This window comes from Lissotriton helveticus, chromosome 10 (genome assembly GCF_964261635.1).
Source record: "Lissotriton helveticus chromosome 10, aLisHel1.1, whole genome shotgun sequence".
NCBI lineage: Eukaryota > Metazoa > Chordata > Amphibia > Caudata > Salamandridae > Lissotriton > Lissotriton helveticus.
The window spans coordinates 781,757,941-781,902,119 of record NC_136071.1 but is presented as its reverse complement, the minus strand read 5'-3'; positions in this window follow the sequence as shown (position 1 = coordinate 781,902,119).

Here is a 144,179-nt window from a genome sequence, read left to right as displayed (position 1 = left end):
ACACACACAGAGGTAGCTACACACACACACAGAGCTACACACACACATAGCCCCCCCCACACACACACAGAGCTCCACACACACAGCCCCCCCACACACACACACAGCCCCCCCCCACACACACAGCCCCACACACACAGCCCCCCTCACACACACAGAGCCCCCTCACACACACACACACACACACAGAGCCCCCACACAAACACAGAGCCATCCCCCCACTCACACACACAGAGCCCCCACACACCAAAATACACAAGAAGCAGAAAAATACTGTGTAAAAATTGGGAGAAATATAGTCAAATTAGCTAGCAGCAGGAGAGTGAAATAACAGACTAAGCGGCAGAAAACATAAACTGGATGAAAAATATTAAACAAATGTAAATTTGGCAAGAAAAACAGTAGTAAAATAACGTACAAGTTGAGTGATGAAGTGACAAAACGCACAACTAAAGAGTAAGCATTACAAGTGTTACAGAAAACAGACTAAATGAAAAGAAAGTTGTTGTGTAAAACAGTACTTGTGAAATGCCGCATCGGACATTTTCAGACAAGCTGCCGTGCCGCTGATGCGGGTCTGAAAGTGCTGCAAAGCGGCCGAAAATTGGTGACAGGAGGAGGTGTATTTTTTTTTTTTTTTTTTAAAAGACGTTTATTAAATTTTCCAGTTATACACAGCGTCTTGCACACAACCCTGAGGCTGGCCGCTATTTACCATATGTACATTACCACAACATTAATGCAATGTTAACGACCATCCTCGCCAAGTCGTAAGTTGTGTATACATCAGCTTAATACATTCGGATAGTAATGTTCACAGACCTAGTCCGTCTTATTTTATATTTAACAACCATAACTTGTCTCTATCAAAAGCAGGATTAAACCAGTCATTATCAACATCCTACAGGGTTACACATTACAAGCATTTTCAAATGGGTCCTAAGTACATCTATCATACTATGGAAACAGTTCCTATCTCAAGCTATACCACTAGTCTTGCTCGGCACACTCTGCGCCTCCCCCCGTCTAGCACGACATACCTCGTAATTGCAACTACTAACCCCCCCTAGGTGCATTCCAAGTCACACAAGCTATATCGCATTTTCCTTAACCACTTCTTAGCATACTTATTCCAAAGACATCCCCCTCCGTGCCCCAAAACACACAGGAGGCCATAACAGAGCAAAGTCACTGTATCACCCCCTCTACGGGTCATCATCAGGTTCTGGCAGTTCCTCCGGGGGCTCACATAAGTTCCCTCGATATTCGTTCCAATTATTCCATATTCTCGACCATATCTTAGGGCACCCTCTATGCTCATATACTGCCTTTTCCGCTACCATTGCTGAGTCCATATCATTACACCACCGAGTACATGAGGGTTTCACACCAGATCCCCATCTCCTAGCAATGTTACGCTTTGCAATGGCCATACCCAGTGTCGCCCAGATTTGCAATCCCTTGTTCATATCAGTAGGTGACCAAATATTCAGTATACAACAATTAGGTTCATTATGCAACACAACCCCCGCTGCCTCCGATATCTCAAACAAAACCTCCTCCCAATATGACTGTATTTTGGGGCAATCCCATAATATATGAAAGAAAGTCCCTGGGGATCCACAACCTCTGAGGCAAGTAGGTACCGGGGTGCGCCCTAGCTTGTGCAATAGAGTACATGAATAGTACACTCTATGTAGTATTTTTAATTGTACCAGTTTCAGTCGCGAAGGTATGGTGGTCTCTCTGGGCGATGCCAGTGCATGTAACCAGTCCTCATCCGCTATGTCTCCCAGATCCACCTCCCATCGACTGCGTAGGACTACCGTGGGGTCAGGGAGATTATTGACGAGCTTCCGATATGTAAGGGAGATCGCCTTCTTATCTAAGTGGTCAGTGAGGAGTCTATCCTCCAGGGGGGAGGATGCGGCAAGAATTGTACCAGATGGGATGGCCCCCTGCAAGGCATGTTTGATTTGTGCATATCGATAATGTTCATTTTCTCCCATTCCATACTGCTCTTGTAGGGCTGGGAATGAAATAATCTCCCCCCTTATCCATAGGTCTCCAATTGTCGAGATGCCAATTAGATCCCATTGCCTGAAACCTTTCGAATTCGACAGCGTGCCAAGTTTGCGGGTATCCCAGAGTGGTGTGGCTAGTGTAAGGACTCCCTCCCACCCTAGAGCTCTCTGTGCAGTGTGCCGGATCTTGATTGTGTGAGCCGTAGGGCCTGTGAGTGTGTGCCGGCGTTTGTCCGAGTATAGCGCCTTCATAAGTTTGTCTGGGGGGAGGACGGTCCTGTCAAGAGCGTAGGCCGGATCTTGTTGCGGGGCATGTATCCATTGATTCACCACCATAAGTTGTGCCGCCCAGTAGTATAATTTGACGTTTGGCAAGGCAATGCCCCCATCGTACCAACTACGTGTCAATTTAGCTTGTGCTATACGGGCTGGTTTACCGTCCCATAAGAGCGCGGCGATCTCCGCATCAATCGACTTTAGGTATGTGAGAGGGACCGGAAATGGGGTGTTTTGTAATGCATAGAGGAGTCTAGGAAGTGAGAGCATTTTAAAGAGGGCCGCCCTGCCCAGTAAAGTCAAAGGAAGGGAACGCCAGTGCTTCACATCCGACTTTAGCCTCGGTAGAGGTTTCAGTAAGTTTTCTTCCATAAAGACTGTATCCTGTGGGGTGACGTATATCCCGAGATATTTAAACCCTCTGGTCACCGTTTGCAAGGTGCAGTCATGGGGTAGCATGGGCGTCGAACCGCGCAAGACATACAAGAGCGACTTGTCCCAGTTAATTGTATACCCCGAGACGTCTCCATAGGTCTTAAGTATGGCCATTAGTGTCGTTAGGGACGGGGTTGGAGACATTAAATACAGCAGCACGTCATCAGCATAAAGGGAGATGCGGTCTTCCCAGCCCTCTCCCCACGAGATGCCTCGAATCTGTGGATCCATACGGATTTTCACCGCCAGTGGCTCCAGTATAAGGGCGAATAATAGCGGGGACAGGGGGCATCCCTGTCGGGTGCCGCGACCCAATGTGATCACGCGTGACGTGTGCCCATTCGCAATGATCTGTGCCAGGGGTGCTGTATAAAGGAGCCTAACCCAGCCACAGAATTTAGGGCCAAAGCCCATTTTCCTGAGCACCGCGAAAAGGAACGGCCATTCCACAAGATCGAACGCCATGGTTGCGTCTAATGAGAGAATTGCGGCATCTTCCCGGAGTGAGGGAATGCGGTGTAGTATTCCGTTTAGTCTCCGCAAATTAAGGGAGGTGTTTCGCCCAGGCATAAAGCCTGATTGGTCTGGGTGCACCAGTGTTGTGAGGTGAGGTTGTAGACGTAGAGCCAGGAGTTTCGCTAGCACTTTAGCATCTGCGTTCATTAGTGAGATCGGCCGGTATGAGGATGTCAGGTCAGGTGGTTTACCAGGCTTGTGTATAGTGACAATAGTGGCCAACCTCTGATCCGGCGAGAGGGAGCCCCGTTCCAAGCAGTCAGCATACATGGGAAGCATATGTTGGGTAAGGGTTGGCGACATTGTCTTATATAGTTCGATTGGTAGGCCGTTGGGTCCCATTGCCTTTCCAGTGTTTAGGGCTGCCAGGGCCACCCCCAACTCCTCCCCCGTTAGGTCATCCTCTAGTGACTGTGCATCTTCCTGCGAGAGTGTGGAGAGAGGAATGTCATGTAGGAATTGTGTGCATTCGTCTTCTGACACTTCCGCACGTGCTGTATACACTGATTCATAGTAAGAAGCCAGTTCCTCCACTATTTTAGGGGGAGAGGTTGTGTGCGTACCGTCTGAGAGTGTTAATGCGGCTATCCATCTACTCGCCCTTTCCTTCCTTTCAATCCATGCAAGCATTTTCCCAGTCTTATCTCCTAATTCATAGACCCTGTGTAACGTATCAGTTAACCTTGTCTTTGTCATGTCCTCTGCGTACGCCCTGAATTCCTGAGATGCTAACGTCAGCGTATGTGCTGTGTCCTCCGTGGGGTCAGAGGCGTGTGCCAACTCCGCGGTCTGGACCGCTGTTTCGAGCGACTCTATGGTTGCCCTCTGTGCTTTTTTATGCCTAGTGATAGTGGAGATGGCTTGTCCCCTGATCACTGTTTTGTATGCCTCCCATAGTACCGACGGTGATTCGACCGAGCCCACATTGTCTTCGAAGTAATTCGCGGTAGCCGTTTTTAGCGCTTTAGCAATGGCACGATTTTTAAGATACCCTGGATAGACCGGATAAATCCGTTGTCATCTGGTGGGGTGCACTGTGTAGGTGAGTAGCACTGGGGAATGGTCAGATATCCCCCGCGGTAGATGTTCTATGGATGCAATCTTTTCTGGGGGAACGGCTAGTGTCAGTAAGTAGTCTAACCGGGAAAGACTATAATGTACTCCCGAAAGAAATGTGTAATGTCGATCCCGTGGATGTTTGAGTCTCCATACATCTAACAGTCCCAACGCATCTAAGAATTCTCGGAACAGGTGGTCCGCTCTGGTAGCCTCTCGAGGAGGCTGTCGATCCATGGCAGCGTCTAGCACCGCATTGAAGTCGCCTCCAACTATTAATTCCCCTTCTGGGAGTCCAAGCAGTAAGTTACCCAGGTCTCGGAAGGCTCCTTGATGCAACGCCGGGGGGATGTATACTGTTAGTATATTATATGGCCGTCCCTCCCATTGGCAACTGATCGCTGCAAAGCGTCCCTGGTCGTCAGCCCATGTGTGCTTGATAAGTAGGGGTGCATTTTTGGAAACCAGGATACCTACCCCACGTGAACCAGAGGAGAATTCTGCGTGTGTGACCATTTTAAACCCCCAGCGGTTAAGGGCCTTACAGGCTGTTCCCACCAGATGTGTCTCCTGGAGCAATACTATTGTCGGTGCCTTTCTCTTAAGAAATTGGAGGACCAAACCCCGTTTAATTTTGTGGCCCAGCCCATTCACATTCCAGGAGATGATAGTAAGCGGGGTAGTAACCAGTGTTTGTGAGTGGGGGTGAGGCGTTAAAAGGTCTTGGTCAGCCATGACTGTAGGTGCTCCTGTGTGTCAGTGACTCTGAATATAGCATTCGGACCGGGGTCCAACAACATTGAGTATGGGAAGCCTTGTCTGTGGCGATGAAGAGTGCCTGGCCTTGTGTAGAGGTAATACAGAGAGTGTCCTGCGCTTGTGTGTGGAGCTAGCCTATATAGGAAACCGAGACTATTGGAACATCGGGACCTAACTAATGAACAATCATTGTTTACTAAGTGCCGGGGCGTTAGCGTCTCCGAAGAAGAAACTTGGACCGGGGTCCAACACCATCTATCGTATTGAGTACTGCCTAGAGCGGTTCCAAAACCCTCCCCCTGTCGAGCTAGGTGGTCTATAGAGAGTACTAGGCTTACTAGGAAGCCTCGTCTGTGCCGGCGTTGAAGACCCAGCCGTATGTACTGGTTCCAGAGTAAGTGTCCTGTGATCGTGTGTACATATAACCCTAGGAAAAACATGAGACTTAAAAGAGAACAATAGAACTTGGCAAACAATCCCCCCTGCCGGCCCCCCCTCCCTGCCTCCCTGCTATACGGACATATAACCGCCCGCTTCCCCAACTTAGCAGAGTGCCTGCTCCCATTTCCCCCCAATGTACTTGCTTGCGGGGTAAGTGTTCCGTGGTACTAGTGACCCCATCAGTCACAGTCTGCTCTTCCCGTTCCTATTTCAACGGCAGCCCTTTCACCTCTCGTGGCCACCTATGGATCTGACTGTGCCAGTAAGGAACTCATGTTTCAGGTCATTGTTCGTCGGCTTCCGGTCCCTCTTCCAGCTCCTTGTCATGATTTTCCCCGGTCGATGCTGGTGAAGCTTCTGTATTCTCGAACCGTTGGTTTCGTTGGCCTCTGCCCGTGCGTCTAGTCTCTTCCACCCGTCGCCAACCGTCCAGCCAGTCCCACGCCGCCTCCGGGGTATCAAAAAAACAAGATTTATGATTATCCACGACCCTCAGTTTCGCCGGGAACAGCATCGAGTAGGACAATTCCTTTGCTCGCAAGGCCTTTTTTACCTCCATGAAGGTTTTGCGGCGTCGGGCCACCTCGGCCGTATAGTCAGGAAAGAAGGCCAACGTCGAGTTTTGTATTTTGATGGGCGGGGCATTCCGGGCCGCTTGAAGTATGACATCCCTGTCCCGGAAATTAAATAGCCTGGCCAGTACAGGTCTTGGTGCCGCACCCGGTTTCGGTGTTCCACCTGGGACCCTGTGTGCTCTCTCCACTGAGAAGAAGTTCGACAGACCTTTTGGTCTCAGTTCGGTCTTGATAAGGTCTTCTATGTAAAGGTCCATCGCCCGTTTGCCTTCCGATTCTGGTATTCCTAGGATGCGGACATTGTTACGTCTAGCCCGCCCCTCCTGATCGTCCAGCTTGTCCTGCAGTTTCTTAGTGACCGCTTCCATCCGTTCCATGGCCAGCTGTAGTTCGGAGGTGTCCTCAACCAGGGATTTCGTGACCACCTCTACCTGCGCCACCCTCTCGGTCATCTTGTGAAGGTCCGCCCTCAGTAAGCCTACATCCGAGAAGATGGCCCCCACTGTAGTTTGGACATTAGTGAGCGTCCTCATTAAGTCCTCGAGTGTCACCTTTTTCCCTCCGTCACCTTCGGGGCTTTTGCCTGCGGACGTGCGCCCTTCTGGGTGTTGCGATGGGGTCTTCTCGAACGCGAATTTGTCCAGCCTTGACTGAGCAGCGTTGTGCCGCGTTCCTTTTCCCGCCATTCCGCCGTCCCCCCTTGGGCCGTTAGGCGTGTCAGCTCCGGCTAGAGCCCCGATAGCGTCTTGGCCCCCTGAGGTACGGTTGTGCAATTATGATGGGCCGTCGAGGAGGCAGGCCCGTTCAGGCGTCAGGGGTAGGCTCTGAGAATGTTGCAATGGGTGGGATCCCCCAATTCCGAGGCTGGCCAACGCAGTCTACAGAGACGATCAGGGGTGAGACGAGGCTCGGGCAGATGTGGACCCTAGTGCAGAGCGTCTCGTGGTTTTCTGGCCTCTATGCCACAGCGTTCTCACTGTCACCCTGGGCGATCTATGTCCCTGGGGGATGAGGGTGCACACAGTGGTCAGTACTCGCTATCCACGTTGTGGGAAATCCTCTCTGGTCCAATGTACCCCTTCTAAGCTGTATTGAGTCCGCAGTATGCGAAGGCGACCGTGCCACAGAGCCGACACGCCGGCGGCCCCCGTCAGGGGTTTATCGTCACCTGCTCGTCCCCAAGTATAAGCCCGGTAAGCCGTCACCTCACCAGCGCGGTCCCTGGACGAGCAGCAACGCAGGTGAGGTCGGCACCGCAGGAGGGGCGGCACGCCTGGCAGCAAGTGCTCGGGTTCGCCCCGGCACCGTGGTATTGGGGTTCTCCCCGCCCGCCGGTAGTACAGGCGACGGCAGGTGTGGCGAGGGGTGGATCGGGTGCAGGCTCCAAGCCACAGCGGCAGTCTCACCCGTCGCTACTGATGTCTGTGACTCCCCTGCCTCCGGGTGTCCTCCACCGGCCCCCTCGATCCCAACCAAGCCAAGGGAGGGGGGGTGTGGGGGAGCCGCCGACCCACCTCAGGAGCGCGCCGCCACAGGTGTTCTCGTCCGTCGTCCGATGCAGGATGTTTCCTCCGGGCGACGGTCAGATTCGCGATGCGGGAACTTCCGGTCCAGTCTCCCGGCGGTCTTCCACTTCCGGCCGGACAGTGCTTCAGGCCAGGCCGGTGCAGCCACGATGTCAGTAGGCCGCAGGCAGGCACTCCACCGCGGGGCTGATGCTGGTGTCGGATCAACACCGGGGTTTCGGCGGGGGATGCCGCTTGGAGTCTTCTCGCGGAAGCAATCGCCTGAACAGCAGAGATAACGGATTAATGAGAGGATATAGAGATGGGGTCTCGTTTACCACGGAGCTCCTCTGCTAGGCAGCCATTCCAGTCGGCTGCTAGCCACGCCCCCCAGGAGGTGTATTTTTAACGTCAAAGGTTATAAAGACTCCCCATTCAAAGGATGAGAAGGACCTGTCAGGACCGCGCAGGTAGTCACTGCGATGGTAGCAAATTAGCATTTCGCAGCTGGAGCACTCCCCGGACCCTAATAAAAAAAATCATTTTCAGGTGCACAAACAAGTTCAAAGAATACACCCGCCCTAATCGCCGTGAAGCTGCTGCCTCCCCTCACCTTTTGAAGCCACCAGCCCCTGCGGGTGGTTGTGCGAGGGGCAGTGGTGCAGATAAAATTCGGAGCCTAAATCTTTAATGGAAGACATCGGAGGGGTTGGACAGGAAAATGAACGCGCCTGTCTCTTCTGCCAAGAGTCCTTCTGAGGGCACGGTCTCGCCGCCTCCCGATGCCAGTAGCCCCTGGCACTCCGGGACGTTGGTAACTCTCTACCCACGGGCCTTTTTCACCCTGACGAATGCGGTGCCAACGCCTGTCTCGACTCTAGTTAAAATGTACAGCACAGAGGAAACTCTGATGTTCACGGGTGGTAACGAGCAAAAAACTTAAAAACGGAGATATTAAACTGCGCAAAGAGGATTTTCATGCCTCAATATTCCCATTTAAGCAGTTGGTACTCAAATGGAACAAGAATTGTAGCAACCTTCTGTATCCATGATAGCCGGCAATGATCATTTTATTACTTACAGTCTATCTAGGCAATGAGCTGGTCAGTGTCAGCAGGGGGGCGGTCGATGGTATATGGCTGTCCACTGTGAGATCCTGCTAGTCCAATTAATCGCATGGCAAGACAGGGGGATAAATGCATGCATTTGCAGTAAGTTTCATTTGCCTATTTCATTCTTCCCCTCTCTTTCATATTAGCCTAGTGTATTCTGTTAATGATAAATGTACCCTTTTGCTGTTTCCTGTTTGTGTAGTGTCTGTTGTCTGCAGTACTCCCCATGCAGTTAGATAATGTACCGATGAGGCACTATGCATCAGACATTCATGCGCGAGCCAGCCCCCAGTGCAAGCGCCTGCATTAGAAGAACATGCGTGTTAATGTGTTTCCACATGTTCTACAAGCCTGCTTGCTTCTCGCCCATCCGCCTCTTCTTTTTAGCACCATTCGGGGCTGGACTCGAGTCATTAGCGAGGCATCTAAATCCCTAAAGCTGCCGCCACGGGTAATGGACTCTCGCATGGGGAGGGCATGCATTATTCACGAGCTCCAGCTCTTTGGCGCTCCGATAGGTTCCCTTCGCCCCTCAAAGCACACGAAAGAGAGGAAAGATGGAGTGCACTTTATGGAAGACTGATAGCCTGATGGCGCAGAGACATGGGGGGCCGGGGGGCGACGCACAGATCAGGGCATTTATGAGCGAGAGATGTTCACAGCTGTTCACAAGGGTCATCAACAGGCACATAGCCTTACCTGTCTATCTCCAGTAGCCAACTTGCTTTGATCCTCTGAACTCCCTTTCAGGGGTCACTGATATTTGCTACACAGTACGTTTCAAACAGATACCTTCACGACACGTTTAATCCCGAGCTTTCTTCTCCTAACATCTGCTTGCTCCTGCGGCCACATGGAGTCAGACTGCTTGCGTTACTCCCTGATGTCACTAGTCCTCTCCAAAGCCGGTCCGCACCACACAGGGCAAGGCGACCATTCACACATGCTCTGGCTTGAGCCTAATACAGATTATGGAGGCGCACTAGTGGCAGCAACCCTCTGTGCAAAAATCAAAGCAATGCAACAATACAGCTATCACCCTGCTGCAAGCTGCTCCAAACTGTTGCCTGTGCTTGGATGCCAACTGCGCCAGCTCTGCCCACCATCTCTGTCTGTCTCTATGCCAGGGTAAGATTAGCGTGCCCTTTGTCTATTTTGATTTGTTTTATTAGTTCCCTGCAGCAGGCACACACATACCTCTCATCACCCATTGTGGGCAGGCGGATTGGCCAATGCAGAGCACCTCATGTACCCTGGTGAGCATCCCTGCGGCTCCCCAGCAGCAAAGTCAGATCCGGGATCAGCAGCCGGTGGGTGGTACCATACACGTGAACGGAGGGGCACGCGAGCGTGTATCCGTGAACAGCAGAGCTAGGTCCATGATTCACTGTGCAGCGGAGCCCCCTTCACATAGCCCCTTCTGTATTATTTTTTTTTTATTTTAGTGGTGAGGGTGGAGGAAGTGAACGCGAGGAAAGTGGCCGGGCAGGCTCTGCAAGGGAAGCGTGCCCGGCCGCCGCACGATCGCTAAGGACTGAAGGGTTAAACAAGCAGCTGGGGACCTGAAAATCTCATGCGAAGAGGGCTGCAGCCACTTGTCTCCGGGGACCAGAAAAACACAGCGCCCTCCGCTCTTTGACCCCCACCGCCCAGGAGGAACAGCGACCCCATCACCAGGGGCCAGCTGAGAGCGGAGGCCAACACACCCCGGCGTCTTTAACAAACTGCAAACTTCTTATTTTCTCCTCGTGTGGGGAAACCGGCAAGAAAGGCAAGAAGCAGCGGGGGCAGTTTTGTTTGAGAGTGCTCCCTTTTTTGTCTGCTTTCCTGCTGGAATGTTCGGGGGCACAGAGTGAGGGAAAGCACATCCGCCTTTCTCCGAGGTCAAGAAGAAATGCCTCGGAGAAACGCCCGTGATTTTCGGATTCGGGGGCGTGGTTTTCGTTCTCTCCTCTTCCCATTGGCTGGAAGGTAAAATTCCAGCCAATGGGAAGAGGACAGAAAGTAAATAGAAAGAAGCTTTAAAAAACGCCCCCAAATCCGAAAAAGACGGGGCTTGGACCGAGTGACGCCCCGCTCGTCCAATGGCTGGCCAGCATTTAGGAGGCCAGCCAATGGAGAAGAGGGGCGGGTTCAAGCCCCCTTACTAAAAAACATTAATTCTTCGGAGCTCCGCCCCCACTGCTTACAACAGTGCGACAGAGTCCTCGACCTAAAAAGCAGGCCCGAGGCCAAAATGAAAACTGTGGCTCATAGGCCTCAAACCAGAATGTTACAAGGACGAATTCAATGCCAAGAATCGTCAAGGAGGCACAGAGAACCAATTACGGTCAGTCGCCACGGATCCTGCGGCCAGTTATAGGTGGCTGTTGACAACACAACTCCCCATAAGACCCCTAATTGATCCAGTCATTGCCTGTTTTGTTATCTGAAGTAATTGGTCACAAACTAAGACTTCAATGTCTGGACATACAGACTGCTGCCTTGGGCCCTAAAACTAGTTTGGGCTCAGTTTCTTAACATGTGTGCTCTGGGCAGACTGAGACAGTGCAACTGTTTACAAACAATGCACTGGTCACGGTGCTGGGAAAATTCATGCCTATGCTGTGAACAGCCTGTTACTGAAAAGCGGACCGACTGTTTGCAGAAATGGTGTGCCTTTTTCTTAAGTGGCAACCCAGCCTCGTTTTGAAAGTGGAGCAGGGATTCACTTGTAGGTGGATACTAAATTTGACTGCACCCACCTGCAATGCGATGCCTGGGGGAAACCTGTGGACCCTGTGTCTCTCCTCAAAAACATCCTCATAGGGCAAATGTTTGCACACCACCGTAGACATGCACCTCCTGACAGCTTTTTTGACCTTGCATCCCCATCTGTACTATGGAGCTAGTGCAAAGTTTTTTTCGATTTCCATTGATCTACACCTCCAGGCACCACACAACATGTGCACCAGCACGATTCATATTACAGAAGGGGCCGCACATGTATCTATGTTCCACCGCATGGCCACATGTTCAAAACCCAGCGGGTCTACATGGCCTTTACCTTTCATCCTCCTAAGGTCCCTAAAAAGAGTACCGCTGAGTTGGGTAACAATAAACACCTGTTAGAAGACGTCAAGATATCCCAAAGGATCAACATGCACTTTACAATTAAGTGTGTTATTTTATGTCTTGGGTGTGTCAAGGCCGAAGCCCGAAGTGCCTCTGGTGCACAAAACAGCCCCATACGTACAGTTCTAGGCCAAGTACTGCACCACAAACAGTTGCAAAGCAGAGCAGAGTGCCTATTTTTAGGTATCACTTAGGCAGCGCTTCGAGACATGCTGAATGATTGGTAGAGTCTTTGGCCAGAAGTCTGAGGCTACGCTGCAGTGTGCTCAAAGTGCGGCGTTCGAGTGCGGCATTCAGCGCTGAGCTTTCAGTGTTCAGAGTTCTGCGGTGCGCCGAGACCCGCCGAGACCCACACGCAGCTGAAAACAGGAGCGGTAACGCATCCCGTACTCCGCTTCCTGCTGCTGCCGCCTGGCCCCCTGCTTGGATCATCGCCGTGCGGACCCCCGGTGGCAGAGAGGGCGGAGGTGCCGGGTCCGCAGTTGCTCTCGAGCTCAGCGAGTGTCCTGAGGTGAAGGCAGCCGGAAAGGGGCAGAAGAGCAAAGAACAAAAGAAAATGCTGAGGCTTTGAGGCCCGAGCCTAGCAGCCATCAAGGAAGCTCTGATAGCACCTGCCTCGGCGAAGATTGAACCAGAGCTGGAGTACTTGACAGAGGTGACAGAGGTGAGCAGAGGGACAGGGGAGGGAGGGTCAAGTACACCAAGGCCTGTCCCGAGCTCCACACCAAGCACCCCGCTTACCCCTGAGCCCGGGACCCGAGCTGTGCCAGAGCTGTGCCAACACTCCAATCGCCCCAGCGCTACCCTGCATTGCCCCCGCAATGTCTTCTCCCTCTCACCCTAATAAGTTCTAATAAGAAAAGAGGATAGGCTGAGCTCCCGCCAACTCCTTAATCCAATTGAAGCAATTCCTGTCCACGTTTTTCCATCCCAGCTGCAAGCAGTAGCAGCAAGGTGTAGCGAGGCGAGGCAGAGGCGGAGGAGGTTTGTAAGCGTGAGCAGTGCGAGGAGAGCGGCTGCGCCCGAAGCAGAAGCGCAGAAGAGACCCGGAGAGAGACAGAACAAGGAGTAAATAACCCGGTTCCTGTAGGATTATTTCCGAGTACGTCTTCTCAAAAGGTTGCTTGGCATTGTTGTCTTAGAGACCGTCTGCTGAGTCACACTCTAGAAAACAGCACTTTTGACCTGGATATTTGACGAGTCAGAAAGCTGTCGGAGATCCTCCTATCGAGACACTCGGAATACCGGGGGCTCCCGGGCAGCCACGCTAGCCCCAGTCCCCTCCGTATGCACTCTCCGCTTGCTCTGTGTATCAGCTGATCCAAGCGACTCCTGCCTGTTTACGGTAGTCGTTCGTGAGTGGTTGCACAGGAATCCCAGCTCTGCGCCTGCATTCAGGGAGTGAGTCACAGCCCAGTCAGTCACTCCAACACGGACTCTTTTGCTGAGCAATGGCGAATGAAAAACGGGAGTGAGAGTTCACAACTGCAAACCCGATGGAATGGCGCGCAGTGCTAGCGAGGCTCAACTTCATTAAATGGCGGCCGGCAAGCTCCGTCTTTTCGGGTTTGGGGGCGTGTTCGGTGGGCGTGGCTAAAAAGTGGAAAGAAGAACACCGAACACACCTCCAAATCCGAAAAGGACGGAGCCTATTTGGAGTGGCGGCTCTCCCCTCCAATGGCTGGCCTCCATTTAGGAAGCCAGCCAATGGGAGAGAGCCAAAATTAGAGGCGGGATGAAGAGCCCCTCTAAGAAACATAAGATCTCGCTACTTCCGGTTCTGTCGAACCGGATAGTACCTCGACCTAAAAAGGATATCTGAGCTCTGCTAGCAAAATGTAATGACTTCTAATCAAGAGTTCCATAGACTGAAGAATCGAAAAAAGGGTACTCCTGATCATTAGGGTTCCAAATGTTCTAAATATCAACTAGAAATCTTAAAGAAATGGCTGTCTCAAAAGCACTATGGGGCTCCTTATGATGTTGGTCAGACGCGCATCCGACCTGCATCGTGTCGGCCTGGAAACTGACTGACTAATAGTCAGCAGTTTTATCCAACAAATTAGGTTGCGACTGCCCATGAGGTGGTCGGAAACATACATTTTTCCAATGCGGCTTGTGCTGCGGCCGGAAATGGCCGCAGTACAACCCGCATTGAAAGAAATTGATGTTTGCAAACATCCATGCACTGTGTACTAGGCACCATGTGGTATGGATGTTTGAGGGGCAGCACAGGTGCCCCCCAGGCCTCAAAGTGGAGGCCGTGGAGGTACAGGGGTCCCTAGAATGTTAGTTTCTGATAGCCTTTCAATGGCAGTCGGACCGCCATTGAAAGTCTGTATGAAAGGGACATCATTATCTCTGCGGCGGTGCCTGAGCAGGCCCCACCCTAATATAGGGGATTACATTCTGAGCAACGGTTGGACCAGCCCTGCATCATAATGTGGCAGTTGGACTGTGGAACCAGATGTCGGTTGGACCGCAACTGACAGCCTGTCAGTTGCGATCTGACTGAAATCATAATGAGACCCTATTTGTCAGGGAAAAATATATTTTTTCATATTCTGCCTAAAAAAGGATCAATGCATTTTGTTAAAATCACCCGCAAAGATAATATCTTTATGAATAGAACCCAACTTATCCTTTATGAAATTACAAAATGAAGGGGCGGGTTTAACAGGATCAAAGCGGGAAAGCAAACTTTATTAATTAAGAAATGAACCCATCCTCCACAATCATCACACTTCTGGGAAATGACTTCCATCTGTAGTGATTTATGGTACACCCTCTTTCTTTGCATCAACTGGAGCAATGAAAATGTGCCTAACCCACAGCCTTTTTTTCACAAGCATATTTTATACATTTTTAAAGAAAACTATATACCTCCATAGTGCAAACATGGATGTCATTTGAGGCTATTTAGGGGTCGCAGCTTCAACGTCTAACTTGCTATCTGCTACTCGTGGCACTTCCTTTGTGACCCCTTGCCTCAGAGGGGGCAAAACATAACTAGCCTTAAATGACGTCCATGAGTACAAAACTCTTCACAAAACACAAATTCCTCAATTTACAGTAGCACGTTTTCTCTACCCCTCTCCAAACAGGATTCCCTCAACAGGCAACACATAGAATCATTACTTAGGTCACAATTAGCTATCTGGCATGAAATTCTCAGTAGATCCTACAATAGACCTCTGCATTTTCCGGTTTGCACCTCCTAACACTAATCATCAAGCAAATCGAGGAACTGCAATTGTCTAAGACATTCAAATCTTTATTCAATCCAGTACAGGGTTTGACGTTTTCACAAACTTGGCTCCTTCCCCCTCGAAGTTCCACATCAAATGTTCCATGTTCAGCACTGACCATAACCTCCCTGCCCACTCCAGCAATTGTTTGTGTCGCAGCTAGTACAATATGCCGCAGTAGCATTTAATTATTTTTAATAATCACCAGGAGGGATACCAGTTTCAAACCCTGGATCACCACTGATGGGTCAAATGAAATACCACAGCGTCCTTTTATATGGTTCAGCATCTCCTCCCAAAAATATATGATCACTTTGCATGCCCACTAGATGTGCTGCTCATCTCCTTGCATCCAGCAACCTTTCTAGCACTCTTCCTTCATATTACTATACATTCCAATTTGTTCAAGGTTATTTACCAGTGGAATTGTAATTTGCTAAATGCGCAATGCTTACTCCTTACAGCTGTTCCCATCTTTTCATATAAGAACACACACACTTCCTGCCAGTGCCTGACTGAATGAAGTATACATTCAACATCAGACCCCTTGTGGAGAAAGCTGCAAAATATTTCTTGAAAAGCGTTAGTTCCATGGATCCTGAACATTATTATGAGGGGATAGTCTCCAGTCCGAAAATAATGTAATCTTTCTGACTTACCCAGTGCAGATTTCCATTTGCAGGTGTCCAGAGACTTAATCACCTCTTCAGAAACGAATCCCTCTTTATTCTACGGGTCCCATCCTTCCAATTTCACAACTGAACTCCCTAAAGCGCTGAAATAGAATATTGGTTATGAAACAACTGTATGTATAGTGAGAGAAAAGCAGTGAGCCAGTTGCCCTTTGTCGCCTCTTCCCATTCCTCCGTCAGTCATGTCACATCTGACAATTAAATCCCTTTAGACCTAGATCTCTTAGGGAATGAAATAAGATCCTGCAATTGTCTCCCCATCAACGCAGCATCCAGGTAGATACAGTGCTTCTTAGATTTTCACATTGACCATTCAACACAACTGAGCTCTCAACAGTTTTCTAGAGATCTTACATTTCTAATTGTCTCATATGAAGGTATGAAACACTGACTGAAAGGATGAAATCACATTTGGCGGCAGTGCTACTCTGAGCATGTAAAAAAATAGTAAGCTTGACAGTACATTCAATTGTAGCTACTCTACACTCCACAGCATGAAATAATAAGGGATCCCTCCTTATCTCTGCCTTGAGTTCATGGTAATTGGCTCTATAGATTTCTTTGAGCAAGAGAGTAATATGGATACCCAGGTACTTGATTTTCTCAATCCCCCACCAAAATGGGGACAACTTTTCTACCCATTCTAATCTCTTTCTAACCCTACACTCAATAATTCAGATCGGTCTAAATTTTCTTTACACCCTGAAAAACCTCATAGGATTACAGATTCGCCAGAACTTTAGGTAGGAAAATTTCAGGAAAATTAATAGTCAAAAGTATATCATCTACACAATGATGAATCTTTTGCTGTTCCCCTCCAAATGGCATACCTTCTATCTCCATCTTACCTCAAATGTTTGCTGTTAGAGGTTCCACTAGTAGGGCAAAGAGGAGTGGGGCCAAGGGGCAGCCCTGTCTCTTACCCCTGCCCAGTAATATCACTTGCCATTTCACACCAGTCACCAACAACCTCGCTGTCTGAGAAATGTCTATAAGGACCCACATTACTGGCCCAAATCCTATCCAAGGTATAGCACAGAAAAGCCCAATTCACTCTATCTAATGCTATCTCAGCATCCAAGGATAGAATGACCATAGAGAGTTACCTTCTATTTGCTTTCGTCACCACAACCACTACACCACAGAGACAGTCACTTGTCTCTGCTTTTAAATCCTGATTGGTCAGAACAGATAAAGAATGGCATTAAAAACCACCAAACAATTGTCCTGAATGTTTGCAAATATTTTAAAATGGGTATTTTACAATGGGATCAGCCTACAAGATGCTCAAAGTTCAGAGAGCCGACCTGGTTCATATATTAAAATTATTTCAGCTTCTGCAGTAGAGGAGGTGACATTCTTCATCTCCAGAAAGGAATTGAAGAAACCTGGTCCATTTGGGTAGGAGAGTAGGGCAGCAATGCTTTAAAAAAGAATTAGCCAGCCCATCTGGATATAGGGCTTTGTTAGGCATTAGATCCTGTATCACTCTGGTCACCTCTTCTTTATAGATGGGTGCTTTGAAAGTCTCTCTTGAGCTATTTCCCAACCTAGGAGCAGAAAAGTCGCCATAAAGTCCACAAGTTTACAGGTATCCATTTGTTCTTATAAAGATTCCTGTAGAAATCATGAAAGGCTTTCCCCTTCCCTTCTGCATCAAAGTACCATTGCTGTCTATGACACTGGGTACTCACCTTCGCCTATCACCATCCAATATCTCGTGCCTGTTAACATCTTTATTCACTTTCTCTTAAAACCCTGCTCCAACCGTAACAGTGCCCTCTCTGATCTTTACCTGAATAACAAATGTATTTGTCCCATTACAGCCATCAGCTCCCTCAAGGGTTAGAGAGATCCCGTCTCCATGTGTCTTACTTCGGGCGTTCTGAGGTCTGTTTACAATTTTTCTTAATAAGGCCACAGTTACATCTCAGGTATAGTCTTGCAACTATAGATCTGCTTTTGACCACTGCCTTGATGGCACCGTGGAGGGCAGTCAATGACAATTCCCCATTAAAATTAAGTCTGAAGTATTGCTAGATTGTATCACTCAAATTCTGCAAGCAGATGCAGGGATGTATCCAATCTCAACATGCTTTTCTTTTGGGTGTTTTACCCAGGTCCAGGTCTAACTCTGCTTTTGGGAGGTCTGTTATTCCCACTGTTCATGTTTCTACATGAGCAGGAGCCATATCAAAGCCTCCAATCCCTATAATAAATCAGTTTTAGAGGAAGAGTGATGCACAGGCAGGAAAAAATGTAAACTCCTTGTCTTGAGAATGTATCTCCTTTTACACATCAATCAGACCCATTTCTAGCTTGGCCTTTCGTAACTTATTCAACAATGTACATCTGTCTTTTTTGGTGGCAGTCCATGAGTACATCATTGACTAGATTAAAGGTATTCACCTGAAGCACATGCCATTATACTTTATCTATTATACTATTAGGGTGTTTAACCAAAATATTGAATCCAAAATATGGTGGGCTACAATTATTGTGGCCAGAATATTGTGATGTTAAAAATATTGCAGAACGTATTTTAGAAGGTAAGAATATCGTTTTTTTAGGTATTTAATTTTAAAACAAATATAGATGTGTATAACATTGGTTTCTTTAATATAATTGTGTAAAATAAGTTTTACTATTATACGTTATTATTATTATTGTAATAATGCTTGTGTTTTATTTGTTTTTGAATAGTTTGTAAATGTTTATATCAAATTTTAATAAGAAATTGCCAGTCTGGTAGCGGGTTGTTGGGTTTGTAGGAGATTAGGTTGGGAAGTTTTTTAATATTTAAAATATGTTTTAAATGTATAATTTACTGTTTATGTAACTTAATTACGAAAATAATATATAAGTATTTAACTAAATTAATTGCTTAACTGTTATTTGAATTTGGTGTTATTTTTTCATTAGTAGTTAATTAGGTGGCGTGTTTATTTATTTATTAACTTATTTATTAATTGCATTAAGTGTACTTGTTGGTTGAACAATTAATCTAATTAATATTTTGAATTTGTTATATACATATATATATACATATATATTATCATTATTATTAAAAATGTTAATTGAATGTATTTTTATTATTGGTATAAATAATATCTTATTTTTTTGAGTAAATATTGCATTGGTTTTTATTTGTTTTAAATTTGTGTTATATTTAAATAAAATGTTATTTATTTATTAGTAATTTAAAACTTTATCTACATTTATTTAAATATGCTATAAATATATATATAGCTCAACTTCCTTCGCTTTGGCAAAAGAATGGACCCCACTCTATGGTTCAGGCAAATACAAATTTATTCTCGTATTCAGACAGCAAACAGGATGCGTTTCAGCATCGCGCCTTCTTCCAACTGTTACTGCACAGCGTATTACTTGACTTTTAAATAAAGTTTCACAACAATTCATGACATTACGTCATTTCCTTTTGCTTCATTGACATAAAAGATGTACTCAAGTTCATTTGCTTTCAGAGCGGCCATCTTAGAATGTATGTTTTAACTAAGAAACATTGAGCGCCTTGCTTAGACAAAAATTAAGCCCTTAATGGGCATTCGTGTAGGTAATTTAACAAAAATAATTGTAATTGAGTACACAAAGATTAATCTCAACAATCAACATAAATACCAAATCCATTGTTTATATACATATTCAAATTCCTAAAATTGAATATCACTTATGTACAAATATGCAATTCATCCTATTGCAGACAATATTTCAAATCTACAGAATGTGTATCAAATGTGCAAATGCTGAATGGGCTGAAGGGTAGCAAGTAGTGCTCTAAATCATTAAGAAGAGGGGGGGATTGTATTCACTTATTTGCCTAAATGTATAGCTAATTCTTCTTCAGTGTTGAGGCCTAACGGAGTTCTGGTTTGGAGATCTCTAATAAATCTCGATTCCAGTCTTCGCAGCTGAATTTCCCTGTCTCCTACCTGATCTTTCATGGAGACCTGATCTAGACAGAAGAAAGGTAAAAGATTGTGATCACTCTTATGTTCCTTAGCGAAGTGCCTCGCAACGGGGTAGTTTGGGTCATTGTGCTGAATGGCTCTTGCATGTTCGAGTATTCTTCTTTTTACCGGGTGTATCGTGCTGCCGATATAATGAAGTTTGCATGGACACTCTAGGCAATACACAAAGTATGGAGTAGTGCATGTCAGGAATGTATTGATTTTCCTACTGATAGATGTACCTGGTATTTGAAAGGTTGTGATCTTAATACTTGTTCTGCATGCTTTACAGTGTTGACATGGAAAAAATCCAGTCAAATTGCCTAGTCTTGGTGTCCTAGGAACTGAATCAAAGTGGCTGTGCACTAGAAGGTCTCTTAATGATCGGGTTCTTTTGTATGTGATTTTCGGGTAACTCGATATCTCACCCCCAATTATTCTGTCTGCTTTTAAAATATGGCAATTATGAGATATTGTTTGTTGGATTTTTCTAGAACCTCTTGAAAAAATTGTGATAAAATGTGGGTTATTGTCATCATTACTAATTGATCTACTCTTATCTTTTAGTAGATTTGATCTCTGAATCTTTTTAACCTTATCATAGGTTTGTTTTAAAATCTGATTTGAGTATCTCCTCACTTTAAATCTCAGTATTGACTCTAGGGCTGCCACTTTAAAGTCTTTTTCTAGTGTACAGTTTCTCTTAAGACGTAGTAGTTCCCTGTACGGAATACTATTCCTAAGAGGTTTTGGATCACAGCTATTAGCTTCCAGGATAGAATTCCCTGCTGTGATTTTACGGAATAATGAGGTACAGATTTTGCCTTCATTAATAAAGACTTTAAGGTCTAAGAAGTCTACTTCTATGTCGCTAATGTTGCTACTAAAATGCAGATTAACTGTGTTGTTATTCAAATGTCTGACGTAGGATTCAGCTTCTGTTTTTGGACCTTTCCAAAAAATAAAAAGGTCGTCAATATATCGGTGCCACCCGATTATTGAGGAGACCCAGCGTTGGTTCTCATCGGCCCAGGCGACCTGCTTCTCCCACCAGCCGACGAACAAGTTCGCGTAGCTGGGGGCGAAGCAGGTTCCCATTGCCGTTCCCCTACTCTGTCTGAACTATTGCTTCTGGAACAAGAAGATATTGTTATTTAGGCAGAAAGTCAAAAACTCAATTAACATCACATTATGCCGTAAAAACTTTAAAGAATGGGTCTTGAGGAAATATTGCACTGCTTGTGTACCATGTTCATGAGATATACACGTATACAGTCCTGTAGCATCCAAGACAATCATCAACATATCAGGTTCCCATACGATATCTGAGATTGTTCTAATAAAATCTGTCATGTCACAAATGTAGTAAGGTAAAGTTTTGATATGTTCAATCAAAAAGAAATCCAAATATTGAGACATTGATTCAGTAAGACTTCTTTTTGATGAAATGATGGATCTGCCCGGAGGTGATATTGCATTTTTGTGAATTTTGGGCAAATGATAAAAGGTCGATATATATAATATATATATATAGTGAAGTCAATATACTTACCATTTTTTGACAATAGTCGGTCCTTTATATTTTTGTTTCAATATTTTTCACAATGTTTAGGTATCATAATATTTATTTTTGTTGCTGATATTTTGTCATACAACCTCCTAATAGTCGTTACAAATAAGAAATTATCTTGCCCAGCCTTCTGTGCAATACGATGGGTTTATAGTTAGTGTCTTACTGCCTATGCTATTAGTAAGGATTTTGAAATGACCATCACTTGATCACACTCTAGTTTCTCTCTACAATGAGTAGCTATCTGTTGCTCACTATCATGACTCCACATATCTTTCTATCAGCTATAGGGTAGAATTGAGTCAGGTAGTGCTTGTGTTTCATAAGCCTGATATCCCTTGGATGGAGGTCGGTTTCTGGTATGCATATCCAGAAAATCTGCTGTAACTGCCCTCCATATCTTATGCTCTTTCCTGAGGAATTCAAGCCTCTTACATTCCATGGAAGAACTCTTACCATAATTGTGTCTCTAATTTTCCAATGGACTCTGGCACACCTCAGTGACTTATCCCCATGCTATGATGGTATTATTCAGTAGAATCGCTGCTTTAAAAATTCTCTGTTGGCTGATTTCCCAATCCTGAACCCTTCCTTCATCCCTCTTGAAAATCAACCCTCACAGTAAACCAAACACTTGGCATCCTGAAAAAGGTGTGAAACAGAAGTGTCCCAGATGTGGCGATGAGTACATGCCCATGGCCAGCTACTACACTAATGACAGCTACAGTTGACAGCAAAATGGACATGACCGCACCAGTTAACGCTGTCACTGAATCCTGTTCCACACCCTGAAGATGCTGAGAAAGATCGTCAAATGGCTCCCAAGAAACACTAGAAAAGCCATCACTCATGCTCTATTCACCAGAGGATTGGAGTGCAGGAATACCTTCTATGCAGGGATCACCAAAGAACTCACCAGAAGACTACAAACCATCCACAAGACTGCAGTCAGCCTCATCCCCATTCTCCCACACAGAACTCACATCACACCACACCTCAGGAAGCTCCACCAGCTCCTGATATACAAGCACACTTATTTAAAACTCCTCAAACACACATTGTAGGTACTACACAACAACAACACATGCATGAACAGTCGCTTCTCCTTTCACCAACCAGCCAGACACCTCCACTCCACAGAACTCCTACTCGCACACATCTCACGCATACACAGCACCATATCAGGATGACGGGTGTTCTCCTACATCGCTGCTGAAGGGTGGAACAAACTCCCACTCCACATCAGAGCCTCCTCCTTTCTTTTTGAATTCCACAACAAGCTGAAGACCTGGCATTTCAATTAATCAACCTACCATAGGGAGGGCTAGGTGCACACACACACAAGCTCAGTGCCAGGATACCCTCACGGGTGGTAGTGCATGTTACAAATACACATAACATAACATGACCCCCTACCCTCAAAACACAGAAGCTAGGTGTCTAGAAGCTGATACCTACAACAGCAAGTGGAATTGAAGAAAGGTCACATCAGCAGCCTCCCCACTGTCCATCTGTGAGGCGCGATCAATCTCTACTTGATGGCTTTTCTCCTATACGCTGACAACATGAACGCTGCAGCGAGGCCGCCTTGTCCTAGTTTAAAGCCAGGTGGTCATTCTCTTTCCTCTTTCACCTCCAGCTCTCTACCAAAGTTTAAAAGACTTATGACTTCCAGTGTACTTGAGACCAAAGTTCTAATGAGAAGGTCCAGCTGTAACATATCAGACAATTCCTCAGTTGCCTGGTGACTGGGATCAATACTCGTCCTTCGGGACCCTCCGGCCCTCCTATGAGGAATCCAGTTCGAGTCTTGCATCTTTGAGCAGTAGCAGTGTTGGCGAAGCGGCAAGCGGGGACCGTAGCGGCGAAGTGGTAGAAGGAGACCGGGAACAAGGAGAACCAGTTGGGGTCCGTTGTGGAGGCCCGCCTGAAGAGCTGCAACGTCGCGACCACCTTGAGAGAGCCGTGAACCATGTGAGCCGCTTGGAGCAACCGCGGGATCATGAAGGATTACAGGGGTAGCAGGAGCAGGGGCAGCGTAGGAGTAGAGACGCCACCTGCCTGGCGGCCTGCCTGCCTGCCGCCTGACGCAGAGTTGAGGGAGAGCTGGGTGACGGATCCCGTGAGTCCCTGTGAGCTGCGTTTGTGCCGGATCAACTTCCCAGAACGAAGGGAGCGAAGGGAGAGAGCGGGCGGTGGTGCGGACGCCGTGTTGCTGTGCTTCTGGTTCGGCTTCTGGCTCGGTGTTGTTGCTGCTATCGGGGGTATTGGTTCCCCCCTACCATCGTATTACCTTGCCTTGCCTTGCCTTGCCCTCCAACCGGGGGGGTTGCTGGTGACCCTTGCCACCTTGCCAGCCTCCTCAGCGGTTGGCAAGTCCAGCAAGTCCAGCGCCTGAGGGGGTTGGAGCATCTGCAGAAAGGCGGAAGGAAAGCGAAAAACGGGGGCCAGCACAGAGGTACTGTGTGGAGGCCATCGGTCTGCAGGCGGCGGCGCTGCACTGCACCCTGAGTGAGAGGGCCGACGGCTGCCAAGCGGAGCTGAGGGGTGCAGTGGGCGCGGTGAGCGCGTCTGCGTCTGTGTGCGGCTGCCGCTGGGAGCAGTAGCAGTAGCGGAGCTGAGCCACAGGACATCCAGGCTCTAGGTTACAGGCTACAGGCTACAGCGCTAACTTTCCCCCCTTTCCTTCGCGCGGACCGCACTGACCCCCTTGCGTCTTCAGTCGTCACACATCCACATCCACAAGCCCTCAAGTCTTCAAGTCCCTAAGTCATTAGCTGTGGTTTTGTCTGGTTCTCTGTGCTTCCCGACGGGACTCCCAAACATCTGAATCCCCACAAGGGCCCTACGAAGTTAGGCTCGTGGGCAGGGGAGTGTGATCCAGAGGCAGACACTCTTAGAGCCCCAGGGCGTCTCTCGGAGCACACACAGCTATGAGGTCGGGCAGGAAAAGAGGCCAGCTCGTGACCAAGTCCAAGGTCAAACAAAACAGAAACACCAAACCAGCCTGTGTGAGTTTGGATACGTCTCCAGATGAAGCTAGGACCCACAGTGATCCAGCCCTTCAGGTTGGAGTCCACCTTCCTCATCTTCGTCAACCAAAAATCACCTCAAACTTTCAACTCCTAAAGGACTCGCCTTCATCCATTTTTTCATCTAGTGGTAAAATTTCGGGCCTTCAGGATCCTTTACTTCCCCTATCCCCGCAGGAACTGCTAGCATCACTATCATCGGGCCAGGCCATTGACACCTCCAATATGCCATTACCCATGCCTTTATATGGGAAAAAAGGAATCCGACAACGGGGGCATCAGCAGCTCAGTCGCCCTGCAAAAAGAAGGCGCGGGTGAGCAGTTCCCCTCCGGCTCATCGTCTCCCCTCAAGTCCACTACTACCTCAATTATCCCATACAATCGGAAGGAAAGACAACCTTCGCTTAGCTTCACGACAAGCAGTGGCAAGGATCTCAATTGAGGGCAAGAGGTTCTAAACGGATCAAATTCAAATAACTTCTCAAAGACCATCAACGTCTCCCCCATCACCTGGACGCCTTCAAGACCAGCCAATCACCAACTGAAGTAACTGTAGAGGGAAAGTGACCTTCGACCCTGATCCAGGGCCGGGTCGCTCCCCTGCCGCCTCAGCACCACCTGTGAGCGCTGTCCCCCGCTGCTGCCGTCCTGACTGGGGTTCGAGCCTGTGCCCAGATCAGCCGTGGTTTGTCTCTCGTTTTTGCATACTTCGTTTTGTTTTCTGACTGTTGCATTTCGTTTGTTTCCCTTACTCCGTTCCTTAGCTGCACCCCTCGACCCCCCAACCCCTCACGTTTGCCTTCTGTACCCAGCTGTTCACGCCATTCCCAAACGGCCACGCCCCATCGCCTCCCAGCTGCTCCTCCCTCCCTCCTCACCTCTTAAGGCTGCCATGGACGGACAGACAGGGTGACCTTCGACCCTGCTCCAGGGCCGGGTCGCTCCCCTGCCGCCTCAGCACCACCTGTGAGTGCTCTCCCCGCTGCTGCCGTCCTGACTGGGGTTCGAGCCTGTGTCCAGATCAGCCGTGGTTTGTCTCTCGTTTTTGCATACTTCGTTTTGTTTTCAATTGAGGGCAAGAGGTTCTAAACGGATCAAATTCAAATAACTTCTCAAAGACCATCAACGTCTCCCCCATCACCTGGACGCCTTCAAGACCAGCCAATCACCAACTGAAGTAACTGTAGAGGGAAAGTGACCTTCGACCCTGATCCAGGGCCGGGTCGCTCCCCTGCCGCCTCAGCACCACCTGTGAGCGCTGTCCCCCGCTGCTGCCGTCCTGACTGGGGTTCGAGCCTGTGCCCAGATCAGCCGTGGTTTGTCTCTCGTTTTTGCATACTTCGTTTTGTTTTCTGACTGTTGCATTTCGTTTGTTTCCCTTACTCCGTTCCTTAGCTGCACCCCTCGACCCCCCAACCCCTCACGTTTGCCTTCTGTACCCAGCTGTTCACGCCATTCCCAAACGGCCACGCCCCATCGCCTCCCAGCTGCTCCTCCCTCCCTCCTCGCCTCTTAAGGCTGCCATGGACGGACAGACAGGGTGACCTTCGACCCTGCTCCAGGGCCGGGTCGCTCCCCTGCCGCCTCAGCACCACCTGTGAGTGCTCTCCCCGCTGCTGCCGTCCTGACTGGGGTTCGAGCCTGTGTCCAGATCAGCCGTGGTTTGTCTCTCGTTTTTGCATACTTCGTTTTGTTTTCTGACTGTTGCATTTTCGAGCCTGTGCCCAGATCAGCCGTGGTTTGTCTCTCGTTTTTGCATACTTCGTTTTGTTTTCTGACTGTTGCATTTCTGTTGTTTCCCTTACTCCGTTCCTTAGCTGCACCCCTCGGCCCCCCCAACCCCCCACTTTTGCCTTCTGTGCCCAGCTGTTCCTGCCATTCCCATACGGCCACGCCCCCTCGCTCCCGCCTCCCAGCTGCTCCTCCCTCCCTCCTCGCCTCTTATGGCGACCACCGCCCGGACACGCAGCAGACGCGCGCAGCGGGCGCGCCAATTGCGTGCTGAAGGTGCGCTAAAGGCAAGCCCGTCTGCGCCCGTCCGCGCCCGTCCGCGCCAGCACCGCGCCCAGCGCCAGAACCCCTGGACCCGGGGCCGCCAAAACACCGGTCTGCACTACGACGCTAGCACCCTCCACGCACTCAACCCAGAACGTAATCACTCCTGCTACCAGGCCACCCCGAAGCATACCCAAGGACCCTTCACCTGCCGGAATTGAAGCTTCACCAGCATCCGACCTGCCAAGCCATCATCCAGAGAACCCAATCACCTCCGATGCATCCTCCTCAACACCCGCTCCGCTCGCAAGCACGCCATCGAACTCTGGGACCTCCTCGACTCAACCGCCCCCGACGTCGCCTTCCTGACGGAGACCTGGCTGAACACCACCTCGGCACCAGACATCGCATAGCCATCCCAGAAGGCTACAAGATCTCCCACAAAGACCGCACTAACGGAGTGGGAGGGGGAATCACCATCATCCACAAGAACACCCTCAGAGTCTCGACCAACACCAACGACACCCTCACCACAGCCGAGCATATGCACTTCCAGATCCACACCGACCCCAACACCACCCTCAGAGGAACACTCGTCTACAGACCACCCGGACCCCGACCACAGTTCAGCGACACCATCACCGACCTCGTCAGCACCCACGCCCTCGCCTCCACGGACTACATCCTCCTGGGAGACCTGAATTTCCACCTCAAGAACAACAACAATGCCAACTCCACCGCCCTGATCGCCAACCTCGCCAACCTCGGACTCAAACAGCTTGTGACGACTCCCACCCACGCCGCCTGACACACACTGGACCCCATCTTCTCCTCAACCCCCCACGTCTCCTTCAACTACACCACCGAACCCCACTGGACCGACCACAGATGCGTCCACTTCACCTTTAGGAAACCCACCACACACCACCGCACCCAACAGATGCCACACCGCTGCTGGGGCAAGGCCACCAAGGACCAACTGACCACCACCCTCGCCTTGGGACCACCCGCCGACCCCACCGACACCAACACCCCCGCCATCAACCTCAAACAGTGGATCAACGACTGCGCCGACACCCTCGCCCCACTCAGGACACCCGCCGCCAACCACACCATCAAGAAAGCCACATGGTTCACCGAAGACCTCCGGACCTCCAAGCGCACCTGCCGGAAGCTGGAGAAGAGCTGGCTCCGCGACCGAACACCAGACAGCTACACAGCCCACAAGAGCGCCACCCGCAGACACCAGCAACTCATTAGGACGACCAAGAGGACTGCCTTCAAGGACCGCCTAGACAGCAACGCACACAACAGCAAAGAGCACTTCAGCATCGTGAAAGAACTCTCCAACCCCAGCTCCAACACCAACGACATTCCCCCATCGCAAGATCTGTGCGACTCACTGGCCACCTTCTTTCACCGCAAAATCACCGACATCCACGACAGCTTCAACACTGCCACCCCAGCCTCCGCCGCCGAGACCAACACCTCTGCAATCACCACCCGCACCAGCCGCCTGACCGCCTGGTCCAACGTCAGCGACGAAGACACCATCAACTCCGGATCCCCATCTGACCCATGCCCACACCACGTCTTCAACAAAGCCAGCACAGCCATCGCACCCCACCTCTGGAAAACAATCAACATCTCCTCCGAGACAGCAGCCTTCCCGGAGAGCTGGAAGCAGGCAGAGGTCAACGCGCTATTGAAGAAACCCAAGGCGGACCCCAAGGACCTCAAGAACTTCCGGCCCATCTCCCTGCTCTCTTTCCCGGCAAAAGTCACGGAGAAGATAGTCAACAGCCAGCTGACCCGCTACCTCGACGACAACAATATCCTGGACCCTTCCCAATCCGGATTCCGCAGCAACCACAGCACTTAGAACGCCCTCGTTGCCGCCACCGACGACATCAGGATCCTCATGGACAAAGGAGAAACAGCCGCCCTCATCCTCCTGGACCTATAAGCCGCCTTCGACACAGTCTGCCACCACACCCTAACATTATGCCTCCACGACGCCGGAATCTAAGAGAAGGCCCTGGCCTGGACCACATCCTTCCTCTCCGGCAGATCCCAGAGCGTCTGCCTCCCACCCTTCCGCTCCAACACCACCAAGATCATCTGCGGCGTTCCACAGGGATCATGCCCGACACTGTTCAACATCTACATGGCACCACTCGCCCACGTCGCCCGACAGCACAGCCTCAACATCATCTCCTACGCCGATGACACACAGCTGATTATCTCCCTCACCGAAGACCCCCGCACCGCCAAAACTAACCTCCACAGAGGAAAGAAGGCCGTCGCCGAATGGATGAAGGAGAGCAGACTGAAGCTGAATTCAGACAAGACGGAGGTCCTCATTCTCGGCTCCATCCCCTCAGCCTGGGATGACTCCTGGTGTCCAACATCGCTAGGAACACCCCCAGAACCCACCGACCAGGCACACAATCTGGGGGTCATCCTCGACTCTGCCCTCTCCATGACCAAGCAGGTCAACGCCATCTCCGCTTCCTGCTTCAACACCCTCCGAATGCTCCACAGGATCTTCAAGTGGATCCCCTCCAACACGAGAAAAACCGTCACGCAGGCCCTCGTCACCAGCAGACTGGACTCCGGGAACGCCCTCTACGCAGGGACAACAACCAAGCTCCTGAGACGGTTCCAACGCATACAGAACGTCCCAGCATGACTGGTCCTCGACGTACCCCGACGCAACCACATCACTCCCCACCTGAGAGACCTGCATTGGCTCCCCATCAACAAGAGGATCACCTTCAAACTCCTCATCCACGCACACAAAGCTCTACACAACGCCGGACCAGCATACCTTAATGGTCGACTCAGCTTCTACACCCCCACCCGCAGCCTCCGCTCAGCCAACCTCGCCCTCGCCACAGTTCCACGCATCCGGAAATCCACCACCGGTGGCAGATCCTTCTCCTACCTCGCCGCCAAGACCTGGAACACTCTCCCTACCGGCCTACGTCAGACCCAGGACTTGCTGGCCTTCAGACGGCTTCTCAAGACCTGGCTCTTCGAGTAGCAGCAGCCCCCTCCCCCCCAGCGCCTTGAGACCCTCACGGGTATGTAGCACGCTCTACAAATGATTGATTGATTGATTGATTGATTGATTGATTGAAAGGGCTACTCCGAGTATCCGAAGGAGGCAACAGAAATCGTATAGGATTCAGGGTGCGAAGGCCCGCCTAACTTTAGCTACTTGGGATCACAAAAATGGGCGGACTTAATTGCCTCTTACACCCTGGTCACCCCTGGTAAACAACCTCTGTCCATAGTTAAAACTAACAAAAATCAGTGTGCTAATCAGGTTTCAGATCGGGAGGAAATTCTTTCTAACCCAACAACTCGACAAAGTCTTTCCGCTTTTTCTGCTCTTTCTGTATCCCCTGGTCCCTCAAGTCAACATGGGACCCAATCCGGGACTCAAGCATCGAATGCTTCAAACACCTGGGACATTCTCTTAAACACAATGCAATGAACCGTCGATGCCCTTCATTACCAGTATGACAAAATGGACCTACAGCTGATCTTACTTGATACCTTGGCCCTTTTTGTGGGGCGGATTGACGAGAAACTTGGCCAACTAAATCTTCTAATTGGCAGAGCTCAGCAGGAAGCAAAGCTGATCTGCAGTTACGGTCCAATCATTGATAAACTATCGTCACTCCCGGAAAAAGTATCCACTTTGATAGAAGGCCTGCCAAAGGGGCCTCATAAAGGGGACTCCGACACCAATCCTTGCACAACAGCAACTTTCGACATTGCAAAAGGGGACCTCACCGCAGCTAACACCCGCAGACAAAATTGTATCGACCTCTCCAGTGGGCCACTCGCCCAAATGTACCCCCCCACTTTCTGAGGATCAAAATCCAACTCAGAACACTAAGCGTCGCCGTCAACAAAGAAGGAAAGGTCGAAATAAAAAATCAACCTCAAACCCTTCTGAGGTGTATCCCCTGTTCAAGATTGAAACTAGACGGCAGTCTCCTGAATCTGAATCCATCATATCATCCCACATAGGTACAGTACAGACTCTCATTGAGTCAATCGAACCCACACATGGGGGGGGAGGCAGCAACTAAAGAGGTTCTAACATTGGGGGCTGGCAGAGCCCAGTCCAGCCGCCAAACTGGCACCCAAAGTATTATGGACCCAAGTAGAACCAGTAAGGGGAAGGATGCCAGTCCCCCCAGACAACCATCGTCAAACAAGCAAAAGGAGTTACCACCAACGTACGGTCCCAACCTGGCATTGAAATCTATGACCACTCTCCACCCGCCTCAACCATTGGGCAAGGAATCCATGATAACTGGACTCCCGGGCTTTCTGATCTAACCACATCTCCATCTAGACGGTGACTCCAATGCTCCCATAGCTTTCGAGCCTCGACAACCTCCCATCCCTGACGTCTCTACTGGATCCTCACAACAGTCCATCACAAATAACAGAGGAACCCAACTGGGGGGCAAGTATCCAATAGTTCGGCCGGTAGATCAAACTAGGAATTCCACCAGTATTCTTTTTACCCCAGAATATGAATCAAAGGGTCCATTCGACATCCTCAACAGAGGGAACTTGCTTTGACTCCTCGGCACCATACCAACCTTAAACGATCTATGCTCAGCCGACCTCCTTTCAGTTGAATTCATATAAGTTGATAAAACACAGGACTTGGAAGCTACAAAAGCAACCTGGAGGTCGTCCGAAATTGTAAATAAAATCTTGGAGGAGCAAACAACCCTTAAAGAATGGGGGATCCAATCTGTCCTACACTACAACACAGGATATCCGTTCCCCCTGCTTGAGAGACCACTCGAGGGACCAACCCTGAAAAGCTCCAAATGTAAATGTAAATGTAAATTGTACAGGGATTTATATAGCGCAAATCACCAAGCGGTTTCTAAGCGCTTGCTTAGGGAACCCGTCCTGGTATTCCCCTGTGAGATAACCCCGGCAGGGTATCCGCAAGGTGAAAGCCAGGCATCCCGCCGCGAGGGGCCGTTGTGGAGATTAAGCAAGCTATTGCCCATATTCGCAGAGTGTGAACCCGTGAATCGAGTAGGCACCGGAGCGAGAATTGTCGAGTCCATGGACATTTTAGGACTCAAGACCCCGCCGAGCCGGGAATTGAACCCTGGTCCCGGGCTGACCTCTGCTTCCAGGTCTGCCTCCTCTAACCAGTGAGCCACACTTCTCCACTCCACTCCTCTCCAAGACCACGTCAGTGCTTAGGGGCGCCCAGGGACGATCACCACCAAAAACTCAGGCGTTAAACACCCAAAAGAGCACAATGGTTCCTTACTTAGACAACCCAGATTACTTCCTGACTTTCAGAACGATCAACACCTCGAGTTACCCACAATGACAGGGCAACCCAACGAAGGTGGGCTTGTACTTGGACATTCCGCTACTGAAACTATGCTCGTGGAACATAAACGGGCAAAACAATAAGTCTGCAGACATCGAATTCCTTCAATACGCAAAATCATTTGACATCATCCTACTACAGGAAATATGGTTAGAGGAGCCTGCGCAAATAGAAGGTTTCACCTGTTTTCACTCCCCAGCTATAAGGAAGAGTAAATACGGTCGGCTAGCGGGTGGTCTAGCTACCTACATCAAAATCACAAAAAAACACAGTGCTCAGGAATTAACCTCTCACTCTCCAGCTCTAAATACTGTTAAGATCAAACTAAACCTCAGTGGGGAAAAAAGAAGAGGTGCTGCTGACTAACATTTAAATTATTACAAAAAAGAAAAAACAGGAGTCGAAATTTTTAATAACTACGCATATCCCCTCAAATTTCATTCTGTCTGGGGACTTTAACCAACACATCCTAGGCTCTTCTTCAAACAAGGATAGTCAAGCCCAGTCTTTCTATTGGAATATCCCAACCCAATCACTTACTGGCCACGGAAAAACTCCCAAACGGGGGAATGAACTGTTAGAAGATCTGGAGCACATTGGGCTGAGAGTTCTAAATGGAAGATTTGCTGACGATTCACCTTCTGCCACTTCATTCCACTCAGGCAACGGGACCTCCACAATAGACTACATGCTAGTGTCTCTTCCGTTCTTTCATCATATACTAGGCTTCAGCCTAGGAGATAAAGGGGACAGTGAGTGACCATCGGCCCCAGGAGGTTTCCATTCTTGCCTCTCCAGACTTAACTCCTCTCAATCCAACAGGATCACATACATGTCACACTATAAATCTCAAAAGAATTAAGTCTTCTGTCGCAAACACAAAGGAGGTACTTCTGGCAGCAAAGCTACAACTAAACAGGCTGAATTATCCCATGGTTAACCCAACTATTTTATAGGAAACTTTTACGGCAGCATTTGCAAATTCATACTCAACTACAGTATGGCACTTCCAGTCTTATGCCCTGATGGTCACAGGGAAGATTTTGAGCGTCCAGAAATCGGCCCTGAAACACCATAAAAAAGACATAAATAAAGCATTAAGGCTGCTGAGAACATGCCCAGGGAGAAACGGTACCCTCCAACAGCTTCATAAGCTCAAAGCTGATCTAAAAAAACTCAAGTGGGAGATCAAAAGATCCAATGAAGACGACTTTTAGGCTAAACTCTATCACGATACCAAAGGAAACAATAGTGCCCGATTCTGGTCCACACTGAACACATTTTTTAACCCTGAACATGGTGGACTAACATCACACGTAACAGACAATTCCTGGGAATCCTTCCTAGATATTCATTTCAACCAACAGGTTGTCGGAACAAATACGCTCCAGGACGTCCAGGTGGCCTATCCGTTGCAAACAGTAAAACTATATGAAGACACGGCAACTGAAATCAATGCTGCCACAATCAGGGAACTAATTTCTAAAGGGAGGAAAGACGGAGCACCAGGGCCAAATGGAATCCCACCAGCCCTCTTTAAATATGATCCGGAATATTGGTCAGAATCTCTGTCCCCCCTCTTCACCTCGGTCAGTCAGTCTGGGTGCCTCCCAGCCTCATGGAAGGGTTCTATCATTTCACCAATATACAAAGCAGGGGATAGAACCCTACCAAAAAATTACGGCCTGATTGCCTTACTGGACATTGAGGCAAAATACTTTGCGGGGCTTCTACTGATACAGCTACGCAAATGGGCTACTAAGTATAATATAATTCCGCCCAGCCAAACGGGCTTTTGCAGAGATACCGGGACTACAACAAACCTCCTAGCAATATCATTACTTATTGACAAAGCAAAACTGACTAAACAAACCCTTCACTTTTGCTTTGTGGACTTCAAAGCGGCTTTCGACAACGTTAATCGAGCAAATCTTTGGAGGAAATTAGCCCTCTAGGGGATCCCTGCACCTCTTTTGAATCTCCTGATCGAATTGCACTCAAACACGTGGGTTCAGGTGAATCTTGGAAATGGCACACACCTCTCGAGGCGTATATCAACAACAAAAGGCCTCAAGCAGGGGTGCGTTCTGGCACCAACCGTTTTCAATTTATACAGAGCCGACCTGCTACCAGCTCTAGAAGCCTGCAACGCGCACGCCCCTCGATTAGGGGGTTGAACCCTGTCTAGCATATCCTATGCAGACAAGGTGGTCCTGGTCAGTCACAACAAAGTAGGACTACAACATCTTATCAACACACTACATGGATATGCTGAGGAGAACCTTCTCGAAGTCAACATTGATAAAACCAAAATACTGTCAATAACCGGGAATAAAAAGTCCCACTCTTGGTTCCTTGGAACAAGGGCAATTGCAAACTTCTCCGAATATAAATAACTTGGCGTCATAGTGGACAGGGGAGACCGTTTTTCAAATCATCTTGAGGCCACCAAGAGGAAAGGCATGCTGATTGCGACAACACTCAGACAACTTAAAACCAAACTGACCGGGCCTACCTTTTTGCCACTGCTTCGTGTTGCCCAAGTTAAAATTCAGTCATCAATTACCTATGGCAGCGAAGCTCTAAGAGGCACTGATGCGAAGTTGCTGGACATTATTATTTCAAAAGCGTACAGAGTCCTCTTAAACTTACCATCTGATACTTCACAAGCCCAAATCCGGTTAGAACTAGGACTAACAAAACAACTGCTTGCACGGCGAGGATCGTATATTAAGTGTTGGTACAAAATAAAGAATTCACATGAGAACACATTGAACCACCTGCTTTGGCAAGATTTGCGTAGCAGTTCCACCGCACCGGCAAAAAAATATTTAGAGGAGTCACTGGCTACCACAGGACTAAAAAAACTTTGGGAAATGTCCATACCGCATGCACAATTTAAGCATGCAGTAAATAAGGGCATAAAGAGACTTTCTTTTATAAAGGACAAAGCCACCTTTGCCCATAGGCGCCACGCGTGGATGATTCTGAGCACCTATAAATCACCTGGGTTACAGGCTTACTTTGGACTGGGGTACTGCAGGAAATCAAAAGAAGTCTTCCCAAAACACAAGCTAGGAATCCTACCAGCCATACCCCACCTACAACCACAGATGAGAAGGAACTGCGGGACAACATGCAGGTTATGTTGTGCAGGGAAAGAAGATATTGAACACTTGCTATGCTCCTGCACAAAGTTAAAAGAGGAAAGAGTAGCTCTCTTAAAAACCACCTTTAACGAATACAGTATACACACATGGAGACAAGCAGTCTTTGCATGCTCCGACCCAAGACTCCCGCTATTAAATGGGATGCTTGTAAAATTTTTGAAATTTTTTGTGCTCAAGCAATCCAACATAGACACTGGTGGTTCAGGAAAATAAGGCATTACGAACATTTCTCAAACTCTGATTTTATAACTACTGCATGTTTTTTTAACAAATACTTGTATTGATGAATTGTGTATCCAAATGTACTTTTGTAATGGTTTTAATTAATCAGAAACAATAAACATTTTACTTACTTACTCGTCCATTATTCAAAGTGCTCTAACAGAGGCATTGGTACAGAAAAATATCTGTGTCCTTAAACAAGTTTGCCTCTGTTTCCTTTTCCTCCCTGAGAATCCTATTATTGGGCAGAGGGTACCAGGCATCACCAAGGTATCTCTAGGTCATGATCCAGAGGATTCTCTCAGGACTCTCACGCTAAGAACTCTCACAGTGCCCAATGGAAGGTCCTGGTCATCCTGGATGATTACCTTGAAGAGGTTAGCGCATAAGCTCTCCGTGTTGGTTACCTCCAATATTTTTCTATAACATTATGCAGCCTCATATTTACTCTTCAGGATCTATTCTTGAGGTCATCATGTCGGTCTCTCAGGTGTCTTACTTCATCTTCCAAATGTGCCGTTATTACATGTGTATTTTCCACTGCCTGTCTAGATACAAAATATTCCTATTTGGAGACATTATCTCTTTCACAGAATGCACTTCTTTGGCTAGGTCAATGATCGCTGACATAATCTCTGACTTTACAGCTTGTAGATGGGATGTAAGCATTTCTGTCAATTTCTGCTGTGGGTCTGACAGCTAGGAAAGAAGGCCCTCTTTAATTAGAGACAGCGGGTGCTCGCTGTTTGTGGATGACATACGGTTCTCCAGGGCCTTCTTTGAGTTCTCAGTATATTCGCTGCCTTTAAATACTCTTGGTTTACACAGCCAGGTTTTCTATTTCAGACAGCCACTTTTACACGAAGGTCCATACCTTAGTCGTGCCTAAGACAGAATGTGAAATTATCTTGTGTTATAGTGTATAATGAAGCATATACACACACCAAGGCTGTCAAATGCTAGAAAGGACCTGTATAACACAAAATTACTGACAGTAGTGCTGTCATGGAATGTGTTTCACTGACTACCTACAGAGCACCGAGGACTCAATAATGCAGGGGTTTTCCATATAGATATCTGAAAGGTATGATCCAGAATAACCATTAACTACATACATTATTTCTATTTTGAATCATTCTCCATACATGTATCTCATATGGGTACCCTAAAAGTCTGGCTAAAAGTCTAGCATGTATGCAGCCCTCATGGGCCTAAGCATACTAACTAAATGATGTACCCCAGGCAGCCTCGTGACTGTTAACATCTACTAATCCTAATGAATATGTGTAACATCATTGCCAAGAAATATATGTGACAGCCCATGAAGGCCCAGTTTTCCGGGGATCTGGAGCAAGGGTAGGCATACCAGCCAGTTGCCTCCACCCACTCGAGTGGAGCAACTTTGTGCTCCCTATCACCCCCGTCGGGCCGTAGCTTCTGGTACTATGGGTTCAACATTGCTCAGTACAGGACTACTAGGTCCCACTACAGGTTACCCCAAGAAGATTTTTGGAGCCTGTCTATTAGTCATGCATTTTAATTTCACACATAGGTCCTGAAGAAGTGCTAACCGATTCCTTTGGAACAATTAGGCACAAAACATGTCGACCCCACACTAGTGACAGCCTGGTAGGATCATTGTAATCCGACAGGGCATCCAAATTCCTTTAAATTGGGCAGGATCTACCTTACCATTAAATCTTTTGAGCCTAGAACTGACCCTGACCTATTTTAGATCACTTCACACGTGCACCATATCCCACATTGCCCCTTTACCCACACGCACCCAACGGCTTCTCCTAAAAAGATCTCTGACAAAGAGCCCTGGAAACGGTGAACCCGTCGAGCATTGCAGCGCCGGACCGACGAGGAGCAAGCCCCAATGATGAAGCATGACACCTCTCGGGGTGTGTGGGGGCAACATGACAAAATGTTTGTATTTTCCCTTTCCCCTTCCTTCCACCCCTAAGGAACTGCATTCCCCTTGTCTGATATGAATTGTTTTTAAAGTAGCACATTTAGATTAACCTTTCTAATTGACAGTGATTATGGTTATAGGCAGAGGCACATACAATACACAGCCGGATCAACATTGGCACCAAAGTTCTACATTTACAAAAGAAAATTCTGAACCAGTTTTTCAGGTTATGTTGTATCTTTGTGGAATTCATTTAGCCAGATTTGAGGATTAATACCTGCATTTGAGGAAAACCTTTCATTTTTAGGTCTCATCTACCAGACCACATAAGCTGTGTTCTTGCAAAAGACCTATTGTGAACTTAAAGTGGGCTTAGAGCCTGCCCATTGGCTTTGTTGTCACTCTCATTTCTTGCTTCCTATTCAATGACTTAGCTTCCTCCACTTGTGTTGTCCCTCCCTCCTATTTACAATCTACTGCTCACCTTTAGGGAACAACTTTTTTTTGGTTAAGCAATCAAAGAGAGTGCATGTGTTTTTGAGGTCTCTCCCTCTTATGCTTTCCCCCATCTCCCACATTCTGTGTTGCTCTCCCACTCATGGGATTCTCCCCTCATCCCCTGTGTTGCTTACCTTGGAAGATAAATTGTTTGCCAAATTGTTGCTGCACTATCTGGAGAAGTGTATAGAAAATAATTCTCCTAATTGTACTAGATGGATTGTGTGCAAGATGAAGTAAAGTAGACAACATATTGTTGGTGAGTTTTCTAGTACCAAAGAGCACTTGCTTGCCTATGGTACCACTACCATATGAATCGCAAGCCAGCATTTGACAAAGTGAACAGGAACAACTTATGTAGGAAAAGTAGAAAGAAGTTGGCTCCAGCCATGTTTGAACTTATAAGAGTTTTCCACACCAATACCTCGGTGAAAATGAGGAAGGAGTGTGATGAAACCAGTTTAAAAACAATCCCAACTAAGAACGGATTGAATCAGCACTGTGTTATAGCTTCCAATCCATTTAAGGTTTATTTTGTCGATGCTTTACAAGATTTAGATAGGGTCATCTATTAAGCCCAAATAATTAAAGAAAAAACCTTTCATGATTATGTAACCTCAATAGATATTGGTATTATATTTATTAAAACTCTTACTGTGTTGGTATGTTTCCTAGGTGAATTAGATTTAGAGAGCCAAAATAACTTTTTGCTGATTAACAACCAACACTATAGGCCCGATTACGTGTTTGGCGTTGCGGTGCCGGGTGCGCACAGCCACCTCTCTGTCAAAGCCATAGTGAGGCCGTCTGCCAGATTAGGAGTTTCCTTCTGTCTGTTTGGCTTATTTTGGGCGTTCCGCTGGTTGTGCCTTCAAAAATGGGCACGCCAAAAACAGTTCCTGCATGGCATGGACTGAAAAGTTCATGCTGTGCAGGAACTGGTGTGCATGCACACAGTAGGGGGGCACATGTTGCGTCCCACTGTGTGCATCCAGAGAGTGCAGAGACACCCGTTTCCTCTCTGCCAGGGTTTTCATGAAGGAGGAACAGCCCTAAATACCCTGGTGGAGAGGAAACTCCTAATATGGTTGTCTTGCCAAGCATATGGATGCCTCCTGACTACCGCAACACGGCCAGGGAACAGTGGTTTCCTGGTTGTTGCGGCAGGGTTGTGGCAGTCTCACCACCCATCTCGTAATAGGGCGATGGAAGACCGCCACCACCGCGCTCCCACGAGTCTTGACGGTCCATGGACAGCCAGACTCGTAATCAGTCCGTAGGTGTATTGGCAGTGGAAGAGCCCAATATTCTTTGGTGAGGTTAGGGAAAAAACTGGCAGTGGTACAATCATACCACTATCTTGGCCTCGACTTTATTCCAAACTTTACAAGAAAATGACATCTAAGTGAGGTTGACAGTAAGGTAGAGAATGGTATAGTAGAGTTGTAATATTTTAACACCATTTACAAAGGCTTACTTCAGAAACAACTACTAAAAACATATCAAGGGAAAGTCACCTAAAATTTCTGTACTCAATAGTAGCACTAAACGGTACCATCAAAAAATGCTTGGATGTGACAGAGTGTATTTTGAGGACCTTGTTAAAACCATGTAAATTTACTCATTAAGCATATTTTGCTGGCAAGTAAGGCAAGGTAGCACTGAATATATTAGTGGGTCAATCTTTCTCATTCTGTTGTGTAGTGATATCATACGAACATCCTTAGACTAATCACATTGCAAAGCAGATTTAGGCTGCATGTTGTTTGATTTATGTGTTGAAAGATTACTGCTTGACTGGCAGCCAGAAATATCTTGAGGTACCAAAGGGTAAACAACATAAACCAATAACATAACATATATGTTTTGTGATTATTCTGCAGCATTTCTTTATGGGATCTTCAGCTGAACATATCTGATGTAAATATTTGAGATTATCGTTAATGCAAATTCTATCATTGATGTGTGGAACTTGCCCTTTATTTAACAAGCTAACATATTCTCAATTAGGAAGGTGTTATATTGCAATTAAGTGATAAAGTAAATGTCAAAAGTTTTAAATTAGCTCAATTGTTAGTAAAATTGATCTAATAGGTTTTGCTTTTTAGCATGCTGTTGAACTGCTGATATGCCCAGAAATTGGTCAAATTCAAGCATTTAAGGATGTAGGTACATTTTGATTATTTGTCATATGGATCTCCTTTGAAACAGAATACAATATTTATCAGGTAACTGTACTCTGTACCAAGGGCTACAAACCTTAGACAGCTGAGTAATCCTTAAAATCTAAAGCAGTGAATATCAACTATTACACGGATGCCAACTATTAAGAGGAAGCTAACACATTAGAATACCTCCAAACATAACCATTATAAGGTGATGGGAGGAATTTGTCAACCATGCCACCTCAGATTATGCCCCCTCCATATGCAAATCAGCCTAGTGTCTGATTCTATGCCAAGCTGGCTGGGTCCTCTTTGTACTGGACCAACGTGATCCAAGACCAGTTTCGGCCTTCTTGGGCCTCATGAGTCAGTGCAGCTTGTCTGGGCATGCCATTGACCACTTGGAACATTACACACAAAAGGTAAGATGAGGAATGGTTGCAAATAGTCTAACCAATGGCAATTGGTCAGGGTAGCATTCCAACCCATAGTTTTTTGCCCACCATGCCACCACAAATTAGACCCAGCCAAATGCATATCGGCCTGGGTCCTTCTCCAGTACAAACAGTCCAGCCCGAACTGCTAAGTTAGATCCCCTCTGAACCAGACCACAAGCAACCCAGGACAGGTTTCAGCATACTTGGACATCTTCAGTCGGGGACTGCTTAGTTCCAATAGCTCAGTGAGCATGGGGCCCATGTCTAGGCATACCCATGGCCACTTCAGGCCTAACATCAAACACACAAAAGATGATGGCAGAAATAGTATTAACACTGGCAACTCGGGTAGTATTGTAACCCATCTGTTTTTTTTGTCCACCATGCCACCTCAGGTTAGGCTCACCTCCATACAAATCCACTTTGGTCCTGCTCCAAAAGAAACAGTCCAGCCAGAACTACCAAACTAGGTCCTCAATGAACTTGTATACAGGCAACCCAAGTCCAGATTCAGGCTATTTGGGTCTATTCAGTCGAGTGAAGCTTTAATCCAGTAGCGGCCAGCATAGCTCATGGGTGAGTGCGGAGGGGGAGTCAGTCAGGCGGCGGAGGGGCTCATGCAGGGAGGGGATCATAATTAGTAAAAACAAATTGAAAAAATGTAAACTTACCTTTCTGCCGTGTCCCACGTCTTCTCTCCTCTTGCTCTCCTGCTCTCCGACAGGAACAGGAAGCAGGCAGCCAGGCAGCCTCCCTAAGCCAATCACAATGCTGTAATGCAGCGTTGTGATTTATCAAGACAGCACCTAGCCAGGGGCTAGGCCTGTTCTCCATGCAGCCTGCATGGAGAAAGGCAGAGTGCGCATGACTAGTTTGGGCGGTTCGAGAAGGCTGACCAAACAGTCTTTGCACACTTTGGAGTGGGCAAACCACTCCTCTCCGGCCCCTGCTCGGAGAGCAGAGCAGCCCCGCCCACCGCCCGCCCGCAAAGCAAACACAAAATGGTAATACCTTAAAGTTATTACCATTTTATGTTTTGGCTTCTCGCACTGTGAGAAAGAAGTGGGGCGACGGAGGAGCCACCCCTGCTTGAATCCAACGAAACAATGAGCACAGGACCCACATGTGGGCATACCTGTAGCTACTTAGAGCATTATATCAAATACATAAAAGGTGATGGGAGGATTGCTTGAAAATAATTTAACTACTGGCAATCTCATGGAATAACATTCCAATTAATAATTTCATTGCCCACCATGTCATCATGTCACCTCACATTGGGTTCAGCCATATGCAAAGAAACTTTGGGACTGCGCCGTACAGGAACCGCCAAGCCTGAATTGCCAAGTAAGGTCCTCTGTGAACTGGAACACATACAAGCCAATATTGGTTTCGGCCTATTTGGGGCTCTTCCATCCGGAACAGCTTTATTTAAATGGCACAGGGAGCAAGTGACCCACGTCTGGCCATACCTATAGCCACTTGGAGTGTTACTTCAAAGACACAAAAGGTGATGGGAGGAATGCCTGCAAATAGTCTAATTACTGCCAGTTGCTAGGGGTAGCATCCCAAACCATTGTTTGGCTACTAGGCCCCCTTAGTTTAGGACCAACCATATGCAAATAGCCTTGTTCCTTCTGTAATAACCTTTGCCACTGGTCAACTCTGAGGCGTCGAATAAGCTTTGTGAGCCTTTTCTCACCCAGTGACTCCACATTTGTGTTGGCTTTCCTCCATCTCTTCTCTGCATTAGTATGTGCATTGGAATACTCAGCTGGATTAAAGGCACCATTCATCCTGGATTCACTACTGTGTCATTTTTAATGTTATACCTGTGACTTTCCTGATCAGTCTCCAAATGAGTTTTGGAGACCGGCAGCATCTTGGAGTATCCCTGGATTATTAGTATTTCTAGATCCACCTCTTCAAGATCCACCCCTCCAATTGCGTGATTGCAATGAAAGCATGACCCTTTTGCTGGTTACAAATAGCATCTCTTTGCTCCCAAGGAGAGGACATCATGGTCTAGCTACGCAATTGAGATTCATGGGAAATTTCTGCAGTGACTGTTTTCTCAGCAGACCTTTCACAACCAACTACTTGAACTGTCTTATACACACTCCCAACTCTCACACACAATCACAACTTTGCATGTAGGGCAGCTACAATTAAAACACCCACACTGTAAATCAATTACCTGCATCCAATCCACTGGAAGTTTTCCATTTTTATAATAAAACTATTTTTAGAGCCCGACTGTGAAGCCCATACATATTTAAAAAAATACTATGGAAAGCACTCTGTGAATTTTTAGACATTAAGGTATCAAGGGAATATTTAATAATGTTTTACCTGGTTGGTCGATTTACCATACATCATAAATGCTTACAAATTCACCACAAAATTGCACGGCGCTGGGCTTTAGGAATGCCGCACAAGTAAATATACCCCCTAAATGGTGAACTATGAAGCATAAAAACTAAGTCTTGGGTGAAATCCAAATGCCAATGAACTAGAGAAGGGAGGCTGGTTCATCTGCCCTGATAATGGGACCTAAGTGTCGTCATACCTTATTAACCAGTATATGCATTACCAGAGTAAATGTTTGACCTTGTAAAATTGTTTTGCCATTCACTTTAGAAGAAAGTGGTTTTATAATAACCCAGAATTTAGAAAAGCAAAGAAATATATCAAAAGAATATAAATCTGCCATAAATTCTTGGGTTTCTAACTCCAATGAAGTAGATCTATATTTCATTGTTTCATATCTCCACATCTTGATGCGGATAGTTATCTCACTATACTATATATCCAAAGCTTACATTTATTTCTACATGTGTAGCAAAAATGACTGTTATCTGTTGGAATCTGACTTTATTTGAGCCATACAAAATATATAAGGTGTGCAACCGAGGGCCTGGTCGAACTGGTTTGGTTCAACTCTGTACCACCTGAATGCACATACTTGTCTCTGCTCAGAGATGTCTGCATATTTTAGTTGAACCAGGTTAAAGTTTTAGTAAACTTTAAACGGTCACAGCATTTCCTGGCTCGAACTATTCACAGGTAGCTAAGTCAGTTTCACGCGGAGCAGAAATGCATTGTTTGAAGATGCAACATGAATTAAATTCGATGTCGGAAATTCAAGCCTTTATTTGCAGCACGTAAACAAATAAACATTTGAATAGCTGAGTGTGAAAGACACTCGCTGCAGAGATCTTCAGGTCACCATCTTTTTGGAAATGTGTTGCTTTAGGATCTTACATAATTGTTACATAACTGTTGCAGTTGCGCAACTCAATGATACTCATTTTATCAATGTGGGAAGGATGACAACGTTGTCACTGGCTGGATTTAAACATGTGACCCGCATGTTACCAAAACAAATCTGTAGCCGGTGCTCTGTACCACAGACTTATGATCAAACACACACAAAAACACACACGCGCACACACACACCACCCCGCCAAATCTTAACGAGTTGTCTTTCAGGGGTAGAAGGGTGTCACCTGTACATTACACATAGGCCTCTGCGGGAGGAAAATAAATCAATGAAGTTCTCGAAGCGGTCACATAAAGTGAGCATTGGGACCACCAGGACACAACAACATCCACAAAGTAGCATCACAGTTAAAATAAAACAAAACACAGCAATACAGTCAAAACACATCACAACAATCACACTAAAATACAATATCACATTGTAACAATCCAGCACAAAAACAGAGCACCAAAAAAATACAACAGAACTAATCATTCATCAAAACAAAATGCAGCACGTCAAATGTTCAAAAATGCTCGTCACATATTACCACTCCAGAATCCTGTAAATATGTTGGTAAAAGGTGTTTAGAGCAAGCACTGTCTTCACTTGCCACCAAGAGCATGGAAGAGTTGCGGTCAAAAATGATAATAATATACATTTGGTCGTCTTCTGTTTTGTAATAATGAGTTGCCATATGCTGACCACATGGCTACATGCATAATGTATTATGTTTGCAATGCTTTTAAATTAATTCGAACATAAATATTTTTCAGCATTTCGAGTTGTCCTGGAATTTTCTCATGTTGTGGCTCCAGATGGTTGTCATAAAAGGCAAAATTAATTAATGTATAGCTACTGGCAAAATCGGAAAAACATCCCTAATGCTACATCATGAGATGTGATGGCTGAATTAATATTTTACATGTCTGCTAGCATTATGAGCACAGAATCAAAGCAATGCACCTAGATCTGTAATGGGTCAATAAGTTAATAGGAGGACATTTCACAGACTTCAAATATTTAATTCTCCTCATGAATACTGTTAACCAAAATGAACAAGGTTCAACTTGTGCCTTTCTGTATCTATGTAATCCAGATATGTTTTGGGCAGGTTATGTTTGGTGCTTGGGTCTCTGCTGGGCTGGGGATGGTATGAATAGGAGTACGGAACTTTACGGTCTGTGGCGTTCTCTAGGCAGTCACACCAAGTATCCCGTTGTGGAGTTATCATCCACTGCATTTTCAAGTGTGAAGCCAACATTGGAGACGATCTTTGCATTGCTAGGGATGCACAAGGAGATCAAGGCTGATAATGGACCCCTGTTCCAGGGGTAAGACTTCCAATCTTACCTTTGAAGCCTCAATGTCAGGCACGGAAAAGTGACCCTATAGTGGCCGAAGGCCAATGCAAAAGTGGAGCACTTTAGGCACACACTGAAAAAGGTTCTACGAATCAGAGTGGAGTACGGGGATAACGCGGAGTGCTGACTACACCGATTGCTAACAGTCTACTGGCAAACACCGCACAGTACCACCAGGTGCACCCCAAGTGATTTGTTGATGCGAAAACTGACCTGGGATGTCATTCCAGTGTGGCCCAATTGGAGCCCAGCTACCATTGACATACATGCCACTCAGATGAAGGGAAAGGCCACGAATGACCGTGCAAGCCAAGCCTGTAAGGCAGTGGTTCTTGATCTGGTCATGGGAGAAAAGGTGACGGATCGACACCCCGGGTGGAAGTTCCGCACTCCGTTCAAGAAAGAGTTGTGGGAGATCGTCAACATCCAAGGAACGATGGTCATTATCCAGTGGGGCCCATCGACCGAAGCCAGGAACGTTTCCTGGTTCAAGTGAGTTGGAACACCAGGCAGGGGACTAGGATGGCAGCCCATGAGAGATTGGTGACATGTCGGAGGATGGCACAGTGGTGCCCAGCCCTCAATAACGCTCACCACAAATAAAGTGGGAGTGTGAGGAGCCAGCACCAAGGGCAGTGAGCCCCAAGAACAATGTTGGGCTGGCGAGAGAGGACAACCACACTCAAACAAACTGCTATGACGTTGATATGCCGGAGAGCAAGGACTCAGGCAGCTGGAGCCAAACCTAGATTTCTAATGAATATAGAGAATTAATTAGAAGACAGACAAACATTCGTAGTCGAGAATCAAAAATGACATGGTCTAAAATAAATAGTCTTACCACTTCTCGGTGATGGTACTTCATACAGAACAATTCTTACCCTTCTCTCTGCCTCTCACACACTCTACAGCTCAACCTCTCTGCTCCCTCTCTCTAACTCAGCTCACTTCTGCACTTGATTGTCCTATTTCCATCTCACTTCCTTGCCTCCCCGCCTCTTATCACTTCGCCTCTCTCTCAACCTCATCTCTTCCACCTCACGTCTCTATCTCTCTCCATCTCACCATATATTTTGTCTCTCTACCTTTGTTTCTCCCCTCTCTCTACCTCACCGCAGTTTCTCACCTTTTGCATTATTCTCATTTCTCTCTATCTCACATCTCACTCACAATCTCATGTCTCCATAGCCCGCATCTCTCTCACTATCTTATATCTCAATTTACCTCATCATTTTTATGATATCTCAGGCTTCACCTCTCCTCTCATTATGCCTTTGTTTCCTCTACTTCGCGTCTCTCTTACTACTTTCTCTCTGCCTGAACTATACATCGACAGTGTTGACTGTAATGTGCTGGGCGTAAGTGGGCAAGTTTGCGAGGAATGGTGCTGTGTTCTATCCAGTTCAGGGATAAAGGCAGCTGACAGGTAAAGTAGCATGGAGAAGAAGATCTGATCAGAAGTAGCCATTTATGTGGTTCAAGAGTGTGATCTAATGTCTGATGCTGATTGCGTTTAGTTGGTTAAGGAGTTCATGTTTTACTGTATTTGTTGTTGCATCCTCAGAGGTTGGGATGCCCAAGGAAAATGTTGCTGGGTAGTTGATTAAGGCTGAAGTGATGAGATCATAGATTTTGTTAATTATTGTGGATATGGTTCTTGGTAGACAAGATGGAATATGACTGGGCTACAGATAGCTGGAAATAGATAATAGGAGTTCAAAAGACTTAATACAGAACTATCCCTAGTTAAGTGAATGACCACAAGACTAATGTGTTGAATACGGTATGATGATGGAACTAGGATGTCGAATGTGTGTGTCACTATTGTTGACAAAAATAACCAAGCAACGAAGGTTGATTGGAAATATCGCACACTACTTGTGAATATATAAAAACAACATTCCCTATTTTTCAAACAAAATGTATGCAATTTCACTGCAATTTAGTTAATACAAAATGATACATACACAACCATACATCTCACTAATACATTGATCAGTTCTATTCAACGACAGCACTCTTGATACTTTAACAACAATTTCTTGAGAATTTCAAAACTTCGCCCAATGCATTTGATGTTTTTATATATTCACAGGTAGTGCACGATGTTTCCAATCAACCTTCTTTGATTGCGTATTTTTGAGAATTGGTTTACGTGTCTTAGGCAGAGCACGGTTCATCACAGCACACAAAGAGGTTTATTCAAGAAGAAAGTCAGATTAGAACACACATTAACAATGCACAATATACTGTATTACTTTAATGGCACTATTGTTGAGCCAAATTTCAAGGCTGAAGAGAACTTTCTGTTTGTGTATTCATCTGCTGCCGAGGAAGTAAGCTGTGTGCTACACTGCAGAAAGGACAGTGGTTTAATAGAAATGGTAAATCCCAGTGTAAAAGAGGGTCTTGGGACAGAAGTAGGATCAACAAATTATAAACCCCTATTTTTTTTCTAACAGTTGTCTAGAACCTCACTATGATTAAGAATCGAAGATACAGCTACAAAATGATTTTATGTTAATAAGTAGTGTACTGTGCGTCTGAACCATGTTGGGAACTACAGACATAATTTACAGTGTATTCAAGTAAAACAATCATTGATTACATTTTCATTATTGGGATCCCTCATGAATTTAAAAGACACCCATTTAGAATGGTAATCCACAACAGTTAAGATAAACCTAAAACCTTGGTTCAAACCACCAACCGGCCCCAAAAAGTCTATTCCAAGTTTTTCCCAGGAATTTTTTGGAAATTTAACTGGAGATAAAGGAGAATTAGCTGTGCGTAATGATTTTTCAGCATGAGAACACTCAATACAATTGTTCAATAATGTTTCAACAGAAATATCCATTCTAGGCCACCAGTAATGCAACCTTAGTCTTTTCTTTGTACTAGTAATTCCCCCATGCCCCTTGTGAGCCAAAGCAATTACTTTATTTCTAATGAACATAGGAGGAATAAGTAAGGACCCCCTCATAACAAGATTTTCTTCAAGACTCAATTCATCCTTGATTTTGGAAAAAGGAATCATTTCCTTGTCAATTTGACTTTCTCTTGGCCACCCATCAGATACAAATTTCTTCAAAAGTATTTGAGGAGTATCTTTTGCCAAAGCATGTAACCCATCTGATTTAGAGATGACTCCTTCCGTTAACCTTAAACCTTCAACCAAGCTTACTACGACTTCTTTATCATCAAGAAAGGTATCACCTTCTGAAACATTTAAATAACACCTTGATAAAAAATCTGCTTTAAAATGTATTCCTCCATGAATATGTCTCATTATAAAATTGAAATCATATAGTTTTGAGAATAGGCGAACCAATCTAGGACTTGCGTTTCTTAGTCCTTTATCATTGCAAATAAAGATAAGAGGCTTGTGATCAGAAATAAGTATAAACTCTCTGCCCCATACATAAGTGGAAAAATGTTTAACACCCCATACACAAGCCAGAGATTCTTTCTCAATAGTACTGTAGTTTTTTTCTGAGGAAGAAAGCTGTCTAGACGCAAAAGCAACAATATTTTCATTGCCATTATCCATTTGACTGAGTATAGCACCCAGTCCAGCCTTACTAGCATCTACAGTAATGTAGGAGGTAAGTGCTTCATTAAAAGGCTTAAGTGCGGGAGCACTTATGATCAAATCTTTTAATTTTTCAAAGGCTGTATTTTGTTCATTTTCCCACACAAATTTAACTTTGTTCCTTGTTAAAAGTTCACTGACAGGGGCAAAGTTCTGGACAAACCTTGAATAAAACTCACTCAACCCTAAAAATGACCTCAATTGATCGTTGTTGGAGGGTTGAGCACACTCTCGAATGGCCTTAAGTAGATCTTGTTTAGGACTGATGCCTTCCTGTGAAATAACATGACCTAAATATTCCACCTGATCAAGTAAAAATTTGCATTTTTATTTCTTGACAGTCATTCCATATTTGTTCAAAATGCCTAATACCTGATCCAACTTGACAAGGTGTTCTTGAACAGTATTGGTGGAAATTAATATGTCGTCTTGATACGCCAACACATCCTTAACATTACCAAAAAGCTGAGACATCAATTTTTGAAAAACTGAGGCCGCTGAGGCCAGACCAAAGGGTAGTCTTAAAAATCTAAAAGGACCAAATGGAGTATTAAAAGCAGTTAAATCCCTAGACTCATAATTCAGCTCAATTTGATGGTACGCCGCTCTTAAATCTATCGTTGAAAAAACTTTCGTACCTTTAAGTTGAGCAAGCATGTCTTGAATTCGAGGCAAGGGAAAACAGTCAATCTGGATATTCTTGTTTAGCGATCTGAGATCAATGCAGAGCCTAATTTCGTCACAATTCTTTTTAAGAGCGACGACAATTGGAGAAATCCATAAGGAGGAATTGATTTGTTCAATCACAGCTTCGTTGCATAACTGATCAAGATGACATTTCAGTTTATCTCTAATACTTAGAGGAACTTGTCTAACCTTATGAATTATAGGAATAGCACCCGGTTTTAATATTATTGTATGTTCAAATCCTTTGACTGAACCTAATTTGTCCGAAAAAACACCCTGATGTTTGTTAATAATAGTGTCTAACGAAGAGAGATCAATGGTTATAGAATTAATACTCTCAGAACGATCTAAAGAAATAGGATTATCAGTACCTGGTCTTAATATCATTTTAAATGTTCCTGGGTCCTTCAAACCTAAAATATTATAACCTTTTTTAGCAATATAAACCTTAGAGTCAATCGTTCTATCTTCAAAAGTGAGATTATCCACAAAATACCCCATCATCTCAATTTGTTGCCCATTGAAAGCCACTGTATGTATATCAGGTGATATTAAATCAACCCCTCTCCATTCTTTAAAAAAGAAAACATCTGAAAGAATGGTAACCGGAGATCCAGAATCAACTGTAACGCTCACTGGAACATTACCAATTTTTACATCACATACTGGATCAGCACTATCCGAATCTTGTTGTGAACTAATCATATCAACAGATAGCAATATTTTCTTAACAGAATTTTCTCCCCCTATTCAAATTTACTTCATTGGAGATCTCAGTTTCAACATTTGGACTTAAACTTACAAACTGAAGTAAAATGTCCAATTTTCTTACAATTGGTACATTGCTTCTTTAAAGCTGGACATGTAGGAGAATTAGCAAGATGAGATTTTGAACCACATCTAAAATATTGAAGGGACTTGTCAGACTTTTTCCATTCACTTTTGTTAAAAGTCTTTTCCTTTTCTCGATGTGTTGCAGAATGTGAAGTTTGTTGTGACACCTTATTTACCGTTTCTGAAGTGGAAAGGTTTATTATTACCAAGCTCTTTAGAAGCCGAAACTGATCTTTCAATACCTCTTGCTATTTCCAAAGTCTCAATGAGTGAAGAATTCCTACAACACAGAATTCTCTTTTGAACTTCATTAGAGTGGCAATTAACGACTAATTGATCTCTCAAGTATTGATCAATAGGACCTTCAAATTCACAAGAAGCAGCTAGCACTCTTAATTCTGCCAAGAAGGTGTCAATACTCTCATGTTCCGTTTGTTTTCGAGTATAAAACTTGTGTCTCTCAACAATAATGCTTGGTTCCTCCGTATATTCATTCCAATCGTCAGAGGGTGGGCGAATAATTTTGGGTTGATGATCAAAAATCCTCTGACCCTCTGCACCTAAAGCATTATATAACATAGCATTTTTCCGAACAGGAGGAAATTTAACACCGTCAATAGCTATGATATAACTGTTGAAAGACTTATACCACTGAGGCCATTTTAGGACAACCAGGTTCTGCAAGAAAAGGAGCAGGAAGAATCGCTGTTTGAATTGCCATGACAATTAAGTGTGTTCAGAATGTAAAAGAAAATAATAATCAACTTTAAAGTACTGTGGCTAAGTGAATATGTGTAAAACCAGCAGGAAATAAATACAGCTCAATGTAAAATATCAAATGCATCAAGTTATAAATATTATTCAGTTAAAAATATCAACTCTAACATTTTTAATTAGCTTTATCTATCGGCGTAATAAAATATCAAATATCAAATGCATCAAGTCATAAATACTATTCAGTTTAAAATATCAACTCTGAAATCATTACTTAGCTGTGCCTATCAGCGTGATGAAAGGCACGATGACTGTGAAGAAACACCCAAAATCGTTGCAGCTGTGCACATCAGCGAAGGTAATGCACAATTGAATATAAAACCCAAACGCTAATATTTCTTCTTTTAAATACGAGTTTGTAAGCTGTGCGCATCTGCGTAAAATGAAAACGAGCAGGAAACTCGAGTTGACAGCCGTTGCCAGGATACCATCAAATAGCCGTCAAGTTACGTGATGAGATAAGCACTGAGCGATGACGTTGCCATGCACCGTAGCGTGAAGACGTAGACCGATGCAACAACAAAGATATGGCTGCAAGGAGGATGACGAAGACTCCGCAGAGAGGATTCCGAGGGGGCTGGTTGAAAGAAGACGTCAGAAAATTCCAAACAGAGCCAGAAAGCTTTCAGCGAAAATTTAAATGTCGCTCTGAGTTACTTGATGTCCGGCTGTTTTTCTTGGAAGATTTAAACATCACATTAAGTTGAACGAAATTAACTCATTGCTGTGCAGATCACAAGTTAATCAAAGTAGCAATACATGACAGTTTTGAAGAAAACTGCAAGAACTGGGTACACAAGAAGTCGCTAAACAAAAGAGCAAAAATCGATGAAAAATTCATGGAGATAAGTCATTAATTTTAAGAAGTGCTATTTCTATGAGCCTGCATCGAAACAGTTTAATAAATTAAGTTAGAGAATAAAGCAAAGCTTCCAGCAGAGCTTATAAGTAATATTTTTAAAAACAATTAATAATATGCAGCGAAGCTCCCAATAGGAAATAGATGAATAGATTGACTTATCTTGCTTAGTTTAGACTCAGAGTAAACAATCTGAAGCAGTTTCCATGAAATAACTGTTGATGAGAAGACACTGTAGTCTGGCAGTTCCTCAAAAATCTTGAAAATCTTCAAAATTATTGAATGTGGGTTCAATGAGCGCTGTCTTGACCACCTCGTCGCCAAATTTATGTTACATCCAGAAAAGACAGGTTCAACAAAGTAGGTTGAAAGATGATTTATTCTCAGGAATAAGTACAGCACTCAAATTGCCAGAGTGTCAATCTGTCAAGCTCCAGACTTCAATTGACCAGCAGGAGCCCCAACATTCCAATATTGCTAAGCAACTAGAACATAGTTAACAAATGCATAAAGCAATGGTTCTTGAAGGACATAAACATTTGCAATAACCAAGATAAACAGTAAAGCAAATAAACTAAAGTAATTAAACTAAATCATAGGATATAAGAGCTTCATGTCACCTAATGGATCTAAGATTACTCCAGCTGTACCAGATGCATCAATCACGATGTCTCCCAAGCATCTCAGGTGGACCTAGGGCCTCATGGAAAGGAGAGTGGTGATGCAGAATCTGCCTATGCATGGCCTATCTTCTTTCAGTGCCTCCAGTGATTGAATTGACATACTTTGCTTAATCTCCATATGTTTTGTTTTTCTCTACCATCAAGTACATCATGGTGTGGTAACAACACTGCCAGAAATGGTGGCAGAGCAGGCAGGCACCGTAGAGTGACTGCTCTGCCACCCATCATATCTGGCAGGGTTAAGTTCAAGAAAAGTCGCCATGGAAATGAGGACGGCCCTTCACCAAAAGTTAAAGATAGTGTCCCCGACATGCTTGGAAATGCTCATGGCATGCCACAAAGACTAAACTTGTGGGAACTGACAATGTTACACCATTTGTTGCTGATGGTATTTCTACTAGACTGGTCACCACTAAAGTGGATTCTCCTATCGAGCCTGCCAGCGACGTGTACAGTTGAGGAGCAACACCAACTGTCACACTATGACAAACTCAAAATGCATGAGAATTTGCACCACCAGCTTATCAGTGTGATGAACGACATCGATCAGCCACACTAGTGTGTGGATATTCTGCTAGCTAAACTCAGAATCATTATACCTACAGATATTCTCAAACTCTTTGGTTTCCCTCCCTGGAATCATTCTCAGCGCTGAAAGGGCATTCCTATAGAGAGCCCGTTTCTCAGCAGGGTCTCGCAAAGGCAACACCTCTATCAGGGACCGCAACAGCAGGTAGTCGAAGCAGGGTTCCACTCTTTAGGCTCAGTACTGAACTGGCTCCCCCTTCCAAAACACTTTCAGACCAGGAAGTCAGACACTGTCACTTAGTCACCTGGCCAGTCACATTCAGATATCATACATGCTCACAGTGAAGCCCTACTGCACAGGTTCTCTTCCAACATCCGGTTGTTAGAGAAATGCTACTTTTATCCCACTCTTCTGGGCCATGTCATTGCATTGTCATTGGTGGGTACAGCAGCAGTCAGACATTCCAGGCGCTCTCACCTACTATTTCAAGCATCTTATTTGTGCGTAGTGCAGCAGGCCAAATGCCCGGGATGGCAGGGGTGAAAGCTACCCGTCTCAAATCAGATGTCAGCCTACAACCTACTTTTTTTGAATGACGTATCATAGGATTTCATTACAGCCAGTTATCAATGAATCTGTAGAAATTCTTTTTTTTTCAGACAGGTGCTTCAGATTAAAAATCAAAACTAATAACAACCCAAGCAGATGGCATGTCATCCGCTTGTGCCCACTGGTTTAAATGACTTTGGGCCATACTGGATCCAGTAGGGAAACCCAGTGCCGCGAGGCAGTGGGGTATTAGTGGTCAATAGTAAGTATGAAAGGATAACTTATCAGTGCCTGATGTGTAACCTGGGAATTTTCGGCCTGATCCCATTGCTAGGGTCCAACACTGTGCTGGGATAGGAGTAACCCAGCACCTAAAAGTACAGTCCATCTAATGGATCAAAGAGGTTGGGTGACTCGAGTTCCTTGTGACAGAATCTTTTACTTGCACCTCCAACCTATTCATCAGAATACCACTGATGCTCTGTGACTTGTCCTATTAAAAGATGCTAGTGAGCCCTTGTTGTTTATCCTACAAAAAGATACCAATGATTCCTTTTGGAATGTCCAACGTTGAATTCTCCCCTTTGAGATATATCATTCTTCTATAGTACAAATTGAAGACGTGCGACGTGTATTTTTCAGAACTTATCTACAGTATTACTGGTGAAGGGATAAAGGGAAAAAACAAACAACATAAATATGGTATATGTTTTAAAATTCCTGTTAGAACGTAGATTTAAAAAGTAAAGTACATTTTGACCAATAAATATCTTCAACCAAGAACTCTATATTTTACCGAGTAAAGATGTCTAGTTCTGTGGACATACAGTGACATCAGAGTTATCTGCTGCACACCAATGCTAGCACATGATTAAATGAACAACGGAGGCGCTTTCTGGAGAGTGTGGCTAAATTGATTTCAACATGTGTAGTGAAGAGGTAACCTACTGTAACTTTTCCAAATTCCTAGGTATTCACCAGGCTCTACTGCAAGGTGCAGAGTGAAGAATGCAGTCAATGCATTTGATTGATGAACAGGCTTTGATGTAATTGCAAATTCCATTTGTGGTCAATGCTGACGGAATCAGAGGCTCGTTAGGTCCTTATAGATTACATGCCTGGTCTATGTGCTAGCAATTGAAATGGGAGAATATGGTGCGGAAACCATTTCCTTGTTGTTGATATTATAGAGCTACAGTAAAGTAGTGTTGTTAAAACGAGAACTCGTAGATGTGCTAAGAAAGTTCCAGGGGTTTGAGGCAGAGCCATCATTTTGCTCTCCATCAGTGATTCTGATAAACCTGCACGTTACAAAAGTACCAAAATTAACATTATCAAGTTGTTGAACGAACACGTACTACAGAAACAGTGCACTATCTCTATCCAAATGTTTAAGGTGAATTTGCTATATGAAATGCATACCAGCAGGAAACATGTTTTCCATTGGAAATAAACAAGCAGTGGCGTAGGAAGGGGGGTGCAGTGGGTGCTGTCCGCCCCGGGTGCCATCACTGATGGGGGTGCAACATGGCAACAATATGTGTTTTAAACACATATTGTTGCCATTTTGTCAAGCCGGGGGTGACAAGTGTCATCACTGAGGGGGGTGACAAAATGATAAAGATATGTGTTTGAACACATATTTTTGCCGCACCGGGTACCACCTGACCTTGCTACCCCACTGTAAACAAGTTTGCTTATCTTTCTTACTCAAGAGTAAAGATGTTCCCTTTGACTCTATAAACTGTACATGCCTGCCTCCTTCCAATCAGAGGTCTGGCAGGACCTCAATTGTTATTTTTGGCACATACAGTGCTACGGCTGATGCTGGGACTACTTTGCTAAACTTTAATAGAAAAAAGAGTTCCTATAGGAGCCTGTGTGTTTATTTCCATATGGTGCCTATATGTATCACTAGCTTACCCGTCGCGTGTTGCTGCGATCTCCGAAGAAAGGAAATTCAAGAAAACTCGTTATAACATTCAATTTAAATTGTGTCATTTTTATTTAAACTTATTCATTTTAATATGGAAAACATTTCAAAGTGTCGTTTTAATTCTATTTATTTTTTCGAGTGCTTGTGGATACACGATTTTTTGTTTTTCCGTCTGGTGCGTACATCAGTATTCGAAAGATTATGAGGGCCCTGGGGGGCAGATATTTAAAACATTTGTATGCCAGAAACCTTCGAAGGAGAGTACTCAACAACTTCTCAAAGTTTCCTGGCGATCGGATGAATGCTGTTTTAATTCTATTTATGATATAGAGTCAAAATATCGAGTTTTTATTATCGACTAGACATAATATCGAGTCAAAAATATAGAATAGACATAATATCGACTAGACAGAATATAGACTACCAAAATATTGACTAGAAAATTTTAATATCGAATAAAATGGACATAATATCGAATCAAAAATATAGAATGGACATAATATTGACTAGACAGAATATAGACAACAAAAATATTGATTTTAGGGTGAATTAATAATAATTTTTAATATTTGTGTAATATAATTCTGTAGCGGGTTGTGGGTTTATAGGGGAATAGGGTGGGAAGTAATTTAATTATAATTAATTAAATATGTTATTTTATTTATTTGTATTTATTTAAAATTAATTGCCAATTAATTAATAATTGGTAATTAATAAAAATATAATTGGTCATTAATTTTAATTGATTAATTGATAAATATGTTAATTTTAGTATTTTGTTTTCTGTAGCGGGTTGTGGGTTTATAGGGGAATAGGGTGGGAATTAATTTAATTATAATTAATTAAATATGTTATTTTATTTATTGGTATTTATTTAAAATTAATTGTCAATTAATCATTAATTGGTAATTAATTAAAATATAATTGTAATTAATTTAATTGATTAATTGATAAATATGTTAATTTTAGTAATTTATTTTCTGTAGCGGGTTGTGGGTTTATAGGGGAAAACGGTGGGCAGTAATTTAATTATAATTAATTAAATATGTTATTTTATTTATTGGTATTTATTTAGAATTAATTGTTAATTAATTATTCATTGGTAATTAATTAAAATATAATTTGTAATTTATTGTAATTGATTAATTGATAAATATGTTACTTTTATTACATTATTTTCTGTAGTGGGTTGTGTGTTTATAGGGGAATAGATTGGGAAGTAATTTAATAGTAAGTAATTACATTTTTTAAATATTTTTATTTGTGTCTAATTTTTAATTATTTTATATTGTAAATTAATTTATTGGTAATTGGTAAATAATTAGTATTAGTAGGTAATTTTTATTATTAGTTAATTATAATTTGTAATTTTAATTGATTAATTAATATATTTTTTATAAAATTGTCAAATATTTTAATTAACTTGTAATTGGTATTAATATTTATGTTGTTTATATTTATATATGAAGTATTTACTTTCCCTAATATTGCACACACTGGAGTGGGAATAGTAATTTTTAACCCTACGCTATCCAACGCTTTCCCTACTGTTGCACTCTCTGGAGTAGGAATAGTAATTTTTACCCCTACGCTATCCAACACTTTCCCTACTGTTGCGCTCTCTGGAGTTGGAATAGTAATTTTTACCCCTACGCTATCCAACGCTTTCCCTACTGTTGCGCTCTCTGGATTTGGAATAGTAATTTTTACCCCTACGCTATCCAACGCTTTCCCTACTGTTGCACTCACTGGAGTGGGAATTGTAATTGTTATCCCTACGCTATCCAGCGCTTTCCCTACTGTTGCATTCTCTGGAGTAGGAATAGTAATTTTTATCCCTACGCTATCCAACGCTTTCCCTACTGTTGCACTCACTGGAGTGGGAATAGTAATTTTTACCCCTACGCTATCCAACTCTTTCTTTACTGTTGCACTCTCTGGAGTGGGAATAGTTATTTTTACCCCTACGCTATCCAACGCTTTTCCTACTGTTGCACTCTCTGGAGTTGGAATAGTAATTTTTATCCCTACGCTATCCAACGCATTCAATCAATCAATCAGTCAATCAATCATGCCATTTGTATAGCGCACTACTCACCCGGGAGGGTCTCAAGGCGCTTGGGGGGAGGGGTATGCTACTGCTCGAACAGCCAGGTCTTGAGTTGTTTCCTGAAGGCGAGATGGTCCTGGGTCAGCCGAAGGTGGATGGGGAGGGAGTTCCAAGTCTTGGCAGCCAGGTAAGAGAAGGATCTTCCTCCGGCGGTGGCTCTTCGGATTCGTGGTACGGCTGCGAGGGCGAGGCTGGTGGACCGTAGCTGGCGGGTGGGCGTGTAGAAGGTTAGGCGGTCGTTGAGGTACTTGGGGCCCAGGTCGTGGAGAGACTTGTGTGCGTGGGTGAGGAGCCGGAACGTGATCCTCTTGTCGACGGGGAGCCAGTGTTGCGCTCTCTGGAGTTGGAATAATAATGTTTACCCCTACGCTATCCAACGCTTTCCCTACTATTGCACTCACTGGAGTGGGAATAGTAATTTTGATCCCTACGCTATCCAACACTTTCCCTACTGTTGCACTCTCTGGAGTAGGAATAGTAATTTTTATCCCTACGCTATCCAATGCTTTACCTACTGTTGCACTCACTAGAGTGGGAATAGTAATTTTTACCCCTACGCTATCCAACGCTTTCCCTACTGTTGCACTCACTGGAGTGGGAATTGTAATTTTTATCCCTACGCTATCCAGCGCTTTCCCTACTGTTGCATTCTCTGGAGTAGGAATAGTAATTTTTATCCCTACGCTATCCAACGCTTTCCCTACTGTTGCACTCACTGGAGTGGGAATAGTAATCTTTACCCCTACGCTATCCAACTCTTTCTTTACTGTTGCACTCTCTGGAGTGGGAATAGTTATTTTTACCCCTACGCTATCCAACGCTTTTCCTAATGTTGCACTCTCTGGAGTTGGAATAGTAATTTTTATCCCTACGCTATCCAACGCATTCAATCAATCAATCAATCAATCAATCATGCCATTTGTATAGCGCACTACTCACCCGGGAGGGTCTCAAGGCGCTTGGGGGGAGGGGTATGCTACTGCTCGAACAGCCAGGTCTTGAGTTGTTTCCTGAAGGCGAGATGGTCCTGGGTCAGCCGAAGGTGGATGGGGAGGGAGTTCCAAGTCTTGGCAGCCAGGTAAGAGAAGGATCTTCCTCCGGCGGTGGCTCTTCGGATTCGTGGTACGGCTGCGAGGGCGAGGCTGGTGGACCGTAGCTGGCGGGTGGGCGTGTAGAAGGTCAGGCGGTCGTTGAGGTACTTGGGGCCCAGGTCGTGGAGAGACTTGTGTGCGTGGGTGAGGAGCCGGAACGTGATCCTCTTGTCGACGGGGAGCCAGTGTTGCGCTCTCTGGAGTTGGAATAATAATGTTTACCCCTACGCTATCCAACGCTTTCCCTACTATTGCACTCACTGGAGTGGGAATAGTAATTTTGATCCCTACGCTATCCAACACTTTCCCTACTGTTGCACTCTCTGGAGTAGGAATAGTAATTTTTATCCCTACGCTATCCAATGCTTTACCTACTGTTGCACTCACTAGAGTGGGAATAGTAATTTTTACCCCTACGCTATCCAACGCTTTCCCTACTGTTGCACTCACTGGAGTGGGAATTGTAATTTTTATCCCTACGCTATCCAGCGCTTTCCCTACTGTTGCATTCTCTGGAGTAGGAATAGTAATTTTTATCCCTACGCTATCCAACGCTTTCCCTACTTTTGCACTCACTGGAGTGGGAATAGTAATTTTGACCCCTACGCTATCCAACTCTTTCTTTACTGTTGCACTCTCTGGAGTGGGAATAGTTATTTTTACCCCTATGCTATCCAATGCTTTCCCTACTGTTGCGCTCTCTGGAGTGGGAATAGTAAATTTTAACCCTACGCTATCCAACGCTTTCCCTACTGTTGCTCTCTCTGGAGTGGTAATAGTAATTTTTACCCTCCCACTATCCAACGCTTGCCCTACTGTTGCACTCTCTGGAGTTGGAATAATAATTTTTACCCCTTCACTATCCAACGCTTTCCCTACTGTTGCACTCACTGGAGTGGGAATACTAATTTTTACCCCTATGCTATCCAATGCTTTCCCTACTGTTGCGCTCACTGGAGTGGGAATAGTCATTTTTACCCCTACGCTAGCCAACGCTTTCCCTACTGTTGCGCTCTCTGGAGTGGGAATAGTAAATTTAACCCTCTCGCTATCCTTCAGAAAAAATATTGTTTATGTTTTGTTAATAATATGTATATATGTATATATATATATATATATATATATATATATATATGTGTGTGTGTGTGTGTTTTAAAATTAAATATGTTTTTTTAAAGTTACATTAATTATTTATCAATTTTAAGTTTATTTAAGCATTTTAAGTATGTTTATATTCATTATATTTATTATTATATTAGTTTTAAATTAATTTTAAGATATTTAAAAAATTCGATATTTTGACTGTCTATATTTTTTCCTATCGATATTTTGGAGTCGATATTTTTTGTACTTGCCTGTTTGTAGAATGGAAGTCGATATTCTGGCATTTGATATTTTTACCTCGATATTTTGGCAAGTCTATATTTTGACTGTCGATATTCTGTCAGTGATCCCTATTTATTTATTCGAGTGCTTGTGGATACACGATTTTTTGTTTTTCCGTCTTGTGCGTACATCAGTATTCGAAAGATTATGAGGGCCCTGGGGGGCCGATATTTAAAAAGAATTATGCCGGAAACCTTCGCGGGAGTGTACTCAACAACTTCCCAGAGTTTCCTGGCGATCGGATGAATGCTGTTTTAATTCTATTTATTTATTTGAGTGCTTGTGCATACACGATTTTTTGTTTTTCCGTCTTGTGCGTACATCAGTATTCGAAAGATTATGAGGGCCCTGGGGGGCCGATATTTAAAACATTGCATGCCAGAAACCTTCACGGGATGGTACTCAACAACTTCCCAAAGTTTCATGGCGATAGGATGAATGGTGTTTTAATCTATTTATTTATTCGAGTGCTTGTGGATACACGGTTTGTTGTTTTTCCGTCTGGTGCGTACATCAGTATTCGAAAGATTATGAGGGCCCTGGGGGGCCGATATTTAAAAACAAATTATGCCAGAAACCTTTGCGGGAGTGTACTCAACAACTTCCCAAAGTTTCATGGCGATCGGATGAATGGTGTAGTAATGCATAAAGGACAAACAGACAGACAGACAGATAGACATACATTTGTTTTTATATATATATAGATATGGGTTTATTACAGGAAGATCAAGTGATCCATACCTTGTTGTGTGGCTAAGTGGACTAATGCATCTCTGCCAAGGATCTGTTTCACATGTTTGAAGCCCATAGGTACTCCAGGTATTTCTTCCTTCCAAGGTGGATAAAATGAGTACCATTAAGTTGGTTAACACCATATATCTGCTATTTCAGCACCAAGAAACCTATGTTATGTATAATGAAAAATGGATAGATTAGGATTTGGGTAACAGAGTATTACAGGATTCTTATAATAGTTCATCAAGAAAGATGGTAAAGCTCACTAGCACTGCAGTAACACCTCAAGGTCAGATGATAACACCACAAAAGTCCTAGGCCACCTGTCACTAGCAAAACTACCGGGGTCGGACTGGCCCATAGGGCAATCTGGCAGTACCTGCAGGACGTGCGTGGACTTGTTTTTTGGCAGTTCGTGTGCCTGTTTTATTGTCTGGTGAGCCAATTTATACTGTTTACTTCCCTGATATTTCTACAAATATTGCCTGGAGCAGGCACAGCGGCATGAAGTTTCCCATACCTTACAAAACACCTATACAGCTCGTCTTTCTTAAAAAAATTCAGACTGCCTCGATTTGCATATGCGGGCCACATTTTTAGCTGTCTGATTTAAAAATGCGGGTCACTTTTTTTCGCTGTCTGACTCGTTAATAGGGGGCAATTTTTGATTTTGGTGTTCATGTCTATTTTCTGTCCCAGTCGGACCCGGAATACTGCCCTGTATTAAACTATCTAACAACGATCCTTTGATTTTCATGTGACCTGTTTCGTTTCCCATTTGATCCCAATGGTCCAATGGTGTTTGAGAGGTTCAGGTGATGGAAAGCAGTACTCAGACCCGACTCTGTGAAGCAGCTGGATGAAGGGCTTTACTAAGAAAAAGATGGTTCAATGCGAATGTTCAGAAGCATTTAATGCATTCTAAAGCACGTCCCTGATTGATGTATGAGAGCGTGGAGTCGGTGCTCATTGGACGTTATTGTAGTTTTATGTACTTTTTTCTTTTGTATGATGTTAAGTTGTTTACATTTTCTAATTGATATTGATGTTTTCGAAACGTGGATCTTGTGGGGGAAATCACAGGAAAGTGGATTTGGCCTGCCAAGGTCCTTTTAGGAAACTTTCCCACAATTTCCCTATATTGATTGAAAACAAAATGTGATGTTTTCCCTTGCTGTGGTAATTATACTAATTAGGATATCTGTTGCGATGTTTTAGTGGTGCTGCGGCTCAGATATAGAGATGGAACACATGAACAGAGACAGTGTGAGATGTTTCCAGTTCCCCCAGGGCACTTGGAATCGTGATGCAGAATTCAGAATCCTCTACAGTGCAAATGAGGAACCACTTACTAGACATTTTGGAATAAGATCAATGGAGAACCAGCTCTTCCCCTTGGTCATATTTAGTACTTCTTTTATGTGGGGGGTTTGTTTTTCTGCTGGCTGCGCATCCCTGGATGCATTCACAGAAGACCAAAACTTCATTAATCCCAGACACTTCCTCACATCTCCATGTATTTTACAACTCTTGAAAGAAATGAAAAAAACATGCACGCATACTGTTCACATACTAACTAAACACATTAATATGTGGTTCAGCTGAGTGCAGGGTTTCTTAAACAATGTCTAAGGGCCATATTTAGAGTTTAGCAGACAGGGGACTTTGTCAAAACGTGGAGAATGTCTCAACAGTCGTATTGAGAGTACCTTTGGCTATAAACAGGCCCGCTAGAATTATGCAGCAGGGAGGAACAAATTATGTGGCTGGGTTCACTAAATTATGCGACACATTTTCTGACAGTATCACTTCACTATTTTGTAATTTTGACTCATGCTAATACTGTCTGGGCAAAGATTTCAACTCATTAGTACCAGTTCAACAACCACATACAGGGCCGGACTGGGCGTAGCGGGCGGCAGGCATTTCCCCAATGGGCCGGAGGGCTGAGAGCAGGTTTTGTTCCTGTGGAGACCGGTTTTGTTACAGAGGTTTGACTTTACAGCAGTGCTGCAATATCAGCCCCCTGTAACAAAAGCGGGAGCACTGCGTTTTGCTAGCACCCCTCCCCCACCCCCGCTCCCAGTGCCAGTTGCTGTTCCCAGTCCGGCCCTGACCACATACAATACTAAGCCACTGAAGGATGGCCAGTCAACTTTTGCGAAGGGTTTCCACTGTGTGGGAACACATGTTGTGACGTTTTCAGTAACGTTTGATCTATTTACGCTAGAAACTATTTTTTTGGTAAAGTCTAAACATAATGCTGCAGATGATGGATTATGATGAAAATGTGGCAAATCCACAATTATACGGAAAACGCCGCAGCTGTAGAATTGCATTATTCCAGTGGCCTAGATTATTATGCACTTGTACTGCAGAAGGGGCATCCACCAAATTTTGACTGGGTATCCCGTCTGCCAAATTCTAATTGATGGCTTAGATATTAAAGTAAAGCTATTGGAGTCGCCCTCCCCTCTTGCAGCAGTGAGGGTAACTCCGGTGAGTTTAGTTTTGCTCAGTGTACCGAGAACTGGTTATTTTTTGGAGTGTTTATATTGCACATATTGCAATCCTTTGAGGAAAGCGGAGCAATATACTGAAAGCCGATCTGTATGTGTTGAAGTACGAGTCGGAACAGGAAGTCAGATACACATTTATTAAAATGGTAATATCATTGTTACTGTCAGACATAGTCTCTAGGGCGTCATAAATTACAGACTTTACATACAACATACATTAATCACATTACAAGTTTTGCAAGGGGGCTCTTGAAGTGGAAGGTGTAATGAGAAAGTCAGGGTTTTGAGTTCTTTTCGAGGTTAAGAGTGATGATACCAAGCTTAGATGTAGGGGATTCATTGGTAAGGATCAAAGGAGTAGAGTTATACTTTTCCTATATTTTCTTTCTGTTTTTGTTAGATTTCTATGATCAGTTTGTTGTTCCTGTGGGTGGTGCAGATACAGACATTTAGTTTTTTTTTCCTGCTAGATATCCATTTTTTGTATGCATAGCCTTGTAGATGATGCACAGAATTTAGATATGGTGCATATTTGGAGTGGGAGCCAGCGAAGGTCTCTGGTGCTTACTTCAAACCGCCTTGCAGGTGTTCGCACCATTAATTACTGGAGAATGACAATTTAGGGGTTCATTACGATGTCGGGAGGAATCACTTCTGCCCGGCACCACATCGGTCATGGGTCCGACTGGCACCCGCCCCATTAGGATGCGACCAATTCCTATATTTTACTATGGGAGCATGTAAAAACTGCTGTAATGCATGCTCTCATATTAAAATGGGAGGTGCAATTCATCCCTGCACCCGGTGGCAGGCACCTTAAGGTGCCTGCCATTAAGGTGCAGGGGTCAACAGGGAATGGTGCTCGCTCGGCCTCCAATCGGAGGCCATGCATCAAAGGGCCCCCTGCTCGGGTCCCCCTAACACGCTTTCGACAGACCAGCATGGATACTCCGTCGGAAAGTGTGCATCGTAATTTCAAGGGATTACAGGCCGCTTTCCGACTGGCCGACGGGCTCTCCGAGCCCGTCAGAATGACTGACCGGTTTCCTTTCCGACGGCCTCCATCGTAATGAGGCGGTCGAAAGGAAACCGAACGGCTTTATATTTAAAGGAACCTCAGAATCTACTCATTGTGCTTTAAAAATGTTATCTCACAAAGCATCGTAGAATCCTGGCTCATCATGATCTGGCTGATCTCTGCTGGCTTAACCCTTGAATGTCTGTTGTCCTGTTACTTCTCTTCATCCTGCTGATTTCCTCAAGTGGTTTCGTGATTTATTCCACTTGGATCTTGGGATTGCGATTTCAGTTACTATAGTTCTGTCAACTACTATATATAATTATATGTTCATTTATTTAAGCCTAGTTAGTAGTACAGTTTTTCGGGACTGTGCCTGAGGCTTATGGCTTTATTAGACCCAGGTGGACGATCTGACAGTCCACCAGGTGGGGAGGTCATGGCCACCACCACCCTGGCAGAAGACTGTCTGCCCTATGTACAGATCCCTGCATGTCATGTAGGGATTTCTGTGCTTTAAAGAGCTGCCACCCCAGAGCCTCCCTTCACAGCACTGACGGTTTGCCCACCAGGCGCCATTTTTAAAGCACCTGCTCATCAAGCCCTTTTGTTCAGAGAAAGCAAACACCCAAAGTGTGGTAGTCATTCAGAATTTTCCCTGCCTGTGTCAGCCGTGCATCACATGCCGCACAGAGACAGGGAACATTAGCCCAGTCCTACTGCCCAAAGCACAGTGCTGCATTTAATGTTGAATGCGCTTCTTTATATAACTGGTCAGGAATCTAAGACAGTAAAGACAGCTTCAGAAGCCATGGATAATTACATGAATTTACCATATGCCACGAATTACAAAATCTCTTTCTTCATAAAGATGTGCTGGAATCTGTACATGACATGGATGGAGCAACCCTCACCTCTTGGACAGTTACCATGCACACAGGACTTTAGAGTATAATTATTTAAATGGATATACTGAAGACATTGTATTTGCCCTTACTGATGTTCCTAACTTTGATATTAATGCCTTGACTAAGGCTCCATAATCCTACCATAGATTGGCATGAGCAAAGTATCACCATATATTCCTCCTGTTGTAGTGACAGTTGTTTTCCAGCTCATAATGGCTAGTCGTGAACTCTGATCTTGATATGTCGTGTGTACTTCCACATGCTCTTCATGTGGGAACAGCGCACAATTGCCTGAATACTTTTCTAAGTATCTTTATGTTAAAGGTGCGCCCAGCTGCATGTATAATGCGGTCCCTGGAGGGGGCAAAGTGGTTTTTTATTTATTTATTTTATGTGTTTTTATATAGCGCAGACTTTACCCAAAGGTGTTAGAGCGCTTCACAATAGGAACAGTAGTGATACATGAGGAGAAAATTACAAGTGAGCATTTTACAAAAGCAAACGTTACGTTACATGAGGCAAGAGTGACAATTGTGCAAGTATCAAGAGCAAACAAAATACAAGAGGTAGCAAAAAATACGTTAATAGAGGGAAAAAAAGTGACATGTGTGTAAGTTACAAAAGCGTACAAAGTACAAGTAGAGGTATAATACTGCACTAAATGGCAGATCCTCAAAACACATGAACAAAAGTTACGTTACATGAGGCAATTGTGGCAATTGTGCATGTATCAAAAGCAAACAAAATACAAGAGGTAGCAAATGATACATTACAAGAGGAAAAGTGATGTGTGCATGTTTCAAAAGAGTATACAATGCAAGAAGAAGTATAATACTGCAATAGATTGCAGACACTCAAACCACAAGAACACACTGGGAATCCACTTCTTATAGTCATGTAGAACAGAATTTCCTATAATGGAAAATAGAGAGAGCGTGAATTAAATTTGGACGTGTCTTTGAAGGAGGAGAGCTTTGAGGTCAGTTTTGAAGGCCTGGGAAGAGGTGGTGGTCCGGAGCTGAGGCGGGAGTGAGTTCCAAATTCTCACTGCGTTGCCTGAAAAGGATTGGTCCATCGATCTTTCCTTCTTGAAAGTGAGAGGTTCAAGCAATACATTTTCCGCATTATGGATTGGTCTAGAGCCTCCAGAGAGTTTCAGTTTATTCAACAGGTAGCGAGGAGAGGAGGAGTGGAAGGCTTTGTGGGTGATACAGGCAGTCTTGTAGATAGATCCTGCCTTGATGGGAAGCCAGTGGAGGGTGGATAAGATGGGTGTGATATGGTCACTTCTTTTGGTCCCATATATGAAACGAGCTGCTGAATGGAGAACAGATTTTAGGGGGGACAGGTGTGATTTGGGGAGGCCAGTAAGCAGAGAGTTGCAGTAGTCCAGTCTGGAGAGAACCAGCGATTGGACCAGGGTTTTAAGGTCTTGCTTCGGGAGGAAGCGCTGAATCCCCCAAAGTAGGCGCCGTTGGTATCGAGCAGACTTTGCAATGGAATTGATGTGGGAGAGTAGATTGAGTCTTTCGTCGAGTATGACACCAAGGGATTTTGCGCTGCCGACAAGGATGGGTTTATTGTTAAGTAGATTCATCTGATCCATCCATGATGGAACCAGGGGAGGAGAAAGTGAGGAGGATCGGAGGAAGAATTCAGTTTTAGAGAGATTCAGAATAAGTTGATGAGTTAACATCCAGTTTTGAATGGGGTCTAGAGTAGAGCTTAGGATGGAGAGATCATGGTTGGAGGCCACCTTAATGTAGATTTGAGTGTCGCCCGCTTAGAGATGATAGTAGATCTTGGATTTACTTAGGAGATTTCCCAATGGTTCTAAATAGAGATTTAACAGTGTGGGTGCAAGTCTAGAGCCTTGAGGAACACCTTGACCTACCGCCGAAGGAGATGAAGACTGTTCGCTTTTTTGATCATTTGGGATCTATCAGAGAGGAAGGAAGCAAACCATTTAAGCACAGTGCCCTCCATACCCATTCTCTGTTAAAGAGTGTTAAGGAGAGTGTTGTGATTGACAATGTCAAAGGCTGCAGAAAGGTCAAGGAGAATAAGAAGACAAGACTCCCCCGAATCGAGTATCCGCAGACAATATTATTTATTTTATTGTGAAAGTTTTATATAGCGCAAACAAGACACTTGCGAATATCAGAGCGCTTTACAGGGTAAATGTAGGAAACAAACAGGTATATAGTAAATAACATATTGTTCTGTACAATTAAGAATTGTATAAACACTTATACACATAGCTCATGTCCTATGGATCCGCCCAACATCCCCTTGCAGGCGGGTGAAGTCACTGACTGCACCCGCTTGCAAGGGAATCCCTATTCCCCTGCAAGCATCCCCTCCATGTTTTCCAAATGAAGGCACTGTCTTGAGAGCAGTGCGAGTTTGTGGCTCCCTGGGGGCAACGCATTCACCGTAATAGGGTGCATTTTCATTGTTTGCACCGGGCGCACCTTTTAATAGATGTGTCCAGCACAAACAATTAAAATGCATAATATGGTCCCAGGTATGCAATATGCAAAATGGAGAAGCACCTTCCTTATTTCAACTCCTTGGTCCACAATCACTAGATAATTCTACTGGGTGTTACCAAGCCAAAATCATGGTCACGGTTCTTATGAGAAAGAGCAGTGCAGCAGAAAAAAAATAGTAACATTCCTACCGAGATTTCCATACGAGGAGGTCTGCCTTTTATAAATGAACGTTATTTCCATCCCACGCCTGAGGCTCAGAGGTTGCCCACAGTCTGTTGTCATGACTCTAAAAATGCTGGATATCTGTATCACCAGAATTCTTTGCAATTGCTCCAAAGGAGGTGAATATGACACATTACTGCTTACATTCAACATTGTGTGGCCTAGCAAAAGGATGGAAAAAGGCACTTAAAGGCTTTTATGTCCTTTTCCTACGCCTCCCTTAGCTGGCAGGAAGGAGCTCTTAATTTTATTCTAAACCTAAACATAGTAAAATAATATACCACTTTATTAGTGGGGGTTCAAACATTTCCTAAGATTGTTCATTATATGCTTTGTAAATGGCTAACAGTGGCATCCACATTGCCTAGATGATACACGGAACTCATGTTTGGTCTACTTAGCATAACATCTAAATTAATTTCTGATGAGGGAGAACAATTCATGTCACGATTCTAGGAGAAATTCAGAAGGCTTCTAGGCATTGGTGTCTAAACATTGCATGCTTTTAAATCCTGTGCATGGTAAAAAACACACTAAGCTGCGCCCTGCTGGGCGAATATCTTTTTTTTGGCATGTAAGGGTTGAACCAATGCAAAAACCACACAAAGGGATCTAAGGTTTTCTTACAGGGTCAAGTAGTGTAGTGCAAATGTCATTTTACAGTGAAAATAATATAAGATCAAGTCAGGTGCAAACCATGGCTAACATCACTAGCACTATAATAAAGAACAGAAGACAATAATCTTCAGACAGTAATAACAGTTTGGAGGTACCGACCCTAAGACACAGTCATTACCTACATCAACTTGGGAAAAGAAGACATCAAAGAAAGGAGAGGCTCTTCAGGCACTTTTGACCACAGAGATGAGGACAGTTTTATAGACTCAATAGGTCATATATTTTTTGCACACAATAGGATTACGTTTGGAGCCACCAGATGCAGTTAACATGCCATATTAAAGTCATGTGACGCTTTTAGAAATACCCCAGTGCCATTCCATATATAATGTGCCATAGTGACAGGTAATCAGGGAGTTCAGTCCCTACATTCCTGCCATCTGTCCTGGGTACATTTCTGAATTCATCAGAAGTACACCCGAACTTCCCAAAACCTGGACCAGAACACCAGCAGGTGAGGCAATGCTTCTATCACATAGTACATGTAGGAGGCTGGCTTAGTACATGGTGCACACTTATTCAAGTGAAGCGCCTGGCACTAATCCAGACAGCCCTTATGGTGATTTTAGTGGTTTTTGATAACCATAGAAAGCTCTCAAAGTGGTAGCTGTGGAGAGCAGCCTTCATACTTATCTTGAAGCAGTGTAAAGCAGATTGTTTTACCAAGTTTAATCAATAGTGTAAGTTAAATGAAAATGAACATTGGACTGCTTATATAACAACTAGCTTACCCGTCGTTGCTGCGATCTCCGAAAAAAGGAAATTCAAGGAAACTCGTTATGATAACATTCAATTTACATTGTGTCATTTTTATTGAAACTTATTCATTTTAATATGGAAAACATTTCAAAGTGTCGTTTTAATTCTATTTATTTTTTCGTGTGCTTGTGGATACACGATTTTTTGTTTTTCCATCTGGTGCATATATCAGTATTCGAAAGATTATGAGGGCCCTGGGGGGGCCGATATTTAAAACATTTTTATCCAGAAACCTTCGCGGGAGAGTACTCAACAACTTCCCAAAGTTTCCTGGCGATCGGATGAATGCTGTTTTAATTCTATTTATTTATTCGAGTGCTTGTGGATACTCGATTTTTTGTTTTTCCGTCTTGTTCGTACATCAGTATTCAAAAGATTATAAGGGCCCTTGGAGGCCGATATTTAAAGAAAAATTATGCCAGAAACCTTCGCAGGAGTGTACTCAACAACTTCCCAAAGTTTCCTGACGATCGGATGAATGCTGTTTTAATTCTATTTATTTATTCGAGTGCTTGTGGATACACAATTTGTTGTTTTTCCGTCTGGTGCGTACATCAGTATTCGAAAGATTATGAGGGCCCTGGGGGGCAGATATTTAAAAAAATGTTATGCCAGAAACCTTCCCGGGAGTGTACTCAACAACTTCCCAAAGTTTCATGGCAATCGGATGAATGGTGTAGTAATGCATAAAGGACAAACAGAAAGACAGACAGACAGACTTACATTTGTTTTTATATATATAGATAAGTTCTATTTATTACACAACACAATCACTCACCCATTGGTGGGGAACATCCTTTACCACGCAACTTTTACCACGCAGTGCTTTTACAACGCAGGTTTTACAACGAAAACCATTACAACGCATTGCACTGGGGGGCGCTCTAGGATAAGTAATAGTTTAATTTACTATCCAACACCTTCCCTACTATCCACGGGGACTGGAGTTCGAATAGTAAATTAAACTATTCACTATCCAGCACCCCCCAAAGCAATGCGTTGTAAAACTTGCGTTGTAAAGGCATGCGTGGTAAAAGCATGCATTGAAACGTCATACATCCCCCATTGGTATATCTCTTACCCAGAGATATCAACACAATACACAAGAATACTTTGAAATAATCAGGTAAATAGCACAAATATGCACTGGTCTCCAGAGAGAGACCAAACCATATATTAAGAAAGTGGAATGCGAACTGCAAAGGAGAATGGGACTTGGACCAGAAGACTTAAAGGAGCTGGGGACGCAGGGAACCACCCAGGTAAGTAACCAGGAACCCCACAGAGGCTGTGTGCAGAGAGGAAACACAGCCGTGTTCCCAATGGAAGACAATGGAGAAGTCGTGGTAGCAGTTTTAAAAAAAAGGCTGAAGGTTGGTTAGCCTCCCCTCCCGTGGATGCCCCGGGAGCCAGGTTACCTGCACCAGGGAAGCCGGATGCATAGGGGTGAAGCGACGTCGGAACCTCCATAGACTACAATGGGAGTCTATGAAGAAGATGCCTGTGGAGAAGACTGTGAAGGAGTCCGGTGGAATCCAAGGGTGGATTCTGGAAGTGAAGACTCTTGTTACTCTTGCAGACAATGTTCCTATCCACCAGAATTGTAAAGGTACATACTGTTACAGTTAGTGTTATATCCAGTTTACGTCATTTAAAACCTTTTAATTTTTGTAAACCCCCTTAAATCCCTTCTCTGTTGTTGTTCTCTTTTTACCCCCATTACTCCTGTTACCTTTGAGTTGGTACGTTCCATTTTTGGAATGACAGTTAGAACGTTGTTATGGCATTGTGCTAACTGAGAGTAAGTTTAGAGGGTCCCACTATTTACTTGTATGCTGAATAAAGCAAAATTATAGGCCAGATGAACATAGATTTTGTTTGCGATTTCCTAATAGCAATTTTTTGCGATTCGCTATTAGGAAATCGCAAACAGCTTTATACAACAGTGTGTCGCAAGGGACCTGCCTCATTAATATTCATTAGGCAGGTCGCAATCTGCAACCCATTGGGAATTGCCGCACTCTCGGGGATGGTGGCCTGTTGGGGTCAGCCGACCACCACGTCTGTGTCTGCTTTTTAAATAAAGTGCTACGCACACAAATAATGGACAAAATACTGAATAAATCATACATTCACCCTCAGTCAAGAGATCTGGGTTAAATCCATTGTTCTTTTGCTCACCATGCCACCCCAGTTTAGACCCAGCCATATGCAAATCAGTCTTGACCCTGTGCCTCATGGGAACAGTCCAGACCAAACTGCCAAGCCATGTCCTCCCTGGACCGGAAACAAGCATCCTGGGACTGGTTTCTGGGTATTACCCTTCATCAGCCAGGCTAGCTTGAATCCAGTGGCACAGTGAGCAAGGGACCCATGTATGGGCATACCCATCTCACTAAGGGTGAAAAGTGCTACGCAAACAAATGATGGACGGAATGCTGAATAAATCATACATTCACCCCCAGCCAAGAGATCTGGGTTAAATCCATCGTTTGTTTGCTCACCATGCCACCCTAGTTTAGACCCAGCCATATACAAATCAGTCTTGACCCTGTGCATCCTGTATGCATACCAGTGCGACTCACTATTAGGAAGCAATACCCTTGGCACGCCCCTCCTAATAGCGACTCACAAACCCAATTTGCGATACGGTAATAGCTTACTGAATTGTAAATAGGGCTTTATACATTAATAAATGCTTTTTTTCTGGTCGCCAATGACCTGAAAAAAGCTTTGTACATCTGGCCCTATGTCTCACCTGTGCGAGAATTGACTCTTCTTAGCACTGGTGGTGAGGAAGGGATTGTCATCTGTGAAGGGAACAGTTTGCGACACCTCCACCCCTGCTAAGTATTCTCCTCACTCTCAATACAGTACAGCGTGTCAGATATCTATCACCTCGGTTACATATAAGGACTGACACACTACGGAATTTCTTCCAATGCCACGTACACTTTAAGTTGAATGAATGAGTACCTTCAAGTAGTGCAAGTCTTCAGGGAAAGTCCAGTGCCTATGATTCCTGAGGATAAATTGACGAAGGACTGGAGAAATGTCATAGTTGGGTCCTTTGCCAAGTTGTGGCCTTCTATAACGTTGAGTGTCTGTTGGATGTCCCTGTATGGGACCAGGACATGATTGCTTGCAATCTCAGTGCCCGATTTCTTGTACTATCTGCTGCGATTGAAGAGGTGCGGGACCATCATTAAGAACTCAGCTGAGGGATTGTGTTAGTGAAGCTGCAGAGTTTGGATGTCAGAGACTTGGATTCCTGTTTGAATCAATCCCCTTAGAAGCGGAGAGTTTCTGGTGAACATTGCTACTGTCTGCCCCTCAGCCCTGCTACTGTGGTCTTCACTGAGTGCAGGAGCCGGTCTGTGTGGTGAGCGGGCCAGGGTATTCCTCCATTGTCGTTGGAGTTCAGAAGTAGGGAAGGACTCAGAGGCTCTTCCAGAGGCCTCATTAATTGCTTTGGGTTCATAAGCGCTGAAGTGGGGGACCTCACAAGAGCACCGCTAGCAGAACTGACTTTTTGATCCACTGACTTGATCCCCCAAAAGTGCAAGAGCCAGCCAGTTTTGCAGGAAACATTTGAAAGAAGTGAAAGGATTTCCCTGCAGAAGTCTATCGATGCTTGCTATGCTCCCCTTCCACTCCTTTGCAGCTTTGCCTCTCGAAGGGAATCAGGAGGCACTGAGACAGGACTTTCTTAAATAGAAAAAAAAGAATAGAATTGGTTAAAATGACTCAATCAAAACAGAATGAGGAGATCAGTAACCACAACTACAGTACCTTGATAAGGAAGTGCCATTTATATTAAATCCTTTATCAATCTGATTGACCACCTATAAAATTGAGCATTAATATTTATGCATCACTATTATAACCTCTGTGTATTCACCTATAGTACTATGGCAGAGGCATTTTAGAATGACATTGGAGATCCTGTTCTGTCTTTGAAGCAGTGAGTAAAGCTCTTTGAGTCATACCTAGTTGCAAAAGGTGGGGAAACATTTTCTCTGCTTAGAAAACAACATATACTGTTGCCCATTTAGGCATTCTGGGCAAGACGGTTTTTGAAACGTAATGGATCCCATTGTAGAACGAGAAGAGAGTGAAGGAGTCAAAGTATACCAACTTTCAAATCGCAAATTAGAAGAGCACTTCGGACAAAAGATTAATGTGGTCCTACAAAGGCAGAAATTCTAGTTACATTGCAGTATTAAAAGGTCTTATTAATAATTTGGAACTCAACGTGACTCATCCTCAACCTCCCCAAATGGACCGACATCACCCCCTACCTCAGGAACCTCCACTGGCTCCTTGTCAATAAAATATGGCAATTCAATATACTGCCACATGCCTACAAGGCCCTCCATGACCAAGGATCAACATACATTTACCACCACTTCAGCTACCATCAACCCTCCAGTCATCTGTGCTCCGCGTCACTTACCCTCGCTCACATCCCACACGTCCACTGAAGTTACAGCAGAGGACACTCCTCCTACCTCTCTGCCAAGTCCTGGAATAGCCCGCCCCTACATCTCCAAAAAGCATCGCCCCTCACGGAATCCAGAAAGGGACTCAAGACATGGCTCTGCAACTGATTGCAGCTGAATCACAGCACCTGGATACCCTCATGGGTGATTAGCCACACTCAACAAATCCCGATTGATTGAGTGATTGATGTTTAATCAAGGACCAACTTGTCAAGTGCACAAACAGTTTGAGAATTAAAAAAAAAACTACTCACCCACATTCCAGATTTCAGAGAGGCCATAGGGATTGCTAAGAGTGTGAAACAGATGGCAGAATTCATTAAAGAAATGAAACAATCCACATCGGTGGATGTCGTGCACAAAGTCAAGGGGTATCAAGAGAAGGATGTAACTAGCAAAATGTGGGGATACATCAGACAATTCAGAAAGTACAACCTAAAAGAATACTAACTGCAAACATGGACAATTCCAAGATGGATTCCAAACAAGTACAAGTGTTTCAAATGTTGAAGAAACATAGGAAAATATGTGTTTCAAATTGAGAATGTTGTGCGTTTCCTGCTGGTCCCAATGTCGTTTTCTCCTATGTTAGCCTAATTGTGCGCATTGTAGGCCGCAGTTCTGTTGCACACTTTCCTACATAAACACTCTCGCTTTTGTGCCACATTGTATTTTCACACAGAACCAGCATATGTTTTCGTGTTCTGTTCTATTCTTTTCCTCTGATTTAGCCTGAACACCAAGACAAGGTCAAATAACAATGCCCCACGTTATTCTCTCTGGTCAGGCACTAGCACCTAGACATAACATGAGAATGCAGCTGCTGTTTGTGAGCAAACATGTCTTGTCATATAGCTGAGAACAAGAGTTCTAAAACACACTGAGCGAAGGTCCTGAAGCAAGATAACCACATCAGCTGAGATTTAGAACGTTCATCTATGTATGCAAAGATACATGGTCTGCCACTAATCCCAGAGGTCTTTGATATATAATCATTTAGCTTCAGTAGGAAAGGGGGGAATTAGGCTAAGTCTTATAACTAGACAAGACTTTTTATGGTATATGTTTTGGGAACCATGGCAGCAATATTTTTGGCATGCATTTGTTTTCTAATTGTGGCTGAAATACTGCAATTTAGAACAGAATAGTTTAAATAAATATTATAAACTTCCTTCGTGACTCTTGTTTATCTTATTGTGGACAAGTATGAGTGAGAGAGCAAAAGGATATGTCCTGTTACTGCAATCCCTGAGAGGGTCAAGAGTGTTGTGTTTCGGGGTGCCAATTCACTAGTTGGAAAGGTTAGGAGGACAAGTGAGGCACTATAGCTAGTCGGACTTGGGCTCAATGATACTGAGGTGTTATGGTGCTGATGTTCTATGGTCCCACGCATAGTTCTGTTCCTGAGCAGAATCCCTGCAACAAGAAATTAGAGAAATTATCTTCCTGCAGCTACCTTATGTGTAATATTAATTTTGATGGGGAGGCAGCTAAAGTCTTTGCTGATTCTTGTTCACATTGTATGCTTATAGATAAAAAATTATTTCTTGAGATGCTTGCTGGGAAAAGATAAGCAGGGAAGGTATAAGGAAGATCATATTCCTCCGGCAGGCATGTCAACCATGAACATTTCCTTTAAAGGTCGTTCTACCATAGACAAGGTATACATTGCTGAGCAAGGATTCCAATTTGTTGAGGGGGAGGCACCAAAAGGAACTTGGAATGAAATTGAACCCCAACAATGCTAAACAACTTCACCTGGTTGAACGTTCAATAAAAGGTAAGGAGATATGTAAGGAAGTCCCTGAGTTATTTGAAGACAGATTAAGTCACGTAGTGGAGTTTCAGCACAAAATGAAACACAAAATAATTGCAGTGCCAGTGGTGAACAAAGTCAGGACCATTCCCCATCTGATGTAAGAACCATTAAAGGAAGAGATCAATAAGTTAGTAGCACAGGGAGTCATCAAACACATCATGACCTCAGAATGGCTCGCTACCATAGTAGTGGCAAATAAAGCAGGAGGAAAAGGGATCAGTTTATGTGTTGATTTGAGAGACCGTAATACAAATATATGGGTCGACAGATTCCTGTTACACAAGATTAATGAAATGCTGAGTCATAAGAAAATGCAACTTATTTTAGTGTTATTGACCTATAGTCTGCTTATGACCAAGTAGAGTCCCATCCAGATTCTAGGTCCCTTACATTCTTTAACACCCCTTTTGTTTTTTACTGATATCGCAGGATGCCTTTTGGCCAGGTGTGCGCTGCTGCGGTATTTCAAAGAATCATGCAGCAAATTTTAGGAAACTTAAGCAAAGTGTTATGTTTCCAGGACAACATCTTAGTTATGGAACTTCTGAGGTAGAACACAATATTTGCAGCACTTAAAAAGTCAGGGTTGACTTCGAATTGAAAAAAGAAAGTATCAAATTGTGGTGGTTCAGTTGATTACTTCGGCTTGGCAGTTCAGGCTGGACTGTTCCCATGAGGGACAGGGTCAAGACTGATTTGCATACGGCTGGGTCTGAACTGGGGTGGCGCAGTGAGCCAAATAACAATGATTCAACCCAGTTCTGTGACTGGTTGTGAGTGTCTGAAAGGTTTCAGAGCTCCCTCCATCACCTGTGTTTACTTAGGCCCCAACATATCCAACATTAGGGTAAAACCGTAGATTGTCTTAACTAAGGCAGTAAGAGGGTTCGCCGCTGACTTCCCAGGAAGAATTCAATTCATTTCTGGGTCTGGCCGAATATATGTCAAAATTCAATTTAGAAAATGCTGTTAGTATCTCCATGCAGGGACCATTTAAAGAAAGGTATTCAGTTTAATTGGGATTCTGATATTCAAAACACATTTGATAAAATCAAACGAGAAATAAGGACAGTCCCTACCTTAGGAAATTTCGATGTCAACCGCAAAACCATTCTGACCACTGAGGCAAGGACTAAAGGAATTGGGGGCACACAATCACAAAGATAGAAGGCTCAGAGATAATAGTTGCATTTATGTTTCACCAGCGTATTTCATGTTTTTTCAATATTCTCACATGCCAAGTAAAATACTGATCTTGTTCAGATGGAGACAATATTCACAACACTTCATGTCTTACAATGATTCATTTTCTTGATCTCAAATTAACAATTCTGTGCGCCAATCTGTCATGAACTTGCAACATCACACATTTGAGACAAAAAATACAAGTATAGCATGAACATACTCAGATTTGTACATTAAGGAACATCAGATATCCATGAACACAAAGAAGAGTAGGGCAAGTACAGGCTGCACAGATACATTATGCTATCAGTCATCGGGAATCATAAACCCCCATTTTTAATTACCCCCTTCCACCTCCTGTCCCCATGAGGCACCATTCTTTGGTAAATGTATCTAAAATGACCAAAGACAATCCTATAATGAATAAACCAAACTACCCCCACCTCCCCTAACTAAACATACCCCCTTCCATGTCTGGTTGTGTATCCTTTTATTTTAAAACATTATCCCTTCCTCTTGTGCGCACCAGTATGCTGTCTAGTATTTCTAGGATTAGTACCCTCCTGCTTCTCTTAATCGCCATCTGTTCTACAGCCTGCCTGTTCAGTCTCGGTGTCTGCTGCATTCAAACCACCTCAGCCGTCACCCACTCATTCACGTCTCGCACCCATAGCGTCACTCAAGGCGGTCTGTGGCTCAGCCACTAGATAGCTATACAGAGTTTCACCAACACCAGCACCAGTAGAACACATTTCCTGATGAGATTCTTGTTTTTAGGTCGGGGCAACAAACCGAGCAACACCATACGTCTCCCGCAACATCACCCACCTGTTATCTCCTGTAGTGTAGCCAAGACATCAGTCGAATAAGGCTGCAACTCTGAGCAGGACCAGACCATATGGATAAAGGCAGCTTGCGCCTCACTGCATCTGGGGCATCGCCCCTACCGATCTGGGTAGATCCTATGTAACATCCTGGAAGTAAGATATGTCTGGTGTACACAATTATACTGTATTATAATAGTTGCATTTGTATCCATTACACTCAAAGACACAGAACCTAACTATTCCACTGTAGAGCGGGAAGCTTTAGTCTATTATTGGGCCATGCTTCACTTTAAGTTTTTTTCTGTGTGAATTTCCCTTTACGTCTTGCAAACAGACCACAAACCACTCACTTTCACTTTTTACATCTAAAGGGATGTAACGCACCACCCCCCACAATGCCACACAGGTGCTAGGTCTGAATGGATACAATTTTAACGTTGATTATCTTCCAGGCAATAGAAATGTAGCAGCAGACTGTCTGTCCAGATTACCCTTGGCAAGTGACGAGCGGGGAGAATGTGAAATTGAAGAACCCATACTATCAGTTATGATTCGTTGTATTACTGAAGATGACTGGGAGAAATGATTGGGATGAGATCAAATGTTTCTGGGATGTGAGACACAAACTTAGTATAGAGGACACTCTTCTAAAGAGGGGGAGAAATTGGTATCAACAAAAGATTTATGGGGTAGAATTGCTAATCTAGCTCACAAGGGACACTTAGGCAGAAGCATCACAAAGAATAAGGCAAAAGCAAAGTATTGGTTTCCCGGTATGGACTCCATTCTGGAGGACAGAGTAAGAGACTGTGATGTGCTCTATGAGTGATGAAACCAAAACCACTAAGATGACCCCACTGTCTCCAGTAGGTGTCCCTAACAAACCATGGGACTAAATTGCCCTTGATATTATAGGACCTCTTTCAGACACTCTAAATGGTGTGGACAAGTATATGCTAGTGTTGGTGGGTTACCACTCCCACTGGCTAGTAACTAAAGTAGAAAATGTAATCACCACCAAAGACCTGATAGACACCTTTATGGTGGAAGGTATTCTTAGCACTCTCGTAACTGATAATTGTGTGCAATTCAACTCAGATGAGAGGTTTCCTAACAAAAATTCAATTTGATGTTTGAAAACAACATTATTATCAAGAGCCAATGGACTCGTCAAACGTGTGATTAGGATGATTAAAGAATGTGTTCAACTCTCTTGTGTTTCAGGTGAACCAGCAGACAAATGGCTTCAGAACATTATGTGGTCATAGCACACAGCACCCAATTCCATTACCGGGGTATTCCCCTTTCCTGCCTCTCAAAGGTAGGCATCCAGGAACTAAACTCTCTCCCAGTTGGCTAAATGGAGTGGAACCAGTTTGGGTACAAAGAGGTGAAGTAAACAAAAGAGTAATCCGTCATCAAATTACAAAAAAAGGTATGAGATGAAACAGAACAAAAGAACAGAAGTGGGTGACGGGAGACCTTTTAATGGTTAAGTTACCTACTCCATACAAAGGAAAAAAAGAGTGTATTTTCCAGACCACTGAAAATAAACAAGGGTAAAAAGAACGTGGTAGTTCTGGAAAATGGAAGAACAGAGAGCTGTCTAAATGCTCTAGTCCTGAAGTTAGAAAGTGACCAGTCTGACCTCAGAAGTACCCAGTAGGTAGGAGAGGGAGACAAACACACATTCAAAGAACCAGACGGGCACCTAACTGGCACAAGGAATATGTGATACAGTAGTTTTTCTCCAATAAAAGATGTGTTACAATCTTATTCACCTAGCTATGTCCTATAATAATTGTAGACTCAAAATTTTTCCACTTTATTATGGGAAAGAGATGTGTTATAATTAGCGTTATATCCAGTTTATGTTGTTTAACAATGCACCTTTTACTTTTATGTAAACCCCCTTAAATCCCTTCTTTGTTGTTCATCCCCTTTCACCCCCATTACTCCTGTTATCTTTGATTAGGTACATCCCATCTCTAGAATGACAGTTATTATAACCTTGTTATGGCATTATGCTACACTCTAGTGAGTCTAGAGGGTCGCACTCTTTACTTGTATGCTGCATTAAGGAATATTGTATCTCAAATGTGCGAGAGCGGACTCTTCTTGACACACAGGCGTCGATTCCGATCCGGTAAAAAAAACGTCCGTACGAATCGTATCTGGAGCCGTCTCCGTACGACTCGTACACACGCTGTACGACCCGATGAGTACAATCCGGACTGGGGCATCAAGACGCGATCCGTACGGTCCACGTCAGGTAAGGGCGATTCATACGGAAAAGCGCACAATCACATACACACCGTACGGCGCGTACCCTCTACTCTGCTTTTACGGCTGTTTTCGGCTCCCGTAAAATAAGGGTCGTACGGTGTGTCCCCGAGACGTATCGTACTTGCTGGGTCGTAAAAACCAGCCGTGATGTCGCGTACAGCGGGTTCCGAAGGACAATCGTAAGGAGATTAGAGTCGTACGTTCTCTGTATGACTCGTACGGAGTACGGCTCCTGGTACGAATCGTACTTCGTCGTACATACGGGGGACGTTGCAGGGTACGAATCGTACGGGAAAAACGCTCCGAACGGCTATTCGGAGCGCTTTTTCCCGGATCGGAATCGACCCCACAATTTTCATGGACTATGTGATGACTGGTACTGCTTTACAAATATAGTAACAAAATTTCTAGGGAACGCACATGTTTCCAACATATTCAGACACTCCACAATTAATCAAAGATTTGGGAATGTTCTTATGACAAGTCCTCCCTACTTGGAAATATTTTTAAACATGAGACGAGGTTGTGCAGGAAGTACGAATGTTGGTATGAAAGAGAACAAGAAGGATGTTTCTATTGAATGAATGTTTTTATTTTAGAGATAAGCAGGAATAATGTACAGGATATTGTATATGCATAATAAAGAAGAATATGATTGTTAATAAATAAATGTTTGCTAAGAATTTGATTGTTGATCAAAATACAACTGTAAAATAAATGTTGTCCTCTCTGAGCCATCCATTTTGCACATGAGCATCAGTATATATGCTCCTATTAAGCACATGGCACGGAATAGGATGCCGAGAACGGACGGCCTCCCCATTGAATTTTACTTAACCTATACTGAACACTTAGCTCCACACTTTGTACAATTATATAATGAGACGAGACGCCTGGGCCGCCTCCCGGTCTCCACGAGAGAGCCGGTTATCATCCCTCTTCTTAAGGCGGGCAAGCCGGCATGGAACAGGGCTCCGTATCGCCCGCTCTCCATGCTTAATACGGATTATAAGATACTAAGCCGTATATTGGCCACTCGATTATTGCTACACATGCCGACCCTCATCCCTCGGGACCAAACAGGCTTTATTCCTGCCCGGTGTATGGCCTTAAATATTTGGCGCTTATTGCAGGTGTTCAAAGCAGATTCGTATGCAAAAGACACTGCTGCAGTATTTGCTTTTGATATAGAGAAGCCATTACAGGTAAGGGGTGACCCAATACAAGTTTGTGGACCTGGGTAACGTGCAATATAGAAAAACAATGGTCCTCAAACCAATCATTCACGGTCGCAGAATCAATCTACAGTTCTCGAATGCGAGCAAAAAAATGAATTTGCGCTCTTCATAAGTAACAATACTTCAACATAAGACTTTTTCACAGTAAAAATGGGGGGATGTGCAAAAACTCAGCTTCATATGAAACAAGACAAATTTATTTACATCAATGGATTTAAATCTCTGTACATTTTGATGATTGCTCCAGAGGGGAACGTGCAAAGAAGGGGTGCTCAAAGATAAGTGGGTGGGGAAAACATTCCCAGAGTGAAGGAAAAAAGTAGAAAGTTTCAGTGAGAGATTGATCAAACGTATCAATTTTGGTGTCCTGCCCCAATGCTATTTTACATGGTCTATTTACATTGATGTGTACAATCACAGATTGTAGTCATCTATGGCACGTAGTAGGGATAGGATGGATGGGTCCAGGTACAGGAATGTATGGTTGTCGATGTTTCGACTCGTCTTGTGGCATGTAGGACGGTTAACATAAGTAACAAGGGTACTCCCGACGGTAATTTGAGGTCTAGAGGAGGGAGTAGCATACGAACAACAATGGAGCAAGGAAACCTCTATTCAGACCTATCTGTCTTTACATAGTAGCATTAAAGTCTATTCGCAATTTCATGCAGGATGCATCAGGGTATATGAAATCATTCACTTAAACATTGAATTTTTTTATTTTTCATTTATTCATCATTTTAACTAGTTATTTTTTCATTTTTTTGTGATCATATTATCAAAATGATCATGCAGTAATATATCAACATGTGTACAAAAATTTAAAATACAGGGCTAAGACTATGCTTAGCAGGAACCCCTGAAACAATCTATATACATATACTGTCACTCATACCAACATTCATACTAACTCAGGCTCTGATACCTTCTGTCTTAACAAAACTAACACAACATACACAATAAAGAAATAGTGTGTCCTCTAATGGACTCCTCAAGATGTAGCTCAACCAATGGTTTGAGTCTTCCTTTTTGTATTTTTGCACGGATTAGTGATCTTTTATAATCCTTTCCTTTCTTTCTTCAAGGTTTGATTCTATTTTGTGTGAGGGTCTCAGGTGCGTACGGCCTACGTACGTTTCTGTGGTGTCATTGCTTTAGTTCACCTTCTTCAGGGCCAACATGAAACTGGACAACAGACAGATACATGCATTCTACTAAAACCAGGGGCTTCTCATTATCTGAAATAAGAACATATATACCTGCATTAGTTACTGGGCATCCTGATAAGCAATACATTTCTTAATTATTTCACGTACATTTTGTGCTATGGACTATTTTGTGTTGAGGTCAAAGATAGTTGGGTGACATAGTGTTCAAAGCCTTTAGATCCTTAATTCCCAGAGTTAAGAAGAGTCATTTAGCAGAGAAAGACAGTTTAGCTAAGAAATTATAAAGACAGTCTTGTGACATAGGAATGTTAAAAAAAAAACAATTGGTAGGTGGAAAGAAATGTATCACTGTGTACTCATATTGAGCTTATATTACATGCGAGGAGCTTTTGTGATTTCACATATAGGGAGTTTACACGAGTATGATCTACCTTTGTTAATGATCTCCCTTTCAGAGAAATTATAAAGAAATTCGTCTGATGATCGACTCATGTTCTGACTCTCTGTGCAGATATTAGTCCTACAACAGGGATGCAAGAAAAACCTAATGAGAAACTGTTATGGCTATGAGACATGGAGTAACAAGGGCTGAAAAACAATTGCATTTACCCAAATGTTTGTGGTCCACGGTGTGTTTCTGTATTCCATATTTAGACTTAGTGTTGTCTCGGGCTTACACCGTAAATGACTGGTGTAGCACTGATTACCTGGAAGGAGACAGGGCAAGTTATGACCAAAATATAAGAAGGAATTTTTTATTTCTTGAAATAAGCTTTTGAACATGTGTGTGAACTCTGCATGAAATAATGTTGTTTCTGACCACTATAACTAGCTAAGTAAACATATGTAGCAAAACTATGACTCTGCACTGCTTATGTAAATTGCTATGTATTGTACCATAGGCCATTTCGGTTATTCAACTACTTTGCATTACTTATGTCTTTCCATGTCTTCCATATTGTGCTCGTGTGTTTTTTTAAATTAACTTTGCCCCAGAGCTCAATAACACCCATCCAAGTAATCCCGTAAACACCGGGCCGTGCGGAGCAACACGTAGGAAGTCTTACCTCCATGTTTACTCTTGACGCGCCCTGCGTGAGACAAACCAGTGCTGTAAATTAGAGATGCGTCAGGCAGACGCTGTCTCTTTCACCGCGAGGACGCCACAGATCAGGAGGTGAGCGGTCGTGCTGCACGGTGCCATCTCTCAGGAGGGTTCCATTCAATTACTGCACGTTACCTCTGCCCCGACTTTTCTTCTATCTAAGAGAAGTTTTATTAGAAGCAGCGCTGGTTTTCCGGCCGGGCATTCAGCCTTAACCTTGAGCATTCGGTAAATATGGGGCAATTAATCCGCATCTTGGTCACAATCACCGCATTATTTTACAACACATTAATCCTTCCACACGTAGTACGCTGGATCACCTTAGGACTCCGTCACTTGCAGGGTAGCTTAAGGCACTCATTAGGCAGTCTTATAACCCATTTTAGCAGGTTTTAATGATAATAGAGCAAGACCCTTCCGGTCAGCTCCACCAGAGGTAATTTCTCATTGCTTTAGATACGCACATTCAAGCAATTGTTTACCTATGTAAGAGCAGGACTATGTAAGAGCTGGAATTTCGTTTAGCTCTACCATAAGTTTATATTGCCCTTAACACAGAGGGGTAGATATTTCATATGGTTATATCCATACCTTTTTCCTATACAGTAATTGAACAATTGGGTTGCACAGTGGATTGACCCTGGAAGGGCTTTCGACTGCCTTTAATTGGACCAAGGATACGGCCACAACACTCCTGCACAGAACCACGAGCGGGTAAGCCTAATATATTGAGGGCATAAGGATGTGCTATGTAGGATGTGCTAGTCTGAACATTGCTCTGATAGCCACCTTTTTTCCCCACTAGATGAGGTGCATTGAACCAGGGTTGGTTGCCCCCTACTCTCCCCACATATCCCGTCCTGAGGAAGACTCGCAGGCAATGGCTTAACCGTCCTACATGCCACAAGTCGAGTTGAAACGTCGACAACCATACATTCCTGTACCTGGACCCATCGATCCTATCCCTACTACGTGCCACAGATGACTACAATCTGTGATTGTACACATCAATGTAAATAGACCATGTAAAATACCATTGGGGCAGGACACCAAGATTGATACGTTTGATCAATCTCTCACTGAAACTTTCTACTTTTTTCCTTCACTCTGGGAATGTTTTCCCCACCCACTTATCTTTGAGCACCCCTTCTTTGCACGTTCCCCTCTGGAGCAACCATCAAAATGTACAGAGATTTAAATCCATTGATGTAAATAAATTTGTCCTGTTTCATATGAAGCTCAGTTTCTGCACACACCCCCATTTTTACTGTGAAAAAGTCTTATGTTGAAGTATTGTTACTTATGAAGAGCGCAAATACATTTTTTTGCTCGCATTCGAGAACTGTAGATTGATTCTGCGACCGTGAATGATTGGTTTGAGGACCATTGTTTTTCTATATTGGTCGATATAGAGAAGGCATTTGATAGTCCGGAATGCCGTATTTGTTCCATGCAATGGCCGCATTCTGGCTGGGAGACACATTTATAGAATGGACGGCGCTGCTCTATCTGTCCTCCACGGCGTGAGTCAGAACGGGTGGGGCGATCTCTGAGGCATGCCCAGTGAGCAGGGGCACGAGGAAAGGATGTCCTTTATCCCCGCTCCTATTTGTGCTGGCTATGGAACCCTTTCCAATGAAGGCTAGGACTGGGAGGTACTAAAGAGGGCTTCATAATATAGCCTTGTACGCGATTACCTCATGTTTTTAGTGGACACAGGGCCAGCATTATTGGGTGCAAAGGAGCTGCTGCATGGCTTGGGAGAGGTGTCTGGCCTCAGAGTTCATTGTGCTGAATCATGTTTATTTCCAACTAACGGAGATAGGGGTGGCCCGCAAAGTGTGGCAGGTGTGCGGTGGTAGAATGGCTGCCTCCCGTACTTGGGAGTCCAGATATACCATACACGACCGGATTTGCTAGAGGGTAACGTCCTTAGAGCGGTGAGAGGACTGGCGGGCAGCGTTGAATTCTGGGGTGTGCTTATTCTATCGAGTGGCCTTATTCAAAATGGTGGCCGTCCCTCGGCTGCTTTATTATTTTGTGACCTTCCCGATTTGGATACCGGCGCGGGTGTTCAAACAGCTCACGTCCATGATTACGAGCTTTTTGTGGGGCACTGGGAGGCGTCAGGTAGCCCTAACTATATTACAACGACCACGATCAGAGGGTGGATGGCGGTCCCGGATTTCAGACTTATTAGACAGTGCCGATGAGGCTGTGGGGCCCAGAGCAAGAAAGAGGGGGAATCCCAGAGCTGCGGTTGCTCTCGCAACTCCTTTTGGACCTTCCTATTCGAATAGGTGACCTACCTGAGGACCTCAAGATGGCGCGGCAATGTTGGAGGAGGAGTATTAGATGAGCGGGCGTGACATTGCTATATGCGCCTGACAGAGAGGGCTAGCGACTATCGGGGATCTACATGAGGACGGGACTATGCTGCCATTCCACATATTGCAAGAGCGATTTGATTTACAAGGAGGGGACTTCTTGCTGCATGCGGCTCTTACGGTGGCCGTACAAACAAATTGGAAGGAGGGCCAGACTTAACCTAGACCTTCCTTGGGTTGTCAGTATGTAGTGACTGCAGCGGGAAAATATAAGGCAGTTACATGCGTATACAGGCGCATGACCCTAGAGAGGCTTGCTCCCTCAGATGTCCTTAAGCTCAAATGGGAAGCGGACGTGGGGCAGAGATACCAGATAGGGCCTGGGCTGACATACTCACGCGGGTGTGGAAGAGCACCAGGAACACTCGATTTCTGTTGGTGCAGTTCTATATTCTGCACAGGGCTTATCTCACCCCAGCGAAAATTAAAGCATATTGTAACACAGAAACAGATGGATGAATGTCAGCGTTGTAGACAAGAGGGGATGGACTTCCCGCATATGATATGGGGGTGCCCACTATTAGTACCTTATTGGAAGGATGTGGTTGACCTGTTAAATGTAGTGACGGACAGAGACTTAGATCTGGCCATGGGTCCATGTATCTTACACTGGTTTCCTCATACGGCTAAAACCAAGACCACTAGTAAGTTCATAGACATGGAGCTATTGCTGGCCAAAAGGGAAATCCCAATGCACTGGAAAGCGAGAACGGTCCCTAGCATAACCAGATGGAAGAAAGAATTCAATAAATAGGCGGAATGTGATGAGATAGTGCAGTCGCAAATGGCTAAGAGAACAGGGAGCGAGAGGATGCTGGAGGTGGCCAGGGCATGGGAGCAATTGGTGGGATGTTGATAGTGATAGCGAGGATAATGCTACACCCCTTGCATGGGATCCAGGGCACCATCCAGCAAATTTGCCGCAGTAAAGGCGGTGAAGCACTTGCAGTGTGCAGGGTAGGTGTTCAGGGAGAAGTGCCACACACATGTTAATATCCTTAGCCCACGGGATTAACTCCAGTTATGTGATGATGGACGATATTGATGTACGGTACAATGCTAGTAGCGACATGCCTGGGGGAGGGGGGATAGTTGGAGGATAGGTGGATTAGAATAGATCGATCATGTCTGAAGCGGGATAACCTTGTCTAGGGCTAGTTAGGAACAGGATTGGGTGTTTTAGTCTTTATTTTTGTCATCAATTATTTTATCAACCTCGTATTCGATTGATTTTGTATTTGTATTTGTATTTTTTTTTTTTTTTTTTAAACCTTTATTGCGCAGTATCATAAAACAAATACGGGCCTACAACCATCCGGCCGGCCTAGACATATTTACGGGCATTGTAGCAATGTATATCGCGACTCAGTAGCACAGAGTACAAAAGAACAAACAACCTAAGTTACATCGAATAAACAGGTGCTACCGAGAAAACAGGAGCATTTAAGGTTCATTTTTAAGATTTATATAATGCAATTTACAAGAAAGCATACGAACCGAGAAGGATCAGAGCACATATAGTTCACCAAAGACATGGATGGGCAACGTGTAGCAGAAGAATTCCGATCAAGCAGTGAGAAATAATCAAAATGGCGGCATAAGAACAGAACAAAAGGATAAACAGGCACAAAAGACACGGAGCACGCCAAGCGCTACCCATCTAATCCCAACCGATCCCACTGACCCAGAAAAAGCAAAAAAGAAAAGGATAAGAACATAAAGAGAAATAAGGCCCATAGAAACAAAAACTGACAAAATAAAACCCTCCCCCCACCCCCCACCCTACACACATGCAGAGGCCATGGCCTACCCCCCCTAACAGTGTGTCTGTCGCCCCAAAAAGAGCACCCGAAATATAGAAGAAAAAGTAAAGAAAGAAGAAAAAGAGGAATAATATCAAACCGGAGGAGGGCCAAACGTATATACTTAGAATAATCAACATATGCAATCACGGCCACCATCTCCGGACCCCCAAACCGACATAGAATCAACACGTAGCTACCCCGTGTGTACAGTATAGTCCCAGCGATACGAGCGTCAGCAATCAAAAGGAGAAAACTTCTTCAACCGTGCCCCTTACGGTCCGATGTGTCGACAAGGTCCAGCTGGACAGTGGCCATCAGGAACAGAGCGAGCAGACGGGATGACCACAGCAGAATAGGAGACCGTCCACCAAAGTCTGTACATCTCGAAACCAAGCGTGCCACGTTATCACAAAAGGAAACAACACATAGCAACAATCCACCGAGAGAGGCCGGACAGAGCAGTGAGAGCAGTCCCAGGAGAAGGTAGTGAGACACGCCAACAGACCACAGAGAAGCTACCGGACAGAACGTCCGGAGACGATCCCCCAACCAACGCAGAAGTCCACGAACTTCAGGGCTCTCCCCAACAACAATAGTCAATTCCGCGACAGAATCAGGATCTTGTATCTTTAGTGCCTCCCGGTACATCCGGATAGGCAATCCACGGCAGTCAGTTACAGGATGTGGCACAGTGTCCCGCACTCGAGAGCAAACGTGGCCAGTCGAGGGCATCGTGGACAAAAGGGCGTCCAATCGGTCCCCCAGCTCTCGTGCATTATCTCGTAAGACAGCTCGCAATTCACCCAGCGCCCCAAAAATATCGCCAATCCGCAATGGTTCCTCGAGACCGGCCGCCGACCTCCCCTGCGGACAGCCGATCATCTCGCCGCCACTCCGCACAGTAGAGCCGGGCCTGGGGCACAGGGGCAGCACACTCCATTCCGACACTCACACAAGTCCAGTTAGTGACGGGGCATGCTCGTATACTCGGGAGCAGCCCGGGGTCGGCAATTGCAAGTGTCGGGTGATAGATACAAAATGGCACCCACCAAAGCTCTGGGCATCGAGAAAGCTGGAAAAATCTCTTACGAGCTGGGGAAAGGATACTGTGTAGCATTCACAGCCGCCTTGACCTCGGAGCGTGAAGCGTTGCGGAGCAGACGGGATATCTGCGGCGGAAAGCACAGGGCAACAGCCACTACCCACCGGGCGGCTCCGACTCAGTTGCAATGGCCGCTGGTGATGCAATCAGGGTCGGGCGTCTCCGAAGAAGAGAGACCCGGTCGCCGCCATTGAACGCAAAGGAGGGAGCAAGGGCGCTGCTTCGCTTCCCCCGCTGGGAACACACCGGGAAGCACAGCGTTGAGAGCAGAGTCACCTCCCGGATCCGAAAAATCGGGTAAGGAGCAGGATAGCTTGCAGGATGAGCGGCGACACGGGAGGAAAGCGAGAGGGTCGGCGGAGCCGAGGGTTCAGGCGGCCATCATGGTTGCGGGCTAGGCTCCTCCTCCTGTATTTGTATTTTTGTATATTTAGCTGTGCAATACGAGTTCTTCTTGAAGATGTATAGCAGGGCTCCTAATAGCTTAGGGGATTGAATGGTTGTTGGGGCACTCTATGATACATGTTGCCGAGAATTGAAAATGACTTGAGCCTAATGTGTGCTAAGGCCAATAAAGTTTGTTTAAAAAATAAAAAATGGAAGCCCCAGCAGCCACCCATTCCTCCAAATGCCTCCAAGCCCCTCCATGTGGCAACTCATGCAGCATCTCTTTGGGCAAATCTGGGGAATATGGAACTTTAACACCAGTTTTCTGCAAGCATCGATGCCAGCATCTTATAATCACTTTAAACTCCAGGGAGTCCTCTGTAATGTGGCATCACACCCACAACAGTATCTTAATAAGGTCCACGAGCACCAGAACAAAGGGTCCCACCAACATCCGGCATGTCCACCAGCATGCAAGCCACTGAACAAACCACTGTAATTGAGCTGACAGATGATAAGTTCGTAATTCGGGACCATCAGGCCTCCCACTTCTGTCGGACACCTCCTGCTGCATAGTCATAGTCCAAATCACTGACTATAGCTTGAGGGAGCTACAGTGGGAGTGCAACAACGAAATACAAGAGACATGGGAAGGCAACCATTTTAAGCAACAATAAGAGGGTCCAGCAGAATGTCATATGGGACCTGAGTGATCAAATTACCAATCCCACATTCCCATCCAGTAGGTCAATACGGTAATGGTATGTTTCTACAGCAAGATATGGCACACACTGGGGGCATCAAATCCCTGAGGGGGTTCACAATCCGGAGAAGCCGAAAATAATTTTTACTTTAGCCAGTTTACTTAAGTCACGATAAAGAACATAAGTCACGGCTCCTGACAAATCCCCTCATGTATTTTGTAAATATAGAGCAATGTCATGCCAGTCTGTTCCCACGTGCAATCCCCGGTAGGCCCCCAAGTCACGCGTAACCAACCAATGCGCCATAGCCAGGAAGAAAAGCAGGGGCGACAGGGTGAACCCCCATCTCATCCCTCTTTCCACCACATAACTCTCCGAGATGGTCTTACACGTTCTAACGCTTGCCTTCGGGTCCGTATAGAGGAGATTGGTCCACACAACAAATGAGTCATGACTTCATATAAGTATCCCCATTCTAGAATGTCTAAAACCTTTTCAATGTCAACAGTGAAAACGGCTGCATCATCTATACTAGCAAGACCACTTTCCAGCAATGTCAACAGGTGTTTGATGTTGTGCGCTACATTGCAACCAGGAATAAACCCAGCCTGCTCAGTGTGGATTAATTTGGGCATATATGGAAGAAGTCTAGTTGCAAACATTCTACTTAAGATCTTATATTCAACGTTAAGCATTCATAGTGGCCTATGTGTTTTGTGGTCATTATGTGGCTTTCATGCCTTTAAAAGCGGAACCACTAGGGCATCCCTGGGGGTAGCTGGAAGGAGTTTACCATTCAGGGCCTCTGCATTAAGCCTGGCCAACAGAGGTGTCAGTTCCTCTGAATAGGTTGCATAAACCTCTACCGGGAATCCATCTGTTCCCGGGGTTTCCCCCAGGCCATGTGTTTGACGCATTCTTTATTTCCGGCAGGGTGATGTCCGCTCCCATCCCATCTGCGTCCTCCTTAGTGAGTTCCGGCAATGGAACCAACGCCAGGTACCTTTGTATTGCATACAATATACATTTATAAATGTGTAACAATATCGAGATTAAGACTAATGTAAATACATTTGTTTTTGTCTAAATTTCCAAAATTATTTTTAGTATTTAATGGGAAGTGTTGTTATTTGACCAAGCTATACTCTTTGATCATGGCTTATGCGCATTTGGAAATCCTAAAACAGCAGCAAAACCTCTTACAATGCAGCACAATGAAAACTAGACTAATCTTTGAAAGAACCATTGGTATACTCAAGTTTAAATTTTGTTGTTTCGATCTCACTGGTGGGAGAGTATTATACAGTTCTTAAATAGTTTGTAAAATTACTGTTGTATGTACAAATGTACATAACATTGATTTCAGAGGATCATTACCCCTTGAAGAAAATATTGAAAATTGTATTGATAATGAATGTTCTCAAATTTCTTCACATATGCATTCTGATACACAAGAGGGGCAAAAGAGAATAGCAGAAATTGCAAATTTGTTTTTTAAAATGTGTTATTACATTTTCTAAAAAATTTCTTACTGTTGTCATATTTTGCATTAAAGTAATTAATGTGTTCTTTACTGTAATAAAACATTGACTTCTTACAATTTGGATTCATACGTACAATTAATATATTTTTAATGTCAATTGACATATGTGTTGATTATTAAAATTTATTTTAATAATTACAGCTTAATTTTTAGAGCATTGAATTATAATTTATTTAGCCAAATTATCAGAAAATAAATTGTATATGCTTGGGTGTTTTCAGTGTTTCAACATATCTATCTAAATATATTATCACAAATAACATAAATAATAACAGACATTAGGCCTCTCATTATGATGTCGGGCATTGCATAATCGGGACCAACCAACCTGCGGTTGGCACTGCCGACTGCATTATTAGAATGGGACTGCACATGGTTCAGTCGCACAATCCCATTTCTCTTTGGGAGCTTGTTCTGTGGCCGTACCACAAGCTCCCATAGAGAAATGGATGTTTGTGTTAATCCCTGCGCCGCGTGGCTGGCATCCGATGGTGCCTGCAACTCGCTGAAGGGATTAACAGGGGTGCGGCATAGGTGACCCCCAGGCCTCCAACCAGAGGCCGCTGTGGCAAATGGGCCCTGCTTGGGGCCCCTAAAAGTCACTTTCTGAAAGACTATTCATGTCGGAAAGCCCTGCATGAAAAGCATGTCGGAAACCGACATCATAAGCCCCACGGCGTAACACCGTACATAGGAGATTATGAGCGGCCTCCACATGGTCGACTGGCTCCTTGAGCCCGTCAGAAACTGGTCGGTCTGACCGGCCAGTTTCAAATCCAACAGCCTTCATCATAATAAGGCTGTCGGATTTGAAGGCAACGATGTTGCCTGCGGTCGGAGGCTTTTCGACTTACATCGTAATCAAGCCCTAAATATTTAAGAAAAATTGATTTAATAAAACATGAAGTAATGCCAATGTAGAAATCCCACAGAAACAGTTATTCTACAATCAATCTTACATAATATATAAAACACCTTAAAAATGCACAGAGCTTCCAAACACTCTTTCCCTCATTCTCTATAACTAACACTGAACAATTGTGCATTCATATGCATTGTGTAATTATAAATAGAGGCTAACTAGCTGTCCTTAGATTAATCAGGATATGTCTCAGGAGTCTTGTTGCATAACCTAGGGAGAATTTTATTTCTGCTGTTATGCCACCCAACACTTTGAGGTCTTCATTTTCAGAGAAGAATCTAGGAATGGGCTGAGCTCAACCTGCAACTCATTGAGGGACGTTGTGTTTCACATATCTGCAATATTTGCCAGTTTTTGATCCATACTTATTTGAGGGGGAGAAGTACCATGTTCATTCCTACACATGTTCCAAATAGTTTCTCATCTATCTTGTAACAGTGTGCCAGTGCCTTTATGTGCAATGTGTAAGAGATCCGGGTGTAGACCTGTGTGTCCACTTCAGACTACAAGCCCTTTAAGATTGGTATCTCTCAGTAAAGACAGCAGGCCAAGTGATACTCAAGGGCATGTAGCCATGTGTCTCTTGAGCCTTGATTCTCATCTCAGTATTTAACAGTGGCCAAGTGTGGCCTTGTCAACGGTGTTTTGTACATCAGTGGAGGATATATGCAAAAGGGGTTATCCAGAGGATCACATTTCAGTCCGTGATGCCCAGATTGTGATAGATATATGTCCAGAGGTGGGATCCATGTTCTCTGTGCCATAACACTTAAGCGTGACTATACTGAAAATGCAAAAGAACGCTAGAACTGGTCTAAACCATCTGAGGCTGCTTCTTGTCCCCTGTGAAGGCTTTTTGGCATCTTGGGTGGACTGTTCCTACAATTATCACAACTATTCTGAAGGAACAAAGATCAGATTTTCAAGTCATCACTAACTAATGCCCAGGCTCCAAACTCACATTTTGAGGTTATGAGAAATAGGATAACCAGACAATTGAAGAAAAATGTGTAGCAAATCAGTACTGTCAGAATCCAATGTTGCACAGAATCTGCTATTGGTAACATCATAAATAAAATATTCTATAGTGTATACACTTACATGAGTTGGATTCAGTGGTATAAGATGCAACTTCATTGGCTTGAAATGGAGGGGATCTTCTAAAAATATGTTAAACAGAATTATTTCAGTTACCTATCTGACATATATCACTTTATTAAAATGTATAACTAAATGAATGGGTTTAAACAGATATTTTTAAAGGCCCCAGCTAGGATTGTCAACAATTATTTTTACCACATAAACATATTACTTTCATGCCTACGTGATTCTTCCAGTTTAATATATATTTAATAGTGCTTAATTATTGCCAGTGGATATAGTTGGTATTCACTTCCATTCTTTTTTGCCAGACCAAATAATTGTATGAATAATATGTAAAATCAACAATTTTTATGTCTATCAATTATAAGTAATATAGTTTAGTCATCAGTTATTAACTAGTAAAATGTATAATTTAAATATTGTAAAACACTGTAGTCTCATTCAAATAAATATGTTTTAATATCATATCCATTTTAAAATAATAGTTTGAAAAATAACTCAAGATTAAAATAGCGAGGATATTTTTAAACAATATATTATTTGTTTTTAATTTATTTATTTATTTATTTATTTTTAAATTTCAAAGAACCTTTATTGTATGGAAAGCACGGTACATCAATGCAATGAGGTCAGGCATTTGTACATAGTATGGTTAGGCATAATAATAGCATCTTCCCATGCAAAACAGTTTCCAGTAATAGTTGGTTACATGAAAGTCCAAACAATCAGTGACCCCCAACTCCCACCCACCCAAAATACCCCATTATGAAACAGTGAAAGAAGAGTGTCCGAAGTAGATAACATAGATTAATCTTGAAAGCTCAGCCTGGAGAGGGAGGGCCTCCCATGTCTCAAAGAGGACAGTGCAGCCACACAGTCCGGTGGGTACAGCAAGCCAGTAATTCCACATGGAGTAGATCACCAGTATTGCGAGACAGTACAGGCCAGTACTTTCCAGGGCCTTTTGCACATTTAATGGTCATACAAGGAGCAAGGAATAAATACATATAGTATCAAGCATACATAGCAGACGATTATGATGCACAGTCATTAGTCGTTTAATCGTTTCAAAAACTTTTATTCGATTAACGTTCTGTTGAATCATAAAAAGTACATTTACAAAATCGAATAAGTAATGTAAAAACACAGGTTTATAATACAATTAAAAGAAAAAACAAGCTAATAATTAGGACATAACTAAAGGACAACAATTTCAAAAATGATCAGAGGCCGGCAATTAACAGTACATCAAGATGAAGAAAGCCCTATGTTACAACGCATTCTCAAACATGATTTTAGAAAAAGAGCTACACATTTGGCTACATGTGGTGTGTCTAACATCTGGAGTGCCAGATAAGCTGGCCGACATGTTCTCAGCCCCATTTTTTCGAAGGAGTGGGATGATCCAGCGTCTGCGAGTTTGTTCGTAGTAAGGACAGAACAAAGTAAGGTGGATGGTCGATTGTGGTGATACACCATCACACGGACACTTTGCCAAATCATGTGACCAGTTTAGCACCTTAGGGAAGGTAACAAGGCGGAACAAAGAGTTGAAACGAAACCTCGTTAAGACAAATTTTTCATGATTAGTCAGAAAGAATGTTAGATAAGGCTGAATACCTAGGGAGGTTTGGACCGTCAAAATTTGCACATTTGTTGGCTTAGAAACTTCGTTTAAAAGGCGGAGGTCTCTCAGATGCTTTAGACAGAGAGCTTTCAACGCCTTTCTACTGGTATCTAACAGAGTCGATGGTTCGGTGAAGTAAAAAACACAATTCAGATCTGTTAGGAAGTTGGAAACATAGAGAAGCCATGGGATTTTTTTCCATTTCACCAAGGATAGACAGTCTTGTAGTAGGGAGCGGGTTAGATGGCATTGGGGTTTGGTCCAAATACGGTGCCATAGTCATTTCTGCCCCCTCTCGCCCGCTCTCCTCTTCCGCCCGCTGCCGAAGGAGGTACGCCATGAATGGTGCCCATATGTCTTTTGGCTCGACCTCAAGTGCAGGAGTTCAGCGTAATCGTGTAATCTCTCCTGCCATGTGGTCATGGATCTGAGCCAGCATTTAAATTTGGGGGCACAACCCCGTCCCCACCGACAAGCAACTAAGCGTTTGGCAAGTAAGAGACTGAGGGCTAAGAGTTTCCTGTGAATAGTGTCAACGGGCTGTGTCAGGCCCAGTAGCGCCTCAAGTGGGCATGGGGTCATATTTACTCCCAGCATGTCAGTAAGACCAATGAAAACCTGTTCTCAATAAGTGGCAACTTGGGGGCAGGACTAGGCACGGTGAAAGAAGTCAGCGCCATCCGCGCCGCAGCGTAGGCAGCAAGCTGACTCGCGCAGGTGAAACTTATGCAGTCTGGCAGGCGTGTGATATATTCGATGAACCAATTTGTAGTGTATTAGCCTCAGTCTATTGTTGCCGGTAATTGCATGCGTGTGAGTACAGCTATTTTCCCATTGCTCAACGGTCAGCGGTTCGGTCAAGTTTTTATCCCATTCTATTCTGGCCCTCAGGGTAGTGGAGCAGGGTGCGGTTTGTGCATGTTTGTAGTGCCTAGACACGACGTGACGTGGGGCTTCTGGTTGTACAATGGCGTGCAGTGGCACAAATATGTCAGGCTCGGTGGGGAATGACGGGGTCAGGGCACGGACGTTTTGCCGCAATCTAGTAAATAAGAAGGTATCCATAACAAAGGGGGATGTCTCCCCAAAAAATTGCTCCGACGTTCGGAAAGTGCCCTGTATATATAAATCCCCCCAGATACGGATTCCCAGCTTTTTGAGCATTTTATGACAAAGTACTTCGCAAGTGACACGTACTCTTGGGTCATTCATCAAAGGCAGGTTGGGTGAATAATAAAACGAGCAGTCCAAGGTGCGCGCCAGACGGTTCCAGGCCTGCACCGTACAGTCTACAGTGGAGGGGTCATGATCTCTTTGGCTTACCGAGGTATGGATGTATCCAGTTGGGACCACGGGAGTCATATGTCCATTTTCAATGGCCAAGTGTGCCATTTATGGTGGCGGATGGAACCAATAAACGGTGAAATGCGCCTGCGCACAATCATAGTACCCCTCAAAGTTGGGTACTTCAAACCCACCCCGGTGGAAGGGGAGCATGAGTGTAGCGAGGCTGAAACGTGGTTGCTTCCCACCCCAAAGTAGCCTCGTGATCTGGGAGCTGAGGGAGCGAAAAAAGAATCTGCCGGGGTTATACGGAATATTAATAAAAAGGTAAAGTAATTTCGGCAGGAGTATCATTTTGATTAGAGCAATGCGTCCGGCCATGGAAAGGGGGAGATGCAACCATTTGGTAACATTATCTGTGATTTTATCTAGCACAGTGCCATAGTTTGCTCGCATCAGTGCATCCTTGTCTCTGGTGACACGGATGCCCAGGTATTTCAATTCGTCTTGTTCCCACACGAGTGGGTAGTCGAGTTGGAATGGGGGAGTATTATCAGTTAGTGGGAAAATCGCGGATTTGGCCCAAATTATCTGCACCCCTGCAATACCTCAGAATTTTGTAATTTCTCGCAGCACAGGATTCAAATTATCACGGGGCTTTTCTATATATAGCGTCAGGTCATCCGCGTAGAGTGAGATGAGTAGTTGCCGGGACTGGTAAATGAGGGAGCGGTGGTTATGTTTTTGACCGAGGGTTGCGGCTAGTGGCGCAATCGCAAAGAGGATGGGGGACAGACGGCAGCCTTAGCGGGTGCCCCTCTGAACATTGAACGGGGTGGACCTGGCGCCGTTGAGTAATACAGTAGCTGTGGGCTGGTGATAGAGTAGCTTCACCCAGTCTAGAAAACTGAAAGGCATCCCCATATGTTGCAGTGTGCCGAGCAGGTAAACCCATTCTAGCGAGTCGAAAGCCTTGGTGGCATCTAAGAATACCGCCACGGCATCGCATTTAGGGTTGATGTCCTGGAGTACTGCATGGAGGGTGCGGAGATTATGGGAGGTCGCTCGGTTAGGCACAAACCCAGCTTGGTCTGGTAACACCAAGCGCTTCATAAGGAGATTAAGGCGAGTGGCCAGCACTTTAGTGAGAATCTTGGTATCGCAGTTTAAAAGGGAGAGCGGGCGGTAGGAGTCGCAGTGAGTAGGGGCCTTGCCAGGTTTGAGCAGGGAGGTAATGAGGGCTTCGCGCATAGTGCGGGGTAGACTACCTTCCTCGAGTGCGGCATAATATACTTGCTTCAAAATGGGTGCCAAAATGGGGGCAAAAAGTTTATAAAAATCAATAGGAAGGCCATCTGATCGAGGGGCCTTGCCCGATCGCATGCCCATAATAGCCTCGGTTATTTAATCTAGCTCCAATTCTAAATGAAGGAACTTCTGCTGGGTTTCTCCTAGCCAAGCCAGTGCAACATCCTCAAAATAAGTAGGAAGGTCAAGAGGTTCAGTCCTGTGTGAGGAGTATAAAGTTTGGTAGTGGTCCCGAAATATGTGGACTTGATCAGGGAGGTTCCTATGCACATTGCCGGCGTCATCATGTATCTCAGTGACAAAGTTAGCAAATCTAGGGGGCTTAATTGAGTTCGCCAGCGCTTTACCTTGTCTATCTCCCTCGCCATAAAGCCGGGCCATGTGTGGGCGTCCTAGAAATTTACTCTCCCTGTCAGCCACTTGTGTATATTCCGAGAGTTTGTCGCGCATATGGGCATGAATCGAAAGGTCTGCAGGACAGCGGCTCATGGAACCCTCCAAATCCCGTAGTTCAGTTTCTAAATTTTGCAGTTCTGTGTTCAGGGATTTCAAAAGGCCTTCCCCTTTGGCTATGCACCAGCCCCTTACAGTTACCTTAAAGGCCTCCCACACGGTTGTGATACTATCTACGGAGGAGATGTTGCGTTCAAAGAAATCCCGTAGGTCTTGTTCCAATTCGGCCTTAAAGACCGTATCACGGAGATGTGCCGGGTTGAGTCGCCAAGATAGGTATGGGGAGCAATCAAGGGGAATCTGTAGTTCCAGGAGGACCGGGGAATGGTCAGAGAATGTGCGGGCTAAGTGTGATGCGCGTGATACCCAAGGAGTAACTCCCGTAGAGAAGAAGACGTAGTCCAGGCGTGCCCAGGTAGAGTGTAAGGTGGAGTAGTGTGTGCCCTAACGAAGGGTGGGATGGACGTACCTCCAAACGTCAGTTAAATTATTATCATCAATTATGCTACATAGCGTGCGCTGTGTGTTAGTGTAATGCGAAGGGAGTGGCCGTGATCTATCCAAGCTTGGTCTTAGCGCAGTGTTAAAGTCACCACCCCAAATAACGTGTGTGATACCCAATGTTTGGATTTTACCCCATAGTGTAAGCAGAGTAGCGGGACTGTCCACATTGGGGCCATAGAAATTAGCGAACAAAACATCGTGTGTGTGCAAAGCTCCCCAGACAAGACAAAATCTGCCCTCCCTATCATTGTCCATCCCATTAATCGTGAACGCCACCCCGCGCTTTATAAGAACTGTAACACCTCTGGAGTAATTAGAATAGGACGAGAAGGTGCGGCTAGTGGCCCATCTGGCAGCGAATTGTGTTGTGTTCCCAGGAGCCAGGTGTGTCTCCTGTAGGAGAGCTATGTTTATACCATGTCTGTCCAGATAACCCAGAATCTGTCTACGCTTTCTGGGGTCGTTCAGGCCTCGAACGTTCCATGAGGTTAGTTTAATAACCTGGCGCGCATTAGTGTCACCCATATATCATATCTGTATTCATGGCATAGGGCGGTAGGCAAGCTCATGTAGGAAGCTCGACAAGTGCAGACAAAAGGGGCCCAATTCCAGACCTAGATCACAATGTAGATATCGACCATACTTCGGCACAATGTACAATAGCATTAAATATCCCCCCTCCCACCTCCCACACCGGCGACCCCCAACTTGCTGGGTAAGACAATCCCACCCAAAGAATAGCAATCCATGACAAAAGAGGGGGAAACAACAGAGTTCTTCAAAGTTACAATAGAGAGGGAGCAGGGGTTCGCCCTGAAGGGGGGAAAAAACTCACTAGGGGCACTCGACCCGCCCTTACATCTCCTGTATTGTACCCACTAGTGCCGCAGCCAAGGCATAGCACTCGAAAGTGGGGCGGAGATGAGACCTGAGCTGTAGAAAGGTACATAGAGGTGAGAAAGTACATAAAAAAGCAGTCTTATACATCACCAGGATGGATTATGGCAGCACAGTATATCGGGCCGGCAGAGTGTTCTTACAATTCTTCAGAAAGCCGCTGGTGTCAATCTTGCTGTGAGAGGGGAGACGGCGACCTGGAGCGACCACTGGGCTCCGCCGCACCGGAGGACGCTTTTCCATGTTTCCTGAGATAGTCCTCTGCCTGCTGCGGTGAGGTGAAGAAGTGCAGTCGTCCCCGGTGCGTTATTTTTAATTTCGCTGGGTAGAGCATAGCATAAGGAATTTCCAGAGATTGTAGCTTTTTCTTCACTCCTGTGAATTTGTGGCGCGCCTCCTGCACCATGGGGGTGAAGTCTGGGTTGAAAGACAGGGAAGTATTTTCGTACGGAACCAGCTGTTTCTCCCGGGCCAGTCGGAGAAGAGTATCTTGGTTCCGGTAGTTCAGGAACCTTGCTATGATAGGTCTGGGAGAGGCTCCAGGAGGAGGGCGAGCGGCAAGGGAACAGTGTGCCCGTTCGACTATGAGATGTGGAGAGAATGCCTCCCTACCGAACAAGTCACCAACCAATCGTTCTATGAAGTCTTCCATTCTGCCTGTATTGGTTGATTCCGCAAGGCCCAATATGTGAACGTTATTGCGTCGAGACCTAGCTTTCAGGTCCTCGTTCTTGTCCGCTATGACTTTTAGTAGTCGATTCATTTTGGTGAGTTGGCGCCCGGTGGATGTGGAGGTGTCTTCCAGATCAGAGACACAACTCTCAGCTTCTTTCAGGCGGGTATCATGTTGGTCCAGTTTGGACACCACGGCATCCATTCTAGTGGTGAGCGCGTCCATTTTAGCGTCAATGGTAGAGAGGCTTTGCTTCATGACCAGTAGTATTGACTTCCAGTCCTCATCCGGGGGTGCTGCAGCTCCAGACTCCGACTCTGTCAACGGTTGGGAGTCGGTAGGTTTACGAGCTTCGTAAGGTAGCTTGGATTGCTGAGCGTCATTCCTCCCCATCCTGGAATCGTGGATAACTCGGTAGGTGAGAGTGGGCCAGCAAGGAGCCAATGCAACCAGGTAGTGGAACTGTGGGGCGCAGGTGATGTCCCGGGAAGGCCTCCGAGTTGCGAATGAAGGTTGTGCCAGTTCAGTGTCACCTCGGATCCAATGCGGGTTGTAGTTGCCTATGGAAGTAGGCAGCGGCTCGTGGATAGTCTGTCCCGGAGTGGAGGCCGGGCGTGAATACGGCGCGCCGTCCCCCAAGATAAGATCCTTAGTGGGGCTCCAACAGGTACCACTCAGCGCGGAACACGAAGGCGGTCTATTGCGGCCACAGCACAAGGGAGGAGTCGCAGAGAGCAGTCCAGAAAGGATGGTCCCCAGAGGGGGAAGGGAAGCGGACGGTGCAGTATTAGGGAACGAGACACAGCTCCACTTGTAGGCAATATAGCACCCAGCGTAAATCTAGAGCGAGGCAGCCTCTGTATTGATGGCCAGGGGAAGGCAGTGCAGCGAGAGCCGTGTCCTGTCCCAAAGCGCAGTGTCCTTGTCAGTAATGAGTTCGACCCAAGGGGGGTGCCGGTGAGCCCCAGCAACCTGCACACACGTGGTGTAGGTCCGGCGGCTAGGATGCTGAGAAGCCGGTCCGGCGCTTAAGTGGGAGAAATGGCACCAACTTCAGATCAAGCCCACCCAGAAGGGTGCAGGGTGGGAGGTCGGCCAAAGGAAAGCGAGGCAAATGCAGCCCAGGCTGCCAGGAGTAGTGCACATCCAATGCGCTTCAGATAACGTGCCCCCGTGACAGTAGGTTGGCCGGTGGTGTGTACTCGCTGGTAGCGCTTCAATATGTCCAGCGGGAGGTGGTGAGGGCGACAGAAGGCCCGCGCTGGGCCCGAACCTGTGGCCTTGTACAGCGCGCGCGGCCTATGTGATTACAGTCCACAGCCGATGTGGGGGGGACACGAGCGATCGCCTTACCCCGGTCCACAGAGTGGTGGCAGTGGTTCCGATCTTCTGCCAAGCGGCAGCGCCCGGTTGTCCACAGGCCGCTGGTGGCGCGGTGACGTCAGGCCTGTGTGGGCCGGGGAGCCGCGGCGTCAATTTGCCTTGTCCGCGGGCCGGGGGCAGTGAAGGAGTCAGATGTCAGCTCCGGGCGGCAAAGTTTCAGCAGCGCTTGGCGCCAGCAGCATCCACTCCGGAAAGCAAGGAACCGTTGGATTCCTCTTTCTGCCACAGTCACAGCGGTGGTGCATATAGGGCAGTTGAACACCTCAGGATGGTTTGACGGATGGCTAAAGACTCAGGCGGGCTGGAGCCTCACAACAGAGCGGCCATCGTAGTCAAGCGGCACCTAGCGCCCCCTATTTGTTTTTAATTTTATATAAACAAATTAGAAATAAAGATATTTACCAACTTCCCTGTGTGTTCCAATATGAAGGTGGTGAAGAAGGTCTCCCTCCCTAAGCCTACCCACTTAGCCAAGTGATGGTGAATCTGCAGGATGCTCCGATCAAAATTCAAAACCTTCATTAGATAACACTGGACACTTCTAAAGGTCTGTCTCATTTCTTGTAGAGCATACTCCTGCACTTTTATACTCCCTTTCCCAAGCATAGTGGGCAGGTAATATAGCACCAGCCAACACAACAGCTCCACCTCTCTCTCTGTTATATACTCATAATATTACAATTGCTTTCTATGTTTCTTGTGTGCTTTGAGTCTCGTGGTTACAACCACGAAACTAGTTCTATGCAATGTGTTCTGGAATTCTGCCTTCAGTCGTGAAGATTCCCCGAACGTCTTTCTGGACGTTGGCCTCTTCACGACTGGACGGCTCTGGTTGTGGGTGTTACGGATTTTACTTTGAACTGCAATAAATCCACGTTTGAATCACCTACGAGAATCCGGTGTTTCATTCAACATCTTGGCGACGATTGGGATCTTTCCTGCACCCACCGCCAGAAAGACAAGCTCTTCGAGAATCATACAGACTCACCGAGACACTCCTGCTTTTCGTCTTCACTTGTCCTGCCTCCGGTCCATCCCTCCGCCTTCTCGAGTTCATCATCAGGTTGTATTTTCCAAGTTTTAACCAGCAATCTGAAAGGATGTTTTGACAGTTTGCCCCACGCGCACGAAAGCATACTTCATAGACTCGCAGGCTCGCGCTACATCACGCGCGTTCACCGACGGCCTCTGTGTAACCCTGACAATGGCGTCATCGGCCATTTTCAAGCCTTCGTCCATAATCATGCAGCGATAGGCACGCTTTACTGCCTACCACTTTTACTATAGCAAAGCTTCTTTTCAGCGATAGGCACGCTTTACTGCCTACCATCTTTATTTCACATTCAGCGATAGGCACGCTTTACTGCCTACCACTTCTACTATAAGCAAAGCAAAGCTTCTCTTCAGCGATAGGCACGCTTTACTGCCTACCACGTTTCACTGCGCAGCAAAGCATTTATAAATGCAAAGCTTTTCTTCAGCGATAGGCACGCTTTACTGCCTACCATGATCTTCTACGTTGCAACCAAGCATTGATAAATGCAAAGTTTCTCTTCAGCGATAGACACACTTTATTGTCTACCACGTTCATGTACAATACACCAAAGCATTTATAAATACAAGGCTTTTCTTCAGCGATAGGCACGCTTTGTTGCCTACCACGTTTACCATACTACGGCAAAGCATTCTTAAACGCAAAATTTTTCTTCTTTTATTTTATTGCAACTCACCGACAAGCACATATTTTTGTCATTACAACTTTAAATACAAAGAAAGTTGTTTTCACCATGGCTTCTTCTCAACAGTTTCAAACGCCAGCCCCATTTTTGCAGACTCCAGGAAAACCTCCACTCATTTGGCGTAACTGGCTCAAAGGTTTTGAGAACTATTTGGTAGCTATTGACGCCACTAAATATGATCCTCCTCGCAAGGTTGCTATTCTTTATGGTTGCCTAGGAGTTGCTGCTCAACAAGTTTTCGAAAACCTTCCTCATATTCCTTCTCATTCTGGCGATTCTGGTGACAATTGGAACGTTTATCAAGAAGCCATTGCTCGACTTAATAAACAATATGACGATGAACCCAGTATTGTTTTGGAGCGTCATCATTTTTTCAAACGTAAACAAAGTATAGATGAGAGTGTGGAAGACTATATCGCTCAACTCAGAATTTTGGCCTCTACCTGTGATTTTGGTGCAAGCACAGATGCTTCTATCAGAGACCAGTTCATTTTTGCTTGTTTTTCTAAAAAAATTCAGGAAAGCTTGTTGAGTTGTAAAAATCCCTCCTTGCCTGAAACAATAGATATCGCAAAAGGGATTGAACGTGCAACTAATTCCTCTAAAATCTTACAAGAAAGCATTTCTCAACCTTGTGTTCATATGGTTGATCAAGCTTCAAGTTTTGGCTCAATTGACCTTGTCAACAATTCTTTTAAGCAACAGAATAAGAAATCCGTCATTTGCTATAGATGTGGTTCAAGAAATCATCTTGGTAATTCGCCTGTTTGTCCTGCATCTGGAAAAAAATGTTCTTCTTGCAAGAAAATTGGAAATTTTCCATCTGTGTGCAGGGGTCGCAAAAAATTTACTAGAGTTAATAATATTGAATTTAACGAAAGTTTAGAATCTTGCTCAACTAGGCTTAATGATGTCATGTTGTCTATTGAATGTGATTCTGTTGAATATTTCAGCATTAAGGGTCCATGGTGTGAGTTAGTGGTTGGTACAATACCAATTCAAGTCAAAGCTGATTCTGGTTCACCTATCACTATTTTATCAGACCTCACATTTTATGCCAATTGGGGTAAGAAAGTTGTTCTTTGCAAATCTGACGTCAATCCTAAAGCTTTTGGCAAAAAAGATATCGACATGCTAGGTTTCTTTTATTCAAACATTGCATGTCTCAAGCCAGAATGGGTTTAATTCTTAGACCTGGTTCAGATCAACCCATTGCTTTAGGTGACATTCCTCATGATTACTACACTAGTCATGATTCTGGAAACTTTAATGTTTCAGATTTGTCTTTTCCTAATCCTAAAATGGATAACTTATTCAATTGTTTTCCAAACTTATTTAAGGATAAGGTTGGTACAGTTCTGGATTTTAAGCATAAAATTTGACTTAAACACAATGCCCAACCTGTTATTCACAAGGTTCGTTCTCTTCCATTGAGTGCAAGAGATGAACTGAAGAAGGTTTTTAAAAATGTATGTGATGAAGGAATCATTGCTCCTTGTGATTCATCTGAATGGGTTTCCCCAATAGTTTTAGTTCGCAAAAAAACTGGGGAGGTGAGATTGTGTGCTGATTTACGCTCACTGAATAATAACATCATTGTGGATTGCCATCCGCTACCTAAAATTCATGACCTATTGGCTAATTTGGACGGGGCTAAATTTTTCTCTCTCCTTGATCTTAGGTCTGCCTATCATCAAATTCCTTTATCTCCTAAGTCTCAAGAATTAACAACTTGGGGGGAGGAGCCAAGATGGCGATCGGAACAGTCGCATAACCGCCTCGCTCCGTGATTTCTTCCTCCCCACCACCTATCCTGTATTTCATCCTGTTCGGGGTGTTCCGAATTTGGTCACCAAGGAAGAGCTTTCACTTACCATCCTTGTCCGGGGCTCTGGCGTGCAGTCATTTCGGCGTTCTGCCCTTGTTGCCTTGCTGGCCTTCCCGGCCCTGACGCCGGGGCCTCGAGTGCTGTGCTTGCCCGGAGATGTTCGGAGTACCGGCGGTCCGGAACCGGTGGAGAGACCCGATGCTGGGAGCCTGAGAGCCGCGGGCCGGAAGCCCTGTAGCGGACCCACCCCCGCGGGTGGACCACCCCGTATGTCCGATTGCCTGCCGGCCCGAAGAAGAGAAGCCGCGCTGTCCGGCACCCCTCAAGTGGGTAGCCCACTCCTGTTGCTTGCCCCGCCCGGGGTCCGGTGCTGGGCTCCCCCCGAGTGTTGTGGGGAGCACGCCCGTTCTTCTGGTGACTCTCCTTTCTCCGCCAAGCGCCATCCGCCGCGGATCGGTTGTGTGCCCTGGGGCCGCCGGTGCTCCTGGTGGACTTGGAGGCGCCCACGATGATGGCGGCGGGCGCTGTGCTTAAGATGGCGGATGGCCCCTCGGAGAGTCTTTCTCCTGGAGACAGGGAAGTTGCTGCATTTATTCTCTCCAGCCCTCGTTTGATTCGGGCGGCCCCTACTCGGAGTGCTGTCTTGTCTGCCCTGGCTGCTCTGGGGATCGACCTGTCCTTGAAATGCCGAGACTTGGAGTCGCGGATCTCCGCCATGGCTGCTCCGCCATTTTGTGACGCGGTGTCGTCTTCCCGAATTGTAATGGTTGAAACTTCTCCGGCTGCTGTGCTGGGATCTCCAGCTGGGTGTTTGATTCTATGGGATCATGTGGACCCGGTGCCGATGCTGCAGTGTTTCCTACATCCTGATTTCTCTGCTTCGTGCTGGACAGCCCAGATATTGTGCTTGGCCACGTGGATCGTTGAGGTACTTTTGCATTCTGACTGCTGCCGAGTTCTCCTGGTTGCTTCTTGTTGGCCGGGACGGTGTTTTGCGGAGATCCCACTGGCCTTCCTGGACTGGTATGGACCCACTGTATCATTCTGCTTTTCGGCCGTGGCGGGGTCTGGAAGCTCGACTCTTCATAAAAGTGGACAGGGGTGATTGTGCCGGAGTACCTGTGGGACCCTTTTAAATGGCATCTCCAGGCCTCATTATTTTGGTTAGTTCTTGTTTTTCATCCTTGTGTGGGCTTTTTTCAATGTCCTTTTCGACCTCGATTGGTGATCCGTTGCTGCGGGTGGGGTAGTGTTCCATGTTTCGATCGCTGGCTCCTCTCCTCTCCTGTCCTACTTTTTCCTCTCCTTCTCTCTCTTTCTTCTTCCCTTTCTTTGTTATTATTCCCTTTCTCTTTCTTCTATATTTCGGGTGACTCTGGGCGACAGGCACGCTGTTTAGTGGGGTAGGCCGTAGCCATTACAGTGATGTAGGGTGGGGGGGTGTTTGTTATTTTAGTTTGTTTTATTCTATGGTCCCTTTTTGCTTTTTTCAGGGGGTGGGCTATGTCCCTTTGTTTTCACTTCTTTGTTTCGTACGTGTCCGCACTTTCTCCTTTTCCGGGGCGGGAAGGCTGTACATGTGGCGTCCACGTTATTTGTTTGCTGACATTTGTCCTTTATTTTTGAACCTTTGCTGGGCGTAGGATGTCTTTGGGCTTCGCCCTACTAGGGTTATTTGATTGCGTGGGGGGCTGTCTCCCTCCCGCCCCCCCCCTTGTTTTCTGTATATGTTGCGTGACGCCCGGTAGATATGGCTGCTGCCTCCTCTATAAAATGTAAAATGAAACCTTTTTTATCCTGGCGCTGACTGTTTAACGTCTTTATTTCACGTCTATCCTGTATTCATTCTATTGTACGCATTGATGTTGCCTTTTTTTTTTACTCTCCTGCTTTTGCGGCCGGCCCCTGTGGTTGTAGGCCTGCGCTTGTACTTCTACGTGTCTTTCAATAAAGGTTTTAAAAAAAAAAAAAAAAAAAAAAGAATTAACAACTTTTATTACGCCCTTTGGTGCTTTCAAGTACCTTAGGCTTCCTTTTGGTTTGGCTTCGGCAGCCAGCATTTTTCAAAAACTGATGGACAACTTATTACAAAATATTCCTGGGGTACAAGCGTATCAGGACAATATTTTGATTTATGCAAACGACATTGTTCAACATAATCACACTCTTAACACTGTTTTACAGGTGTTGGAAAAAGCTGGCATGACTCTCAGGCATGACAAATGTAAGTTTGGGGTTCAAGAGTTGGATTACTTGGGTCATTCACTCTCTCCCAACTGCATTAAACCCAAGTTTTCCTTAATAAAAGCAATCAGAGATGCCATACCTCCTAAAGATAGAGATGCCCTTCGCTCATTTCTGGGTTTATCAGAATACTATGCTAGGTTCGTGCATGGATATGCACAGATTGTTGAGCCGTTGAGAGCGCTCTTAAGAAAGGGAGTAAAGTTTTTTTGGTCAGAAGACTTGCAAAAAGTTTTTGAACAAGTTAAGAAGATTATTGAGGATTCTCCAGCTTTGCATCCTTTTTCGGATGGTTCGAAGTGTTTTATAACCCTTGATGCCAGTCTTACTGGTTTGGGTGCTGTTTTAGGACAATGGGTCGAAGGCAAAGAACAAACGGTTGCCTTTGCATCCAGAACACTTCTTTCTGCCGAAACTAGATACAGTGCAATAGAAAGAGAAGCCTTGGCTTGTGTTTGGGCTATACAAAAATTTAAATCTTACATTTGGGGTCGTGAGTTTGAGATTTACACGGATCACAAGCCTCTTATGCACATGCTTTCCAACAGTACTTCCAACAGGGCCTCTGCTAGACTTGTTCGTCTTCTTTCAAAACTTCACGAATTTCATTTCGTCATTAAGCACATCTCTGGGGGCAAAAATTTCAGGGCAGATTGTCTCTCTAGAATGCCTTTAGATGATAATTCTGTGGTTAATGATGATATTGAGTGTGTCGTTGCTACAATTGACGCCATTGCTGAATGTCAACCCATTTCTGAGGTGCAATGGATTTCAGCCTACAAAAGTGATGTAGCACTTTCTAAGGTCAAAGAATTTATTGTTAACAAATGGCCTGAGCGCAGAACCCTGTCTTCTGATTTAAAAGGTTTTGCAAATGTGTCAGAGGAATTTTCTTTAGTTAACGACATGATTATGCGTAATGATTTATTTGTTCCACCTGACTCTTTACGAGATCATATCATTCGTTCTGCTCATCAAGGACACCTTGGTATTGTAAAAACTTGTCAACGCATCAAACAATTCTACTGGTGGCCTTCCATGGACTCTCACATCAGGAGAATGATTGATAATTGTACCCAATGTATACTCTCTGACAAACATTGGAAAACACTTTCCACTCCTTTATGACCTGTTCCTCTTCCGGCAGGTCCTTGGGACAAAGTAGGTTTGGATTTTTCCGGTCCATATGAGGTTTTACCAATTGAAAAAAAGTATCTGATTCTTTTAGTTGATTATTATACCAAATGGTTGTATTACTCTTTTTGCAATTCGGCGTCGACTGAAAATGCTGTAAAATGTTTACAATCTGTGTTTGACGTTGAAGGTTTTCCCAAAACCATTGTCACTGACAATGGTACATACTTTGTTTCCCAAAGAATCTGCTCTTATCTTAAAAGTCATGATATTTCTCATTGCAAAGTTGCATTGTATTCACCCTCTTCGAATGGATTGGTTGAGAGGTGTAATCGTGTAATCAAGGAGGGTATACAAACTACATTTTCCTCTAGGCTGGATCCTTTGCCTTTTGTTCATGATAAAGTGTGGGCATACAATACCTCTCCACACTCTACAACTGGTGTTGCACCATTTACTTTAATTAGGAAAAGGAAAGTTCATTCACCTCTCAATCCTAGTTGGTTATATAGGGATTGTAATTTGTCTGATAACTCTCACTTTATTCAAGAACGTGTGAAGGCTAAACAAGATTCTATGAAATTAGGTTTTGATGAAGGTAAACATTCTTTTGATCAGCCCTTGCAAAAAGGGGATGTGGTACTCATTAAAAATCCCAAAAGAGGGGGAGGAGCTTGGCGGGCATCCGAGATGGCCGCTTGAGCACAGCGCTCTCCGGACCCTCGCCGCTCCCGACATTTTATCCTGGCTGAATCCTGATTTCTTGCAAGAATTCGTGTAGGGGACGTTTGGCTGATTACCCTGGCACTTTTCAGAAATCGATTTGGATCTCGTATTCCTGAGATATGGTGCTCTGAACTTTTGGGCTCCGCCCTTGAGGTGCGCCCGGGACGGGGTGCGGTACTGTAGCCGTCCTGCAATTGAACAACAACGGCAGGAGATCTGGCCTTGTGGGTCCCCCCTTCCTAAGTTTCGGTTTCGATTCCGTTCCGACTTGGGCCACGGACGTGGATGTCGTGTTGCGACTGAGACTTGGAGACAGATCGGCTGTTGGGCTTTCATGTGACCTATTTGCTGGCTTGGCGACCTCTACCCGAGTTGTGCCCCCTTTTTATGTACTTTTGATCCTGTACTTTGGGTGTCGGGCCCGTCGAACCTGGTGGCTTGTCCTGTGACGCATCTTCAAAATGGCGGGCAGAGGGGACAGAGAGACGCGCAAGACGAAAACACCTCTGCGCGGAGCTCCAGTTCAATCCAATGTCATGGACCGTTATACCCATTCTAAGGGGTCCCCCGGAGCTGCCCTGCCTGGTTCTAGTATAGCGTCCGAACGAATTGTGGAAGAGCCGGCGGAGCCCTCCCTACAGGATATCATGGGCGCCATCTCGGGCGTGAGGGAATCCATCGGCCTGCAGTACGAGGCCTTGGCCCACAAACTTGACACCGTGGCTATTGAGGTGAATCTGATTCGTGCTGATCTCGGCAAGACGAATGAGAGGGTACAATCACTGGATATTAAATCCTCTAGCCTTACGAATGACGTCTCGGAGCTCCAAACAGAGATTGGAAATCTCCGTCGAGGGAACGACTTCATGACCCGTCGCCTGGAGGACTTTGAAAATAGGGCGCGTCGCTGCAATGTTCGCCTGGTTGGTGTACCGGAAAACCCTGAACCCCACTCGGTGGATCTCCTGGTTGAGGATCTGGTCTTGAACCATTTGGCCCCCTCTGGTCTCACAAAATTTTTCACGGTGGAACGTGCACATCGTGTTCCAGGGGGCAAAGTCAAGCCGGGAGCCCCGCCGAGACCCATTGTAGCGAAGCTTTTTCATTATAGAGACCGGGACGCTATCCTGCAGGCCTCGCGGGTGAAGGGCCCGGTGGCCTTTGAGAATGCTACGGTGAACTTTTACCCGGACTTTTCCCAACAGGTTCAGAGACAACGTATGGAGTTTCGTGGTGCCAAGAAACGTCTCCGGGATCGGGGCCTACGTTACGCCATGCTCTTTCCCACTAGACTCCGGGTTGAATACAATGAACGTACCCTTTTCTTTGATCGGCCAGATGCTGTTAATGACTGGCTGGACTCATTGCCTGACCGTCCTCCTGAGACAGACTCCGCCGCTCACCCTGGTGGTGCCGAAGGTGGTGTGGAGATCTAACTGTTCGGCTCTTATCTCTTATTTTGAATACATTCTCAGGAGTGTTGGCCGGCGTCCCTCTACATTGTGATCACTCTGTCTTTCGTTTGTTATTTTTGTTCTTGCTGAGGTCGGGGGGTGGATGGAACGGAGACCTTTCCTCCTCCGGGGTCTTTGTGTAGAATAGGGGTTCTTGGGCGACAGGCACACTGCAGGTTGGGGTGGCTCTTTAGCTTTTTGTAGGGGTGCAGGGTGGGGGGTGTTTCTCTTCAGTTTGGGGGTGGGGGGTTGGGAAGTTTTTTCTTTTCTGTGTGTTGTTTTCAAGGCGAGTTGCTCCTGTGTTTGCTGCTGTTTCTGATGTCTAGCTCATGGACGAGGGGTTTTGGCTCGGGCGGTTGGGATGGGGGGTAGAGGGTTGAAATTTCTTTCCTGGAACGTTAATGGCCTGGGAGATCGTATTAAGCGCAGTGTGGTCTTAAAATGTATACGACGTTTGTCACCGGACATTGTTTTCATGCAAGAAACCCATTTGATTGGTAATGTTTGTTATGCAATGAATAGATGGGGCTACCGCCTTGTGGCGCACTCGGGGTTTACCTCCGGATCTAGGGGTGTGGGTATTCTTGTTCGAACCTCCCTCCCCCTGGCTATCGATGAGGTGATTCATGATGACCGTGGGAGATATACTGTCCTGGTGGGTAGATATGAAGGCCGCACCCTATCTCTTTTCAATGTTTATGTTCCCCCGGGTTTGCAGGCCTCTACTTTTACTGACTTGGGCCGTGTTTTGTTAGATCTCCCTGATAGCTCTCTCTTCCTTGCCGGTGATTTTAATTCGGTGCTCTCCGGCCTTCACGATCGCTATCCCCCTAGAGATACCCCGCAGGCTCAGCAGTGGTTGGGTGGGTTTTTAGATACCTTTGGCCTTGTGGACTGCTGGCGACTGTTGCATCCTACTCAGCTCCAATACACCTTCCATTCTGGGGCCCATGGCAGTCTGTCCCGGCTGGATTATTTCCTGATGCCCGCAGCCCAATCATCGGCGGTTCGCGAGATTTTACATTTGCCGAGGGGTATTTCTGATCACTCGCCGCTCTGGCTTCGTTTTGAGGTTGGGGTAGAGGCGGCGGGCCGAGTGGCTCCCATTAACCCTTGGTATCTTTCCTCCCCTGAGACTCGTACCCTCTTGCTCAAGTCCATGGATGCATATTTCCTGGAAAATGAGGGGTCGGTCTCTTCGGCTGTGTCCCTGTGGGAAGCCTTTAAAACTGTGATTCGTGGTCAGGCCCTTTCCTTGATTGTTGAAGCTAAGAGGGCAGGGAGGAAGGAGGTGGTGGACCTTGAGGGGGAGATCTCTGCTTTGGAGGACGAGTTGGAATCTGGTGTCACGCCTGAGAAACTCCATGCCCTGGGTCTAAAACAGTTTGCATATAAATCTCTGGTCACTGACGCTGCAAGGGTGATGTTTCGTGAACAGCAGGGCAGATTGTACGATATGGGTGACAAGGCGGGCAAACTCCTAGCGTGGTTGGACAAGAAAGAAAGAGTTAATCGTGTGGTGCCCGTGATTCAGTCTGCGAGTGGTGAGAATGTGATTGATCCGACCGCCATTGTTGATCGTTTCGCGGAATATTTCCGTGTGGTATATGCTCCCGTGTCTGTGAGGGATGTTGCTGACTCCCGCCTTCTTTTGCGTGATATCTCTTTGCCCTGTGTCACCGACTTGGACCGTATTGCTTTGGACTCCCCTTTTACGAATGATGAGATAGCCAATGCAGTTCGATCGCTCCGTTCGGGCAAAGCACTGGGCCCGAACGGTTTGCCTATCGAGTTGTACAAGTTACGCCCCGATAAGGTGGCGCCGTATCTCCGCGCCATGTTTCTAGAATCTCGTGAGCGGAACATACTTCCTTATGATCAGCGTCTGGCGACAATCGTCGTCATTCCCAAAGAGGGTAAACCGCGTGACCTCTGTTCCTCGTATAGGCCCATATCCCTATTAAATGTTGAACCTAAGGTGTTGGCTAAACTTTTGGCGACCCGTCTCCTTTCGGTTCTTGGGGAGTTGGTCCATCCGGATCAATCTGGCTTTATCCCGCATCGCAACACTGCTCTGAATTTACGTCGCCTCCACGGCGCGCTGGCGAGGGCGGGGCTTTTGACTGAACCGGCCATTTTGGCGTCCCTGGATGCCTCGATGGCCTTTGACACTGTGGAGTGGCCCTATTTATGGGCAACACTTGAGAAATTTGGATTCGGGTGCGAGTTTATTAGCTGGGTTAGGCTGTTGTACGCGGAACCTCTGGCGCAAGTTGTAGTGAACGGTAGAGTGTCTGCCCCCTTCTCCTTGGGCAGGGGTACCCGTCAGGGTTGCCCCTTGTCCCCTCTCTTGTTCGCGCTCGCTCTTGAACCGTTGGCGGCCTGGCTCCGTTGGGAACCGTCCCTTAAAGGTATTCGTTGGGCCCCGGACTTCGAAGATCGCGTCTCGCTTTATGCGGACGACATCCTCTTGTATCTTACTTCTCCTCGCAAGTCTTTATCTGTTTTATTTGACGTCCTTGCGTCCTTTGGCGCTAACTCAGGCCTCGTCATCAACTGGTCTAAATCCTGTGTATACGTTTTATCTGGTATCTTGCCTCCGTTGCCGAGTAGACTTCCTCTTCAGGTGGTCCGGGATGGTTTCAAATACTTGGGGGTTTTCGTTACCTTGGATCCGTCCCTTCGTTTTGATCGTAATCTCCTTCCCCCGTTGCTTAGGCTCCGTTTGGACGTTGCCCGCTGGCGCAAACTTCCCCTGTCTCCACTGGGTCGGGCGGCCCTGTTTAAGATGATGTCACTACCGCGGTTTCTCTACGCTCTCCAGAATTATTATGATCCTATCCCCAAGACCTATTTTCGGGAGATTGAGAGCCTTCAGAGGCAACTTATTTGGGATGGGCGACCGCGCATTGCTCTCGCGAAACTTTCCATCCCGTGGTACGATGGGGGCATGGCGCTCCCCGATATTAAGAGATACTACTGGGCTTCCCATCTGTCCGCTATTAATCACGCTATGTTCTCTCCGGGTCGTAATCCGGCGTTTGAGATGGATAAACTTCAGCTTCCGGGAGGTGACTTTAATAGAGTGCTCTATTCTCGCTCCGCTGGGCGCCATCTTGTGGGACCTACTTTGACTGCTTTGACAGTGTGGCGTGCTGCGAATGTGAGCCTGGGCTGGGAGGATCGCTTGACGTTGGCGACGCCGCTTTATGCTTCGGAACGTCTGGGCGGTCTTTGGTCTTCCAAGGGTTTTGACCGTTGGGACTTGATTGGGATCTCTAAAGTGGGGGATGTATATTCTAAGGGTTCTGTGCGCCCGTTTCAGGCCCTCCAGGCTGACTACGGCCTGAGTAGTCGGGAATTCTTTCGTTATTTACAGGTCAGGCACGCTTTGGTTTCGGTGTTTGCTCCTGGTGAGATTCCGCCTGACTCTTCCCCACTTGAAGACCGTATCCTTGACGAACATCTTCCTGATAGCACTATCTCCCTGATCTATAAAAAGTTGATTAACAATCGGACTGACTTATTGGCCCGACTTCGGGAACAGTGGATGGGAGATGGGTTGGAACTTGATGATGAGGATTGGCAATCGGCCCTCTCCTCTCCGAAGGAGGTGGCTATACCGGCTCGACTCCGTCTGGTCCAATTGAAGATCCTTCATCGGGTGTACGTGACGGGACCGCGACTGGTGGTGATGGGCTTTTCCTCCGATGGACTGTGTAAGCGTGGATGTGGTTTGCGTGCTACTTTCCTGCATATTCTTTGGGAATGCCCGATGGTGACTGCTTATTGGGTGGCCGTGCTTGATCTGATGACTGTGGTGACAGGGATATCCTTGCGACCGGAACCTCGTCGCTGTCTTTTGAATGTTTGGGAGCCCACGGACTATTCGGTGGCACAGACTAGATGGGCCACCCTGGGCTATATGATTGCGAAGCGAGATATTGCGCAACTCTGGGGGGCCTCCAGGCCCCCTGCCCTCTCGCAATGGGAGGATAATATGGATTGGTCCATGTTCCGTGAGAAAACTGTCTATGTGGCCAGGGGTAGACCCAGGGCATGGGTGAAGGTGTGGGGTCAATGGAACGAATACCGTGGCGACATTTGTACTCCTCCCCTTGTGGACACTATTGAGATTACCCTATCTCCTTAGGCTAGCGTTCCCGGAATCTTTATATAGGGACTGAGCTGGTGTCTCCGGCTCTTCCCCCCTTCTTCTTCCTGATCTCTGCCCCCCTCCCCCCCCCCCCCCCCACTCCATACTCCTTAGTGCTTAGGATATTACTACTGCACTTCCGCTGCTGTCCCCCCCTTGCGTCCCTTGAGCTGACCTTCAGTGATACACTCTCGCCTTTCTGTATGTTTGTTCTTTCATATATATAAAACCTGTTTTGGTCCTGTATATAAAGTGGAGTATTGCATTGTTGATTGACGGTTACCACTGCGGGCATATGTGATATGTGTCTACTCCTTTTTAGCGGCTGGCCCGTGTGGTTGTAGGCCCATCCTTGTACATTTCTGCTTGCTCAAATAAAGGTTTTTAAAAAAAAAAAAAAATAAATAAATAAATCCCAAAAGAGTTTTGAAAGGGAAATCTAAATTCTCTTCTCAAAATTTGGTTTCACAAGTCAGTAAAGCTTCAGCTCTTCTTGATGACAAGGGTTGGTGGAGTAAGCGGGTTCTTGTTAAAATTTCTCCACTTCAGGCCAATGTCATCAAAGAGTATGTCACTTCAGAGTCTGAGCACTGTGATTGGTTTGATTTAACTTACGAGCAACCTCCTTCTTTTAATCCTGCTTTCGAAACTTCCACAGTTTCACAACCCGTGGTCTCAGACCATTTGTCTTTACCATTGGAAGAAACTTCTGGACAATCTGTAGCTTCACAGATTGTTGACACTGATCATTTGTCATTACCTACTGAAACAGTTGTGGTGGAGGCTCCTGAAGTGGCAACCAAAAGAGCTTTTCGTTTTAAACAGTTGTCTTGTAGACTGAGAGACTATGTTTTGGAGTAGAACTGCATTTCTAAATGTCTGTTATCTTTGTTACCCTTTCAAGAGAGGAAGATGTTATATACTCATATTATTACAATTGCTTTCTATGTTTCTTGTGTGCTTAGAGTCTCGTGGTTACAACCCCAAAACTAGTTCTATGCAATGTGTTCTGGAATTCTGCCTTCAGTCGTGAAGATTCCCCGAACGTCTTTCTGGACGTTGGCCTCTTCACGGCTGGACGGCTCTGGTTGTGGGTGTTACGGATTTTACTTTGAACTGCAATAAATCCACGTTTGAATCACCTACGAGAATCCGGTGTTTCATTCAACACTCTCTCTCACTGAAGTTGGGCTGGTGACTGCCTTCTATAAACGCAGCAGGCTTAATGCCAAAACCAAACAGAAACATTAAAACAACAAATACAAATATAAGAGGGACGAACATGGATCCCAAAACCAAGAACTCTCCTAAACTACAAACAAATGAAAATGGTGGCCACACCCATTGTGTGTTTTCCCCAAAGTGATGATATTTTTCATTGGATTGTGTGACATTTCTAAAACAAAGTGACACAGATCGCTAGAGGGATCACATTGTATTTTAAATAATTAACAGCGGGCCTCTATATAAGGAATTATCACACATTTAATGTAATTTCATTTTTAAAATTGTAATATAGAATTGTATACAGAAATATATATTTATCTAATTATTATGAGAAACATACATTTATAAAATGTTTAACAAATACATACATATGGCGGTGGCTTCCGACGGCCCGGAGGATGCGGATTCACCGCGATCCTAATCGGGCCCTTAGTCTGCATAAGCAGGGCCTGTACTGAGTCTGCCTTTAGCACGCTGAACTCGTTGCGATAGGACAAAGATTTGAAAGAGAAGGTAGATGATGTAGCTTCTAAAGAATTAGGGTGTTCCTCGCGACTGTGCAAGCTCCCCCAATGAGGTATTAAAGAAAGATTTACTTCATCAGAAGGTATGAGAGTTAAGCCTTGATGTTGACTCACATTCGGGTGACTAGTAGTCAGAGAACTAAAAACCGATTCATCTTTATTCGTGAAAAAAACACCAATATCTCTATTAACATGTATAGGCTGTCTACTTAACTTTCTCACTATTTTAAAAAGTTATTTGGGTTCATTTACAGAAGCCTGAATTATGGCTGTGAAATAGGTGACTTTTGCATTAACAATTGCAGCTTTGTAGTCCTGAAGGGCCTTTCTGTAAGCTCCTTTATCAGCGGGATCGTAAAGGACTCGCCATTTTCTTTCCCGCTTGCGACACTCTTGTTTCAGACTTCTGAGGGTGTCGTCAAACCATGGCTCAGTCCTTGCAGACCTATTAGTCTTAGAGGTCTTGGGAAGGGCCAGATTGTCAAGGATGGAAAGAAACCAATTATGATAGTCTAAGGTGGCCGACTCCAGGTCCTGAGGGGAGTCCAGCTTTGATTCAGCCAAATGTTGGCTGAAAGAGTCTGAAATAACGTTATGCCATGATCTGCTGACGGTATTCCTAACTTTAGGTGTATGGGGGCCTACCGAACCAGCTACACCTTCTATATTTAAAGACAGCATGATTGCACAATGGCCAGACCAGACTAGTGGCAAGATGGATGTCACCAAAAGATGCAGATTATCGGAGAAAATTCTATATAAGCTATGAACCGCGCTATGAGTAGGGCTCTCCATAAAATCAAAGAGAAGAGCTGCATCATTATGTGTGGAAAGTTCAAGATGTAAGTTAAAATCACCCAGGATAGTGAAATCCGGGGAGTTGATCTTAGCATCAAGAAGCTGACTATTATTGTCCAGGAAGCTGGTTCTAGGACCAGGTGGTCTATAAATAAGTACTCCGTTAAATACATAATAGTGGGTGAGTGTTAGAACTGGCTATTTCTGGTAGGCTAAGGCTGATGCCAAAGCCAGGCAGAAACCACCATTCTAGTCAGGGCAAGGGAGTCACACGCCAAGATAACCCCTGCTCACCCCCCTTGGTAGCTTGGCACGAGCAGTAAGGCTAAACTCGGAGGCAATGTGTAAAGCTGGCACGGGCAATATTCACAAGGGATTATTCACAAGACAGGGCCACATGGGCCACTGTCAGAATCAACACTTTTAGAAATAGAAATACTGTCAGAAATTAGAATAAAAGGATATAAAATCACTGTAGCACAAATTAGCAAGTATAGCACACAACCAGTAACTACTGGTAACAGGTAAGTACCACCTACGCAACCCTAACCACCTTAGGAGAATGTCACGCAGGGGACCAGGACCTCACTAGGACCACCTGTACTGGAAAGAACAACCACCTAAGAATAAAATACATTTAGGGGTATCAGCAAGAACACATTACACATGATGCATCAAATATTCAGAGGTGTAGGGAAAAAGGTAAACACATGATGTATAAAAACACATTCAGTGGTGTAATATTAAGGCACATGATACATCATAAACACATTCAGAGGTGCAGGGAAGGAAAAACACATGATGCATAAACCAACACATTCAGAGGTGTAGAATCCAGGAAGACACATGATGCATAAGAACATTCAGAGGTGCCAGAACATAACTCAATAGCGCAGAGACACATGATGCCCAAAAACATTCAGAGGTGTAAGATCAAGGTGCGTAATCATATTAAATGCATTACATTTCCTAGCACCACATCACATTGCGCAAAACTCACATTAGGCAATTACCATCACATAGATAATCACATTGCGCCTAAATAAAATCACATACTAGCCCCCATCTAATAAAGGGACTAAAGAGCCCTGTGTCCAGAATGTCAGGGCGCGCGGCCAATTCAGCGCCAGACAGGAGTGCGCCACTGGCGCAAAACCTAAACGTTGCAGGTGCCCACTACTTGCTGGGCACCTGAGAACAATCACAAGACCTAAACGGTGCAGCTGCCCACTAATTGCTGGGCAGCTGGGAATCAAACTGCGACAGGGGCTGTCACTAGCCCCTATAATAAATCTGCACCCTCTGTTGGAGCCCCACAGGCTCTGAACTGCGCACGTTGGAGCCACACAGGCTCTGGACATCACACATGGCCCTTTAAATGCTGGAGCCACGCAGGCTCTTGGGACAATAATGTCCCGGTGGTCGTGGGAGCCTCGAGGCTCTGCAAATAATGGTGGGGACCAGGGGAGCCACACAGGCTCTTTGAAACTAAACAGGTCGCCCCTGAGCCTCTCTGGGGCTCTAAAACAACAATGGGCCCTGGAGCCTCTCTGGGCTCCAAAATTACGAAATGCCCCCCTAGAGCCTCTCTGGACTCTCTGCACGAGTGCGGCCGTCGTTGGAGCCTTGCTGGGCTCAAAAACACGCAATGTGTAGTATTCTTGCATTCTGTTTATGCTTTGCATATTATCTCCTTCTCTACCCCAGCTTGTGGAATGTTCCAGTTATGATGTATTGTAGAATGTTGGGGCTCTGTGGAGCTGTAGATGACAGTTAGCATTGGGCTGAGCATCATGCTAGATGTTCCTGGTGGGGCGTTACTACCAACTTAACTACTTTATTACAAATAAACATCTTTACATCTTCATCTGTGTGGACATCATCACTACATTATTTATGGCGACGAGGACTAGAAGAATATACGCTTAATTCAAGGTACAAGAAACTAAATAAACCTCTACATTACGTCTATACAGCAACTGGCGCAATTTACAGCAACTAGACATGACGCAGATTTCAGCAAGAAGCCACAACAAACGTGAGCTAAATGAAACTAATGAAGAAACTAAGGAACATAAAAAGCCAAGAACAATGGAGCCACAAAGAGAAAATCAACACGCTTTGAAGCCCCACCAGTGTCCCTCAAATCGGACAGCCCTGCCCAAGCGTGTTGTACATGGCTCACCTGGACACTCAACAAGAGTAAGCACGTTTTTGTTCCTTCTTTGTGTCTGCTATGAAACAAATAAATCCTGCACAAAGACATTATTGAAAATATATTCTGCATCAACTGATGCGTGCTATTCAGTATCTTAACAATTTAGTTCTACATGCGAGTTAAGAACTGCAAAGAGACACTCTTTATTTATAGTAAACATTTTAATTATTTTACTCGCATTTCCCAAAGTGTTTGGCTGTTGATTATCTGAGTACATATAGACTTACAAAGGAAACCGCGTAACTTTTGTCTGTTTCCCAGCGCCTTGAGACCCTCCGGGTGAGTAGTGCGCTATACAAATGTTCTGATTGATTGATTGATTGATTTCCCGCATCTAATCAATTGTGATGCCAGAAGGAGTGAAGCCAAGTCAAGGGATAAGTTTTGGGGACACGCAGCGCCAACCTTTTTAGTAGAGCTCATTGACATTAATGTTCGGAGGTAATACGAAATTTACATATGTTTGGTCCAATACTACAGACATCGTGTACATACTGTTAAGCCAGGCAGACTCTCGATCAAAACTGTCATGTTTCAATTGTTTTTAGATATATTTAATGTTATTGAAAAAGTTTCTTCAAATGTGTCGCACTTTCAAACAGTCACTCTTAAATTCAAAAAGAATTGTGCTCGCGCTTACCTCAGAGAAGTTCTGACGTCTCGTGCACACTCTGGAGGCTTCTGCATGTTCTCGACATTCGACAGTGTGACGCATCGACTACAGCGCTGCTGTCAAACGTTTCGGCGCACGCTGCAACCTTGAACCTACCGGCATTACGTCCATTACGTGCCACCATTTTTCTTTGAAGTAGACTTTCTATGAAAATGTTCGGTGTTAAAAAAAAAGTGATGTTACGCGATATATATGTCATGGATCATATGTCGGGGATCAACCTTCATCGCTACGAACATCATCTACAAACTTTACGCACACAATGAATGGCTGACAACTCCGTGTATTTAAGCTGTTATTTTGGATAAGGTACTTCACAAACGTTTTGAATAGTACAAATGTTGCCGTAGCACACTTTGGATTTTTAAGGTACTTTCAAGTGCTTCAAGACATTTCTTTCCAGAGTTGGCAAAACATCGTTGGAAAAGACATCGAAGTTCTTTTCACATAAAGTCTAATTTTATAGTCTTTCACTAGTGCTTTATTACTCGTAGTGTTTTACATTCTGCTGTTTAGGTTTTCGGATTTAGTATACAGTAATAAGTTTATTTTAACAAGACTGATGTTGAAGCACAATCGTTTCACAAAGAAAAGAAAAAAATTACATTGCCTTGTAGTAGTGTTTTAAGAGGAAAACATTCAATTTATTATTTAATTATTTAAGCATTGTGTTTGTTAATTTTTTGCAAAAGAGTACTTTACAGTTTGGAATTTGCTTTTGATGTAATTTCCAATTTTTGTGCTGACGCTGTGTGTTTTTGTCTGTAGGAATGGGTTGCAGTCCCATAGTCCTTAGAGATGGGTTTTAAGTCCCATATCCTATTTTTAAAGTTTATGGTTTTTCTAGACTTCAGGCTCATTCGCAAATATTTTTTGGGGGGTTTGAGTCCCACCTATGCACTAAATTGGATTATATCCTAATTATACAATTTTTAGGGGGTGTTAGTCCCACCTGTTTAGGGGGTGTTAGTCCCACCTAGGTTTAGGGGGTGTCGATCCCACCTAGCAAGGGAGTATTACTCCCACCTATGTTTCTAATTTTGGTCTTAGTCCCATTTTCTCAGTGCTAAGGGACTTACCTATGTTTAGGGGATACCTGTCCCACCTGTTTAGGGGGTGTTAATTCCACCTAGGTTTCTAATTTTAGGTCTAATATGCCTTACAATTATTGTTTTTCTGGTTGAAATGCTAAATCCCTCTTTTGGGAGAGTTTTTCTTCATTGTAATAGTTTTTCTACATGCTTATGTTTAACTTTTTGGTGAGGGGATGGGTAATTTTGACTTCTTTTGATTTTACAATTTTATCCGTTTTCGCTTGTTTTTATATTGTTCTCACTCTCGTGTTGTGGTTCTTTACCATATATATTTGAGGGTTAGACTTTTAACGCTATCTTGGTTCTCATACTTTTGTCTATCCGTCCTGCATTCCTGTCTGGCCAGTAGGTGTGTATGTCGGTTAGCCGTTGGTATTTTCAATCTTCGTTTTCCTTTCTGCTGTTTTCTTATCTTTCTTCTGTTATTGAAGGGAGAGTGGATAGGTTCTCGTAAGTTTGCTTGCTTCTTTTTGTGTCTTCCTGACTTATTCATGTTTCTATTTTAAGGAGGATGGGTTTTATCTTCTGTCTGTTTCATCTTCCTTAGTTCTTTCTTACCGAGGTTCTTTTTGATCTGTGTTCTTTCTCTGTTTGTTTTCAATTCAGACAAAAGGGGAAAATGTAGTATTCTTGCATTCTGTTTATGCTTTGCATATTATCTCCTTCTCTACCCCAGCTTGTGGAATGTTCCAGTTATGATGTATTGTAGAATGTTGGGGCTCTGTGGAGCTGTAGATGACAGTTAGCATTGGGCTGAGCATCATGCTAGATGTTCCTGGTGGGGCGTTACTACCAACTTAACTACTTTATTACAAATAAACATCTTTACATCTTCATCTGTGTGGACATCATCACTACACAATGCCGCCGAGCCCTCGTGGGCTTCTGAACTAAGATGCTCCCTGCAGCGTAGGAGCCCCGCTCTGGGGCTTGAACACAAGGAGATGCCCCCCCTGGATCGTTGGAGCCTCTCAGGCTCTGGAGACAATGGTGGGGGTAGGCGGAGTCCCTCTCGGGGGACTCGGCATCACTGGAGGCCTCATGGGCCTCTCTGCAAAAGGATACTCGTTCTGGAGGGGAGGGGCGGGCACCGGCAATGTGCCCCGACGCCCTCCTCCCCGATTCAGCACTCACCGGCTTCTCAGATGCTGGGACGGCTCTCCTCTGGGCAGTGCGGCTCTCCTCTGGGCAGCGCGGGGTTCTCTACGATACCGGAGCTCCGCCTGTGCCTGTAGCCGCTTCTCTCTCACGCCACGGTCCCAAGGGCGGGACTTCCGGTCCTTCTCCGGGGGCCGCGCTAGGATTGGCCGGCCGGTCCAGCACTTTCGGGTCGCCGCGGGCAGCGCGGCGGCCCATTTCAGGCACTCAGAGGCTGGGGGAGAATTAGCAGAGGGGTAGGCTCCCTCATTAAATATAATAATAAAAGTAAATATGCGGCGTGGGCAGCCGCGAAAGGGCATCAAAGCGCTACCAAGCACTTAGGAGACAATTACAGCGCACCCAGCACTCTTAGCAAACCCCAGCGCTCCCAAGCGCTAGAAGGAAACACAAAGTCCAGAAAAGTCCTTCAGGGGATGCAGCCAAACGAACCTTAAGTGCCGAAGCTGAAGCAATCTGCGTCGTTACAGAGGAAGCTGGAATAAACTTCCGCTTCCTCTTTACGACGTACGACCGACGTAACCAACTAAGATGAAGATGAAGAGGAGACGAGTTAAAAAGGTAAGGGGAATTTTAGTTTAAGGGCACGGCTAATTATAAGGAGTGGGGGTCGGGGGTCATGTAAGGGGAGAGGTATAACCTTTAACACGAGTATGCCCTCACCATGCATAAATTTACAATTAAAATCGTTGTAAATCTATGCGTGGTAAAGGAATATTCGTGGTAAAGGTGATGCATGGAAAATGAATTCCGTTGTAACGCATGCGTGGTAAAGGCATGCGTTGCAACGGAATTCGTTGTAACGACATACAACCCTCTCTCACGCCGCAGTCCCAAGGGCGGGGCTTCCGGTCCTTCACCGGGGGCCGCGCCAGGATTGGCCGGCCGGTCCAGCACTTCCGGGTCGCCGCGGGCAGCGCGGCGGCCCGTTTCAGGCACTCAGAGGCTGGGGGAGAATTAGCCGAGGGGTAGGCTCCCTCGTTAAATATAATAATAAAAGTAAATATGCGGCGTGGGCAGCCGCGAAAGGGCATTAAATCGCTACCAAGCGCTTAGGAGACAATTAAAGCGCACCCAGCGCTATAAGTAAACCCCAGTGCTCCCAAGCGCTAGAAGGAAACACAAAGTCCAGAAAAGTCCTTCAGGGGATGCAGCCAAGTCCTGGGGGATAGGAAGAAGGTCCAAAGGATCCCAGGGCAAAGCAAAGTCCCCCAATCAGCCCAGGCAAGGCAGAGGGGTTCCCCAGAAGTCCTCCAGGCATCCATCAGGTATCCAGGGGCTGGGCAGGGCTCAGGGAGGCAAGCCTTCCCCTGAGCCCAAGCAGCAGCACGCCCCTGGCAGGATTCAAGTCAGAAACAAGAACATTTTGGAAGGGGACACAGCCCCTTTTTATACTATAAAATCCTTTGTCTAAAGGGTGCAGGCAGTGTGAGAACCAGCTAGAACTGGTTATAGGGAACTTCTTTCAGTGTGAGGGGCAGAGGTGACAGTCGCCCAGCAGGAGGTGGAGCCAGCATTGTGGCAGGCAGGCACAGCCCTATTCACTCCTAGGTGCTATCTCCTCCCACTTCCCTGGCAGCAGATGCAGCCTTTCATCCACGGCCTGACTCAGACAACCTCCTGGGAGCTCTCCAGCTCCTGTCACCCTCAAACCAGACAGTCAATCCACAAGCAGGCCCAGGCACTCTTGGGCCAGGCTCACCAGCCAATCACACGCCAGGCACAAATTACACAAATATGCCAACTTCTAGAAGTGGCACTTCTCCACTAGACACAATCATGCCGCATATACCATTGCGCAGCATTCAATCTCACGAGTTCGCACATACCAAACTCGACCCTGCACTCCCCACACATCAGGAACTACCATGGGCATACATATTCCCCATTCATTCTTATGGGAGGGCAGGTTACTCACCACACATACACAGAGAGCTCACACACTTTACACTGTACCCCAGTGAAAAAGTGCGCAGAGGCCTAAAATCACCAACACCAGGTTCCAGAAAAAGGCTAGGACAAAGCAAAAAGCTTCGGGGTGAACCTGCCAAACAGGGCCAGGTCCAACAGTGAGCAGAATTTCAAATGCCAGAGCTTCACAATTAGGGGTCTCTTCTAACTCCCACATGGTGACTAAGAGCTGCTCCCTGTAAATAAAAGCTAAACCGCCCCCTTTTTACCTATCCGGTTAAGCCTAAAGATGTTGACATTTATAGGGAAGTCCCTAATAAGGTTGGGACCCGACGATGCCTCAGCTCACGTCTCAGTGATAAAAGCAAGATACAATACATTTATTTCAAAGAAGTAAAAAAAAAGCCAATGAATTCTTAATTAACGAACAAGCATTAAGAAGTGACGCTTTAAAAGTCTTAACATAAGAAATAGCGTTGTTAAGAGGATGGTTATGCAGTTCCAAACGTTTTACCATTGTGTTGGATAGAGTCAGCACACAGACTAGACAAGTTTGACCAGGCTCTGATAGGGATTAACAACGGTCCCTTGGAACAGCCAATGTTTTCTCTGAGATCCATAATTTGATTACACCCATACCATTTCGTATTTACTTGTCCAGATGGAAAACAAGCAGGGGGGCTGGAGCTGAGTGCGGGCCGGGCGCTGACGTGCGAAGGCGGGCTTGCCTTAGGCGTGCCGTTGGCACAACAGCACAACTCAGCCATTTAAATAGCCTCCATGAAGTTTTGAGTCGAGTTAGGGGGTGTGGCCAAATCAGAACACCAGCGACGTGTACCGATTGGAAGAAAGTGTGGGCACACAAATAAGCAAACCGGGGTTCAGCAACTCCCCCTTACCTTGACCAGCCTCCACTGCCAAGGTAAGATACTGGTAAAGCAAAATCAAATTAAAATAAAAGTGTGAAATGTTAAAAGCATAAACCCATTAAAAAGGGTCACACAACCTACTCCAAGATTGCACCCAGTCACTATAGGAGCCCGGCACCTCCTAAAACTGGCACTGGAGTGCCTACAAGGAACAAAAAGCAGGGCGAGGGGGCGTGGCCAAGATGGCGTCGGAGTGAGACGAGCTTTCAAGTCTCTCCGGTGCCAAGCGGAATAAAGCATTGATTTAGCTGCCCCCCAGGGCTTTAGCGTCCTGTGCCCCGCTTTGCCTGGGCTCCGAAGTTTGCCTGGGGTGCCCCGGTGTCCCGTTCAGCCCACGGGGACGCTGTGAGAGGAGCTAGCCGCTGCGGCCTGCCCGGCGGCACTCGTGAGCCCGGCCTACGCTGTGACGCGGCCTGCTGCGGGGCGCCCCGAAGCGGTGACTGCCAAAGTGTGGAGGTCGGGAGAGCCAGGGACCGGCTCTGGAGGTGGTCCGGTGGGTGTCTGCTTGCTGGCGGAGTGGTCGGCTGTGAGGTGAGGCTACAGCGGCCCGGCGACTGGGGAGGAGTGGGCAGTGAACGAGTGCCCGATCTTGGCCTCCGCGACGCGGCCACACCAGCTACTTGAGGCCGGGGCTCTTTGGACCTGAGAAGGCCCTGACCGGCAATAGTGCCCGTAACTCCGGGCGGCTGCCGAGGGATTCTGTGCCGGCGCTCGTGGCGCTCGAAGTGACTTTGGGCCCCTGCTGTGCTGCCGGTGTGGGCTTGGCAGCTACCCCCAGAGCTGTAACGCGGGGCCTACCGCGAGTTCGCGAGCACGGAGGAGGACCCTACGGCCTGGAGTGTCTGCCCCCCCGGCCACAGTGGGGCCTCACTGACAGAGGGAGCCCGCGTTGGGGCAGTCTGTGGCTGGGAGCGACCTGTTGTGGGGGCCCTGGACGACAAAGGAGCGCCTACAGCGGGGAAGGCTGGTGGCGGCGCGTGAGCCTGGAGACTGGCGGGGGGTGGACGACCGAGCCCCCCTGGGCCCCAAGCCTGCTGATTCGCCCCCGCCCGGGTGTCCTGTTTGGATTAGCGCCCCAGGAGGTGGCTCGGTGACTGCGCTGGGACGGGCCCGGGGGGCCTACCCTGGGCGCCGGTGGAGTCCTGTGCGGCTGGGTGAGGCCTAGCGCGGTCTGGATCCCGTGGGCTGCTGAGCTGTCCGGTCTTACCGGATCCTCCCCCAGATTTCCACCATGAGCTGAGGGGTGCCAGTGCTGTCTGGAGTACGGTGGCTTCTGGTGGTTTTATCTGCAACGCCTTCCCTGGAGTGGTGACCCGATCCGCTCCTTTTGCGAGGCCGGGCCCCTACAGCCCGAGTGACCCGGGGTGGTCCCCGGAACAAAGATCTGCGGCCCTACCACGTGTGAATGAAGATTGCGCAGCGGTGACGGCCCCGCATTGGCTTGACTGGCGGCGAAGAGAGACCTGGCCCGAGGAGGAGTGTCCTGGCCGGGCCTGCCCGAGGGGAGTGCCAAGGGTGGGGGCCATGCTGGTGGCTGGCGGAGTGAATCCCATAGCGAGTTGGTTAGTGCAGGAACCTGGTTCCCTTGCGTGGGCAGCATGGCGACCAGAGAGCGGAAAGAAAAGTCCGGTAAGGAGGGGTTGCCGAAGGGGACACCGCCTGCAGTATCCCCGGGGACCAGCAAGTCGCCGCGACGCGAGGACGATGACGTACCCGCCACCAAGGCTTTCATGGTCGAACTCTTCACGGCCATCAAAGACGATATCTCGAAGCTTAGATCCTAGCTGGCGTCAGACTTACGGGAGGTTATGAGAGATGTGGATGGCATTGGGGAACGGGTGGCGACCCTGGAGGAGCACGACCTGGGGCTGGCAGAGGATGTACGCCAGCTCCAGCAAGATGTAATCCGGCTGACGGAGCAGAACCTGGACCTCCAGGCTCACGCCGAGGATCTGGAGAACAGATCCTGTCGCAACAATATCAGAATTTGAGCGGTGCCATGGGAAGGCGAAGGCTCAGATCTGCGAAAATACGTGGAAGCCCTGTTTCTACAGGTCCTGGGTGAGGAGGACCTGAAGGAGATTCGCATGGACAGAGTGCATTGGGTTGGATTGCCGCGGGGTCCCCGGGCGCCCCCTCCTGATATCCTGGTCTGTGTCCACAACTTTCAGCTGAAGGAGCGGATACTCAGGAAGGCACGTGGTCTAAACCCCCTGATATTCCGGGAGCATCGCCCCCAGTTGTTTCAGGACTTGGCGGCATCTACACTTCTGAAGCGGCGGGAATTCCGGCCTGTTACCACCTACCTGCGGGAGCAGAATGTGGCCTACTCGTGGGGCCACCCCTTTCGCCTCATCTTTCGCTGGCAGAACAAGCTGGTTCAGGTCAGGTCTCTTGCAGCGGCTATGGAAATCCTTGGCCTGGAGGACTCTGCTTCTGCCTCCAGGGGGGAGGAAGCACCTTCGAGGCGACTACAGCGATCGCCGGCCTGGCGGAGAGTGGGCCGGGCCGTGACGGCGGGGAGACCGGACTCTTCTGCAAGCCTCCGGGAGAGGGGGGGCGCGGTGGCCTCGGTGGCGCTGGTGACTGAGGCTGAGCCGGCGGATGGTTCTTCTGCTGCGTGAAATCCTGGGAGGATGAATCGCCGGCACCGGAGGGGCCTACCTCCATCAGGTATCGAGGGTACTCTATGTTCTTTCTGGAGAAATATTCCTGTTACCGGTCCTGGTGGAACTTTGTCTTGTGCCATTTCCCCCATCCCTTGAGACTCTTTTCACGATCCACTCCTGGGGGGTCTCTTGTTGTTTTACTCTGTTCTATTCTGTGGGGCCTGAATTTCCTGGGAGCTGGGGCAGGGAGGGTTGGGGGAGTTGGGAGTGGTAGGAGAGGGGGGAGGGGAGGTAGTGGTGGTAGCGGGGGGGTGTGTGTATGTGTTCTATTGCTGCTGAAGTATGCCACTCACAGGAAATGGAGTGAGTTGAGGGAGGGGTTCGGGGTATGGGATGATCAACGCGGGTGGGCTAGTGTCCCTGAGAGTGTGTTCCTTTTTGATTGCCTGGTTGGGAGAGGGGAGGGGAGCGGGAGGTGTGGGGCTTGGGGTGGAGGAGGCGGAGGGAGGTGTGGGAACCCCCCAGTTGAGCTAAGTATGTCACCCCTTTTGGAATGACGCTCACTTTTGGAACGTGGAATGTAAAAGGGCTGAACTCTCCCCAGAAACGTCAGAAGGTTTGGAAATATATCCTTGATCACCAATTAGATTTTGTTGGCCTCCAGGAAACCCACTTGGCTAGGTCGGAGGAGTCACGCCTTAAGCATAAACAGTTCCCCCTTATTTATAGATCCTCGGCCCCCACAAAGCACAGGGGAGTGGCCCTTATGTTCCGCTCGGTCTTGCACTTCCAACCAGTAGGAGTTCATAGCGATAGGGAGGGTCGTTGGCTAATGGTCAAGGGTGTGCTGCGTGGCAGGTTATGCACGTTTCTGGTCTTGTATGCCCCCAACACGGGTCAGAATGGGTTCCTTCAGGAGCTACTGCGAAAGGCCCTGGACTTTGTAGAGGGGCTGCTAATTGTAATGGAGGACTTCAACCTGGTATGGCAGAGGGAGCTGGACAGCACTCATCATCAGAGATCTGACACCGGCCTATTCCCCGTCGAGACGCAACAGATGATTGCGGATATGGGTCTTCTTGAAGGGTGGCGCGTTTTTTACCCGCAGTCCAGGGACTATACCTTTTTCTCCCATGTGCACCTTTCTTACTCCCGCCTGGATCACTTCTTCCTGAGCCAATCTCTTCGGGGAGACCTACACGAGGCTAAGATTTTCCCTCTGTCGGTCTCTGATCATAGCCTGCTTGCTGTCTGTCTCCGTTGGGAAGCGGTGAATGGGGCCCGCCGCAACTGGTTCTTTCCAGCCTCCCTGGTCTGGTATAAATCCTCCTGCACTGCTTTACGTACGGCTATCAATGAATTCTTTGCACTTAATGACACGGGTGACACGTCGGTTTTCACCACGTGGGACGCCTTCAAGGCTTCTATTCGCGGGAGTTGCCTGGCATTCAACTCTGCCCTTAATAAGCTGAGAGGGAAGGAAAGGGAGAAGCTGGAGGAAGAGCTATCTAGTCTAGAGCAGGCTCACAAACAGACCCCCTCCAGACAGATCTTGCGGCAGCTGACGACGGTTAGGGGCAAACTCAGGGCCCACTACAACAACAGGGCGGAATTCACGCTTCTGAAGCTACGACGCATCTCTTATTCCCAGGGGAATAAGATTGGGAGGCATCTGGCCCGGCAGCTCTGAGACAAGAGAGAGCGGGAGTATATTGGGGGTATACAAGACGGGGCCAGAGCCCTAACGCATCAGGATGAGGACAAGGCTGCCCTTTTTGGCGACTTCTATAAGTCGCTGTACGCGGGGGATTCCCTTGATGCTGGGGCACAGAGGGAGTATCTATGGGCGCTGCCGCTACTCCAGGTGTCGGCGGAATGGAACGAGGCGCTCTCTGCCCCCTTCACCAGGGAAGAGGTATTGGCCGCCATCAAAGCCCTGAAACCCCATAAGGCCCCTGGGTCGGATGGGTTTACGGCCGTATTTTATAAAACCTTTGCCGCTGAGCTCTGTGATTACTTAGTGCGCCTATTTAATGGAATGGCGGAGGAGGGGGTGACGTCGGGCACTATGGCAGAAGCGCTGATATCGGTCATTCCCAAACCCGGGAAGGACCCTTCTAAGTGCGCCTCGTACAGGCCGATTGCCCTCCTTAACCTGGACTCTAAACTGTATTCGTCAATCATTGCGGGCAGGCTCAACGACTTACTGCCGACTCTTATTCATCCCGACCAATCCGGCTTTATTAAGGGGCGACAGACCCATGACAACACCAGGAGAGTAGTGCATTTGATCGAGAAGGCCAATAAGTTTAGAATACCTGCTGTCCTTTTGGGTCTTGATGCCGAGAAGGCATTTGACAGGGTGGACTGGAGCTTCCTGTTCCAGACCTTAACTGCATTTGGCTTCTCTTCTAAAGTCCTGACGATGCTTAAGGCTAACTACAGTGCCCCCCGGTCTCGCGTGGCCGTTAAAGGACATCTGTCCAGCTTCTTTGAGCATTCTCGGGGCACGCGGCAGGGCTGCCCCTTTTCCCCTATCCTGTTCGCTCTAAGCATAGAGCGGTTGGCCATCGCAGTGCGGGAGAACCCAGAGATTCGGGGGCTTCCCTTCACCGGGGATTCGCACAAGATCACACTGTTCGCAGATGACGTTCTGCTCTCCCTTTCAGACCCTGCCCATTCTCTCCCTCACGTACGAGAGGCATTAGAGTGCTATTAGGCAGTGACGGCTTTAAGGTCAACTACGAGAAATCCAATGTCCTTAACCTTACTCTCCCACCTGCTGAGGTCCTGCGCCTTGAACCCTTCACGCCTCTGCCTTGGACCTTCTCCTCTATCCAGTATTTGGGTGTTCATTTGACCCCTACGATCGGGAAGCTTTACTCTGCTAACTTCCCCCCCGATCGAGAGGATCCAGAAGGACCTGGGCCGATGGAAACCGATGTTCATTTCCTGGTTGGGGAGGATACACGCGATCAAAATGTCTCTCCTTCCCAAGCTTTTGTACCTTTTCCAGGCTCTCCCCATCACTCTTGAGGGGGACTATTTCCGCCGCATTAAAACACTGATGCTGCGTTTCATCTGGCAGGGGGGTAGAGCTCGCTTCTCCTTTGCCACCCTACGCCGTCCAAGGAAAGAGGGGGGTGTAGGTCTGCCCGACATGCACCTGTACTATAAGGCAGCACACCTTCGAGTGCTGGTGGAATGGTACCAACCTACGTCGGAAAAACATTGGTTACACATGGAAAGAAGTATAGCAGGGAGGACGATCTGGGACTTAATGTGGAAACCTAAATGCGACCGGCCCAAGAACGCCTATATTAGTACTCCCACTAGCACTACCTTGAAGATCTGGGATTCGGTTTCTGGGGATGAGCGATGGACGACATTTCCCTCTCCCTTTACGCCCATACACTTTAACCCCGCCTTTCCGCCGGCACTGATTGAGGGGCTCTTTGAAGCCTGGAAGGAAGGGGGATGCCTGGCACTCACGCACTTCTTCCGCGGCTATGCCCTGCTCACTTTTGAGAATTGCGTACGGGACTATGGGGTCCAGTTGTCTGAGCGATACCGCCATGCCCAACTATTCCACTGGGCGCTGTCCCCTCGCGTACGAGATGCTGCAACCAGGCCACTCTCGTCCTTTGAGACCTTCTTGACCAGGACCTCTACCATGTGGGGGGCCATTTCCTTCATCTATAAACTCCTCCTGTCCACTGCCATATTCCCTAGACCTCGCTACATGTCCATGTGGGAGGGGCTGCTCAGCCGGGACATCTCCGAGGCGGAATGGTCCCACTTGTGATCAGATATAGAAAATCACAACCATTCGGTAGACTTGCGGGAGGCGCATCTTAAAACGATGATGGACTGGTACCTCTACCCGGCCAAATTGAAGCAGATTTTCCCTGGTTCTTCCGATAGGTGTTGGAGGGGGTGCGGACTGCTGGGGGATTTCCAGCATATTTGGTGGGACTGCCCCATTATCCGTCCCTATTGGGAGGAGATCCTGTCCCACATTAAGGAGGTGCTGGGGTATCCCATTTCGGACTCGATGGCCCAAGTGTTGCTGGGCCTCCGGGATCCAGACCTTGAACATCAAACCAGGGCAGATAAGAAGATACTATGGCTCTGTGTAGGGGCGGCCAAGCTCACTCTGGCTGCAGCTTGGAAGAAGAGGGAGGCCCCAGCCATCTCCCTCTGGCATGCGAAGCTGTGGAGTTTACTGAGTGTGGAGAAAATGGCGGACATCTTCTTAGATGACTTCAAAAACTTCGAATTCCGCTGGGGGCCCCTAGTTCAATTCCTTTCCAAAGGTCTTCCATCCGCGGTTTGTCCTTCCAGTGTACGTGCCCTCCATTTGTTTCAGCTGTGATTGTTGGTTACTTCTTCCGGACAATGCTACCACCACTGGGGAGGGGGGAGGGGTTGGGAGGTGGGAGGGGTTGTCTCTTTTTCTTCTTGTTCCTTTTGTGTGACGTCCCGGCACACTTGTGAGGTTATGCTATTGCCACTGTGGGTCGCACTTTGGCCCTTGTCCCATGTATTAGGTGATTGGTAGCGGTGCCTGCTTTCACCGGGAGCGTTGGCTCTTTTCCATTACTCTGCTAGATGGTTGCTTTAGCTGAGCCTCCCCTTCTCCCCCACAACTGGCGACTGACAAGGATCTGGTACCACGGCAGCATTTTGGGAGACTGGGCCCTGTACTGCTCTTAATCTTGATTCTGCCCCCTGCGTGGGAAGTTGTGCGGGATTGTCGCATGTTCTATTCTAAAAATGCCAATAAAAAACACTTTTGAAAAAAAAAAGCAGGGCGAAAGTAAAGCATAGGAGGTCAAACAGAGCAGTACCTCTCAGTTCAGTCTTTTGCCTGTATTGCAGTCTATTACTACCATATATGATACAATATTACCGGCGATGTTGCTTTAACAAGCACATAAACCTTCCGCTATTTATCAAGAAACATCCCCTAACTGTATAAAACATCGGGATTATCATACATTCCTCCACCCGGATTCACACTACGGAATGTTCCCTACTCACCGCAATGTTGCTCCTACGTCGGGCAAAGAAACGCTCCCACTTTCCCTTGGAATCAAGAGTGCATGAAGCTGCACCACCATGTAAACCCACGTGGGATAAATTTCCAATCCCATACCTGAGTTTGTGTCAATTTCCGTTCCAACTCTGTGGTACCACGGTCACATCGGACACCCTCTTGGTGTTCCTATCTGTGATGCCACTCCTCGTATTAACCCCTCAAGGTGCAATATTCTTTGTTGCAAACCTAATATCTTCACCCATGTGATCTCACTCGACTCAATAAGAATTCAATATGTCACGTTTCAATTATATCTATTGATCTCTGAATAACTACATCCCTTCACAACATTTCTAAGCTCCACCCAATCCATCTTTCTACTCAATGGTATTGCGGTTAGAACGGGTGCCACCTTGGTGTTCCTTCCGGAGATGTCAATTCTGATTTTGATCCTCTCCTCATTATCTTATTCTACTTGTTACACTCATTGTGTACCTAGTGCATTATGTACCCAGTTTCCTACATACCAAAATTTGATTAGTTTAAGGGTCTCAAACACTAGTTGCAACCAGGCACAATCTAGATGTTCCTTTCAGTGATACCAATACATATTGTTGCCCTCTTCTCTTGGTATTATTCTACGTATCATTCTCGCTACATACCCAATGTAATTCTTGACCCAGTGTGTTTAGTTCCAAAAACGTTTTCTTCTTTATTGTTAAAGTGCCTCATAAGCTAGTTTCACCTGGTGTGTGTGTGTTTTTTTTACTAGACCCTTCACTCATCGCATCACCTTCTCATTCCTTTTCTATCTATCCTGAAACCAATACCATAACTGAAGACAGGTGTGTCCTAGTTCCCAAGCCTGGGCCTAGAGTTGTTCTACCCCATATCCTGTCTTACAAAAAATAATGCAGCTCATTTTCCGTATTGAGGCCCTCTCCAGTGATCTCAGCCTCACTATCCATTTTGCGTCACTCTGCCGAAGCATCAACTCCCAACCCCCTCTCTTGGGTTGAGGTCCATTCTTTCACTTAAAGTTCTTCTTCTGAGCTCTTTCACAGTTCAATACACTGACTTCCCGAGTGTATGTTTTGCATGTGTGTGTTTCTAGGTAGCTTGATATATGCAAGTTCTTCATGAAGGAGATGACTAATATATAAGTTGAAAACATTTTGATTGCAAAAGATGGTGGAGAGGTTTTTACCATAGACACAGAAATATATTTCATAAGTTTCAAAAGCAGGAGGGAAGAGACCTAGGCACTGAAGTGAGTACAGGGATGACTGCCTTCCATAATTAATTCTGGTATACATTTTGATTTACAAAGAGATGCAGAATTGTATACCTAAAGAATGTCAGTTGTTCAATGGTAGGGTTGAGGGGTTTGAATGGAGACTCTGTTGGATAAGAGGAGGAAGCCTTTATGTTAAGTCTGATGATTTTGTTTTTCTAAATCATTTTGCTTATGACTGCAAGATGCTGAAACATCACACATCTTTATGGCTTTGTTGTTGCTGCTACAAGTTTGTCCCTATTTAGCTGTGAGGAGTGATGGAGCGTAATTATCTTAATATGATTTGTCTAAATCAATTCCTGCTCATGGAATAGTGTGGTACTAATACATACTTAAGAAATATGACTAACAATGTGACTCATAAAACACATGAGAGTTCAACCTGCCTCGTAAAAGCATGCAGTATGGTCGCAAACCAGTTTGAGATGAAGAATACTCATAAGAGAGAGAAAGCTAATTATATTACTAAAATTCACAGTAAACAATGTGCAATGAAAACCTACAAATGCCATAATGTGTGACGTACTGATATAGTCATGAGTATGAAAACGCTAGGATAAAATGCTCAGTTAATAGATACATTGATTAACATGAGTTGAAAATGAATAAGATGATTTCTGCTCACGTACTAGCACTGTTATGAAAACCTACCAATTCAAATGTCAAGAGAAATGTGCTTGTTTGTTTATGAATGATTTCGCAAATGTATTAATGTTTAATGGATACAAAAAGATGTTTGATTATTATTTTTTACGAAGAGTATTAAATCACAAATGAGACATCTTCATCTATATTCAATTAAACGTTTGAAAGGTTAGTACCTTTTTTGTAAAAAGAAGGGGCATTATTTACAAGCCCCTTGCGCCACATTTGCGTCATTTTTAACAATGTAAAAGTGATGTATGGGTGGCGCAAGGGGCTTGTAAATAAGCCCCAATGTCTTAGTAGATTTTCATGTAGGCCTTAACATGCATTTTTTATTCTTTCCTTCGAATATGACTAGAATGTGCTGAATGACTTCCCTACCAGTTGTGAGAATTTTTAATAAAGTTTATTTTCTCTAGGTTTGAATAAAGGACACTCTCTCTGCTAGTACAAAACTGTGTCAACTTTGTTGCAAGCTCAGAAGAGAGAGCTTGGGAACAGGCATGATATGATACAAAAGAATTCCTAGTTCAAAATTGAACTTTTGGTAAAAGGAAGAACATCGGATGAATGGTATTACGTATAATTTCCAAATTATTTAGGTAAAGGTAATGATCACCCCATGGACAGACCATAGACTTTGACCAATGGAAATTGTACAAACTTCCTAAAGAATACTTTTGTGGGAAGGCTCTATGCATAATTGGAAGTATAACTGTCCGGGGAAAAAAGGACTGTTCCGGCTATCTTTGAAATTTTCCTATATGCCTGTCATGCTGTCATACTGAACTCTGATTTCCCTGAACTGAACTTTCCTGATTTCCTGCACCTTACCAGCTGGTGAAGTCAAGCTCTAGTGTCTCTTTAAGCTTACCTTGAGTCTCCGTATTCCTGACAATCTGTAACCGATTCTTGGTTTGTATGATTCATAACTGTATTTTGAAATTGTATTTATATTCTCTCTCTCATTCTCACCAGGCACTTGATTTGAAATGTATTTGACTCTGAACTATGATGTGTTGTGATTTTACCTGTACTAAACTGATAATTTGAAATTAAATGATTCTAAATGTATTTTTTGTGCTTTGACCATTCAAACTGAAGTTTTAGATAAAGATTTGCTTGTGTGTGCTATTCTTATTGTTTTGTCATTGAATATGTTAAAGGGTTTATGTTTCTTAGGAAGGCACTTCTCTATTTCAGGTCCTTAGGAGAAGTGACCATTTGTCTCTGAATACCTGAGCCCCTATTAGCTCAGTTAAAAGATCCATCGGAGGACCTAGATGGTTTGTGAATATATGGACTTTGGTTCAGTGGAGTTTATATGGGCCAAACTCTGTGAAATAGTAGTTTATGGTAGCTGAGGAGAATATGACATATATCAGTGGCGAATAGTGATGAAAGAAATAACTTGTACCTCATTTCATTTCATTTTTCACCCATACTTCCGCTGCATTAGAAGCATCATTAGAAACAAGAGATGTGGATGGAATTCAACAAGGAATTTACAGTTAAAATGAGACCTATCTCAAAATAAAGCTACAGTTTTCAACATGGAGCCACATATCCTGTCTGACGTTTGCGTAATAAAGTGGGACCACACCAGAGGATTTGGAAGCCAGGTCGAGGCGATGCAACCTTTGTATTACGGGACTCCCTGAAACTACAGCTACAGGGCCCATGGAATATTTCATCAATCAGCTCCTCAAGACCCTGCCAGGGGCTGAAACCTTCTCCGCTATGTTTGTAGTGGAGCGGGCACATCGTTCACTAGGTCCCAAGCCCGACCTGGCACCCCCCTCAGCCCATCATCGCTAAGCTCCTCAACTACAGTGACAGGGATGTAGCACTTCGTAAAGCACGAGAGCTGGGGGCATTGCACTATGAGGGCACTTCCTCGCCCTCTTTCCTGACTTCACCATCAGGGTCCAGAAGGCCTGGAAGCAGTTTGTTCCCCTGAAACGCAGGCTGCGGGATCACCACCTTGAGTACCCTGTGCTCTACCCGGCATGGCTGAAAGTTCTGTTTGATGGCAAGCTGCAAATTTTCTCTGACCCGCAATCTCTGCAGAAGGCTATGAAGTCCTGGGAAGTGGTGGGTAAACGAAAAAGAGCTCAGGGTGATCGCACAGGTGATGATACCTCGCGCCATACTCTGAACGACAAGGATGTATGTCATTACAACGCATGCTTTTACCACGCATGCCGTTACAACGCACGTTTTACAACGCAAGCCATTACAACGCTTTGCTTTGGGGGGTGCTGGATAGTGAATAGTTTATATTACTATTCCAACTCCAGTCCCCATGGATAGTAGGGAAGGTGTTGGATAGTAAATTAAAACTATTCCCTATTCTAGAGCGCCCCCCAGTGCAATGCGTTGTAATGGTTTTCGTTGTAAAGCCTGCGTTGTAAAGGCACTGCGTGGTAAAAGTTGCGCCGTAAAGGATGTTTCTCGAACTACAATGACTGAATGTAGGAACTGTGCCCTGTTCCTGCTGTTCTGTGTACTCTGCAGGGCTCATCACAGTTATGTTGTTGTTTTTCCTACTCTAGTGCGAGGGGGGGCTTTCTTTCCCCTTTACAGGATGCCGTTCGCTGATTGGAGCATTGTCTCCCTGATGATCTACGTTATTTGGGCGTTCATAAACGCTTTGTTATTGGTTCTTGTCTCCTTCCGAAACCTATTCTCAGTATTTGATGCTTAGTTTTAGCCCAAGGTGGCGTGGTACTGGAGAATGTGTTGCATGATTGCTGGGTAACATCTGCCCCCAAGCGTTACCCGTTGCTATTGACAATGTTTTTGAGTTTGTTTTTAGTGTTCACATTTTTTTCTTTATATGTGTATAATGTGTGGGTTTTTGTGGGTGGAGGGTTTATTGTCGCTCTTGCTAGGTTGGGATGTGCAAGGCGTAGGAGGGGGGTGGCGTTGTTGGGATTTGTTTTCTATGTACATGATTTTATTTTTTTACAGGTCCTGTATTACGGTCACTGTTTCTTGTACCAAGGGGAGGTGTCTCTAGTAAGTGTTGCATGCGGTACTGGCACTCGTTCTCTCTACATAATAATTATTGGGCAGGACGGCTAATCGGAAGTGTTTAAAACTTTTGACATGGAATGTTAGAGGTCTTAATGACCACAGAAAAGTGCGCAAAGTCCTAGCCTATTTGAAAAGAAAAGAGGTAGACATCGCTCTATTGCAGGAAATGCATCTTCACCCACACTGCAGCTTGCTGACTGGTGGTCGTCTGTTCGGGGTTTATCATGCTGCCGGTTTCACCTCACACTCTAGGGGCGTTTTGACCTGGGTCAATCCTGCTGCCAAGCTCCGGATTGACTGCCATGAAACTGACCCTTCTGGTAGATATGCGATCACCCGCTGCTACAATTCCTCTATTGATGTACTGGTTGAAAATTCCTACGGCCCAAATTATGATGATCCACAGTCTTATCACTCTCTATCCTGTGCTATTAATTCATACTCCCCTTCCTCTGTGGTGTGGGGCAGGGATTTCAACTGTGTCTTGAATTCATCATTGGACCGCTCCAAGGGCCCACTTGGGCCTCCTTCGGCTGCTGCCAGAGCGATCGCTGACATATCAGTACAGTTGCAGTTGGATGATGTTTGGACGATGCGCTTCAGGGATGTGGGTGGGTTCACATACTACTCTGCCCCTCACAACACACATATACGTATCTATTATTGGCTCATTTCACAAACCTTGATGTCCAGAGTACTGGATTGTGTGGTGTTGGCTCGGACACTATCGGACCACTCTCCTATCTTGTTGACTCGGACCATTCGTCCACACGGGCCTCCTCCCTTCCTATGGCGCGTCCCCTCCTATTCGTTGCTCGACCAATTTTTAAAGCAGAACTGAGCAACACTCTCACAGAGTTTTTCGCACTAAACATAGGCACAGTTGACTCGTTTGCCACCGTTTGGGAATCCTTTAAGGTTTATATTAGGAGTATTGCCATTAGCAAACATGCAGGGGTACTCAGTTCTATTCGTGGCAGATTGGCGATTTTGGAGGCTCGAATACCTGCGTTGGAGGGTTAACTGTCTCGGGGGGTCCTCTCCTCAACTATTAAACCTTTTAAAGTCCACATTAGTCGAGTTCAATGTCGAGGCAGATAGCGAGGTTAAGCACATGGGAAAATATGCTACTGCTCGAGTATACGGGGAGGCGGATCAGCCGGGATCGGTCCTGGCAGCCATGGCGAAGCGTCGGTTAGACTCCACCGGTATCCTCACTGTATCTGCATCCCCTGACCCGACTTGGTCGGATCCGGTTGCAGTTCCGGAACTACTATCAAGAGCTTTACAGCACCAAAGTGTCCCCCAGCGAAGCGGACATAATGCAATGTCTGGAGTATATCGAACTCCCTTGGTTACAAAACGGGCATAGGGAGTTTTTAATGCGTCCTATAGAGCTGCAGGAGATTCGTCTGGCGTTGAATTCTATGAGAGAAGGAAGTGCGCCTGGACAAGACGGGCTCACGGTGGCATTCTATAAGGCTTTTAGTGATTTGCTGATCCCTCATTTAGCCACCTTGTTCCAGGACATTGGTGCGGCTGGGTTTATGCCACAGACTATGGGGGAAGCTTTGATCGTTACCTTATTGAAGCCAGATAAAGATCCACATCTTTCTTCCTCATATCGTCCGCTCTCTTTGTTTAATGTGGATGCTAAGGTATTCGCTAAGATCCTTATATGTAAAAAGAAAGGGGTATCCCCGACTAGAGTTCCTAATTCGGGATAGGTATGGTATTTGGAAAAAAGATAATTAGGAACTAATATTTAAACAAAGGACAAAAACGGACTAGTGACAGCAAGAACTATGAGTGAACAAGATGCATGGTACAAAATTATGGATTTTATTTTATTCAATCTTCGTTATAATAAAAAACATTGTTGTTTAATTACAAATGGTTATTGTGTGCATGCCTCCATTATACATGTGACTTATGATCTACATATATATACATCCTATTGTATCCTGTACATATTTCAAGATAATTGAATTTAACTTGAGATCTCAGCGGAAGCTTGTTTTGGCACATTGGTACATAAAAACATGGCTAGATATGTCATCTACGCGCGTTTCGGCTGAGGGCCTTCATCAGGGAGCCATGTGGGTATCCAAAAATAGACCTATGCATATAAAGAAATATAAAGAAATATAAACAATAGTAATGCTTGTCAATGTCCGTGAAACATCCTATATACATTTTAAAAAGCAAAAAGACTTGTAGTGATACATTTTATACAGTGATGAAAAACATGACAGAAGTGTCCTAACCTTACTTGAACCTGCCCTAATATTTACAATTATATACAATTTGTTGCCCATTTTAGGCTAATATTTTTACAAGAAAAAAGGGGGGGGGGGGAAAGGGGCTTTACTATATATATAACAATCACTACTAAACATTATGAAGGATGAGGCCAGTGGGATGTGAAATTATAATCTATACAGCACTTTAGGATATAGCTACTAATTTTATGAGAAAAAATACACGTGAATGAAGAACTGGTAAAGAGATAGGGATTAAAAAGAGGGAAGGAGTCAGGATTGAGATGAAATGGAGATGATAGAGAAGGAAAGAACAGATTAGTTCCAGGGTATGTGGAAAATTATAGTTGTACCTGGACATATAAATGGTGTTGATTCTCGCAGGGAGGAGAAGGTAAGAGTAATCTGGGTTGGCGAGAAGTCTGTCTTGGGGAAGTGGACACTGGATGGTGATAGAATAATGAGTGCATGAGTACAGGTAACCCAGGGGTTAAGGATACAGAGACTGTGCAGGAGGGTTACAAAAATAAGTGAATACCTTTAGCGTATTATGTTAGTTAGTTTGTAATTTTCTTTCTCCAAGTGTCCTTTTATTTAAGGGTAGGGTTCGCTTACTTAGCTGTTGGATGAAAAATGACATACGAAGAGGTTATATGAGTTAAACTAGTGTCACTGGGACCAATGAAGAAACAATGTAGGAATATTACCTTAGGGTTTCTTCTATATAGTTGGGAAGCTATATACTACTTGTTTCCGGGTGAGGATCCGAGGATAACCTGTACAGTAGGAGGCATTTATGATAGACGGTTAGAAATGGTATTCTAATGTGGCTGTCAGTGGTCATGATAATAAAGACCAATCGGGTACCTGCTAATAGATCTCAAAGGTTCTCTAGGCGGGGATCTGTGGACGGTTCTTGTCGCGCTGACAGTCTGTATTACAGGGGGGGCATAAACAGGATAAGGTTTTAGGGTGGTTGTTCCAATATGACATTATACCGTATTGCTATGGGGCAGGGTTGTATTTATAGATCGTTACCTTTAGTTCGTGTCCACTGGTTGTAAAGTGGGGATCTGTAGGATTCTGTGCGTTCAACTGACGGAGTCCGTCATAGTGATGGTGGTACAGAGACACTCTAAATGGCTAAAAGGGAGACACAGAACCAAAGGTAGTTGTTAGGCTGTGTCTTGGGAGGCGTGCATGGACGCTGAATTATGTAGCGTCAATCTATGCGGGCAGGTGCTTACCTGGTAGTCGTCTCTTGGTCACCTTCCAATGGGGGGGTCCTGCCGGCGTGTGTAGAACCAGGGTCTGGAAAGGACTGAATCGCACCGGATGTATTTAAACAGAAAAAGGTCATTAGGGGTAGCCAATGCGTGTGCGTCCTTAGATGAGCATAGAGCTGGAAGACGGACTACGCACGGTAGCGTCCTGTGTCAGTGTTAAATACCGGCGGACATGTTGCAAAGGTAAAGCAACACCTTTGTGTTTCAGTGGTTAAAAGGTTTCTGAGGGACCTGCGACAGAAAAGTTATATGGCACCGGGTGTGTTTGGATCAAGGAGGTCGCGGAGAGTAGCCATTGCGCATGCGCGCTTAATTCGGCATGGTAGTCGAAAATGGACTATGCGCGATACTACTCTCTGTCGCAACTAAAAGTTTAGCAGACATATTAGAAGGGAGAGAAGAGCTATATGGCACCGGGTGTGTTTGGATCGAGGAGGTCGCGGAGAGTAGCCATTGCGCATGCGCGCTTAATTCGGCATGGTAGTCGAAAATGGACTATGCGTGATACTGCTCTATGTCGCAACTAAAAATTTAACAGACATATTGGAAGGGAGAGAAGAGCTTTACGTTGTTTAGGTGAATGATGAAGTTCTTATTGGGTTGTTTAAATGGATGGGGAATGGGGTTAGGTGTTATAATGGGAAATGATTAATGGGGGCGCAAAGTGTCTAGGTGGGGTGAATGGTTACGAGAATGATCAAATTGGCCAAGTAAAGGAACCTGATTTTGACCAATAATAGATGAGGGCACAGAGTATCTTAATGGGATTAACAATCAAAGAAGTAATTGAGTAGGTATAGTGCAGATGTCTAATTTTAACCATAGTTATATTTTAATACTTGGTCCCACGGTATTTCATTATTCATACCATTTGTATAGGTGTCCAAGGTGAAAATCCAATACACTTCCCGACATTTGCGCACCTGTGTGCTGAGGGTCCCGGACGGTTTATGGATTTTTTCCAAAATGAACCATCGAATATCGTTGGGACTGTGTTTGGCTTCCTGGTAATGTTTGACTAGGGGGGCTATTTGTCTCCCTGTGCGAATTGCTGATCTATGTTCTGATAGACGTGTGGACATCATCCTTGCTGTTTCACCCACGTAGCCCTTGTTGCATGGGCAAAGTAGGAGATATACCACATTAGTGGTTTTGCAATTGGTTAGAGTTTGAGAATGAATGATGTTATTGTTAAAATTCAGTTCTTTTGTTTCAATTGCAAATTGACAGGCAGTACATTCAAGGCACTTGTAGTTTCCTATCACTGGTCTCAAGTCAGTAAGCGTGCTCTGTGTTAGGACTTTTTTCTTGGGTTCTATTCTTGATCTTACTACCAGATCTTTTAGGTTTTTATTTTTCCTATATGCAAACATAGGCTTCGCAAGTTGGTTTTCTTTGGGTTTTGTTGCATTTAGGATGTGCCAATTTGAAAATATGATATGTTGAAGCTTCGCATTCATAGTGGAATGTCTGGTCACAAAGACCATTCTTGATGGTGGTTCTTTGGTTTGAGGTGTTAATAGGTGCTGTCTGTCAAAAAATCTTGCTCTTTTGTAGGAGTCACGTACTAGGCGTTTCGGGTATCCACGAGATATGAATTTGTACTTCATATCGATCGCTCTTATGTCAAAATCTGTGACAGAAGAGCAATTCCTTCGAACCCGGAGGAACTGGCTGAAGGGGATACTAGATTTCTGAGTTTTGGGATGGTAGCTCGTGTAGTCTAGTAGTGTGTTGCGGGCGGTTGGTTTCACATATAGGTCTACACTAAGATGATTGTTCTTACTGATGATATTGATGTCTAGGAACTCAACATGTTTCTGGCTAGATGTGACAGTGAAGTGCATGTTTTTGTCACATAGGTTTAGCCATGATACAAAGGTGGATAGTGGTTCTGTTTCTGAGGTCCAGATAAGACTATTTCTTGACTGTCCGAAAAACTTCATCCTAGACTGTCTAGAAATAGTCTTATCAGAAAACACCTTTGATTTCAATGGTTCGCTCTACCAACAAACAAAGGGCGTTAGCATGGGGGCTTCTTGCGCGCCCACCGTAGCAAACATTTACATGGCCGAATTTGAGTCCAAGTTCATATATAATGAAATTGCCCCCTTTAGCGAGTCCATCTCATCATGGGCTCGCTATATTGATGATATTTTTTTCATCTGGACCTCAGAAACAGAACCACTATCCACCTTTGTATCATGGCTAAACCTATGTGACAAAAACATGCACTTCACTGTCACATCTAGCCAGAAACATGTTGAGTTCCTAGACATCAATATCATCAGTAAGAACAATCATCTTAGTGTAGACCTATATGTGAAACCAACCGCCCGCAACACACTACTAGACTACACGAGCTACCATCCCAAAACTCAGAAATCTAGTATCCCCTTCAGCCAGTTCCTCCGGGTTCGAAGGAATTGCTCTTCTGTCACAGATTTTGACATAAGAGCGATCGATATGAAGTACAAATTCATATCTCGTGGATACCCGAAACGCCTAGTACGTGACTCCTACAAAAGAGCAAGATTTTTTGACAGACAGCACCTATTAACACCTCAAACCAAAGAGCCACCATCAAGAATGGTCTTTGTGACCAGACATTCCACTATGAATGCGAAGCTTCAACATATCATATTTTCAAATTGGCACATCCTAAATGCAACAAAACCCAAAGAAAACCAACTTGCGAAGCCTATGTTTGCATATAGGAAAAATAAACAAGCATTAAAAATGCAATAGGTCTCGCCTTTCATTAAGTTAAAGCCATTTGCTTTGCTATACAATACCATTAGCAAAGTAAATGACTTTAACTTAATCAAAGGCGAGACCTATTGCATTTTCAATGCTTGTTT